At 38.3% G+C, this 123831-nt stretch overlaps 1 protein-coding gene and 1 long non-coding RNA gene across 4 annotated transcripts; one reads left to right on the forward strand and one right to left on the reverse strand.

Annotated features, from left to right (window-relative positions):
- The first annotated feature begins 2811 nt into the window (after positions 1–2811).
- On the forward strand, positions 2812–46033 carry LOC127440838 (cyclic AMP-responsive element-binding protein 3-like protein 1). Of its 3 annotated transcripts, none has more exons than XM_051697937.1 (13): positions 2819–2876; positions 3050–3164; positions 21751–21955; positions 26788–26963; positions 31398–31482; positions 34691–34890; positions 35152–35301; positions 35896–35954; positions 36582–36650; positions 41987–42086; positions 42394–42544; positions 43440–43686; positions 43783–46033. In XM_051697937.1, exons 2-13 carry the CDS (start codon positions 3072–3074, stop codon positions 43817–43819), a joined length of 1572 nt encoding a protein of 523 aa, XP_051553897.1. In that variant the 5' UTR covers positions 2819–2876; positions 3050–3071; the 3' UTR covers positions 43820–46033. The 3 variants fall into 3 exon arrangements, with proteins under 3 accessions (XP_051553807.1, XP_051553897.1, XP_051553972.1); XM_051698012.1 differs by having other exon boundaries at positions 2827–2918; XM_051697847.1 differs by having other exon boundaries at positions 2812–3164.
- Positions 36721–60116, reverse strand: LOC127441268 (uncharacterized). The gene is made up of 4 exons (XR_007897285.1): positions 60030–60116; positions 59486–59704; positions 42366–42563; positions 36721–36896 (listed from the first exon to the last, which is right to left on the reverse strand). It is a non-coding gene; the product is annotated as an uncharacterized LOC127441268 (long non-coding RNA).
- Between the last annotated feature and the right edge of the window lie 63715 nt (positions 60117–123831).

Genomic DNA, 123831 nt, shown 5'->3' on the forward strand with positions numbered 1-123831 from the left:
TATGATATTATGGTGTCTTGGAAGCCTTTCTAAAACCGTTTTTCTTAGGAGGTACCTTCATACTAAAATGCTGTCAAATAGCTCAGAACAGCGAATCTCTGATTGAAATGATGACTGATTATAGGCATCAGTAACATGAAAAGCTGTTGTTGATGTGTCATCATAACATTTGATGTCATGCTCTCCTCTTCTCACTATTTTAAAATATAAACAACATTTTAAACAATTTATTCATTGGCTGATTCTGTCACTATCAGTTTATGGTTTTACCTCTGTGTAGCTGGATGATACATTTTGGATCATACAGGCTCATAGATTTTTTTTTTCAACCTCACTAACATCACCTTATGATCACCTACAATCCATAATATAGTGGTTAAGGCTCTGTATTGCTATGAAAATATCCAGCCTGTTCTCATAAAAATTTAGTGTAACATTATTGGGACCATGTTGCAAATGACACAGGTATAACCCCAGAGAGGAGAAACTGTAAACTAGAGTCTTACAGAGGGAACTCTATCACCACCATTATGCCCTTTAGTGATCCTCAACTTGGTACATGAAGACCATTTGTAAAGTCAACCATAACAGCCATCAGTAATTCAAAATGGTCATCAATATCTCTCAAACTTCTCTTTTTTGAAACACAACTAAACACTGCTTGGAGTTATGGTTGCATAACATATAACAACACACACCATAGGCCATGTAATGAGAAGGTAATATGTGAAGTGATAAATGACACCTTTATCTGGAGATAGAAATTCCATCATTGAAGAGCAGGTTTCTATAAAACTAGGGCACCTGGAAATAAAGAAAAAAGCAGGAAAGAGTGCTGCAACAGTACCTGAGGTAAAGTTACTGGTGAGAAAGGTTTGCCAATGAGGAAATAATTTCTCAGTATTAGGTTTCATTCCTATAAACCATATGCACTCATGTGAACCCATTACAGTTGATCTGAAATTATTTCTAATCACTTGAATTATTATTCTAATCACTCACTCCATAGACAAGGGCAAATAATCAGAAAGAGCAGAGGGAACCACATTGGTAAAGTGATTTAATGGAATCAATTCTTGTAATCAGACACTGAATCATCCTCATCTCTTAGACTTTTATGTGTTATGTGTCTTATCCCCTTACTGAATTGATGTGTTGCAATTACATAACTGTTATACAATCAGGCAGAGAAAAGGTGTCATTCAATATGATGAAAAATAGGTTGTGCGAACCCCGAAAGTTTTCAAATTCAAGTTAAATCGGTGATTGGTTCATACAGTGACAGTCTTTATGGTTCTAGTTTTATAGACTAACCCTCTGTACTTTATAATACAGGGCACCTGATGCTAACAACTAACATCACACTGTCTCCAACATCCAATACCATCCCTCTAATACATCAATATCACATATATATTCATACCTAACTTACCTGTTGCCTTTATTATTTTTTTTATTTTTTTGACAGTTGGTGATTTTCAAAAGACTGCCTCATTATCAAAAGAGTCTAAACTGAGGTCCCCAAAACTGCATGGGACCTGTTTAATGTCAGCACTTAAATTTGACCTCTGTTAATAATTAGGCCATGTCATATGTTTTGTTTTTGTTTTTGTTTTGTTTTTTTGTTTTTTTGTTTTTTTTGCTACAGATCATATTTGAGATCGTTAACTTTTCTTACTGCAGTGCCAAGATTTTAACATGTAGCCATTACTTTAAAACAAAACCAAGTTAGCATGTATTAGAGTACATTTCACTGTAAAAAATGAAATTGCATTTTTCCAGCTTATGGGATTTCTTGAGTCATAGATAGTGCGAAATGTGAATTACTTTGCATCTACATAAAAACATATGTTAGACCAAAAATATTTCCCCAAATGTTGTCCCAACTAGCCTAACAGAGTTGTATTTCATATTAGGCAATTTCGTATTAGGCAATATTGCTGATTCCGAGTTTCCTGCATGCACTGCAACATGAATAAACTAAGTGGTTAGTGATATAGGCTTATTTTTTTATTTATTTATTTTTGCTTTTTGATGACTTTATGGTGTTATTGTTTTTTTATTTTATTTTTATTTTTTTTATGCCACTGTCAGTTATTGTGTGGTGATTTTAGGAGGTCATTTTTTTTAAATTAATGAGTTTTGTTGTTTGTCTCCGTTATTGAGGTTTGCGTTAAGGGTTGAAGTCTATTTTGTGTCACTGTCAAAGGATTGTATGTACTGCCTTGCCTCGCAAGACAGACCTAATTTCAGAAGCGATGGTTGCAGTTCACTTCATGTAAAAGTAATTGAAATGATAACAACATTTCTCGTATTGTGAATTTACAGTTGGCTGAACTAGAAATGTGTAGTTTTCTCAACAAGAATGTTTGCATTTAGTTAACAAACAATTTCACATTCACTATTATTAACAATTCACAATTATTAAGACCGTTGTTAAAAGAATTTAAAAATCGTACTGCATCATGATGCCTTTTTTTTACGGTGTTCTACCCACGCCCGATTTAAATATCTGCATTTACTATAAATCTTGTTTCATTAATAAGATTTTAGGAATTTTTATAAAATGAAACATTTTATTATTAACTTAAAATGGGCACAGGACACTGCATTCAGGGTTGTACTGTAATGAATTCAGTCTTCCATGTGCGTCAACGTTCAACAACGCTCAGAAATCAATGCACTGTCTCTTTAAATGAAGAGAAAGGTGGGCGTACCCAATGTGCTCAGAGAGCGAAAGTAGGGCGGGGATAACATTAATATGTATTAGTCGAGTTTCCCCATAGAGACTCATCGCAGATGAATGAAACAGATTTGGAAGAAGCACGCACGGCTCCTTCGCTTTAATCACTTCCAATTTATCTGACACTTCCACAGTAAGTGTAAATGGACAGACTATAGCCGCTCAGTGGATGAAGGTGACGTCCCAGTGCAGACGAGCGCGCGTCGCTTAAGCCACAAATATAACCGGTTGCGATTTTTTTATTGAATTTCAACAGTATATTTTGCAACCTGTCTCAACCTATTGTTATTGTTATTATTTTTAAAGACTGTTGTTATTCAAAGACGATATGGACACCAACTTCGCTTCGGACAAACTTTTTCCCAATTCCAACCTGTTGGACCTGGAGGATCTGAATGAGAGCGATTTCTTATCCAACGTGGTACGTCAAACCTCCTCAGCATCTTCCATCATTATGATTAACAACAGAGAGAGAGAGAGAGATTTGTTTTTACCAGCTGAATGTCTTAATAATTTCAATAGTATTTTTCCTGTCTTTATATTTTGTATTGTATATCACTGAGCTAAGAAATATATCAGTTGCAGCATATAGTTATTATTACCAGACAGAGTCATTACATCCTATATGTTTATATTCCATCGTTCGTTCCATAAACAATCATAGCTGATATTGCCAGATTGACCATGAAGTGTGATATCAGACGGGAACTTTTATTCAGGCTACACCGTTTTGCATACGATTTAGTTTGTTTAATTCAGTGTTTATTTGTCACACATGTCTGGCATATTGTGCTGCAAATTAAACCTAAACAAGGTCAGGAGTTGTCAAGCTGTGAAGTTTGTCCAGCTGCACAAAGGTAGGGGCACTTTCCAACCTCAGCTGGACCTTTGGGGGGCGTTAGTTAAACAGTTGTTTAGCCAAACCACGCCTACATACCAGCTTCCATCCTTATTAACCAGGCCACGCCCATATATTGCTTCCAAACCACTCCCACAGATAGCTTCATCCTGTTTCTCGTGTCCGGCCACAACCTGTAAAGTTACAGACTTTACTGTATAAATGTTCTAGTCTATAAAACTGAATAATGTCACAGGATACTTCAGATACACACACTTATATTGCATTTTTCACAACTGGCACAGTAAAGTAATAGACTGAGAAAGCTCATTCAGTTGAGAACATTTGGATTAACGTTATGTTTACTGTAGAAATGTTTGCATGCTAAAACCCTTTACCAACGAGAACCAACTGATACATCTCATATTTTGGTGTTATTAGCAGGAGGTTATGATGTTATTGTGAGCTAAATCAGCTAATAGGCCTTTATGAGTTATCTTTGGTCAAACCCACTCAAAAAAATCTTACCAAAACAGTTAAAATATTAAAACTAAAGCTGGTCAAGAGTACAAGTTTCTTGTCTTCAACAAATGATAAGCAGAAATGTTCAACAAAAACTCAGAGTATTTGGTCATTTCCAGTGCTCTGTGATTATCATCAGACTTGAATTAGGTCAGTTGGAAAGTAGAGCTGTATTATATACCAGGTTTTTGTTGTAGATGTCATTAAGTTGAGGCTAACATAAATTGTGTTCCATGTGCATGTGATCCATTTGGAGCTCAGGACATTTCTGCAGATTCCACAGTGATTCAGACACTCCTATAGCTCATGCCTCTGACTGACACACATTCGTGCTGAGGTTCTTTTCATTCTTTCCCAAAGAGACAGAGAGAGAGAGAGATTGAGACATCACACATGCAACTGTTATGAGGACCAGGCAAGATGGAACAGTTTTGACCTTTATTTTAATAGGGAAGATGCAGCATCATTTTTCATAGAGTCTGTGGGGGATCGGCACACAGGCGAGGTATAACGCAGTGTCTTATAACCTCCCTAAGTCTAAATATGATGCTCTAAAACACAGTATGTAGTAATTTACTGTATAATAAAATATATAGGCTAATGTATTTTACCAGCCATATGGCTGTACCGCCCTTTTCAGCTTGTCATTTGAATTGATGACCCACCTGTGGAGAGAAAAACAGACAGATAGACAGACAGACAGAGACAGATTAGTGCCTGTCTGACTGTTTCTTTGCTGGTCTGTCTGTTGTTGAGGGTATTTTAAAGGTAGTATTCAAACCAGATGTCCCTCATTGAGTAACAGCTGTGCTCCAGTTTGCCCTGTAAGGACCTGACTGAGGGGAGAGTGTTGATGGAGAAAAGAGAGAGAGGCTCATGAGTGAAGGAGGCTCATTCACAGCTCCTGATAACTGTCTGTGTATGTGTACACGAGCATATGCATGCCACTGTGCTCCTGTGTGGGTGTGAATGGAAGTCTGTGAAAGACCACTCCAGACCCTCCATGATCCCCCGCTTCACTCTTTGGCATGTGTGTGTGTGTGTGTGTTTGTATGTGTGTGTGAAAGATGCTGGCCCTTGAAGACTCAGTGAATGACTGCCTTGTACCCTCAGAGAGGAAACTGCCCTCACTACTCCTGGTTACACACACACACACACACACACACACACACACACACACACACACACGTTGGTGCGGCTATCCTTATGAGGACACTTTTATACTGTACAAACTATAGATTCTATCCCCTAACCCTACCCCTAAACCTAACCCTCACAAAAAACTTTCTGCAGTTTTACATTTTCAATAAAACATAGTTTAGTATGATTTTTAAGCGATTTTAATTATGGGGACACTAGAAATGTCCTCATAAATCACATTTATAGCATAATACCCTTGTAATTACCAGTTTGTAACCTAAAAAAATGTCCTCATAAACCACCCAAACCCGCACACACACACACACAAACTTATTTTTATATCATTGTGGGGACACTCCATAGACTTCCATGCATTTTATGGATTTTATACAGATCTAATGATAATTTCTATCCCCTAATCCTAACCCTACCCCTAAACCTAACCCTCACAGAAGCCTTTTTGCATTTTTACATTTTCAAGAAAACATCGTTTAGTATGTTTACTTAGTCATTTCCCTCGTGGGGACTGCTGGCTGGTCCCCACAGTGTAGCATAAACATATGCACACACACACACACAAACACACACACACACACACACACACACACACACACACACACACACACACACTCTGACCTCAGGATCAGATAATAGTGTGTATTTGTTCAATCACTCTGCCATTATATTTATGTGTTGATGGTTCACTCCAGCACTGTAGAACTGCGATATATTTATAACCTGGAATTCCTCCACTCTGTGACTCTCTCTGTATCTGCACTTCTGTGTGTTTAAATCCAGACTTTAGCGCAATTGCATGGCTTGTGCTGAAGGGTGAAAATCAGTATGTCTCACTCAGGGTCGTAGCAGTCATTTTAAATGTAGGGGGGACACAGCTGTCAGTAGATGGCTGGCACAGAGCCAACACTTACAGTGCGGTATTAATATATTACAGTATATATTAATATATAAGTATGATAAAAGTATTATATTAATATATATGTATTATTTACTTTTAATATTTGTAGTATTTTAAAGATTCAAGTATTGCAAAATGAATTGCAAAATTTTGCAAAATTAGCTGCAAAAATAAAGAGCATCTTGTGGAGCAATTGAAATAAGTTAATCACTGAATCAACGATCAAAAGAAAATTTTAGTCCTTTAAAATTTTTATGTCTACAGACCTACAAAGACACTTTAGTAGAGGTTTTAAACATTAGAAGAACAAAGCAAATCCATCATTTCCCTACAGTTTGTGAGCTGCTGAGCATGACTTTTATCAAAAGACAACAATAATAGTTTTATAAAAATTATAATGAGTTTTAATAACACCCGTACGTTTTTATGTATAAAAAGCATGTCTACAAATCTATTCACTTCAGTAAAATGCCTAAGTGTTTTAAGAACACAGCAGATATATCTTTGTTCGTCGACTGCACACCAACATAGAGGTAAAAAACAGGAGCTGATATTAAAAATAGCTTTACATATTTAACACAGGTCTAGTAATCTCCTTAAATTGGAAAAAACAACCGATCAAACTATTGCCCCACAAACATAATGTAAAAAGCATAACTTAATGAAGACTCATGCACTGATATAAACTCCACTTACAAGGACTCCACAAACTGTCCTTTGTTTTTTTTCTGCAGTGCATTTCACGTAATGCTGCCAATCAAGAACGATATGCAGATAAATAACTCTCATTTGGGGGGCCTGGGTAGCTCAGTGGTAAAGACGCTGGCTACCACCCCTGGAATTCGCTAGTTCGAATCTCAGGGCATGCTGAGTGACTCCAGCCAAATAGCCCAGTTGCTAGCGAGGGTAGAGTCACATGGGGTAACCTCCTCGTGATCACTATAATGTGGTTCGCTCTCGGTGGGGCGTGTGGTGAGTTGTGTGTGGATGCTGCGGTGGATGGCGTGAAGCCTCCACACGCACTATATCTCCGCGGTAATGTGCTCAACAAGCCACATGATAAGATGTGTGGGTTGACGGTCTCAGACATGGAGGCAACTGAGATTTGTCCTCCGCCACCCGGATTGAGGTGAGTCACTATGCCACCACAAGGACTTAGAGCACACTGGGAATTGGGCATTTCAAATTGGGAGAAAAAGGGGAGAAAATCCAAAAATGTAAAAAAAAATGTAAAAAATAACTCTCATTTGTGTGTTCCTCATCTCTAGATTATTAATTTAGATCAAAATCAGTGCCGATAAAAACATGGATAAATGAGCATTGTTGAAAGCAACTTTGTAGATTGGACTGTCTGACTGATGGTCTATTTCGTAAGGGTTGTTTTGTCTTATGACCTAAATCAGCCCAATGTAACAAAACGCAAAGAATACTGTAGACAAATCCACCATTTGAACTCGGTATGGGTTTAGCTTGGAAAAGTGCGGGAGACAAAAATCACCTTTTTAAAGAGTGCGGGGGATGTGTCCCCCGCGGCTGCTACGCCCTTGGTCTCACTCTAATGTGTGTTAAAGCTAAGATCACAGAGAGGATATTTCAAAAACAACAGCACAAAGCATCTCAGGCTCCTATTATTTAAATGCCTTTATATTATATATATGTTGTATTTCTATTGCATATTCCATAGCAAAGGCTGCTTCTGTTGGGATTCTCTCTCTGTCTGGATTTGCATTGTACTGTTGTTTTTATACTGCAATTTTTTGTCTACATTCATAAACTGAAAATGGCTTTGGTGACAGAGAGAATGATTCACTGTGTTCATCTCATAAATAGGCTGCTGTGATCTGTCTCTTTCAGGCTCATAAAGAGAAGGTATTTGTTAATATGGAAAAAGTCAATGCTGACAAAAAGCCATTAACACATATCTGCTGGTTTATTTGAAAAGCGTTTGATCTCAGCTGACTCTGAGAGCTATCATAACAATTGAAAATAAGTTACAAAAGTTTTAACACCATAAAGAAACATAGGCTACCCAGAATGTCTTGTCAATGAAATCCAATTATTATTATTCACAGTGTTGGGTAACGTTACTTTTAAAAGTATCTCGTTAGAATATTGCGTTACTCCTTAAAAAAGTAACTTAATTAATTAAAAAGTTATTTTTTTATGGAAAGTAAAGCGTTACATTAATTCTGCGTTACTTTTTTCTCACAGCCACTTTCTCTTCTGTAATGCTATGCATTCCATACAAATAAGCCATGCATACAAGAGACATTACAGGTCATGCTAGCTACTGTACAACACTCATGTCAAAACAACATAGGTGCCCTGTGTATCATGTCGTGGCCAGTGGAAAGACCAGTCTTATAATCCGTCTGCATAAACGCGTTTACTGAGTTTTCAATGCAGTGTGTATTAACACATGAATCAATCGTGTTTCACTCAACTGAATGTTGACCTCATATTACTTTAAAACACGAAATGCACATTGATTGACAGATTGATTGAGCGAGTTGATTGACAGGCGATGTCTGTATCTAAAAGGTGATTGGCTCTTTTACCTGCAAGGCGGGAATTCCTTTCTACATCTGTTGACTGTTGGTGCTAGAGCTTCTTGGTTGGGCGTTCCAATTTCTCCCATTCATTTAAATAGAAGTGACTCGTCTCTGCTAAATAGTTTCAGGCCTCACACTCTATAGAACTACAATGCCCATCATGCACTACATCTCCTCCCTGAAGTTTGCACACTTTACTCCTGATTTCTTGCAATATTGGGACAGTAGAGGTGTACAAAATCAATGCGTTACTTTATTTAAAAAGTAACTCAGATATTATGGTTTAAAATAAAAAATATTCCATTACTTTACTCGTTACTCAAAAAAATAATCTGATTACGTAACACGTTAATTTTATAGTGTTACACCAAGAACTGATTATTCATACTATGTCATTCTTTTATGTATTATAGTGACTTACTGACTCTTAGCATTATCTAATCAGTGACACAGAGAATGTCATTTTACTCAAATATCATCAGCAAATCTATGCGAAAAATTCAGTGTGGCAGTTTGCCGTATGACGATACAAACTCATTTACCCATCAGAAATCATTTACCTTTCATTCACCTTTTAACGTGAGGGTAAAAGAGAAACCTGAATAGCAGGGTTGGTCTAAAGCTTTTCCTCAGTCTGTGTTCTGACGAGAATACTACGACTCAGATTAAAGGCCATTCTTTAGAAACACATATTATGTCTAAACTCTGCTAAAGAAGAGGAGATGATATCTACAAGTTTGGCAGGTCCCACCTGTCCTAAAGTTTACTTTTGCTTTTGCTGGTAGTTTTTGTACATCCTGTAACCATAAGCAGCCTGATCTCATTAACATGCTTAGCTATTTGCACGTTAATATTTGTAACATTTAAACGTACATGTTTGTAAGTTTGGATAGATACTAAAACATACAATAAGGACGTTTGAAAGCATCTAAAACGCAAACATTTTTACGTATTTACAGCTTTAGAAACGTAAAATATTGACAAATCCATTACAACTATATTTGAATACACAAATCGATTACAAATATATTTGTATCATTTTTACTGTTTTATAGATATTTTAGATCCCTTAACCCTACCCCAACCTCTAAATATAACCACATTTCAACAAAATAAGAACATGTAACAAGTAGATTAATGTACAGTAGCAATACATTTTGTTACAATATATTAATTTATATATATTTTACAGCCGCTAATCCCACACCTACTCCTAAACCTAACCATAACCATTTATTAAGCATATAAAAACGTAACAGGCAGATAAATGTAATCACAATAATTTATTCAGAAAAATGGCAAAATTCAGTACAAAAGTAGTCCAAAGGGCGATGCACTGCAGCCGATGTGCTCCCTGACGGCATACAATAGTGTTGTGTGAGGTGGAGAGTAGAATTTAAATTATTAATCGCTGTAAATGTTCTCGTGATGCACTCCAGAACGGCTCTGACTTATCTCATTCAAACACATACATTGCAGAATACGGCAGTCGCAAACGGTCACAAGACACTTGAAAGCCAATGAGCATTCGACATCACTGCCGTAAAATCGCTGGTCGTAATGCTTGAGACGGCAATTTTTTAATTTTGAAGACAAAACCAACACATGTTGACAGTTACAACAGGCGCGGCGGCGCTGCAGCGGATGGAGACGGACATCGTTGAATAAAAGGCTTGAATTTGGGACTGTTCTTCACAAAAAGCAGTGTAAAGATTTGGATTATAGCTAACAAATATATGGATTAATTTTATTGTTGTTTTATGGTGCTTTTGTGGTTTATTTTGTTTTTTGTCATATTATGAAAACTCCTTTTGTATCCCATGGCAAACAAAAATGTAATTAAATGCTTAATAAATGATTAAACGATTACAGAGTTTTTATTCATTTTAGCATTTTAGTTTATTTTTGGTTAAAGTAAAATGTTGTATAGGGCAGCAGGAATCACACAGAACTGAATAAAACCATTAAAATGTCATATTATAATGTCCACTGCATTAAATAAATGTGATGGCATTTAACTAATCTCATTGATTAGTTAAAAGTAATTAACTAATTAATTCTATGAATTATTCTATATGAATCAATTCAAACAGTGCACGTAAACATTTGTACATTTCTATTGGTGTTAATACGTAAAATGATGACGTTTACATACTGTCAATACATCAATATTGTACGTTTCGGTCTCTATGAAAACGTAAGAGAATGTACATTTGCTAGAACCAAACCTTATGTAAGAATACTACGAATTCTCTTGAGATCATGTTGCCGTAAGGGCAAAGCAGCATGAACACCATACTGTATGTAATACCTGAATAAAAGCATGATGTATTTGTTGCATTTAGAAGATGGGGTGTTTTAGTGGGCTTCTGTACTGATCTGAGACCAGTAAGGCTATTTCTACTGTAATGCGTAAGATCTGTCTGAAATAATAAATTATGGTCTTAGATTAGTGGGTAGAGGCAACTTCTACCTAAAGTCTGGAAAACGAGAGTGGTGAGGGATGATGATTTATAGTTGGGGGAGGTTAGGTGAGTAGCATCTGGACGGGAGGAGCAGAAGAAAAAGCAATACATTCCTCCAGAATTTTCTCTCAGATATATTGATTGCTTCTGATGGAACTTGTGCACTTAAAAAAAGAAAAAGAAAGAAAGAAAGAGGAAAAATAATGAAGGAATAAGTATTAAAGAGAGGTTGCATAATCTTTAGAATGATTTGGACAACGAGAAAGATAATAGTGATACAGCTCTAACTGTCACCCTCGAAATTCTCGTCATCTGTGGGCTACAATTTAGATGACACTTTGGGTGTGATACAGAATTGAGACCACAAAAGTTCAACTCTATGATCTCTGAGTTAGCAGCTCCATAATTTAACCCACATCTCTCAGACTGCCATTGAAATGTAAGACTTTTCATCAGTCAATGTTTCCAATCCAACCCGATCTCATGAGAATTCATACATATAATATGACTTAGTTCGTACAAATACGTACAACTTACGCACAAAATAATCACGTATGCTTCCCACTTGTCTTTGTAGACCCCAATGTTTCGAAGAAGTGTAACAACTTATCCAGACCCTAAAGATAACCATGATATTGATGGAAAAAGTCTTGTTGTGTACAACAGAAGAAAGAGAAAGTTCCAGATTCAGAACGTGCGTTCGTGAGATATTTCATAATTTTGATCCATAACCCAAACATCTTATCAAAAGCTAATCATAACTTTCAACCTGTTACCGTGATTGTAATTGTCAAATACATTTTTTGTACCGTGGAAGAAAGGAAATATGAGAGTTTTGAAAGAGACGAGGGAATCGTATGTGATTGGTTGGTACGTTTTCATACAAATTAAGTCTTACGAATTCGCCATCTTGGACTATTCTTATGAATATTCATGAGACTGTATTATTCCAATCTAGCTAATAGTCCAGTCCAATCTATTTGAAACTAATTAACCAATCCATCACCTGATCAAACATAATTCATTCTTTATCTGTAATTCTGTCATGCTTAGCCTCACTCACATTTCTTATCCGTTCTGCACAGGTGAACTTTGAAAAGAGTGGTCTAGGTGCTTTGAGTTGAAGTTAAATGAAGGGCTTTGAATGAGGAATGGGAAAGGGCTTTGCTGGCAGTGGGGTATTTTGTATGATGTATTAGATGAACACTCTCGTCTGTTACGCAATATTGTTATTACGCAGCACTGCCTTATTTTGAGCCATAAATAGACAGAATAGTGAGTTCATTGCGTCTGCGCTTAGGTGTGTTCGTAAATACATGGACACACATTCAGTCATGCACAAAATAACAAAATCAGTAGTTAGTGTGTTGTGACTTTGGGGCGTGTTAACTTGGGTCATATCAGACCACACCTTCCCTTTTTTCAGATTACTAGATGTTTTGCATAGTTTTGCAGCTTTTGTGTAATAAATTATAGACAAGCATGAGCTAAAGCATGTTGTTAGCCGATAATAGTGGGCGCTGACTGTTTTCACCCCCAGCTTAAAGTACATGCACCTGCCCAGTTATTGCAAAAAATCGAATCAAAATAACCTCACAACAAATAAAACTGCCTTCTAGACATATTTTAGTGCTCAGTTATGTAACTGTGTGTGTATGGTTTGGGGACAGTCAAACATTTTAAGAAAAACTGAAGTGGTTTCACACACTTAACTGGTTTTTCAGATAAGAACTTAAAGGAATAGTTCACCCAAAAATGAAAATTTGCTGATAATTTACTCACCCTCAAGCCATCCAAGATGTATCTGAGTTTCTTTCTTCATCAAAACAGAATTTAAGACTTTTAGGATTTCATTTCAGGCCTCCTCCCCTAAACAATGCAAGTGAATGTCCTCCATTTTTTGATGGTCCAAAATGCATATTTAGGGTGCATCAAAATAATCCACAGGACTCATCAACAAATAAAATTCTTCTGAATGCAAACGATTGATTATTTTTTTAAAAACAAAACAATACTTATATACTTTTTAACTATAAATGTTCGCTTCCGTACATCTCTGTGACGTGTGCTCATGAGAGGGATGATGTAAGCTCGTTGCTAAGGTCATGTGTCACGTGGAGGAGGAGTCAGGAAGCATGTCATTGTTTACAGTGTTTTTTTTATTATTATTATTTGGAAATTATTTTTTATGTTATATTGTTTTGAAATTGTTTTGGACTGTTTTGGATTGTGAACAGCACAAGTTTCTCTTGTAAACAATGACGCGCTTCCTGACTCCTCCTCCACATGACGCGTGACCTTAACAACGAGCTTACGTCATCCCTCTCATGAGCACACCTCACTGAGATGTACGGAAGCGAACATTTGTAGTTAAAAAGTATATAAGTATTGTTTTGTTTCTCAAAATAATCAATCGTTTGCGATCAGAAGAACTTTATTTGTCAACTGGAGTCGTGTGGATTATTTTGATGCACCCTAAATATGCATTTTGGACCATCAAATAAATGGAGTACATTCACTTGCATTGTTTAGAGGAGGAGGCCTGAAATGAAATCCTAAAAGTCTTAAATTCTGTTTTGATGAAGAAAGAAACTCAGATACATTTTGGATGGCTTGAGTGTGGGTAAATTATCAGCAAATTTTCATTTTTGGGTGAACTATTCCTTTAAATACCCCAGATTTATAATTCTTCATTCCTCTCAAGCCAAGGTTTTAGCAGGAGTTAAGTGACATGTCAGAACTCCTCCTGTTCTCCAGGCACTCTTTCTTTTTGTCTCTCTCACTATCTCTCTCTGTTTCTTCAGGGGCTGCAGAGAGCTGAACTTTGGATATTGTAAATATGCCGGCCCACCGCTCTGTTCAATGACCCCCTTTAACTGTAGTTTAAATCTCCAAAGTGAGGACACAGAGAGTTCTGTCTCATTTTTAAGAGACAAACTGCTAACAACCGTCATGATAGGAAGAACATTCCAATACATCCAGTGTAGTGTGGCCTTCTCTCTCTTCTATTTATTGTGAAAATGTCCAACAGTGGTCGGGTAATGATCAGCAATTTCTGACTTATATCTAGCACATTCATCTTGTTTTTATTCAAATGTGTTACAACAACTCAGATGTTGACCTGAATATCCGCCAAAAGCTTGATCAAACAGGAAAGTCTGAAATGGAACTTTATGCTGCAAAGGCGGACAAGAGTTTTGAGAAAATTCTTAACTGTATCTGCACTCTTGCGGTGTGCCGAGATGGGTCTTTTTGCTCTTAACCTTTGCACTAACGAAGAGCATGCATAACCTCTCTTTCACATGTGATGTACAAAAGGTGTATTTGATGTTCCAGCTTTTAAACTGAGCTATTCGTACCCATTTTAAGCCTGTGAGCCCTGCAGAAGCATATGTCTACCCACTCTTAACTCTGTCTCACCCCCCAGCTTCTGAGTAAACGTGTCAGATGGGTGTCAGTGTTTGCAGGAATGTGTCGTCAGTTTTCCTCAAGGTCCCTAATTCAGAAATCTCCCATTGTTTTCCCAGGCTCCCTCTCTAATGAGGATCAAAGACCTGGATGATTATGTTAATTACATAAGATGTTAGTAATGAGAGTTATTGTAGTGTACTGTATTATTACTGCAGTGGATAATGTGTTTAATTTCTGTCACAACCAGGTCTGTTGCATTATTTCATGTGTTGAATTTAAAATTATGTTTAATTACGTTCAATTTCTTCCCTTTCCTCTCCTCTCCCTTACTGTGGCTAGACAGAGCAGACTAAATTGAACCAGCTCTTTGGTCTCCGTGTGGGATACTGTTCTGCTCAGGGCTGTGTGTTGCCAAAGGCTCTTTTGAGAGAGCCAATTTGGACTGGCAAAATTACAGAATGCAGAGCAATCTGAAGCAGGGGGATGGTGAACACATCTGGGTGACCCCCTAACCCTCCCAAAGTGCAACAGTAGCAGTAAATAGATGGGAGTTGTGGGGATTCCTTGATCCCTAGGATTTCCTTTCAGTTATATACTGATCCGCTACCGTAAAAGTTATGGTTGGCCTTAAAGTCTCTTTGGATCTTTTTCACTCAGTCATGAAAATACAGTTTAAATTTGTCTGTATATCTCTCTTTCTCTCTTTTTCTTGCTGTGTGCCACCCACTATTTTACCTCCAGAAGAGCTCGCCTGGTTTTGTGGCCCACAGCGGCTCCTGTCTGGAGGTGGGGCTGAAGCCCAACTGCCTCCTGTGGTCATGGTTCTCTTGCTATGTGGCTGAGAGCAAAACTTAAGAAAGATCTGGAACTGGAATTAAGAAACCAGCAGCAGAGGAAAGAGAGAGGGGGAAGGGACCTAAGAGTTGTATTTGGAAAGCTTGAATGGGACAGAGAGAAGGAGAAGAAGGGGGTGAGAGAATGACAAAGGAAGAAAGAGAAAGGGTGGGAGAAAAGGAGAGAGTGAGTAGTGGAGCACAGGTTTAGAGGGGAGAACAGGAGCTCTTCAGTGAAATATCAAAAGTCTTATCAGTATTTAATTTCAAAAGTTCCTGAGGGTCTGCAATGACAACAACGAAGAATTTACAAAAATAAAAAAAACATTTGATTTAGTTAATATCTGAATTGTTTCTCCTAGACAGAAATTAGATAAATTGGAGAATGAGACTTAAATATATATATATATATATGGGTTTTTTTTTAAAATATGTTCTCCTAGAGTTTTTTAGGATAAACATCTGAGACAAAGTTAAAGGAATAGTTCACCCAAAAATGAAAATTCTCTCATTATTCACTTACCCTGATGCCATCCCAGATGTATATGACTTTCTTCCTTCAGCAGAACACAAATAAAGATTTTATTTAGCTCTGTCAGGTCCTTATAATGCAAGTACACGGGTGCCAGCACTTTGACGGTCCAAAGTCACATTTAGGCAGCATAAAACTATTCCATGCGACTCCAGTCGATCGATGAATGTCTTCTGAAGTGAATCGATAGGTTTATGTAAGAATGATTTGATAATTAAATAAGTTGATAATTTAAACATTTTTAACTTTAAATCACCGCTTCCATCCATCTGATGCTGTTTGAAATGGCCGAGCTATGTGATGCTTACACTGCTGGCAGGAAGTGCTTTTTAAAAGTTAAAAATATTTTAATTATCGATTTATATTTTACACAAACATATCGATTTGCCTCAGAATACATTCACTGATCGACTGGGGTCGCATGGATTACTTTTATGCTGCCTAAATGAGACTTATGGACCATCAATGTGCTGGCACCCGTTTATTTGCATTATAAGGACCTGACAGAGATCTATCTTTTTCTAAAAATCTTCATTTGTGTTCTGCTGAAAAAAGACAGTCATACAGATCTGGGATGGCATCAGGGTAAGTAAATGATGAGAGAATTTTCATTTTTGGGTGAACTATTCCTTTAATGCAGAACATAAACATTATTAAGTACTTTTTTAAGTCTCCATCGTTGATGAAAGAGCAACCTCTGAACAATGATAAAAACATTTTCCTCTAGGCTGCATTCTTTGAAATACTTTGCAGGGAACCTGTGAGTCCTGATCTACAGGGAGGTGGGTCAGAGGTGTCTCTGTCTGGTGGTAAGCATACTAGTCAGAGACGGCAGCTGTGAACTTGACGCCTTGCCTGTAATCTAAATCAGCCCTTACCTGTGAACACCTGCAGAGACCTGGCTCTCTCACCCGCCCTCACCTGCAAACTCCACATTCTGCGCCTATCTCTCGCCCCCAAAGCTTCTGGCTCATTATGCATGCTGAGCTGATCATAATAAACGTTAGTTCATAACTATCCTCCCTGACCCATCTCTGATGTCTCAGCTGCCAGCTGGAAGCTGAATCTGAGAATTTGAACTGGCTTTAAAGTGCAGATGTGCTGGTTTGGAGAATGCATCCTCACTCCATAGTCACACGTGAAAGTATCTGTCCCTCATATTTAGGTCAAGAAAGCCAGGTTCAGTGCAGATGGGTTTGTATTTCTTGTTTGGAAGCTGAAGAGATAGCTCTAAATATTTAAATATCTGAATAAGGTTTATCAGATAATGTTGTGGTTGAAACTTATATTTATGATTCACATGAGGGAAACAAGATTTTTAAATGCATTACATACTGACTACTGTAAACACTAAACATCTGTAAAATTCAGCTTCAATTCAAGAACTTCTCCCCCTCTTTTTTCTCTCTGTCTCAGTTTTGCCACTGCCACTTGGAGAATTTATTTCCTCATTGTGACTCATTGTTCTCAGAAAAAAACTCTCCTGCTCCGTGAAAGGCACATTGTGGGTTTGGCTGTATTCCCAATTCCACTGTTGCTGAATGATTTTTATCAGCATATTTTCCAAAAATGAAAGTGTTATTTTCACGTGCACGAGCCGCTCCGTGTGCACCCTGCACTCCAGCTCCAATATGAGAAGCCCTCTCCTCATTTGCATACTGCGTTCCGATTGGCTGGAGTGCAGCTGGAGGTCTGGAATAAAGGAATGGAATGCGATGAGTCGAGCAGGCATGCAGTTCACCAGCCTGCTCAGACCCGGACATGACCCAAGCCTTACTTTTAAAAAATGGATCAGATGGAAAAATATGACATTGCTCAGCCAGCGCACATATGCATTACACTGCTGCAGCTGTGGTTTCTTTACAACCAGATAGGAGGAGCACTAAAGTGACAAACCAGAGATATTTTAAATGACAGTATTTGCAAGTAAAATGCCCTATTGTATGATAAAAAAGTAAAAAATAAATTAATATAAGAAGCTCAGATTTTAAAGTGACTATTCACCCAAAAATGAAAATTTAAAAGACCATTTATTCACCCTCATGTTGTTCCAAACCTGTATGACTCCATGAGATTTTAGAAAAGCCTCAGTCACCATTCACTTTCATTGTATGAAAAAACTAAAAATGCAATAAAAGTGAATGGAGTCTGTCAGTCCTTAACATTCTGCCTAACATCTCCTAATGTTCCATGACAGAAAGTCATACAGGTTTGAAACAACACGAGGGTGAGTAAATGATGACAGAATTTTCATTTTTGGCTGAACTATCCCTTTTATACCATCTAAACAATATGTATTTCAAAAGTGTATGAAAGATTTCCTGATTGCCCTTCTTTTTTCTTTTGATATCTGAGCTCATTGAGAGCAGAGAATAGGAAGATTCCTCTTTTAATGTGAGTTTGTGTGTTCTTCTTGTGTAATTGACTATTGAAACGTACAGCTGGGGCACTTCTTTAAATGATAAAATGCAGAAAAATGACTCTCTCTTCCTTGTCCTGCTCAATACAACATACAGCAGATAAAATCATTCGTGAATTTTATTGCACAAGATTCTGACACGACAACTAAAGTAGACAGGTGTCATGGAAGAGGGCCGAAGAAGCCCCAGCAGCACAGATAAGAGTGCCACAAATGATTTGTGCCATATACTGTGCTTACAGTGTATGTTGGTTGTATTAAGGGTTTAAGTGTTGATAGTCTTTTAAATGTCCCAGAGGTCTGTTGTTGATTGGACTGTGTGAGCTCAGTGTTTGCCATTAAGGTTGCTTGAAGACCTTCCCTTTTACCACTGATCTGTGTTGCCATGTTGGATTGCTGATTCTGGCCACTTTCATTAGATATCTGAGTGGGATTCTCCATTCTTAGAGGTGCTTATTCTCTCCACATGCATTTTGCCTTTATATATGAGGAAAAAAGCAGATTAGCATTATTTCGTGGAGAAATATGGTTTAATACATGTGCTTTTTTATTAAAATTGAAAGGTGAAATAAGGCTGAAAAATCCTGTTTTCATATCAGGCTGCCCTCATATGACCTGTTTTCATATCTCCTAAAATCAGATCCAAAAGAAAGGGACATACTTTTCCACATTTCTCTTTCTCTCTGCCCATTCCCTGAAGATATTGGGATGAAAACAAATGAAGTTCTTTGAAATTCTGGAATTTCCATCTACCTCTGTGTAGAATTCCAGATGTGGAACTTCAGAACTCTTGCATCAGCACCCCAGGATCGCATCATTATCATTGGCCCTGGAAGGGTTAACAGAGACCAGACAGAGATGGCATGACAAACTCTTAACTGATACTTATCAAAACAGGGAAAAGTTCGATAGAGTGATAAAGGCATTAAGAGAAACACTCACTGTTCAGAAGTATACAGGGGCCACACAGACCAGGCAGCTGAGCACATGGATACAGTTTTTTTTACAATTTAAAAAAAAAATTTTTTTCACTGAAGCTCCTTCATGAGACCTTGCCATAATAGGGATCAGTTGTGTTTGCATTTTGTCTTAGGCTCCTGCATCATTTGAAAAATGATTTAGATATGATAAATTGTTCACTGCTACTAAAACCCACAGAGCCTCATTCTTAAAAAATTAGAGTAAGCTCACAGTTCTAAAATATCACCTTCAGTCCAGATTAATCAGGTCCGTCAACATATCCGCTACACGCATTTCAGAACAGGAACATTTCATGAACATCAAAGTTTCAGGGTGGGACTGTTTATACTGTCATGCCCAATGGTGGCGATTAGTTTGGCACTGACAGCATGAGTGCTGCGTCATTTCACAAACCCCATCATCAGGGTGTTCCTAGGATGTCATTTAACAATCAATATGTAAAACTGACAGTTCAGGTTTTACTTCCTACACCTTTGGTGCTCGTGCATCCATATGGTGAGCAGTGTTTAGAAAGCTACTTTGAAACTGTACAAGCTACAAGCTATTCATCACTTAAAGTAGCTAATCTACATTAGATATTTAAATAAGAAAATATTTATTCGATATTATTAGGATGACATCACTTTAATACATTTACAATGAATATAAACTAGAAAACACCCTATTTTATATAAAAAAAAAGTTCAAAATAGTCTAAATATAGTGATAAATAGCATTTAACTAAGTTTTTGCTTCAAAAAAGATAACAGACTTTAGACAAACTCTGTGCTGGGGCTCAAGTGAATTAGTGAATAATTTAGATGAAGTAGTTAATTTACGCCTGAACGAACCGACTCACTAAATGAATCTTTGGGATGAATTACTAAAATGAAGTTGAGTTCCCAAAGCTACAACATTAGTGAATATATTTTTTTAATTGGTTAATTTACATAAAGTGTCCAAAAGAACTGATTCACTTAAATTATTTGGATTTCCCAGTGCTACATGTATGTGTAACCGGTCCTGCTCTACCAGCTCCAAGCGGGATTCGAAGGATGGAAGGAGGCACGCTAACACGGAGGCTAAAGGCTACAGCCTCTAGCACCAGTCTCTAGTGCGCCTCTTGAGGCCAGGGGAGTGAGGTTTACATATACTGCACTGCTGTCACGTACCAGCTGGCTCCTGTTACGCTCATCCCCCTAAACCTTGCTCCCATCCGGGTCACAGCACCACTGTGACTGGTCCTGCTCGACCCACTCTGAGCAGGATTTGAACCTACGTCAGCTGGCATGGGAGGCGGACATGCTAATGAGGATGCTATAGGCTACAGCTTCTAGCGCCAGTCACACATACCACACAGCTATCACGTACTAGCTGGCTCCCATTACATATGCGAGGACGTTTTGTTAAGCACATCACATAATACCTCATCTCCATTGATGTGTTCGCAAAACAATGTGATAAATGTAGCGTTTTGTGACGATACACTGCTACTGGTTGGAAAATGTAGCTTGGAGTTGTTATTGGAAAAGCTACATATTGGAAAAAATAGCTGAGCTACTGTCATGCTACTGAAAACTTAGTTGAGGTAGTTGTTTTGCTGTTTTTAGTCAGTTATTTCCCAACACTGATGGTGAGCAACAAGTTTTACCAGACGCCACAATACATGAGGCCATGCATTACTGAGCTACAGTGCTCCTTTCTTTCCGAAATTTCATTCTTTCTTTTCAGGTCTTTATTTTTGAGGCTCTGTTTGGTAGACTGGGGAGAGCCAGAGTAAACATTCATTATGGCACAGCTTTCATTGTCTTTAATTCACAGAAGTCAATCACACAATGGTCAGGGGTTTGTGTGGGAACTCACACAGGTGGGAGGAGTGTGAAGACCTGCGGCACAGCAATGGTTGATGTGGTGAATGCTTACACGTGTGCGTATGTTTAATGTGATATGTGCATAACAGCTTGTTCATATGCTTACTGCTCCACAGGTGTGTCATTCACACACAGTCCCTGCTCAACAGGATGTAAACATTATCAGGTCCTCACACACCTTCGTCACACCCCTCCTTAGCAAACACACACGCACATACAGCCCCATGAAGACAGGTATGTGTGGGCATTCACATGCACATGCAATGTTAAAAATAAATGCACTCACGCATAAAAGAATGCATATCTGACTTTGTTGATATCCCTTTCTTTCTACCACACACACCTTGCGAGCTAAATGGCGGAGGGAGTTTTATCTGTGTTGCTTTTAAGAGTGGCTGTATTTATACCATATCTCTAAATGACATTTTGTCCATGGGTTATAGTAAGTGGTGGGATGAATTTGTCATCCAAATAATTAATTGTTCTTTGCATAAGAGCATATGTTAAAGCCTTTTAAAATGTATTTCTCTTGTGGTCTCTCCACACAGCACTTCTCAGAGCAGATGGAGGACTTCTCCAATGACCTTTTCAACAGCTTTTTTGATGATCATCTGTTGGCGGAGAGGAACCCATTGCTGGATATGGATCTGGACCCTGCAACCCCTGACATCCATGCAGATCACAGCTACTCTCTCAGCGGGGACTCTGCCCCACAGAGCCCCTCCATGCCAATCAAATCAGACGATGATGCAGGTTAGCAAACCGCAAAGTGTTTTCCACTACCTTACCCATTCTGTCCCCTGTCTAGACACTAGGGCCGGGTAAAACTATCGATTTTATGATGAATCACGATCTTCATTTGAACAATCCCGATATTGATTCTTAAAATACCAAGATCGATATTTAACTTTTACTTTAAAGGTGCACTCGGATTATGAATATGTCATCGTGGATTTACACTGACACCTAGGGGAGTGGATGTAGCACTTTAATTTTTTAATTTTTTCCATGAGAAAAAATGTCCAATAACAGGGTGGTTACTGAGATTAAGCCAGTAGTTTTCAGCTAGTCATGTGATACTAACACGGCAGCCCCCATGAGGGGACCCTCTTCATGTAGAATAAAACAGCTTTTATAAGGTTACTAATAAGACTGGAGTCTTCATCTCATTTTAGTGCTCATTATTTTATACATATGTTTCAAAATTACTTAAACTTTATTTAGAAGTAAAACTTTATAAACGAGGAAAAAATTACTGAGTGCACCTTTAAAGTTTACTTTTGATTTGATTATGATATCTGTTAAATAAATTTCATTTGAACTGCATAGTTTTGGCACTATTGTTTTTTTAAAAATTATTATTATATTTTTCTTAATGTATTAAGTTAGAAGTTTCCCTGAAATGACAGGATTAGCTGATTTTTTATTTTTCATTTGTAAGCAAATGGACATTATAACTGAAATATACCCAAATGAAACTGTATCAAAATTGGAATCTTATTGAGAGCTTGTGATTCAGAATCAAATCAAATCAGGAAATCCATATCGATACCCATCCTTACTCGCACTTTTCTATTCACACAGAAAATTGCCCACCCGTTTGTATACTCAATTTCTACAACATCAAGTGGAGATTGATAGAATTTACTAGTCTTGCATTGTTCAAAGGGTCAACTATCAACAGCTTTATTTTTCTGTGAAGTCTCTTTCTCTCTCTGTCTCTCTTTCTCTCTCCTCCTTATCTCCCGGAGCACCCGTGCAGCACAGGGTTCCTTGATGCAGCTCTAGCCAAGAGCTCAGTCTACCATAGGAAGCTGGGAATTCCAGGAAGACAGCCAAAACTCACACTCGCTCACTCTTTCTGTCTGTCTGTCTTTCTCTCTTTTTTAACACACCATGCTTCATGCCAGGGAGCTGTAGTCATCCATAAAATAAAAAAGGAATCTGGTTTTCAGCTTCAGATGGAGAATAGGTAGAGGATTTTAGGGCGGGGGGCTGGCTCAGAGTGTTGCATCATATTGAACTTGAGTTGACTATGTGAGGAATGTGTGTGCAGACGAAGAGTGAAGCTTCTTTCCAGTGAGGCTCCAGTGAGGGATTTCCAGTGAATCCGCGAAACCTCAAAGTAGCATGAAGGGGCTCTAGGATTTCTTGAGCCTTTTAGCCAGACTGCTCTGAGCACCCAAATGCTTTGAACCCCAAAAGTAAAAACTGATATCCTGCACCATATTACAATTTAAAATAAGGTGTCTTTTTGAAGATTGTTCTGTGTGCCTTTTTAGTGAGAGAGAGCTAAGATGACCACAGTGACTTCAGGTGTTGCAGCAGTGTGTGATATCTCTTCTGACCATAAACCTGCCCCTGTCTATGGTATAAAGACTGTGATCGTCTTTAGCAGGCAGTTAAAGTGAGCACTGGCTGATTCACTGCTTTGTCTCCTGTTGCTCTGAAGTAACTTTAAACCCGCTAATGAGCATCGCCCTTCCGTCTCCCCCGGCCTGAAGTCACCCCACTGTGATACCTGCTGTCCCTCAGACATCAAAGCCTTAGAGTGCCTTATGGACATGACCCAATAGAGATTAGTTTCTGTGGAGCATAAATGAGGGTATTGGGATATTTCCATGTAGAACTAAACAGCTCTGATCCACACTTTAGCTACCACAAGGAGAAACACTGACATTGAATTTCAAATATTTAGGAATAGTTCAACTAAAAATTAAACAGGGTGTTCCGTTGGCCATTTTCAATACAATGGCAGTGATAGTGACTCACTTTAAAGCTTAAAAATGGACCCATAAGTGTCATAAACATAATCCATGTGACTCAAGTGTCATATTCCAAGCCTTCTGAAGGCACAAAAAGGTTTTGGTAGGAAACAACACATAATTTCAGTTATTGAATATAATGCATGTGTTCCATGGACTACTTTTATGGCACTTTGTGGTAATTTATTTGAGCTTTAAAGTGAGTCACACAACTGGCATTGTATTGAAATTGGCGAACAGGACTACCTTTAAAATTCCTCCTTTTGTGTTCCACAGAAGAAAGAAAGGACATAAGGACATAAGGATGAGGAAATGATGACAGAATTTTCCTTTTTGAATTAATTATTCCTGTAAAATGTTTGTAATGTTTTCTGTATAGACTTGTTTTATCTTGGCATATAGAGTGAAAGTGAGAAAGAGAGAAACAGAGATAACCCCTCTGACATAGCTGACCATGTGAAAGAGTACTAATAATTTGTTCTAATCTGGGCTGAGAAAGCTTTATAGTAGACTGATCAATTTTTCACAATAGAGAATGCGCGTATAAGTGTGTTTGCTTTAGTGGATGCTGGTGAAGGAGAGACTCTTATGGTCTAATATGCTGTATTGAGTTGATGGTTTGCGGCCTTTCACAGAGGTTCCCCACTGGCAGAGCGTAAAAGTATAAAATCCAGCCTTCTCCTCCAAACAGCAGAACTCCTATAGAGCTTTCCTCTTCTGTTGTAATCAAACTCCTGCTGATATCCTTCCCCAACAGAACACTAACATGAAAAACCTGCCATCCTCCTTTACAAGGCCGCATAATGTTTTATCGATCCTGCAGTGGAGTCTGCAAACAAATGCTACTGAGGGCAGCCTGATAATAAGGGCTCCCACTACACGCAATACTTTCCTCCTCTTTGAAGCATCCAGACATGTAAAGCTGTTCTCTAGCCACCCTACCTGCCCCCAGCAATCTCTTACCTGCCCTCTCCCATCATAAGGTTGGATTTTGTGTTAACTGTGTAAAAAGAAGCTGGTTTGCATTACCTTCAGAGGCCTGTTGCACGCAGCTAGTTGAACAAACTCAGTTTCAGATTAAGTTTCAGGTTGACAAAAACAGATAAAGCCAACCCGATCGGGCCAGCGATCTCAAGACGCTCGCTACAAACGTTGTCTTTCAACTCAGAGTTTGATTCTGAGTTTGTGCTTAACCCTGAAGCACATGAATGAGCGACATTTGCCACGAACATCCAATGCATGAAGCTAGGAGATAGTCGGCGCAATTTACTTCTCGCGAGGAAATTCAGTGTGATTTACTTCTCCACTGAAGATCAAGAGATTATTATGAAAATATGAAGAATTTAAATATGTACACAACAAGTTGAGACATTGCTGCTGCCCCAGAAGTTTGAGGTGACTGATGGAAAAAATAAGTGAATGTAATGTGTAATTGAATTCATGTTCACAATAAGAACGTACAGGCTTATTATTTTTAAAGCATAAAAATCTGTATTTATTTAAAACATAAAAGCTTTTAAATTAAATTAAAAGCCTTGTATAATTTTATGAAATGCAAGCCATGTCACTTTGTGTGATAGCCTTCAATATAATTTTAACCAGTATATTTGTTCAGGTGGAAAGACACATCACACAATAAATGCATGTTTCAAGTGTGAGAATAACCTTACGGACACTTCTGCCAACAGTATTTTTCAGACGTTCTCAGCATCACTCACTGCAGTGCATACAGGTATAGTATGTAAAGAAATGCAAAGAAACTCAATGCATTTTTAATCTGCTGCTCAATAGATACAAGGTTCCTCCGATCTCTTAAATAAATCATCCTATTATATTTAAGCTTAACGTATAAATCTAAATTCTTTAAATATATACAGCATGGTACATTTCCCTGTGAAGCGCCCTTTAATTTGGACCGAGAGATACACGGGGAGTGACTTTATTGCTTCATAGATGTCACTTTACTCACAGCTGATTGGTCCAGTATGTGTTTACGATCTGTCACTCAGAAGAAAACCCGCTCCAGAGCAGGTTAGCCGTGAGGCGTGAGTTGCTATGGCGATGTGCTTAAAATTTGATTAAAATGTGCTCCATCATAATCCTGCATGACATTTTAAGACCCATTTGGGCCATAAGGCTCTGGTTCTGGTCTTTAAAACAGCACGCAGATCCATTACAGTATACTGTAAGTGTCCCATAAAGTCCCATTAATTAAATGATTTAATTAATTCACGCACCTATTCATTCATTTACAGTATATGCATATTTTTTAATGTCCAACTTGGGAGAGTTTAGCTGTTATTATCATTACATATCTCACTTCCTGAAGTTTAATTTAATAAAGGTTCAGTGGCCCCAAAAATTATTGCCAAACTATTAAGCCACACTTAAAAATGTATGCATAATCATTGCATTATATAACAAAAAAAAGTAGCATTTATTCTGCAGCAAGAGAGCACAAGCCCATTTTTCTTGCACAACATTTCAAGTTTGTTAGGTTTAAATGATAAATTAAAAGATATACTGTCAAAAATGTTGACACTTTCTGGTTGCTAAATATTAGTGAAACATGTCCATATTAATAAAGTGATCAAATACAGCTGTGTTTATTCTGTTAGGACATCTGCGTGAACTTGAGGGGACCTAAAAATGACTTCGGTACCAGTTCAAAGTCATTGCGAAAATAGGTTAGAAAAACAAGGTCTAGGTCTATTTGCAGCTGTATTGTACCAAGTACCACTGCAAATCAAAAAATCTCTGTTTTGGGGTACCCTTTTCTTTTGTTTGCTGTTTGTTTAATATGGGTTATTTTCTCCACAGACCTAGAGGGGATGTGGTCGTTCAGTCAGAATCTCACAGCCATTCTAGTGAAACAGGAGCCAAGTCTGATGTCTGAGAACTGCCCTGATAAAGCACCCCCTCAGGTCAACACCAGCACCAGCTCACAGCCCCTTACTCTTGCACCCCCACCACAGAGGAATCACACAGGAGAGAAGGTGAGAGCAGATTACAGCATCACAGCACACTTTCTCTGTTGATCAACTGTTTGATTCTTGGTGGTCCTCATACTACTAACGATATGGGGATCGTTCAAATGTTTCATAGGAAAAGCTTAGGGTTCATGGAAAATATCAGTGACATTTTAAAATTGTGATTTCCAAGGCTGGAAAAGTCATGAAAATGAATAAAATCATATAAAGTCAGGAGAAAGTCATTGGAATTTCTGTAGTGAATATACAGTGAATGGTTCTTGTTATGCTCATCATCTGAATAATGCTCCTTGTGAATGTTTGTGTAAAACTTGTGCACAAGCCAGCGTTAGAAATATCAGAACGTTTTTTTGTCTTTTAGAAGACATTTATTAACTATTAAGAAAGCTGATAGATTTTTTTAAAGTTAAAATTCTTTCTCATGTCCCAGATTAATATGTAAATTCAACTTTAAAAAAGCTATTTCTATGTTGATTTCACCTAAAAGTGTAAATGTCTCTGTGGCACTATTAAATCACAGTGGCCTTTCCATCCCGATGTGAGATTGGGGTGGGACTTCAGTATCTGTACATACAACCAATGGTAGATGGAGGAGTTTTCTGGAATCTGTCTGAAAACAGTGATTATTTTTGATTCCTTTTGATTATGCTTGTAGTGCAGAAATGCACTCTTCAGATTTAAATATAATTGTTTTAATCTATTAATTCAGTGGATTATTTCATTAAAATGAAAGATCTGCCCCTGCAAAAATGATTTTTAAAAATAATTACTTTGTAATCACGAATCACAAACAACTGGAAAAGTTCTGAAAAAGCCATGAAAATAAATGGTCATAAAGCATGGAGACCCTGAAAGCTTTATTTTTAAAACAACCAGGGAAATCTTGCTTCAGTACTTACATTATGGAAATGCTATCAACAAGATAGCTGTTTTTGTCTTAATATCAACAAATGTAAGTGAAACTGAGCTTATGACAATGAACCTTGCATACACTGTGGACCAAAGGGACCACTGTATTAGTATGACAATGAAGCACACACACACACACACATACACACAAATGCATCCTGTGCTATTTTGCTCAGCTGGCAGCTTGCTCAACATCTCTGCCCAGTGAGCATGTTCAGGGTGCGAGTGTGTGTGAAGAGTTGAACTCATTGAAGCATGGGGATCAGCTCCAGCAGCATCAGTGTTGAGTTGAGAGTGGATTAGTTGTGTGTGGCTGCTGAGGTTTCTCGGATCTGGCAGCAAATTCACTTTGAGCATCAGAGCCATGGAATTGCTCTTCTCTCTCTGACTTCACACTAACACAGGCCAGACTTTCCACCAGCTCCCATAAGCTCTGCCCTCTTCAGAGAGCAGGTCAGCAGCAGCTGTTTGCTCTTTGAAGATACCTGTCATCAAAATAAGCAAACACAGAACGAGCACTTAACAAAGCTCTGTCAAGAATAACTTAATATAGGCTAGATTAAATAATATTCAGAATTGACTGGGTTGTATAAGATCATGTTTTTTATTTATCAAGAGCAGCATGACACACATGGTGTAAAGCTGTTCTGAAGGCCACAGGAAGCGCAGTGCTCATCAGATAAACACAAACTATATATACTGTAGCGTACCATTATGAACCGACGCACCAAAATAACTATAATTCATGATCTGCTTGTATTACATAATTGTCAAGCAATGCTTTGGAACCTCTTGAGGCCACCTTGGAACCTTGAAGGAGCCAGTCTGACTGCCAGACAGTTAAGAGTCCAACTTTGTATTCCAACTACAATAGTGTATGACCTGATTTTGCTATAGTTCAGTTTTAATGAAGCTCGACTAACAGGGGTGGAAAATACATTTTATTAGCTTTATTTGAAAGATGTTTGCATATGCACTTTGGAAAGATTCTATTTTTATGGATCTGTTTCTTATTGTAATAGTCAATCTGAGCACACACACATACAGGCATAGGGAAACATTCATTATACAGCAATGCTGGATAAGTCAGAGTTAAGTGTCATAATCTTACAGCATTGTAAGTAACAACACTATGCACTAACAACCTTCCAGCCAGTGGTGCACCTCTACTTAAGCAATATCACATAAACAAGAGTACTGCTAAAGTTATTTTGTCTAGTTTTGCTCCGCTAATGAAAATAGTTCCAAACAAAACTAAAGCAAGATCAACTGTTGCATGTCATCAAGCAATGCACAGACTGACAGCCGGTGGCATCACAGACAAGTGGAATAGAACAAATCGAAAAGCATCCCAGTGCTGTTATACTAAATATCAGCTCTTTTAGAATGGAAAGGCCGGACCTAACTGTTGTATAATATTGTTTAGTGCTACCATATGTACAGTGCACTCCACTAATATTGGCACACTTGGTAAATATGAGCAAAGAAGGCTGTAAAAAAGAAAATGCATTTATTGTTTATCCTTTTGATCTTTCATTCAAATATTCACAAAAATCTGTCCTCTAATGGATATCAAACAATTGCAAAAACAAGTTTAATAAAATACAAATATTTTGGTCAAATATATGTGTGGCACAATTATTGGCACCCTTTTATTCCATACATTGTGCAACCTCCCTTTGCCGAGACAACAGCTCTGAGTCTTCTCTTATAATGCCTAATGAGGTTGGAGAACACCTGGCAAGTGATCTGAGACCATTCCTCCATACAGAATCTCTCCAGATCCTTCAAATTCCGAGGTCCACGCTGGTGGACTCTCTTCTTCAGTTTACCACACAGGTTTTCTATGGGGTTCAGGTCAGGGGACTGGGATGGCCATGGCAGAACCTTGATTTTGAGGTCAGTGGACCATTTTTGTGTTGATTTTGATGTTTGTTTTGGATCATTGTCCTGCTGGAATATCCAACCAGGGCCCATTGTAAGCTTTCTGGCAGAAGCAGTCAGGTTTTGATTTAGTATCTTTTGGTATTTGATAGAGTCCATGATGCCATGTATCTGAACAAGATGTCCAGGACCTTTGGCAGAAAAACCGCCCCAGAACATTAAAGATCCACCACCATGTTTAACCGTCGGCATGGGGTACTTTTCCATATGGCTACCTCTCTGTGTGCGCCAAACCCATCTCTGATGTTTGCTGCCAAAAAGCTCTATTTTTGTTTCATCTGACCATAGAACCCAATCCTATTTAAAGTTCCAGAGTGTCTGGCAAACTGAAGATGCTTGAGTTTGTTGTTGGATGAGAGCAGAGGCTTTTTTCTTGAAACCCTCCCAAACAACTTGTGGTGATGTAGGTGATGTCTGATTGTAGTTTTGGAGACTTTCTGACCCAAGACTTAACTAATTTCTGCAATTCTCCAGCTGTGATCCTTGGATAATTGTTGGCCACTCGAACCATCCTCCTCACTGTGCATGGAAACAATGTAGACACACGTCCTCTTCCAGGCTGATTCTTAACATTTGATTGGAACTTCTTAAGTATTGCCTTGATGGTGGAAATTGCCATTTTCAATGATTTTGCTGTTTTCTTATAGCCACTTTCAATTTTGTGAAGCTCAACAACCTTTTGCTGCACATCAGAACTTTATTCTTTGGTCTTACCCATTGTGATGAATGACTAAGGGACCTCATACTAAATACCCTTGTGAAACAGGAAGTCATGGCTGAACAATTTCATGTTCCTAGTCACCCAGGTGTACTAAAACATGTAAAATATGAATGGGAATATACTTCAGATATATTTTACTCATGAGAATTACTAGGGGTGCCAATAATTGTGGCAAACGTGTTCTGGAGAAAAATATTTAATTAATTATTAGATTTTTTTCCCCTCCTTTCAGTTATTTTACTTCTATTAAAGGTTAGATTTTTGTGAATATTTTGAATGAAAGATCAAAAGGATAAACAATAAAGGCATATTTTTTTATTTATTTTTTTGCTCATATTTACCAAGGGTGCCAATATTAGTGGAGGGCACTGTATATGCATTAGTCAGATGGTAGTGTGAAGGCCTTTACCAGCTCAAGTTCATGGGGAATATTGTCCGCTGACTCTGAATAAGTGAAGTACAGCAGTCCCACTGATCTGAGGCTCATGTCACCTCTCTTTGTGCATGATTGTTGGTCGCTGGCCAGACTGCGTGTGGTTAGAAGGCGGGCAGCCTTTGCTCTGTCAGTGTAAACAGTTTGAGTCTGCCTTCAGCTGTGTTTACTGTCTCAGACATCCAGCATGGAGCACATTTATTCTAGTACCCTAAAACAGTTCAGTACCATCAAATACTAAGGAGCAAAGCAGCCAAATATCATCAAAGACTCTTAGATATAAATAAATATTGTCTCTGTGCTGCATATTCCTCCAGCCTGCGCAGTGGACACAGACAGGATGCTTCTTTTAAATATTCTTCGGTGTATAAGCATCTGTTGTGTGGTTTATGTTAATGGTTGTTTTGGTGTTTGTTTGTTTTTGTTGTTTTAGGGCTCCAAAAGTCTTTGCTCAAACTCTGTTCCTGCCATTAAAGCAGAGCCCATAGAGGTGAACCAGTTCCTCAGTGTTCCTGCAGGTAGGTGTGGAATCTCTCTTCAAGGAATATTCTGGGTTCAATACAAGTTAAGCCCAATCGACAGCATTTGTAGCATAACTCTGATTACCACAAAAATAATTTGGGCTCGTCCCTGAGAGGCACTTACAATGGAAGTGAATGTGGCCAATTTTTGGAGGGTTTAAAGGCAGAAATGTCATGTAAAGCTTATAATTTAATAAATGCACTAACATAAATACTTCTGTTAAAACTTGTGTATTATTTGAGCTGACAAGTTGCTTAAATCGTCGTTTTTGTGCCAGTCTACTAAATTACCGGGATTGCAGGGTTTAAAGTTTTGTCGTCATGGCAACGAAGTTGTAAAATTGGATATAACTATACTATACACAGAAAAGGTTAGTAAGTGATTTTATCACACTAAAAACACTAAAAACCATTCACTTCTATTGTAAGAGCCTCACTGGAACCTAGATTTGTACTTTTTTAAAGTATAGGAGGGATGAGTCGAAATTATGTTTTGTGTTAATCAACATTGTGCCACAAATGCTGTTGAAAAACTTGTACTAAACCCGGAACATTCCTTTCAGTCTAAACTCTCACCTGTGCCACTCTAATACCTGTTCCAGTGGTGTGGAGTGATTTATCCAGTTGGAGGGTCACTAACACAGTCAGCAATTTGCTTGTGTTATGCTACAGTACCTGCATAAGTATGATACACATATTGTATACGTAATAAAAATAAAAGCAGTTTGTCTGAGATATGATGCAGCTGTTGGCTCACTGGGACACAGGTTTGAATCTGGCCTGCATCATGTCCCGATCCCTTTTCATCTCTCTCTCTATCAACTTTCGATGTCTTTCTCTACTGTCCTATAAATTAAATGCTGAAAATACCATGAATAAAATGTAACAGCAGTTCAATCAAACAGTACAGCATCAAATCAACTGTATATAAGACACAACAGGCCAAAGGATTCAACATTTATGGCATTAAGTCTCCACAATGGCCAATGCAATTCTTCCACCCCTGTTTAAAGATGGCAAAACTAAGCAAATTAGCTCTCTTTTGTCCTGCTCCCCTGCTCTAAGGTCAGTTCAGTTCAGGGTTATAAATACTGTAATGGTGTGTTCCTTTTCCAGAGGAAATGAGACTTAGTGTGAGTGTTTCTTTATTTAACTTTTGCATGCATTTGCCAATCTCTCAGATCTCAACTTTATTCCATTCTGAAAGGCCTTTTGATGAAAATAATTTCCAACAGTCACCATTTTTATCAGTGTAAGAATTCTTTAAATATCCCAGTAGAATTATTTTATTATTTTTAGGAGTTGCTGTTTTTAGATTATTCTGACATGACAAGAATGTTTCTGGAGTCAAAATTTTATTCTTAAAGGAATAGTTCACCCAAAAATGAAAATGTTCTTATCATTTACTCATCCTCATGCCGTCCCAGATGTGTATGACATTCTGTCTTCTGCAGAACACAAACAAAGATTTTTAAAAGAATATTTCAACTCTGTTGGTCCTCACAATGCAAATGAATGGTGACCAGAACTTTGAAGACCCAAAAGGCAATATAAAAGGAATCCGTATAACTCCAGTGGTTAAATCTATATCTTCTGAAGCAATATGATGTGAGAGGTGTGGGTGAGAAACAGATCAATATTTAAGTCCTTTTTAACTGTAAATCTACACTTTGTCTTTCACTTCCACATTATGATGTGGAAGTGACTTTCACTTTCACATTCAGCCACCTACTGGTTGGGCTGGTCAAAGGCGGAGATTGATAGTAAAAAAAAAGTTAAATATTGATCTGTTTCTCACTCACCCTTATCATATCACTTCAGAAGGCATGGATTTAACCACTGGGGTCGTATGGATTACTTTTATGCCTCCTTTATGTCATTTTTGGACCTTCTGAGTTTTGGTCACCATTCACTTACATTTTATGGACCTACAGAGCTGAGATATTTTTCTAAAAATCTTTGTTTTTTGTTCTGCTGAAGAAAGAAAGTCATACACATCTGGGATGGCATGAGGGGGAGTAAATGATCAGATCATTTTCATTTTTTGGTGAACTATCCCTTTATAATGCAATTTCCTCATGTTTATATGAAGTATGTGTATGCTTGTGCACTTACTACACTATAAAAGATTTATTGTGAGTTTACCTAAAAAATGTGTTTCTTGTGGTAACATCTAAATTAACTACCTGAATTCAAGTCTGAATTTGTGTGTGTTTGAGTTTCTGATCATATGCTTGTGTATTTTTTGTGTTCACACGAGCGTTTGGTCATAGTTATGAAACAGGATGGTTGTGATAAAGTCAGGTCTAAATCCAATACTCTAACTGAATCCAGGACTGCATACACACATTTTGCTAGTATTAATGTCATTATGACACTCGTTACATTAATGTGTGATGCTGGTGGTGCTAGCCAAATTTCTGTAATCAGGGCTCATAACACTGAGGTTGCAGGTTCAAGTTAGGGTAACAAAAGAACTGGAGAATCATTCAGATCAAAGTCTTTCTCTATCAACATTGGGCCACCATGAAAGGCACTTAACCCCAAGTTGCTCAAGAGTGACTGTCCCCTCTGTTTACTGTACTTTACTTTGGATTAAAATACATCTGCTAATGGCAAGCCAGCTGTAACACCTGCATGCCTGGTGTGTGCACTGTCTGTTTGGCAATTTGACATCCTCTCATCCTGCTCATCCAGAAAAAAAAAAAAAAAAAAAAAAACAGAATTAAAGCAGTATTTTGTGTATGTTGGGGCCTGGCCAGACCAAACACATGATCCAATCCAACACCCGCCAAGCTTAGCAGCTATGTGCATGTGTGTGTTTAATGTCCAAAACCTGACCCAAAGGATCAGGCTTTATTGGTGTTTCCTGATGACAGGTGACTGGATGAAAAGCAGAAGAGTGGGTCACTTTCTCTCACTCTTGAACTTCTCTGATTCTCACTTTATCTTGGCATTGCTCAAAGATGCATTGGCCATTTTAATACTGACTGTTTTGGCAAGTTGATATATGTCTGTGTATACTATATATTAGTCTGACATGCCATATACTCAGTTTAGTGATAAGCAGGCATATCTGTGGAAATTGTGCTATATGGAATCAAAGCTGATCATTAAGAATTCAAGTGTTAATGCCAGAGGTGAACAGGAGTCACAGGTGTTATAGGTGCTTCAAGAAATTGCTTATTTCTCTCTCACCCAACAGATGAGCACCTGCGGTTGCCACCCACTCCCCCCAGTAGCCATGGCAGTGACAGCGATGGATCCCAGAGCCCACATTCGCTGCCACCATTAAGCCCTGCACGCCTGCAGAGCCCACATTCACTGCCTCCCTCCAGCCCTGCCCGGCTACAGGCCCGCACCTCCGCAGCAATCTCCTCGTCCCCTCTCCTCACCGCCCCACATGTGAGCCACACACAATACATTATACATGATACATCAGTCATTTGTATATGTGATGAAGCATGCTCATTATGTATAATATAAATGGATATATTGCAATACAGAATACAAAAGCCTAAAATATCCATGCATTTACATATGCTTATTATTCTGTATGTAATACAAATGGAAATTTTGTAATAGACTACATAAGCCTATAAAAACATGCAGTCATATACTCATTGATGTATACAGAGGAAAATGCTGAGTTGTGTTTTTATGCAGAAGCTGCAGGGAACATCAGGCCCTTTGATGCTGACAGAGGAAGAGAAGAGAACTTTGATCGCTGAGGGATATCCCGTCCCCAACAAACTACCCCTCACCAAAACTGAGGAGAAAGCCCTCAAACGAGTGCGTCGGAAAATAAAAAATAAGGTATTGCCCATGACAACACAGTATTAAAGAATAGCTCACCCTGAAAATTCTGCTGTTGCTCGCTCTCATGTTGTTCCAAAGCCGTATGACTTTCTTTCTTCTGCAGAACACAAAAAGAAAATATGTTATGAATAACCCAGTCCTTCTTCTAAATACAATGGCAGTTGATAGTGACTCACTTTAAAGCTTAAAAAGCACCCAGACGAATCATAAAAGTAGTTCATGTGGCTCATGCGTCATATTCCAAGTCGTCTGAAGACATATGGTAGGTTTTGGTGAAAAACAACACAAAATGAAAGTATTTTTTCAGTGAAAATCTTGATGTCTGTTGCACATTCATGAACTTACAATGCAAGTTCTCACATAAACACTATCAACTCCCAATGTATTGAGTAGACGGACGGGGATATGCATTACATTTTCCCTTTTGCGTTCTGCAAAAGAAAGTCATAGGGATTTGGAATGACATGAGAGTGAGTAAATGATGACAGACTTTTCATTTTTTGGGTGAATTATTCCTTTAATGTTGAATCATTGAATCAATTCCTTCATATTCTCAATCCTCTCATGGACTAATTTGTATTTTTTTCATAGATCTCAGCACAGGAGAGCCGCAGGAAGAAGAAGGAATATGTGGAGTGTTTGGAGAAAAAGTAATTCCTCTCTATTAATTTGCTCTCTACCTCTTCCACTCCTCTCCCTCTCTGGCTTTCTCTCTCATTCTCATCTTTTCTCTTTTCTTCTCTCTTTCTTTCAGTGTTTGTCTAGCTTCCATTAGCCTTTCTGTTTTCTGTCTGTCTGTCTCTCATCATTCTCAATTTTTCCGTTTGACTTTTAATCCTTTAATCCTCTCTTCTCTCTCTAACCCCAACACACAGTCTTCCTGCAAAATACTCAGTATCCTTCATGCTGTTTTATTTGTTTTGTTGTGTGAATGTGGCCAATGGCTGAAGTCCATGCACTCATTGGGGTGTGAGTATGTATGTATGTATGTGTGTGTGATTCATTTTCCCCTCTGTGCTGCTGTTAGGCTCTCAGGTTTTGGCTAGTGAGCTGGAGAGACTGAACTTACATTGGACACACACATGCACACTTTTTCCACCGCTTACTGTAATTTTTTGTGCTGTCTTTACTGAAAATGAAGGCATTTGCATTTAATTTGATGATTTAAGATCTGAGCTCAAGGGTCATAAAGTTAACAAAGTAATTTTATTTGTTTCAGTCTGTTATTGTGACAGTATGGTAGCATAACACACACTCTCTGTCTCTCTCATCTGCAGAGTGGAGAACTATACTTCGGAGAACAATGAACTGTGGAAAAAGGTGGAGACACTCGAGAATGCCAACAGGTGAGATACCATATGTGTGTATGTGTTTAATAACAGTGAACATTTTATAGAGGGATTTGAAATGTAATTGTAACGGTTTGTGGTAAGTGTATGCAGCAGCCTCCTCGTAGTCAGCAGGTGTTGCTAAGTCGGTCCAGATGCTCACAGGTCTACCTCCCCTTCCAATCATATAGTGCAGCACCTTCTCATTCACTCCTGGGTGGCCTAATTAGAACATAGGCACTGTCAACAGGGTGCTGTCTGTTCCTAGAGAGAGAAAGAGAGTACACTGTGGGGGACTGGGTGTTATCAAAGTCAGCTCTTTTCTGGTGGGTTAACAGTAAAACCTTTCTAAAGACTGCTCTGAATATAGCAGTGGTTCCTCGGTATATGAATGAGCAGATTACCTTGCCTTTACAGGCGTTATAATTTTCTCAATAATTGGCATAATATTGATTACAACAAACACACCTTTTTTATATATAAAAAACAACAACAACAACAAAAATGACGGTTAATGTAAGGCACTTACAATGGAAATGAATGGGGTCAGTCCATTTCAAAAGTAGAGCCACAAGACGTGAACATTATACCACGTTAGCATGGCTTTAGTGTGATCAAATCAAGCATTTACCGGCATTACGGCATCATGACAACAATGTTGTAATATTGAAAAACATGAATATTTACTAATACAAATCATATTTTGCCTTGTGGCTCTACATTTGTGTCTATTTTAATGTTTATGGACCAGCTCCATTCACTTCCATTGTAAGTGCCTTGTTGTAACTGCGATTTTTGCATATAAATAAGGGACGAGCCGAAATTATTTTTTTGTGGCAATCAACAGTATTACACAAATGCTGTCAATTGAGCTTAACTTGTATTGAACCCAGAACTTTCCTTTAAGCTAGTTAAAAAGCCTGGTGGGACACCAGCATCCAAAGTGTACTGTAACTTATCCTTGTGACCCAGAATGCTGGTCTTTTCTTTTTCTTTCTGTTTCTCTATAATTTGGGGCTATTGTACTTTCAGTGCTTTATGTGAGTGTGTGAGCAAGAGAGAGACAGGGGAGTCTCAGTATGTGTGTATAAGTGTACAGTAATGTAATCTTAAGTTTTATAAAGGATTGACTCAGGCCCCTTATTAACAACACACTTCAAGTACCACACAGCATGGTGCCTGCCTGCCCCTCATTACAGGATAAAGTGTGTGTGTGTGTGTGTGTGTGTGTTGGCTTTCTGCCAATTCTTGTTAGCATGGATCCCTCAGAGTCAGCTAGGAGAATTCAAAGAGACAGCAGGGGGAAGTTTGTGTGTTGTGTGGTGGGTGGGTTGTATATTAATCTGGAGAAAACCACTGGTTATATAATCAAAGTGAGATGATTACCCCTAGTTCAGTAGGACAGTAGGAGCTCTCTACTGCTGATAGCATCCTTGTATATCTAGACTAGTCCACAACACTCAGTAAGAGTGATTCTGCATGTCTGTGTCTGTGAGAATTTATATACATGTTTCTTTTGGGCTGGTGTGGCCTAATGGTTAAAGCTCTGGGCTGATAACCAAAAGGTTGCATGATTAAACCCTGTAAGGGTTGATCCATGACTTATCACCATTGTGCCTTTGGGTAAATCACTTAAAGTAATAGTTCACCCAAAAATTAAAATTCTCTCATCATTTACTCACCCTCATGTCATCCCAGATGTGTATGACTTTCTTTCTTCTGTAGTACACAAATGAAGATTTTAAAAATAAAATCTCAGCTCTGTCCATTCAGTACAAGTGAATGTGAATTGTGGCTAGAAATTTTAATCTTCAAAAAGCACATAAGGGCAGTATAAAAATAATCCATACTACTCCAGTGGTTAAATCCATATCTTCAGAAAGGATATGTTATGTGTGGGTGAGAAACAGATCAATATGTAAGTCCTTTTTTTATACAAATCTCCACCTTTGACCACAGTCCCTTACCACATCCTCCACAGCTGTAGCAGTTGAGTTATTAATAAAAACAATTGTATATCCTTTCTTATATGCTAAAATGAGAACTTTTGAAGTAAAAAATACATCTTTTATATATAAAAAATTATTTATCTTCTTTATCTTATGTATACAGTACATTTTGGTTGGTTTATAAGTATTTTTGTATCATTTTTATTTTTATTTTTATTTTTTTTCCTTCACCTGTTATTTTTGTCTTTATGACTCGATCTGTGTAATTTTGTACATCTTATTGAACATTTATAAAGAACAAAAATCCACAGTTTTAGAACAACGTGTGGACTTTTCATATGGTCCCTTATCACGGCCTCCACAGTATTAGCACGTTTTAGTACAATGTGTGGACTTTTTAGACAGTCCCTTACCCATTGTAGGCAAACTTTGCTACTTATATCAATGTTAAATTAGTGATCTGGAACGATTTTACCGTAACGTCATCTGACCAGCTTAAATACAGGACAAATCGCGTCTCGTATTGATTAGAAACAGGACGCATCATTTCATCTTTAAAAATGGGACGATCCCGTATTTTATGGGACGGGTGGCAACCCTAATTCTACACCATGTTGTTGTGTGAGTAGTATGTTTACACTGAAAATGCAGCAAAAAGAAGTGTACTTTTAAGCTACACTATGTAACTTTTGGCCCTCTAGCAGTTAAAAAATAAAACTGCATGTGTCTTGTGGAAGAACATTGTTTTGATAATGACGTAAGTTGTGTTTCGGCTCTTCTCCTCTGCACGGTTGAATGTGGTTCAAGGCACCGAAGAAAAGTTAGGCAACGTTCGTTAACAGATGTGTGTGTGCGTGATTACACAACTATACATAAACAATATCAATAAAATATCTTACCCGTTGAGTAAGAAAAAAGCCATCTCTGAGTTGCTTTTAAATCCTTTCAGTTGTCGCCACCTCTGAAAAGCCAAGCCGATGTTTATTCGGGTTTTATTATGGACTCTGTCGCTTTCCCTTTTTGTTTGTAGACTCTTCTCTGTTCAGGGTTTCTTTGTTTTTACAACAGGTGTTATTCCCGGAGGCTTGCTGTTTTGAATGATCCATGGTCAATTTTTCTCGTTCGTTGTGACAACAAACTTTCAGGTTCACGCTACTCCCATACCATACACGCTCTACAGTAGCTGGAGCTTATTTTCTTTGTGTACGGATACGACGTAAACACATGGGCGAATGATGTGCTGTATATATGCAATTTCCCAGTGAAATCCGTCCCGACAGCTCTAAAATATTAATTTTTACTCTAGGTTTATCAAAGTGTATTTGGGTAAAGACATGGTTTGGAAGATGGATTTTTGTTGCACTCTCTCATTAATAACATTTTGTTATTTTTTTAACAAAAAAAAGTTACATAGTGTAGCTTTAAGTGCCCGGATGATGCACTTTTTCAACCATCAAAACGGAGTGTGGAATGTTGGACATTTCATGCACTCAGCACACATGGCTTGCCATACATAGCGGAAGGGGCAGAGTTAACGGACTGCGTTGCTAATATTATTTACACAGTTGTAAATAATGAAGAATGAAGCAGCTAGCAAAACTCCAGTGGATACAACACCTTACAAATGTGAACTGAATGCTTTACCATCACCCCAAGCTGTGTGAATATGTACGTTGTTTGAGATACAGGTGTTGAACTGAGGTCAGCTAATGCGCTAAAGCTAGCGGCAACACATCACTTGCGCTTGAACGTCACTTCCGTCAGCTGTTAAACGGCGAACGCTTCCGTGTAGTAAAAAAACATTAAATGTTCCATTTGGGACGATACTTCACTTTTCACAAATTCATACACTACATGGCTGAGTGCATAGTGTATAGTGTGTTGTTTGGGACACAGCTATGGATTAAATCATTGGAGTTGTATTGGTTACTTTAATGCTGCCTTTATGTGATTTTTGGAGATTCAAAGTTCTGGTCACCATTTACTTGCATTGGATGGACAAGCAGAGCTGAAATATTCTTCTAAAAATCTTCATCTTCATCTGCAGAAGAAAGGTAGTCATACACATTTGGGATGACATGAGGGTGAGTAAATGATGAGAGAATTTTCATTTTTGGGTGAACTTTACCTTTAAACCCAGGTTGGCGCAGGGGGATTGTCCCTGTTATTAATTGTTCTGTAAGTTGCTTTGGATAAAAGTGTCTGAAAATTGATGAAGTGAACCGGTCTTGTTAATTGTTTTGCGACATGTTGCAATGGCTCTCTCTGCTGGTGGAAGTAACTCTCAGGCCTAAAGACATCAATACAATATGAAACCTTTTTGTTTCATCACAGACTCTGCTGTGTAAAAGAGTAATTATGACCAAATCAATGTCAATGACAAGCTGAATGTTACTTAGAGTAAAGTTCTACCAGTGGCTTTCTCCCTGTAATGTGTGACTTTACTTCTTAATTCGTCCACAAGAGGGAGCTCTATTTCCTTTTGTATGATGACTAAATTCTGTCTCCTTATATGCATAGGCACAGTTCAGAGGGAAATACTAGCATACTTTACCATATATACCACCTACTAATTAAAAAAGAAATTATGTGAAGCATTTTATAGTATCTGTGTAAGAATAAACACTTCTTATAGGGTATGCTTTATTGTCACGTGACCTCACTACGTTCATTTTATGTTTAATTTAGAGAGTGGTGTCCAGTTATCCTGAAGTACTGTTATTTTACATTTTTTATCCAGTTTTGTGTAAAAATGTCCTACATTTTAGCAGTCCAATTTAATAATAATTCAAAAAGGAGATGTTCAAAATCAGATTTGATTTTTCTTCCAGTTCGTATGTCATACTGAAAAAGAAAGGCCAAAAGTCGAGTGCATTCATTGTGGGACACAGTATCTTACGCAATGTGCTCTGCCTGTATTCTTCACATTTATGCAAATGTAGAGAATCACCTAGATATTCTATACATACAGAAATAACTACAGAGTAATAACTGTTTATCCTCTCATGATATCTATGAGGAATAAGAACTATCTGCTGTTAAAAGGACAGTTCACCCAAAAGTGAAAATTATGTCATCATTTACTCACCTTCATGTCGTTCCACACCCATATGATTAATGTTCTTCACTGGAACACAAAAGGAGATGCTAGGCAGAATGTTAGCCTCAATCACCATTCCCTTTCATTGTATAAAAACACAAAGATGCAATAGAAGTGAATGGTGACTGAGGCTAACGTTCTGCCTAACATCTCCTTTTGTGATCAGTGGAAGAAATAAAGCGATGCCGGTTTGGAAGAACATAAAGGTGAGTAAATGAAGAGAAAATTAACATTTTTAGGCAAACTATTCCTTAAACTAAAGGCATTATTAATAATTCCTCTTTTGTGATGTGTGCCACCTGTAGGTCTCTGCTTCAACAGCTGCAAAGACTGCAAGCTTTAGTGAGCGGGAAAGTGCCTAGATCCTACAAAATCGCCTCCACGCAGACCGGAACCTGCCTCATGGTATATACTGTACACAAATGTACTGACACAAACACAAGCACACAGTCTCTTTCATGCATACACACTGGTTCCAATACACACATACAAACAAACAAACAAACAAGCAAACATGTTTCTTTCCAAACAAACCAGAGTGTTGTATTTTCTTAATAAAAATATTTAGTATTTTTTAGCCTATTTAGTTTAGTCTGACATGCTATGTATGCAGATGCTGGTCAGTGCTGCTCTAATAAGTGTAGTAAAAGTAGATGAGGGCATGCAGTGGGGCGGTGTGCTCACCGTGTGTGTGGTTCCTCCTCCTGGCCAGGTGGTGGTGCTGTGTTTTGTGTTGGTGCTGGGCTCGTTGGCTCCCTGCCTGCCAGAGCTCTCCCTCTACTCTTCCTCCTTATCTTCATCATCCTCACACACGGTGAAGTCTGCACCGCTGCCCTCAGGTGACCTCTACACCACCAGCCAGGGTATGTTTCATCCCTGCCCCTAATATTTGAAACAAACTCAGTCATTACTGAGTAGCGCACATGACATGTGAACTATATGATTTCATTTTCATGAGCAAAGATTTTTTAGGCTTATACAAATACATGGTAAAACAACACAAGAAATTGTGTTATGCGATGCTGTTTGCCTTCACCAAGGTGATGTGATGGCAAAGGAGTTAACATGGTAAACATACAGTATATATATATATATATATATATATTAAAATACATTGTATCTAGGCAGCTAATAGCAGTGTGTCTTTGATAGCACTTATGTAGTTCTTCCCATGAGAGACTGAAAGTGTGAGAGTCCGTCCGTCTATCTAATAAGGGGATCTGTACTGGTTAGTATTACCAGAGCTCCTGGGCTGACTGTGACCATTCTCACCCTCAGATTACTGTCAGACATCACTGAGAGTCTTAGATTGAAATCATTACTTCCATTTGAGCTGATTTTACAATTCTTTTTCAATCTTACAGCACAGCACACACTGACACAGGCACACACATATAGCGGCACACACACAGAGACGTGTCTCTTTCGGCTCTATCAAAGCCATGCTTGAAAGGGGATTCAAATGCCTCATCCAATTTCACAAGGGCCCTACATACTCGGTCCATGGCTGAAAGCGACTGGGTTGCTGTAGTAACTGCAGATTATGGAACTATTAATGCATGTTGGTTCACCTAAGAAAAAGAGTTGCTCTGTCTTTCTCCCATAAAAACACAGACATACTCACATAAACTCTCTCTGAGTCAAAAACACAGTTCAAGTTTAGAGACACACGAAGAATAAGCAAACTGGGCTAGATATAGTATGACTTTAGTACCGGTAAATGGTTTAACTCTCTTCTCCATATGTGTGTTTGTGTAGTCCGCTCCCGCAGCCTGCTCTTCTATGACGAGGGTGGCCCAGTGGAGGACGGCCACAGGGGCATGTTGAGTGTGGAGAGGATGGAGGGGGTGCCGCGACATTATGTACAGGACCTGAAAGATGCCCACAAGCAGGATAATTCTGCTGTTGCAAGCAGGTACTTGAGCCAAGCCCAACCAGAGCCCATAGGCTACAGCAACACGTCCGCGGCCCCTCTCCGTTCCCTGGACCCACACTACCACTCAAGGTGAGACGCGCACAGACAGCACTTCTTATTCAGTCAGATACCTTATGTTTCATCTGAGGCATGTTAATAATTCCAAACTATCTTTTTCTGTCTCAGAAATCGTGATTCTGAGGGAGGAGCAGAATATTTCTAACCCCTCCACTGACCTTTGATGACCCTGCACTACTCGGTGAACCTTATCGTTACAGATCCTGAGTCTTTTCTCCCCATCATAAGAACCAACAAGTTTCATGACCATGGTCGAACCCACCTGAAAATGATGTTCACCCACAGAACTGTGTAAAAAGAGAACTGTGGGAAGACAAAACATATTTATCCATCCATCCATTTACCCATCATATATAATAAATTGGCTGCTGAAACGCCTCTTTACCAGCAAGCACTGAGTTTGAAAGACTAAGAGAGGGAAAAAGTAGGCGGTTGTGGGCGCTGCTCTGTTTTAAATGGATATGAGTCTGCAGCTCTAAATCCAACATTTCTTTATGCCAGATGGGGGAGGGAAAGTTCATGAGTGTTTGTTTTGATTTTCCTAGAATGCCATGAGACTGTCCATTTAGAACATATCCTTACTTAAACCCCAAAGAGCTTATTTCCTATTAATGACTCTCTTTTTAATCTCTGAATGTTTTCCAGTAGGTTTAATCACAGGTGCCTGACGTCCTTTGCGGTTTTAAGCTTTCTTTAACAGGATTTTCTTGCTTTGCCATCTTGGCTTTTTTCCCCTAATAAGTTTAAGCTGGATTGCACTTGTTTTGCACTAGGAAAACGAATTGATTTAAGTGCCTTCACATTCTTTTCATGTTGTCATATTTATGATAATTCTAACAGCGTATTTTCTGTCATACATCTCTTTTTCTCTGCTTACTTTTATTGAAAGCTGATAAAGGCTTTGTTATTATTATTATTATTATTATTATTTTTACTTTTAAAAAGGCAGAAGCTTTTGTACTGAATTAAAATTTTATCCATAATATATTTCTAGTATTTTCAGCATCCAAAAATAGCATATTTATTTTATGCACAAAAAAAGTATGATAGTTGTTGTGGGCTTTAAAAAAAAAAGAAAGATGATGTAAAGTTTACATGATCTTGATGTCATAACTGTTAAACAGTTTTTTTTCTTTTATCTTTATTTCTGTGTAAAGAAAGTCTTGTATATAGAGAGAAAAATGAACAGGAACCATCAAATCATGTGCATGTTTAACCATGTTCAATTATATCTGAATAATTTTGTCAAAACGTGTTATATTTTCAAGAAATCCACAATATTGGCTAGAATGAAAAGGAGGAAAGGTTCAGAACATAGACTGAATGAAAACACCAACAAGCAGTTATCACATGTAGGAAAAGTAAACTTATTTGGAATATTATTTAAAGCAAATTCCTTTTTCTGCTAATGGAATATGCCTTTTAAATGTTTATTTAGACTGTCTTTAATGTGTACCTTAGAGAACTGTTTGACCACTGTAAAATTCACCACATGTATCTGGAAGTCAGTAGTGCAGTTTTTGTAAATATGTTTAAAAAAAAAAGGAAAAAAATGATTTCTTGTTATGTCATAGATGTTGGTGTTTAGTAACAACTTGATCATATCAAAATCAGTTTCTTTTGTTCTAAATAGTTTTTCTTGATGTCCTCTGTCACTTAAGTCAAATGTTTTTTTTTTCTTTATTGTACTGCTAGAAATGACCACTGATAGTCAAAATATTGTAATACTTGAGTCAAGTGTTTGCCTCTAAATTATAGTAATGAAACTTGTACCTGTCATAAAGGAATCTGTGACTGTCAGTTTAATAAAGGTACTCTGTGGTATCTGTGCCATAAAACAGTGGAAAACTGGGTGTGACTGCCTATGAAATTGAAGAACTAGATAGCTTCTTATGTTCAGCGTGAAACTGAAATCAAACATTTGTTTTATGACAACACCCTTGATCATGGCCTTTGTTACTGTGAGGATATTGTTGAGATTTGATTGTGTGTTTATTTGAATGTTTCAAAGAGGCTAAATGGAAATCTTACGTCTTCACTGCACATACTGAGTATACAAATCTAGTCTCAAACCTGTATGACAGAGTTTATACTTCAAATGTCATTGTTGCCTTTTTGCCTTTTGTAAATATGACTGATGTTAAATGTTGGCTGTAAATATGGAGGACGTATTTTTATATTTCCAATGCATTTTGGTAAGCACCATGCAGCTTGGGGGCATGTGATTTTATTTTTATCTGTGTATGGATATTGCTGTAAAGCTTCAGTGCTATATATCAATGCTCTGAGCTCCTCTTCTGTCTAGCTATTTCTGTCTGTTCTAAAGTAGAGTTAGAATGAAGCAAAATACAAAATTTGCAGATGCAACTCTGTCTCCTTGTGTTATCTTTCTGTCACCTTCTTAATGCATAAAATCATTTGACATTATTATTATTAGTATTATTTAACTTTAAAATTATGGTGGGTGTGAAGGGTTTGATAGGGCCTGTAAAATCACAATCATTAATTTTCAAGTTATGACCACTAGGAGTCAGCACTCTACCTGTCCATTACCATCTTCAACAGTTCAGTATGTGATTCTTAGGTAGTGTAGTTTTTTTTTTGGATAACATAGCTGTTAAGGCACCATGGTTAGGCTTCTTATAATGCTATTGTATGTACAAGTGACAACATATTTTGCTAATTTATTAATGTTTATTCATATTTTTGAGGTTTTATAAATTATAATTGTGATTATGGTATGTTTGAAAGGGAATCTACCAATATCAGGGAATTACAAGCACACTATCTAGTGCAATACTAATATGCTGTTGTAGTGTGTGTTTCAGTGGATTAACAAAACTGTTAAACAAGACTGAACAAACTTCAGTTCAAACAGCTACATCAAATTTAAAATGGAAGTTAATGACAGTAACAACAATATGAGCCATTTGATGATCTTGTACCGAGGTGAGGCCTAAAAGACTTCAATTAAGACTTTAATTATAATTGTATTTTTCAGAATATTTGTTACATAAAACTGTGTTGAAGATGCAAAAGTAAACACTTCACTTTATAAACTTCACTTTATAAACAATGACTGACAGTGTCCGGTCCTGTCACAGATCTTGAATCAAACAAAGTGTGATATTTATGTAAGTCCACAGTGTTATGGCCCAATTAAAGAAGTATGTGATTCAAAATGTATAAGCTAGCAATACCTCATTTCACAAACTGTATTAAAAATAAACAACCCACTTGTGCATTACTGCTTTGGGCAGTTTGTTATGAGGAAATAATTCTCCTCATGTGTCACACACTTCGGACATTTGTTCTGTGATTTCCATACTGATTCCAATTGATGACTTTAGGCCTCATCCAGTAATCTGAATCTACTAAACCTTGGAATCAATTCTCCAGCAGTGCTATGACAGCAGACCTGCACACACATTCTGAATTAATATCATTGACTAAAAATTGCAAAACTATACATAACTTATTTTGTATGTGCATTTAATTTGTGCTCTTTGGAGAACCAAAAGGTATGCTCTGTGTCTTAATAATAACATTTGCTAGTAAATGGTGACCATGTACTTTCTTTGCTCATAAAACATCAGCTATTTTGTGCCACAGTCATAAAGAACACTTATTTTAAGAAAAACAGCTCTCATACAGGTTGTGAAAAGGTAAAGTGAGAGAGAGAGAGAGAGAGGAGGAGGAGGAGGAGGAGGAGGAAAGGAACATAGCATCACATGTTGTTGTCTTCCTCCTACACAAATATCCATAGTTCTCCGAACCAGTGTGAAGGCTTGTGCACACCAGTTATAGTGCACCGTTGCTCTGTTTTTATTTTAGAAAAGATGACACTTTTACCTGTAATACTTATTTTAACTGATTGCAGCATGAAAACTTTTAATTCATATACTCTAAATTAAGGCTTTACAAGGAATTATTAAAACAACTGCATTACCAGCAAGAGCAATGAATGAAGGGAACTTGGGAAGTGTATTGTTCCTAACAATCTGTCAACAAACAGACAGCTCACACACACATGCACACACACACACACACACACACACACACACACACACATACACACACACATATATTTTCTTGATCAAATTCAGCTAAATTAAAACAAAATTGTGGTCATTAATGGGAGGTACTACATCAAAAAATCTTAAAGTTTTCCTAAAAAAATTCTATATAAAATTCCATGAATAAAAAATAAAACCTTATCATATGAATCTACAGACAAAAAAAAAAAAAAAAAAATGACACAGCTCATGAGGCATCATCTCAATAAATAGGTACTACATTGTATGTGATCAGCAACTCAGTGGTGGGAATATGTAAAACCATTTTGTTGAATTTTTTTTTTTTTTTTTTTGTTAAATCAATTTATTTCACATTTCATGAATGTTAAAGTAAAAAACATTTCACCATTTAAAAAAAAAAATATTGTGTGTACAAAAACATCAGTTCATTTCAAAATAACCTGACTGCCAGCATACCCCCCCCCCCCCAAAAAGGGCAGATACTCTAGAAGTGGTGAGTACTGCTTTTGGAAAAGGCCATGAGGCATCAGTGTATTACTCCCTGTTAATTCAGAGTCTGGGGGATGGAGCTTCAACCTCTCTCAAGAGATTATGGGAGAGAGATTTAAATTTGGTATTGGAGGATGGAGTGTGGACTAAGATTCTAAAAAGGTTCGAGGGAGCGTCTGATGCAATTTAAGATTTTGAACCGATTATATTGGACCCCCCTCTAGATTGTATAGACTTGGTCTTAAAGACACACCCACCTGCTGGTGATGCCAATCAGAAGACGGGGATACAACCCATGTTTTTTGGGGATGTGTGAAAATACAGGAATTTTGGTTAAAGATTCAGGGATTTATGTGTGATGTGTTGGACACAAGGTTTTCATTTTGCCCCAGACTCTGCATTTTGGGTGATGGGGAAGTCATACATTTTGGGGATAGCCACTTGAGAGATTGGGTCCTGGCCGGAGTTATGGTGGCCAGGCGAATAATACTCAGGGGGTGGAAGACGGCTGGGGCACCCTCGTTTCGGGAGTGGTGCGGGGAGATGAGCGAGGTTGCGTCATTTGAGGAGGCAATCTTCAGAAGTTTAGGAAAGTGGGATTTGTTTAATAGGATGTGGGGTGGACGAAAAATGGATGCCATGCAAGGAGCAGACGTGTGAGCGATGAGCTCTGCGCACTTTGCTGAATTTTCGATTATTCTCATGTTATAATCTGGTGAATTTTGATACACCCAGTTACACATTTGTCCTTTGTTGCAAAACATGGCAAAGAAGTCAAAATGGCTCTGGAGATATTAAAAGACACTTACGTGTTCAGGATGAAAGCCCCAACAGGCCTACAGACCGGGGACTCTATTTGGATGGCGCGGCGAGAGAGGAGATCCAGCGTCAGTTGTCCAACATGTCGATGATGTTGACGAAGATTCTTGCTGACTTGGAGGATCTCGCTGTAATACGTCGATCGATCACGGCGATGGAAATAAAATTCTCTGAGTTAGGTACAAGAGTGTCTGATGTTGAAAAACAAATTGATTTTCTGGAATCTTCGGAGATGGAATTAACCGCTAATCCACCCGCGACCAAAGTTGATTTGGAACATCTCCTTGAAAAGCTTGAAGATCTTGAGAATAGAAGCCGCAGGAATAACGTTCGAATTGTTGGAATTCCTGAGCATGAGGAGGGCAGAGATATGGTGAAATTCCTAGATGAGGTTTTCCCGAGTCTGTTCAACATGACAGGCCACAAGCTGGAAATCCCAGCTCACAAATCTGCTGAGGGAGATAGGCCCAGATTGATTCTGGCCAGATTTCTGAGATCATCCGATAAAGATCTTGTGTTGCGCCAGGCGAGGAGCAAAGGGAAGCTTTCGTGGAAGAACCATAATGTTTTCTTGTTCCCAGACTTTGCGAGTTCGACAAGAGAGAAACGCGATCGGTTCAAGGAATGTAAGAAACTCTTACATCAGAAAAAGAACTCGTTTGCTCTGATGTTTCCTGCCAAACTGAGAATAGAAACGAAGGTCGGTCGCAAAGTATTCACATGTCCAAATCTGGCAATGTCTTTTATAGAATCAATGACTGAGTAAACCATTGGATGTTTCTCATGTAAGTGGGCCTGACTCGTTGTACTAACTCTTGAGGAAGCTGGGTGAAATTTTGTTTCTTTTGCGTTGGCTCTGCCATGCGGCTGGAGCTTGTTTTGTGAACAACACTTTTCCTTAAAGAAACTTTTGCATTGATGGAAGATTACATTTGCATTGAAGTTCCCGGCCAGTTTGAGAGTGGACACTAAGGATGACCGCAAAATATCTACATGCTCACATGTCTTTTATAAAGCTGACGGATTATGTAAGTCATGGTATATATTTTTATGCGGCCTCCAAGTGAATTGACTTGACCATCCAGGGAACCGGGATGCCGGTTTTGTTTCTTTTTGTATTGTTCCGCCTAGTGGCTGGAGCTTGTTCTGTTCAATAACACTCCTTTGGAACAGCTGTGGATTAATCTGTTCATTCTTCGTGCTTATTCCTCCTGCTGGCTGGAGTTTGTTTTGAGTTTTTTTTTTTTTTTTTACGGGACATTTGAATGATTACGACATCCGCTGAACTCATAACAGCCAGCTCACGGAACATTCATTTGTCTGTCCGAGGAATCTGAACGGTTTTATATCGGCTGGAATTTGTTTTGTGGAAGATCACACCTTTGAGACAGTTCTGTGAATGAATCTACACATTTTTGTGTTCATTCTTCCTATTAACTGGGTTTATTTCACAAAGTATTTTCTGTTATGTAATTTTGCCTCACAAATTTGTGAGGCAAAATTGAGCAATCCGATGGCAAAGTTGTCGTGGGGACTCGTGTGCGTTCATGGACCTTTTGAGTTTAGAGGGATTGTCGCCGGTTGGCGTTGTCGTGCGCGGGGTTAATGCGCACGTTTTTCTTTTTTCGATTTGTTTTGTTCCGGGGGATGTTCGGGGGTTGATTGTTTCACTAATGGGGAATGTGGTCTTCATAATTTTGTTTTTCACACACAATTTTTTATTTTTATTACATCAATATGCCAAATGTTAATATGAATAAGTTGTCTCTCTCCACATGGAATGTAAACGGGTTGGGGCACCCCATAAAAAGAAGGAAGGTTATTACTTTTCTTAAACGTAAGAAATATGATATAGTGTTTCTTCAAGAAACACATCTTTCCCCGCAGGAAGCTGAAAAATTTGGGAAGATATGGGGTGGACATGTTTTCTTTAGTGTTGGCTCAAGTAAGAGCAAAGGAGTCATTATATTGATTAATAAACATTTACAATTCAAATTTCTCAAACAGATTAAAGATAAATTAGGAAGAGTAATTATTGTTTTAGCTGAAATTCAAGGGCAAAGGTTGATTTTGGCTAATATTTACGCACCTAACGTTGATGATCAAGGCTTTTTTATAGATCTTGAAGGGATGTTGCAAACCGCTGGCACCCCTCATGATATAATATTGGGAGGAGACTTTAATCTTTTGATGGATTCAGTCCTTGATCATAGTGAAGCTAAAGTGTGTAAACCCCCTAGAGCAACATTAACGCTTCACAGGATGTGTAAAAATCTTGGTCTTTCGGATATTTGGAGACTTTTGAACCCATCCGGTAGGGACTATACATTTTTTTCATCAGTCCATAAGATTTATTCTAGAATAGATTTTTTTTTTGATATCCAAATCCCTTATTTCATCTGTTGTTGATTGCTCAATTGGAAACATTTTAGTCTCAGATCATGCCCTGGTGAGTTTAGAGGTGATGCCACATATAGAGAAAAAGAAATCATATAGTTGGCGCCTTAATGTATCCCTTTTACAAAATCCTGATTTCCAACAAATGTTAAAGACTGAAATCAATGTTTATATGGAGACCAACTTGTCCTCAGTATCCTCTGTGGGCGTGGCTTGGGAGGCACTTAAGGCGGTTCTTAGGGGCCGGATCATACAGTATGCCTCATTCATCAAAAAATCCAAAGCACGAGAACTCGTGGAGTTGGAAGGAAATATTAAAAGTGCCGAGGCAGAGCTGAAGCACCGAATGTCATCTGATGGCCTCAGAGAATTAACCCGATTGAAATATAGATATAATACTATTTTGTTGCGGAAAGTGGAGTTTTGATTATTCAGGGCAAGACAGTCATACTTTGAGTCGGGTGACAAAGCAGGGAAGCTTTTGGCTAGATATATAAAGCAGAGAAAGTCTATTTCTTCCATTCCCTCGGTGAAATCTGCGGGTGATTAAATATTTACCTCAGCCATTGATATTAATAATGCTTTTAAAGAATTCTATATTGATCTTTATAGTTCCACGTCTTCATCTACTGATGAAGATATTAGAAACTTTGTGGAACCATTAGATCTTCCTAAACTGACGACTGAGCAAAAAAACTCTCTTGATTCTGAGATAACCTTGGAGGAACTTAACGAGGTAATTAAGTCCCTGCCTACTGGCAAGGCTCCGGGGCCAGATGGTTTTGCCGCAGAATTTTTTAGATCCTATGCTACAGAACTGGCCCCACTTTTGTTAGAAGTTTATACTGAATCATTAAAGAAGGGAAAACCTTCTCCAACCATGACACAAGCCCGGATCAGTCTGATTCTTAAAAAGGACAAAGATCCAAGCGAGTGTAGAAGTTACCGTCCAATCTCCCTGATCCAACTAGATGTAGAAATAGTGTCAAAAATTTTGGCTAACCGATTAAGTAAGGTTATGACATCTCTTATACATATAGATCAGGTGGGATTTATTCAGGGCCGTAGCTCTTCTGATAACTTCAGGCGTCTCATCAATATCATGTGGTCAGTGGCGAATGAACAATCTCCGGTCGCTGCCATCTCACTTGACGCCAAAAAGGCGTTTGATATGGTAGAATGGGATTATCTTTTTAAGATTTTGGAAATGTATGGGTTCGGGAGTACAATTATTGGTTGGATTAAGTTACTTTATAAACACCCTGTAGCAGCGGTACAAACAAATGGATTACTTTCAGATTATTTTACTCAGGATAGGGGCACTCGACAGGGTTGCCCTCTTTCCCCATTATTGTTCTGTCTTGCCCTGGAACCATTAGCAGCTGCGATAAGAAAGGAGGATGATTTTCCAGGGGTGACAGCGGGAGGTGCGGCGCATAAGCTTCTGCTTTACGCAGATGATATTTTATTATTTGTCTCTGAACCTACTAGATCTATGCCTTGCCTCCACAGAATTATTAATTCCTTTTCCAAGTTCTCAGGATACAAAGTCAATTGGTCTAAATCCGAAGCTTTGGCGCTGACAGCATACTGCCCAGAAACGGCTTTCCAGCCGGGCGCCTTCCAGTGGCCCAAACAGGGCATTAAGTATTTGGGGATTTTATTCCCAGCAAATTTGTCTGATTTAGTCAGAGTTAATTTTGACCCTTTAATAAAAAGGTTTTCGAGCGATGTCAGTATAATAAGTCCCCTTTTTGTTGGTCAGATTGGATTGTAAGGGGGGTTAATGCACTTGGTGACCTATATGAGGGTGGAGTATTGAGATCTTTTGAAAATTTGGTTCAACATTTTGGCATTCCCAGATCTCAGTTTTATAAGTATTTACAGCTTCGCAACCTACTCTGCACTATTTTTGGGGGTGGCACGCACCCCCCTAAAGCGGCAGGTGCTTTGGGAGAGGTGATTGCTGCTTTTGGAAAAGGCCATGAAGCATCAGTGTATTACTCCCTACTAATTCAGAGTCTGGGGGATGGAGCCTTGACTTCTCTCAAGAGAGTATGGGAAAAAGATTTGAATTTGGTATTGGAGGATGGAGTGTGGACTAAGTTTCTTAAAAGTGTCAAGTCTGTATCTAGAGATGCAAGGGTTCGCCTTATGCAATTTAAGATTTTACATAGATTTTATTGGACCCCCTCTAGATTATATAGGCTTGGTCTTAAAGGCACACCCACTTGCTGGCGATGCCAGTCAGAAGTTGGAGACACTACCCATGTCTTTTGGGGGTGTGTTAAGATCCAGGAGTTTTGGTTGAGGGTTCAGAGGTATTTGTGCGACGTTTTGAACACTCAGGTTTTGCTTTGTCCCAGACTCTGTATTTTGGGTGATGGAGCGATCATGCATTTAGGGGACAATCATATAAAAAACTGGGTTATGACCAGTCTCATGATCGGCAGGCAAGTAATTTTAAGGGGTTGGAAGTCAAATGGAGCACCCTCTTTTTCGGAGTGGTGTGTGGAATGGGGAGGGTAGGTGCATTTGAAGAGGCGGTAAGTAGAAGGCTGGGGTTGAGGGACTTATTTGCTAAAAAATGGGGCAAATATTTAGTTTTTTGGGGGGAATCACGGGGAGGGGATGTGGAGAGTGTAGTTTAATCATGTATGTTTATTATTTTATTTATTTGTTTATGTATGTATATATGTATATAATATATTTTATTTTATGTAAGTGTATGTGTATCTGTGTATGTATGTATATGTTTGTGTGTGTGTATATATGTATGTATATATATATATATATATATATGTGTGTGTGTATATATATATATATATATATATATATATGTGTTGAGTTTTTTTTCACTGTTGTATGCACATGAATCAATAAAAATGTTAATTACAAAAAAAAAAAAATAGGAAGTGGGGTGGATATTTGGATTTTTTGGAGGGTTCTCAGGGAGGGGCAGTGGAGAGGGATTTTTAATTTGTAATTTGTAATTTTTAGTTTGATGTGTATGTGCATTCTTGCTTTTTGAAAGTATTTTTTTTTAGTTTGTTTCTAATTTTTTGTTATAATTGTATAAGACCACTGTAATGCGTGTTTGTGTCAGGTGGGGGGGATGTTCGTGGGGAAGGGTTTAATTTATATATCCGATTCTGTATTTTATGTTGTGTCTATTGGTTTTTTATGAATGGAATCAATTAAAATGTTAATAACAAAAAATAACCTGACTGCCACACAAGGTTCTACATTAGGTTACTGTTATTCCTATTATTATGTAGATCTTATGACTAAGTTTTATTTTAATGACAATCAGAGCATATTTCAGTCTGACTTTTAAATTCTCTTAAACTCTTGCTATCTGTGATGTAATCTGAAAGGATTTGTGTTGAGCTTTCATTATAAATTTACTTTAATGCAGCCTCTGCATTTTTACAGTTCTGTGTTCCAAGTTGTGACAACCTGCCCCATATATTGTGACAACATGCACTACTATTGACCTGTTTTAACCTGTGTTTTCTCGACAGCATACTCATAGGGCAAAACGATAACACTCTTCCATTCCTATTAGGATTTCCAATAGATTCTACCCACTCATTGATGCACCCACCGAGAAGCCTGTTGGAAATGCCCTGGTTATAGGTGATTCTATTGTAAGGAACATGGAAATGGAGACTCCAGCCACCATAGTAAAATACATTTCGTGTGCCAGAGCGTCTGTCATCAAATCAAATTTACAAGTGCTGGCTAATGCTAAACGTAGATTTTCTAAGACTGATAATGTTAAAGAGGTGTGTGAACTTACAAAAATGATGTCAGACACTGTAAAATGATTTGGTCCCCTCCCTGCTCGATGTTGTGTTGAAGTTTATAATAGATTAGTGTCACTGAATGGCTGGATGTCTGAGTGATGTCTGCAGAATGGCATAGGATTTATAGACAATTGAGGTTTTTGGGGTCAACCTGACCTGCTAAAGAGAGATGGACTCCATCCCTCCAGGGAGATTGCCGCTCTCCTCTCTAGTAATTTGGCTCATAGTCTTAATAGTAATATTGTTTGACTAACAGGGTCCAGGTCAGGAAGCAGACAAACTGGCTAATCCAAATGTCTACTAGCTGCCTTGAGACATCACACAGATCACATAAACCCAGCAAAGGTCCGGATAATAATATGTAGCTTACATGGTATCAGTAGTTATATGGCTAGGACATTATGTATCTTTTTTTTAATAGTTTTAATAACTTGCCACATTGGCAGCAATAGTACTTAGTAAAAAAAAAAAGGAAGAAAAAAATCCCTGATGAGGACATTGGGGGCCCAGAGACAGCTAAAGTAGTGGGGTCTGAGAAACCTTTTCTACCAAAAGATTAAAATATTTAATCAAGACTTCATCAGTCGAGGGCACTTGGATATGAATATTAAAAGATAAGATCAACAGTTCGTTTTGAAGCTGAATGACAGCAGTCCAGTTTTTGTGTTTAAATATTTTTACATTCAGAATCTATACCTATGTATGGGACATAGGAGGCCTTTTGACAGATTAAATAATATTGTGGTTTCAGGGGTGTCCCCTGAGAGAAAATGTATAAAAATGTAAAAGTCTGAATGAACCATTTTTATATTTTCCTTAAAGTGAGAAATCTACAAACAACAAACAAACAATTTACATGACAACAGTGAAGCATTAAATGGCTGTTTGATTAATTTAATTTAAAGTATAAATAGGCTTTCCTTGCTATGATGACATCTCTGATTAATTTTCACAAAATTAGAACAAAAATCTGTTTGTAACATGCTGATTAATAAAGCTAAATCTAGACTGAAAAAACATTATAATCTAAAGGCGGCACGTTAACTTGTCCTGACACAAACCTGGCTTAGCCAGATAGTTAAACAGATAGTTTCACTTTGCTTAATTTTTTGTTTTCTGCAGTGTGTTTAAGTGAAAGATGCCAGTATCTGTAGTGGTGCTTTCACTATACTGTTGTTAAAATAACTGCACCTGCAACTCGTACATACAGTAAATTAGGCTTTATGCGGCACCTCATGTCTATAGCGGGGAAAGAGGCAATGCGCGGAGTGGGAATAAAGCAAGTGTGTTCAACGCCAGGGAATAAAGCACGTAGCGCTGGACATGCTTGATTTCCGCTCTAGAGAGAAATTATGCTATTTATTCCCACTCTGCGTGCATATACACATTTGCTTACACACAGGGCCATGGCAAGTTCATCTGGGCCCCCTGACTGTATATTGCTCTGGGCCCCTTTCCTATTAAAAAATACAGTTTAGAATTTGTTAGGGGGCCCCTTGGATCTTTGGGCCCCTAGAATCCTTACCACCTTTCACCCCACTAGCTATGGCCCTGCTTACACAATCACTTAGCCAGGTGTCGGATAACTAGCACAAAGATTCAAAGCTCGGTCCGCATTTAATTGTCCTTCAGTCCGGATCCGCCTATTGAGTACCCCTGATATAGAGACTGTATTTGTTACTCGAACTACCAAACACAAAAACGTCACTAATTCATTTAGAAAAAAATGTATTGATACCAAACTTGAAAATAACAATAACAACAAAAATTGAAGATAAACTTCATATAAAGGTAGGGCTACTAAATATTAGATTGCTTTCATCCAAAGCACTAATTGTAAATTAAATTATTACAGATCATAGTTAAGATTCACTCTGTTTGACTGAAATCTGGTTTAAACCGGATTAATATATTAGTTTAAATGAGTCTGCTCCCCAGGGTTATTGTTATAAACATGAGCCTCGTCTGAAGGGTCGAGGAGGGGGTGTTGCTACAATTTACAGTGATGTTTTTGGTGTTACTCAGAAGTCAGGATATAACTTCAATTCTTTTGAACTGATAATGCTTTATGTGACATTGTCAGATACAAATAAAAATCTCTGTCATCTTTTGTTCTTACTATATTCTGATTTCCTTAGAGTATTTGCTGATTTTTTTGTCAGATCTAGTAGTTACTGTGGATAGAGCTTTAATCGTTGGTGACTTCAACATTCACATAGATAATGAAAATGACACATTGGGATTAGCATTTATCAATATTTTCAACTCTCTTGGAGACAAAATGTGACAGGGTCAACTCATTGCCATAATCATATGCTAGATTTAATTCTGTCATATAGAATTAATGTTGATAATATAGCAATTCTGCCGCAGAGCGATGACATCTCTGATCATTACCTCGTCTCTTGTATGCTGTGCTTAGCAAAGCTCACTCAATGTACGCCGCGTTATCGATCGGGTAGAACTATTCTTTCAACCACTAAAGATAGCTTCACTAATTACCTTCCAGATTTTTCTCAAATACTCAGTAAACCAAAAAATTTAGAAAAACTTGATGTAATCACAGAAAATATAGATACAGTCTTCTCTAGCACTCTTGATAGTGTCGCCCCCTTTGCAACTGTCTGCAATAGCACCTCTGAAAACAGTGTCTCAAATTATCCCCCACGATCAACTTCAATCCTTTGCTGTCATAGGACAGGAAGAGCAAAACAAACTTATCAAAACATCAAAATCAACATCATGTATGTTAGATTCAATACAGACCAAGCTAATAAAAGAGGTGTTTCCTGTAATATCAGAACCTCTTCTTAATATTATTAACTCTTCATTATCCTTAGGACATGTACCAATTTTTTTTACAATAGCAGTTATTAAACCACTTATCAAGAAACCACAGCTTGATCATGGAGAGTTGGTTAATTATAGACCAATCTCAAATCTCCCATTTATGTCAAAAATACTAGAAAAGTTAGTGTCCTCCAAACCATGTTCATTTTTACAAATAAATGGTATACAAGAAGAATTTCAGTCAGGATTTAGGCCCCATCATAGTACAGAGACTGCACTTAGAGTTTCAAATGACTTGCTCTCATCATCTGATCACAGCTGCATTTCTCTTCTAGTGCTTTTAGATATTAGTGCAGCATTCGACAAGTATGGAGTGCCACAGGGATCAGTTTTAGGACCTCGCCTTTTCTCCTTATATATGCTTCCCCTTCCAGACATTTTCAGGAACCGTGGAATTAGTTTTCTCTGTTATGCTGACGATACCCAACTTTATATTTCTTTAAAACCTGATGAAATTTCAAATTTCTCCAAGTTAGCAGAATGTATCAATGATATCAAAAATTGGATGGATAGAAATTTCCTTCTGCTCAATTCTGACAAAACAGAGGTACTAATTATTGGACCAAAAATCTCTAAAAATAAGACGCTAAAAAATTATTTGACTCTCGATGGATGTACTATCACGTCGTCATCTACAGCGAAGAACTTAGTTGTTATATTTGATAGCAATATGTCCTTTGAAAACCACCTTTCCAATGTTTGTAGAACAGTATTCTTCCATCTCAGAAATATTGCTAAGTTACGACTGTTTCTAATGCCAAAATCTAATTCATACGTTCATGACCTCAAGACTAGATTATTGTAATGTATTACTGGGAGGATGTCCTGCAGATTCCATAAATAATCTTCAGTTAGTTCAAAATGCAGCAACTAGAGTGCTAACTAGAACCATGAAATATGATCATATCAGTCCAATCTTAGCGTCGCTACATTGGCTACCTGTTAAATTTCATATTCATTTTAAAATACTTCTAACTACTTACAAAGTTTGAATGGTTTAGCTCCACAGGACGTATGTGACCTTCTATAACGCTATATTCCATCACCTTCACTAAGATCACACAATTCTGGTCTGTTAATAATACCTAGAATATCAAAATCCACAAAAGGAGGTAGATCCTTTTCCTATTTGTCTCCTAAATTATGGAATAGTCTTCCGAAGATGGTTCGGGACTCAGACACACTCTCTCAATTTAAGTCTAGACTAAAGACTCTTCAGCCAGGCATACACCTCATTTATCTATGAACTCATAGTTATGCTGCATTAGTTAGGTCTGCCGTAACCGGAAACACTTTTCATACTCTATAATCATGTTTTAAAGTGAATGGCATCTATGCTAATATTATTCTATTTGTTTCCCTGTCTTAACCTCGGGATACATATTCTGCCAGATCCAGCTCTGGTCCTACCTGATGTCCGACTCCGGTCCTGCCTGATGTCCAACTCCCACTACTACACGTTGCGGAGTGATGTCGACTAACTGCAGCCTGTGCCAGCCAGATATCACTTCAGTCTACTGCGATGGACTTCGCAGATGTCACTGATGCCAGCACCAACCGTCAGACATGGGATACTTCACTGGACACTGCCTGAAACTCAGCCGCGGCCCATGCATTTTAAGTCTAGGCCTTCAGTGTGATTCATGCCATTAAGAAAACACAGTTTCACAATGAATAAGACACCGTATGCATCATACATTTTGTGGCAGTCAACTAATAATACCAATTGACATTTTAAAAACACATCCATGCACGAAAGCCAGAACCAAGGAGGTCTAATACCAAGAAAATGCTCTCTAATAATATTTGCAATTAATATTTTGCTTGCAATAAATTTAGTTCATCAGGGTACATGGTTACTTTACGAAACTTGATCTGACACTGAATGCTCAAGCAGCCTAATTTACACTCAGAAAACTCCTGATTTTGCTTTAACAATGGAAAAAGCACTTACCAATTTGCTTGAAGTGAAAATCCGTCATCCTTTCCTGTTTAATTAATCAATCGCACGATCGTGCAGAACATCTCAGGTGTTTAAATCCATAAGGATCTCTTTTTCAATGGTGATGTGGCAGTGAAAGCCGACTCTTCGCTTTCAAATTACATACATCACTTCAAGCGTGATTGCGTCACTCAACGCCAGCTAGAAGGCCTGGACTGGGACATATCCTAAAGATCACACCCACAAAGAACAAATAAATCAATCTGACTGGCTGATGAATTTGACAATCTGACTTTAGATGCTCATTCATATGCACTGTTGAGGGATTCTGTGGAAATTCTGAAGGCCTGACGGGGTGGAGCTAAAACTCACGCGCTGCTTTGGCTAAGGAGCGTGGCTTCGGGCATGTGATTTGTGAAACAGGTGTCACACGTTGCTTGTAAGCATCGAGGAATAAATTCTGATTGGATAAACTTTTTGTTTTTTGCTATTTGTTTGTAGATGAATTAGGAGTGGAAAGCGATTGCAAATACATAGGCAAAAAGGTCAATGAGAATGAAAAGATGAAAAATATTTATTTAATAGACATGTTACACCAGCAGAGAAGGCTTTGCTGGCCCTGAGAAATTGCCACTGCTGGACTTAAGATGGACTCCAAACGAAATTAATCTGCCACAAGTTTACAGTGGAACTGCAGTGCACCTTACTGACCTCTGCCTGCATCACCTTGGTCAAAGTGTGGACTACACTCTTAAAATGGAATACATAGATAATAAATTAATTGCAGCCTTCATCAGCCAAATGACAAAGGACAATGCATCTGTTTGCACTTCCACAGTTAAATAAAAATGTACATTTTAAGACATTAATCATTAATCTTACAGTTAATACAAAATCTTTTTATTTAAACATTGGCCCCAAACACTTACTTAGTTTACTAATTTTAAATCTGGACTTGTACTACACATAAATAACTAATATTGGCATTATATTCATGCTGTTTAGCCAGAGGGGAACTGTCCCCCACACTGGGCCTGGTTTCCCCCAACTTTATTTTTCTCCATTAAGCAACATCTTATGGTGTTTTGTGTTCCTTGCCACAGTCACCTTAAGCTTACTCACTGGGTGTCTAAATATAACTATATTATATTTTAAGTTATTTATTATAAGTTATTTATTTTAAGGCGTAATTTACAATCATGTTTTTTTTATTTGTTATTATTGAACCACACTATTATGACTTGAATACATTACTACATTACAACTTTTTCTGTTAAAGCATAATTTTCTGTAAAGCTGCTTTGAAATGATGTGTTGTGAAATGCGCTATACAAATAAAAATGACTTGACACACACACACACACACACACACACACACACACACACACACACACACACACAGTATAACTGCCACTGAAAACAAAATCACATTACTTTTTGCTTTATGCTATTGTACTGTAGAGTTTTACAGTATATCACAAGGCTTTCACATGTACTGTGGGTAGTGCAGTGGGAGGGGTCTCTTGCCACAGTCAGTCTCTTGCCTACAAAAACACTAAATACAAATATTATTTCTCAACCCAGTATTAGGCAAAGTGTTGCTATTAAAAGCAACAGTGTAAATATGCAAATGAAGAGTGTCGACACAGTGTTAAGCCTGGTCCTTGTTTGTAGGTTTGCTGTGATGGTCTGTGCCAGTCCGAGCCTGTGTAAGATTAGTGGTGTGACAGCAGAGAGACAGACAGAGAGAGAGAGAGAGAGAGAACGAGAACATTCTTTGTTTTGATTGGTTGATTCGTCTACTGTGGCAGCGCGCGCTGTACTGTGGTAGTGCAGGTGGGCGGAGTCTCTTGCCACAATCAGCTGTGTTTCTCAGTGGCCGTCCGTAAACTCAGGCGAAACTGAAGGTAATGACAAGAACTATCACAAACAGCTCCCAAACAGCTATTCCGCTGCTATCCGACCTCACCAAAAGCACACATATCCACGTAACTGCTGCTGTACCTTTCATCGTAACACTTTTTCACCGTTATTAACATTCGTTTTGTAGTTGGACATGGCAGAGGCATCAGACTCGGCCGTTGACGGTTCGTCTCGCGCGGCGCACAGCTCCGCAGACTCACTGACCATGCTCGTGATGCCGCCGACCTTGGAGGACGTGGTGGAGGAGGAGGACGTGTTCCTGTGTGAAACCGGACACACCGGAGCAACTTTAAAGCAGCAGGAGTGTCCGGGGAACGGGACAGAGAGACTGGCAGTTACGAGTGAAGGACTGGCTCCTGACAACAAGGCGGAGAGCAGCGAGTTCTTACACCTCACGGTCCGGAAGCAGGTGTCCTACAGGTAAATTCCACTCAAAATAAACAACTAGATCAGTACAAATGACGTAACGATTAAACATATGATCACCTTCCAACCCAATTCAACTCCCAAGTGTGTCAATTGATGGGCCTTCCTTAGTTACCTTGACAAATGACTGTCACCTGATGAGAATTGTCCTGGTTACATTTTGGCATGTTGACATTTTCTAAAGACATGACTGCCAGCAAAAGTGTTACTACCATATTCTTAATTTAACAACTTGCCAAACGAAGTCGCATTAAGGCTTTTTTTCAGTTTTATTCAGTATATTCATGTCATTCACCTTTATTTTTGGTATTTCCTCAGTAAGTAATTATTAGAAGTGTGCACAAAATTGTAATATTGAAAGGAGAAAGTGGTATGTTGTGTGTGTGTGTGTGTGTGTGTGTGTGTGTGTGTGTGTTTACACATATACTTGCAGCTCATTTAGCAAGTTGTATAGTAGTGAGAAACCGGTGAATGGTCATTGTTCAGCAGGCTGTGGTGATCCATGTGTCACCGATCTTCAGGGTCAGCTTGTCATTACTGTAAATTGAAATATTATTGGTTCAGATGCCACAGTCTCCTTCCACATTGTCAATGTCATCATCCTCCTCATTTGTGCAGCTTTCATACACTGTAAAAAATGTTCATAATTTTAACTGTAAAAGACTGTAAAAATGCTACAGTAAAAAACACTTAGGGTACGTTTACACGACAACGATGTACTAAAAACTGAAAAGTTTTTCCTTTGCTTTTTTGAAAAGATTTGCGTACAGATGACAATGTTGTCAAAACGATCCCCGTTCACACGGATCCGCGAAAACGACTAAAAACACTGTATTATGCATGCCAGGTCAGTAGTTGGCGATGTCACTTTGTAAAGAAACACTACGCGCCTGCACATATAAGCTTCTTCCACTGAGCGGTGAATACAAACAATGAAGATGGCGATCGCTGGTCATAGTGGTGATGCAGTAAATCTACACTTTGCTGGAGAAGCGTCAATAAAGAGTAGCACAAACACAGTCCTGTAGTCCGCCATTGTAGTTTTGAATGTCCCACGCGTTGTTTTGAAGTACTCGTGCGCATGCCTATAGACTGAACACGTAATACACGTGCGCATGATGTCATCGTTTTCATCGTTTTTGTATGTTTACACGGAGACGATCAAACTTCACAAACTTGCACTTTGAAACCCGTTTTCAAAAGTTTGCATTTTCAGGCCCCAAAACGCCGTTGTCGTGTAAACGAACAGCCAAAACGCATAAAAAGTTTTCCATTTTTAGTTGAAAACATTGTCGTGTAAACGGCCCCTTAATTGGTAAACGTGTAGTTACCTTAAAGTATAAGTTTTTTTTTTTTTTTTTTTATATATATTTAAAAAGACAATACATGTAGTTTTACGGTAAAATGTTGTAAAAAAATCTATATATTTTTTTAGATGTGAATAGTATGATTTTCCCGTATAATTAATGGTAAAAATGTACATTATGTTTAACAAGGGAGTACATGTACTTTTTATGGTAAATTATTGTTAAATTTACGGTAAAAAACAGTAATCGGGTGTTCCCAGAATTCCCTGCGTGACCCATTACATTTCATGATATTTTATGGGAATAGTTATGTTTCTTCTTATTTTTAATAGCAGTTACATACATTGGGGTGTTCTGTTTTATATTTGATGTAGTTTAGTTAATGTTTACTGCATTATTTTGATTTCTCATGTCTTACCCTGATGGTGTTTAGTGTTTGTGTGTGACACTGAGCATTGTCTCTACATGTTTATTGGTCATTGCTCCTGGAACGGCCTCTATTGATGAACTTCATGTCATCATGTGCCCATCTGTAATTACTACGGTGATTAACAATACATTATAAAGTGAAAAGCAGGTTTTTACAGTTTCAGAAGATTAATATATCAAGTTTATCTTTTAATAATATAAATGACGGTACTACAATGTAAAATATACAGGCATCAATATTATATCCCGTAAAGCCGGAAACGTGGTTACCGTATTTTTTACGGTGAATTTCTGGCAACCACAGCTGCCAGTTTTTTACCGTAAATTTAACAGGATTTTTTTTTTTCAGTGTAGGCCTGGTGAAGGGGTGTTTGAGTATATTCAGTGACATCAACCATGTGTTTGTACAGAATGCCACATCTAACCAGTTATCACTGTGTTTTTCTTTGTGTTTTTGATTGTCTGAAGTTAGGTGTGTGTGTTGTGTGTGTTTACACAGTTTAGAAATATATGGGAGCGCATGCTTGGATATTCAAGAAATGTTTGTGTTTTTATGTAATCTGTTAAGTGCTCAGAGTTATGTTTGTTGGGTTGTTGTTGTGCTTTTACAGACTTGGTTTTTTTTATACATTGAGAAAGGCAATGACACGTTGGGCGATAAAAATGTGTGTTTATGTGATTGTTCCTAGCTGATACTTTGCTCTCTCTGTGTTTAGTGTGGGCCAACCACTGAACTTGTTATTACCATGAAAAGTGACTAAAAATATTTACTGTAGTCATACTCATGTTGAACTAACCTCCATCTGACAATATTGAAGCTAATGCAATCAAATAATAGTATGGAAGAAACTGAAGGCTAATAAATTAGTCAACTTTAGTTGTGCAGCTTGTTTTTGTGTTGGATATAGGTTGCACCAGCTAAATGTAGATAAGGTTTTATGGCTTTTTACTACTTTGTTCTGAGAATAGTTACTTAGACATTTCTGTGGCGCAAAGACAAGGTTAAGGTGGGAATCATTACTGGAACTCTTGGCCTTTCGTGGTCTAAAACACAAAGAGGAAGTACAAGAATTAATCAAGCGTTATGTTAAATCTGCATCTAGAGCTCTGTCTGTTTTTCTCAGGAATTGAAAGTAGATCTTAGAGAAATAATACAGTAGATTTGCTCTAATCTCAGATGAAACCAGGACCAGCTGTGCTGATTATGTAATAATGTTCAGGGTTTTTATACCACACAGTGTTAAGTGATGTGACCGCAAATGTGTGTAAAAGTGAATGTGTATTTTGTGTCTGCTGGTGGACTGGTTCTTCTTTGCTCTGAGTGTGTTATGTAAGAGGATGAGGGACATTAGTTTGGAATCAGAGGTGTTTTTACAGTGTAAAAAGGACGGAGCCAATGCCTGTCTGACCCTAATGCCTGGCAGGACAGATGCCAACAGGTAGGTAAAGACCTAGAGGACAAACACACACACACAACATCCTACACCAGCAGCACAACCGAGTGAGAGAGAGACAGAGAGAGGGGGGAGAGAGGGAGAATCAATGCATGGTTTTACAGTGAGAAAGAGGATCACCACTGAAATAGTCGATAATGGGTGGAAACACAATAACTACCATTCTGTTCCTGTAGCCGTCCTCCTCAGTGCTGTTGTTCTGACCTCAGTTATGTGTTTGGGGCAGTCAGCCGTCAATCATCATCATTCTAGCACTGATTAGAGTGGGAGTCAATTAGCTGCTAAAGAACTAAATATGTGGACAACTGCCTGCTCCCACATTAACAAAGCAAAAATGCAATATGTGGCCATAATCAATCAGAGTTTTTTTTGTGTGCTTTTTTTGTTGTTGCTGTTTTTATGTTTTGGGCTTTATTTTCTAATGTAAATGTCTTTCACGATGTTACAATTTGATCTGATCTCAGTGCCTCTGCAATCAGGACATGCTTCTTCAGCTCTGTGTCTCTTGTGATCTGATATTTACATTTGATAAGAGTTTTGTTTTCATAAATATTATCTTATGTATATTAATAATGGTCAAGAAGTTTTGTTTCTTTGTGCAATGCAGATTTAGACAATGGTTTAGATTAGATTATAGACTTGCATAGTTGCAAAGCAGATTATTGTCTCACCTCTACTTAATGCCACACTATGAAAGATTGTTTTGTTAGAAATGAAAACAATTTCAATAATGATCAAGTACACCAACAATCCGTCTTCCAAACCATGTTTTTGCATTACCCCGTTCACAATGGTAAGCCTATAATAATGATTTATATTTTAGTGCTGTCAGGATGGATTTGGCAGGAAATTGCATACTTCCATCTGTTACCTGTGCATGTTTACGTCATGTCCGTAAATAAAGAAAAGAAGGTCCGGAGCCACTACAGCGCGTATATATGTGCGGTGAAAGGTGTGGTAGTAGTTTGAAGCTGAAAGCGACATTGACCATGGATCATTCAAAAAAGCAACCCTCTGGGGAATCGCCTGTTTTCAATATAAAGAAAACTCGAACCCAGAAGAGTCTGCAAGCAAAAAGGGAAAGCGAACCTGTAATAAAACACAAAACAACGCTGGATTGCTTTCAGAGGTGGTGACAACTGAAAGATCTGAAAGGATTTAAAACCGACCCAGAGATGAAGTTTTCTTCCTCGACAGGTTAGATATATTATTGGACCGATAGTTAGCCAGGTTGCTGTCTAATGGGGAATTTTATTATAGATTGTGGTACTGCAGTGCTTTCAATTTAATTTTCGAGGAAGGACAGACAACGGAAATTGTTTTACTTTATGCTGGTAACAATGGCAATCTCTAAACCAATTACTACCATGGTCTATTTGTCTGCTAGCTAAGTTATAATAGTTTCCACCGGTTGACTTTATCCGATATGATTAGCAATGATTATGTCTAATGTCATTAGGGCTGTCACAATTATGAAATTTGGCTGACGGTTAATTGTCAAACAAATAATTGCGATTATGACGATTAATTGTCTGCTTTATGGTGTGATGATTAATTGTCTCGTTAAGGGCTTTCATGAAGATGTGCTTTTTTCTGCAAGTGTGCTTCATACACCATAAGAAGTAATTTTTACTCATTTAACTTCAAATACATAAATCAAAAAATAAAATAGGAATGAACTATGATTTCCTTAAAGGCTTAAATACTTAAAATACTATGTCTCTCTTTTTGGTCAACTTTAGTTTTGGTCAATTTTACATTTACACGTATGTTTTAAACTCGTATATTTTCTATTTTTTAAATTTTTTTTATTTTTTTTTATATATAGCTCTGGAAAAAATTAAGAGACCACTGCAAAATAATCAGTTTCTCTGTATTTACTATTTATAGGTATGTGTTTTATTCTACAAAGTACTGACAACATTTCTCCCAAATTCCAAATAAAAATATTGTAATTTAGAGCATTTATTTGCAGAAAAAGGCAACTGGTCAAAATATAAAAAAAGATGCAGAGTTTTCAGACCTTGAATAATGCAAAGAAATTTTTGGTGGAATACCCCTGATTTTCAATCACAGCTTTCATGCGTCTTTCACATTGCTTTTGGGTGACTTTATGCCACTCCTGGCACAAAAATTCAAGCAGCTCGGCTTTGTTTGATGTCTTGTGGCAATCCATCTTCCTCTTGGTCACATTCCAGAGGTTTTCAATGGGGTTCAGGTCTGGAGATTGGGCTAGTCATGACAGGGTCTTGATCCGGTGGTCCTCCATCCACACCTTTATTGACCTGGCTGTGTGGCATGGAGCTTTGTACTGCTGGAAGAACAAGTGCTCAGAGATGGGGAATATTGTCAGAGCAAAAGGAAGCAAGTTTTCTTCCAGGATAACCTTGTACGTGGCTTGATTCATGCGTCCTTCAGAAAGATGAATCTGCCCAATTCCAGCCTTGCGGAAGCACCCCCAGATCATCACCAATCCTCCACCAAATTTCACAGAGGGTACAATACACTGTGGCTTGTAGGCCTCTCCAGGTCTCCGTGTAACCATTAGACGACCATGTGGAGGATCGGTGATGATCTGGGGGTTCTTCAGAATCCAAATTCTTGAAATGGTTTCTTTTTTTTCTTTGATTTTCTCCCCAATTTGGAATGGCCAATTCCCAATGCGCTCTAAGTCCTCGTGGTGGCGTAGCGACTCGTGGTGGCGGAGGACGAATCTCAGTTGCCTCCGCGTCTGAGACCGCCAATCCGTGCATCTTATCACTTGGATTGTTGAGCGCGTTACCGTGGAGACATAGCACATGTGGAGGCTTCACACTATTCTCCGCGGCATCCACGCACAACTTACCACGTGCCCCACTGAGAACGAGAACCACATTATAGCGACCACGAGGAGGTTACCCCATGTGACTCTACCCTCTCTAGCAACCGGGCCAATTTGGTTGCTTAGGAGACCTGGCTGGAGTCACGCAGCACGCCCTGGATTCGAACTCTCCAGGGGTGGTTGTCAGCGTCTTTACTCGCTGAGCTACCCAGGCCCCCGAAAAATTCTTACAAATTCTTAAAAATAATTGTAAATAACATTTTAAAGTTATGATGACCTTACAGTAGAGCTGCACGATTAATCGTTAAAAGATTGCGATCTCAATTCAGACACCCACGCGATCTCATTTCTAAATGACAATGATTCTGCAATGTATATTAACGTTCTAGTGGCATGCAGTTGTAAGGCGGTTAAATTAAAACATTTGAAAAATTCACTTCAAGAAGCATTTTTAAATGTTGATAAACTTTATATAGCATCTACAAAACATGGCGCTCCTGCACGAGACGCTGAATAAACAAAAATGCAATGGCCAAAGACGATTGTCCAGCACAGTGCTTTACAAACTGCAGGGTGCAGCCACGATTAGCTAGGAGCGTGACATAATCTCTGTTCAGTTCAATATTTTTATAGCCACCGATGCTACAAAAATACTGGAATTACCAAGATCTGAATAAATTCGCTACCCGTACGCTGTTTGATCACAGCCAGCTGCGCTCAAACGCTCACATGTGTGTCTGCCTATGCACTTGTGTCTTGTGATGAATTCAGCGCTCCTGCACGAGACTCTGCGCTGTTCTTAATCAAAATACCCCTCTTTAGGTGATATTAATGTAAACACAGCTGTTAATGAATTACCAGTGTAAACAGACGGGGATTAAATCAGTGCTGTCTTGACGAGATATTAAAGCAAACACAGCCGGTAATGTATAAGCAGATGGGACAAATTCTTCAAAATTTCAAGATTTGTGCGTTGTCTAAATGTAAATAAGCTGCATGCTGTCTTTTATAGGCATTCAGGCATTATTACTTCATCATAAAAGTATTAATGTGATCTATCACACAGTAAAGAGTGTCAGGTATTTAAGTTGTTTTGTTTTGCATTAAATTACCTTTTTTAATGTTTTATATTATAATTTTTTAAATGTTTAATTGCTACTGTTTCTAAAAAACTTAAAGCACTGTTTGCTCTGTTCTCTTGAATAATTCTTTTACAAGCTTGAAGCAAGTTTTACAAGAGAAACACCAAAGGCCTCATTGTTTTAATTTAAATTGTTAATATTTAATACAGATTTTAATAAATTAAAATAAGTGTTTTGTTGCATATTTTCTTACAAGTGCAATATCAAGTTTATATAGAAATGTTAATGAAGCTTTTTTCTGCTCATTTTGCTTTTTACTTAGCATGTGAGAAACAGGTTAGTTTTTTTTTAATGCAGTTTTTAAATGTTTTTTTTAATTTTTTTTATTTTTTTTTTGTGCAATAATCACAAGGTGCTTTTGGTTTATAATTTATTCGTTGTGCCCTCTTGTGGACTTGGGACATTTTAAATGTATATATTTTATTTACAACTTTATTGCATAGATTGAAGCAGAGAAATTTTTTTCAGAATCTCTAGTTAATTATATGCTACTATGTGTAATACCCTTATGCCCAGGTTTTGTAAATCACTGAAATAAGCACTTTTCTTAAGAATCGTGAGAGAGTCGTGATCTTTATTCCAAGTAAAAAAAAATTGTGATTCTCAGTTTATCCAGAATCGTGCATCTCTACCTCACAGTTGTCTTAAACCCCAAAAGGTAAGATGTTTAAGGAATTTACTGGGTTGTTTCAAATGTGACTCATTCTATCATGTTGAGTTGGAAGTTACAATGGGTTGTTTATGTAAAAATGTGTTTTTTTTTTGTTGTTATGTTTTTGGGATAAATTATAAAAAGTTCGTAAGAATGTGCAATTCTTGAAGTTCTCAAATATTTTCTTAAAGAAATGTTCTGGGTTCAATACAAGTTAAGCTCAATCGACAGCATTTGTGGCATAATGTTGATTACCACTAAAATAAATTTCCACTCATTCCTCCTCTTCTTTAAAATAAGCACAAATCGAGGTTACAGTAAGGCACTTACAATGGACATAAATGGGGAAAGTGAAAGTGAATGTGGCCAATTTTTTGAGGGTTTAAAGGCAAAAATGTGAAACTTATAATTTTATAAAAGCACTTACATTAATTTTTCTGTTTAAATTGTAATTTTTACAGTCATTTTAGGGTTTGTTGACATTACATTGTCATGGTAACAAAGTTGTAAAATTAGCTATAACTTTACACAGAAAAGGTTAGTAACTGATTTTATCTCACTAAAATCATGTTAACACACATTGTTTATGTCTTGTGACTATACTTTTGAAACAGTATTGTTACGTCAAGAGACATATTGCTTGTTTGAGTGTATCTCTCTTTTCCTATCATGTGTTTCTCTCTCTCTCTCTCTCTCTCTCTCTCTCTACACACGCCGCCCTAATTGGACGTGATCTGTGGCGTGCGTGACGATTGGTCTTGCTGGGTCGCGCATCATTTGCAATACACCGGACCAGAAATGCCAGAGGAGGGTATTCAGAGAGATGATAGTGGTGTTGGTTGAGAGAGTGTTTTTGTCAGTGGTTAAACATTTAAACAAGTGTTAATTTGCTTTGTTATATTCTTTGCCTGTATACCCTGTGTCCTATTTTGTGTCTTTTTCTTTATTAGTTATCTCTTCTATTATCTTGTGTAAATATTGCATGTGGCTAGCGGATGCCCATACATTGTAAATAGTGTAAATATTGTAAATAGAACCGTTTCTTCACCACGGAAGCTGTAGGGGTGTTTTGTCCATTTTATTGGTTTAGTCAGGTAGAAGGGTAAGACCTCTGTATTTTTGTTAAATTTTTCTTTTGAGAAGCATTTAGTTATTTTCGGGTACAGTTAGATTGTGTATGATTATTGTTTTGGCCTTGCTCAACCCTGAAGTTAATTCTGCTTCTTTGTGTTGTGGTGTTTTTTAAATAAAACATTTTTAAAAAAGAAGAAAGAAATGGAAATCTGGTGTTCACTTCAGAAATCTTTGTTACACCTCGACCCTAGACAGGGGTCGTAACAGTATTTTAATGTTTAAAAACTGTCCATATTCACTTCCATTGTAAGTGCCTCACTGTAACCTCGATTTTTGCATTTTTTTTTTTTTTTTTGTTAAAGAAAAGGAGGAACGAGGCGAAATTAATTTGTGTTAATCAACATTTTGCCACAAATGCTGAGCTTAAGTTCTTTTGAACCTGAAACGTTCCTTTAAGAAAATATTTGAGAACTTTTCAAGAATTTTTCAAGAATTGCACATTCTTACAAACTTTTTATAATTTATCCATTATTTATTTTCTTAAGAACATTTTCATGAATCCGGGACCTGGTCTACTATTTAAGCTTATAACCATTCTCTGGTTGTCAGCTGCTAGTACTAACACAATAATTCTGGATAAAGACTGCTTCTCTAATAGTAATTCTCTGATATTTCATGGTTTCATCTTGCTGACAATTAAACACAAGTACCAGGTCTTACGTGTGACAGAGGCACATGATGGGCCTGTGCACAGGGACAGTCTTATTGAGCTTAGCTCACACTGCAGTGGGAAGAGGAAATACCCCAGAAGGCTTGTTGTGTTCTTACCATTAAATCACTAACAGCCATAGCAACAACCTTAGCCTACAGCCCCTCAGTGCCCCTCAGGCTGTGTTGGCATCTTCAAGAAAACAGACTAACTGCAGACATTTTTGTTCTGTTATATTAAGGAACAAGTTCACATAATGTCTTTAAATTGAGCTTAAGCTTAAAGCTGATGTTTGTAACTTTTTCTGTGTTAAAATACTTTCTTCTTTCCAAGCTTAATAGACCTTATTCATGCTAGCGCCATCTTAGATTTTTGATGGGAATGACAATAAGGCTGTGAGGGATAGACTTACAGTCTCTTCAATGGGCTGTACTGCAGTTTAAAGTGTTTTTGGATCGTTCCACTGAAAAAAACATTGATAAATATCTGTCCAAGAACATTCAGTATACAAAGAACTCCAGGTAACATGAGTTGTGGAAAATCAGATGTGATCTAGGAGCTTTATGCAGCTTTATACCGTTCGTGCCACTGATGAGACGATAAGTCTATCCCTCACAGCCTCGTTGTCATTCCCATTAAAAATCAAAGATGCCGCTAGCGTGAATAAGGTCTATATGCAGACAACTATTAGTAAGCCATTCAGAGGTTAATATTCTCAAAAACTGTAAACTGTCTTTGTGGCATTTTGAACATTTCTCTGTTTGTTTAGAGCGACTCACTTAGACCTGCCCCAACAACGTTGCTCAACCAATGGCATGAGTTGGGGGCTGGACTATCTCTTTGTTTGACCAATGGAAGACGGGGAGCGTATTCAGAAACTGTTTTGAAAACAAAGTTATTTTTGCAATTCTGTTTGGTGGTGCTAGTGTTGCAGGAATTACATACAGTGGGGGAAATAAGTATTGAACCCATCAAAAAAAAATTTCAGTAAATATATTTCCAATGAGGCTATTCACATGAAATTTTTGGTATTAGAAAGACTTTGGTATTAACTCAAGAAATCCACACACATAAAGAAATCCAAACATTAAAGTCCATAATGAAGTTATGTGTAATAAAGAGGAATGACACAGGAAAAAAAAGTATTGAACACGCTAACTGAAATTTATTTAATACTTAGTGGAGAAGCCCTTGTTTGTAATGACAGCTTCAAGACGCTTCCTTTATGAAGAAATTAATCGGCCGCAGTATTCAGGTGTGATTTTGGCCCATTCTTCTAAACATATTGTCTTTAAATCTTGAAGATGCCGGGGGGCCCTCTTGTGAACCTTGATCTTTAGCTCTTTCCACAAATGTTCATTTGGATGCAAATCAGGTGATTGACTGGGCCATTCTAACACCTTGATTTTTTTTTTTTCTCTGAAACCAATTGAGAGTTTCCTTTGCTGTATGCTTTGGTTAGTTGTCCTGCTGGAAGGTCCACCCACATCTCATCATCATCATCCTGGTGGATGGCAGCAGATTCTTCTCAAGAATCTCCCGGTAAAGGGCTCCATTCATCGTTCCTTCAATTATATGAAGTCTGCCAGTATCGTGCGATAAAAAACAGCCCCACACCATGATGCTTCCACCTCCAAACTTCACTGTTGGTATAGTGTTTTTAGGGTGATGTGCAGTGCCATTTCTTCTCCAAACATAGTGTGTAGTATGACAGCCAAAAAGTTCAATTTTGCTCTCATCTGACCAGACTACACTCTCCCAGTATTTCATAGGATAGTCCAAATGAGTTGTAGCAAACATTAAACAAGCTTCGACATGCCTTTTCTTTAGTAATGGAGTCTTGAGTGTGCATAGAGGCCATGGCGGTGGAGTGCATTGCCTATTGTTTTCTCCGTGACGATGGTACCTGCTGCCTCCAAGTGTTTCTGGAGCTCTTTCCGAGTGGTCCTTGGCTCTTGGGCTACTCTTCTGACTTTTCTTCTGACTCCCTGGTCAGAAATCTTGCGAGGAGCTCCTGTGCATGGCCGGTTGATGAAGGAGTGATGTTGCTTCCACTTGCGGATAATGGCCCCAATGGTGCTTACTGGAAGATTCAGAAGTTTTGAAATATGTCTGTATCTGATTCCATCAATATGTTTCGCAACAATAAAGTTGTGAAGGTCTTGGGAGAGCTCTTTGCTTTTACCCATCATAAGATGTTTCTTGTGTGACACCTTGGTAATGAAAAGCCTTTTTATAGGCCATCAATTTACTAACCCAGCTGATATTAATTTGCACAGATAGGAGGTAAAATTACTTTCTAACTACTAACGGATTTCAGCTGGTTCCTTGCCTTACCTTGCCTTGGAGAACTGCTTTATCTTAGCGTCTTCAATACTTTTTTCCTGTGTCATTCCACTTTATTACACATAACTTTATTTATGGACTTTAATGTTGTGAATTCTTTACATTTGCGGATTTATTGAGTTAATACTGATGTCTGGTGAAAATTTCATGTGAATAGCCTCATTAAAAATATATTTACTGAAAAAAATGTTGACGCGTTCAATACTTATTTCCCCCACTGTACTTCAGCTTTAAAATGAGCTGTTACACTATAAAAAGTAATCTCGTAATTTTGTGGTTTGAATATAGTATATCATGCTGTACTGCTATACCTGTAAATTGGTCTTCAGCTATGCTTGTCATGCAGCTAAATGCGAGTCTACAAGGGTCCTTGCAGTTGTTTTTATATCCTTCTCTTTAGGCTAGCTAGTAAAGTTTACCTAATAACTAAAATAATAATGCCCGCTTCTGTGGAGAATCCCAACAGTTCTCTTAACGTTCTCTCTGTACTGGGGAAAGCCTTCTGATTTTGGTCCTAGTAAGTCATAGTGAAGGCACATTACCAATTTTCTTACAGAAGCTTGCATTGTTCCGACAAACTAGCCAAGTCAGTCACCACTTATAAGCGTATTATACAGGAGATGTCCTGCCCCCAATTAACACTGTTGGTTGAACCAGATTGTGGCAGCGGGGGCGTGCTTTTTCTCTCTCCGGAGAGATGCTTGACCATGCCCCCGCTGCCACACAGATGTTGACACTGTATGATGGATCAATATTTGGAAAGCAACAGTGTTTACACGGTTTGGGTAGTCAACCTATGAATGCGTTACTTACAGTTGTTTCTGCACATTAACCTGGGATAGGAGAAAGTATTTTAAGGAAAAACAGAAAGGTGAAAAATTTAATAAAAAGTAAATTGGCTTTGAAGGAAAAAACTATCACATCTGTTTTAGTTTTTTGTTTTAAAGAGAATATTTCCAATAAACAAATGTTCTACCACTCATAGTATATAACCTTATGTGTCAGGTTATCTGAATTTTCTGAGGTCTGCTTGGGTCAAACGCAGGAAGTAATGATGAATCGTAAAACAAATTGAATAAGATAATTTGGGTCAAATACAGGAATGTGTTATCCGCTGTGTAGATTTACACAGATGGCTAATCCAGCACAGGATTACCAGCACATACTTATCACCACAACACACATATGGACACACATACACAAACAGAACAACACATCACTACATCACTCAGGGATATGCAGGTAAATAGAAAACATTACTGTGAAATATGCAGATGTGCATCTTTACAACAGAGGTGCATGTTAGGGTAGTGCATGGCATTTTGGGATGTCATAAGCAAAATGTGCTCCAATTAAAACAGTAAGGCTTTTTTTGTAATAGTCTTTTTCTTTTTGCACTTTACCATTGGTAGCTATTATTGGATAACATTTTTGGAACCATTGTCCAAAAATACATAATACATGAAAGAGAACATTGACTGACTGTAATAAGGTGATATGGGTTTGGAACCACATGAGGGTGAGTAAATGGGTGAACTATTTTCTTGGTAAATGATTTTTTTTTTCTAAAGATTTTTCAAAAAAGAGAGTGGCAGGGTTTCAATGATCACATTTGTCCTTGCTTCAGTGCTTGCAAAATGGTGATAAGATAACAAAGAGAACTGGGAAAAAAATCTCTTTACCCTGTTCCCTAAAGATAGACTTACATGTACTATCACTACAAAGATCTGCTATTAAAATAGAAAATGTAATGAAAATATTGTAACATTAAACTAGTTGGTTTCATGCAAACAATGTGTTTCATTCTTGTTCACGATTGACGTTTGTTTCATTCTGCAGATCACGATCATACATTTCCATATAGAGCTGCAATCAGAAAGATTTGACACGACATTCTTGAATTGCTGGGATGAAGTGTTGAGGGAGTTATAAGCATTTATATAGGTTATTCATTGACATTTCAAATTTAACACATCGTCAACATGTAATGAACTGGCCATGGAGACGGTGTTAGGATCCATGTGCAGGAAGTTTATTAAGAGACACGCAAACAATCCAAAACAGCAGGCAGAGAGACGTAGTCGGAAAGCAGGCAGATAAATCCAATAAACCAAATAGACAGTCCAACCAGGCAATCAAAACAAAGGGTAATCCAAAAAGCAGAAAATCCATGAAACAAACAATGGCAATGGAAAAACGCTCGGTAAGGCAGGGTAAATTGGCAATTGGCAATACTTCGCACAGAACAATGGAACTACATGGCTATATATACATGTGGTAAACAGGAAATGAGCAGAGAAGAAATGGGTGAAGATCAGTATTCGGGAGAGGGCTCCCTCTGGTAGTTGGTAGGATGGGTAACAACCTCAGATGTTACAGAACCCCCCCCCACAAACTACTCCTGGTGTTCTTCTGCTGGGACATCCCCTTGGTCATGGTGCTGGACGATTAGGATGAGCTTGGTGGAACTTTTAGATGAGGGACAGGTCCAGTATGTCCTTGATGGCTACCCAAGATCTCTCCTCTGGTCCGTAGCCTTCCCAGTCCACCGAGTATTGCTTCTGGCTCCCTCATCGCCTTGAGTCCATGATCTCTCTGACCATATACGCTGGTGCTCCATCAACCTCCAATGGAGGTGGAGGCTCGGGATTCATGATTCTAGGGCCAGACGCCGGGTGGACCAGTTTCAGCAAGGAAACATGGAGTTTATTTGACGGATAATTCTGAATGGACCCACATACCTTGGACTGAGCTTCCTGCAGGGTAGCCGCAGCTTGAGATCCCTTGTGGATAACCAGACCCTCTGTCCAGGCTGAGTCCGTACGGCATGACCAGATATTCATGGTGCCTCCTGGTGGTGATGAATGCAGTTTTCCACTCATCTCCTTCTCTGATTCTGATGAGGTTATAAGCACTTCGTAGATCAAGCTTAGTATAAATCTTAGCCTCACGGAGTTGTTCAAGGGCTGAGGGGATAAGTGGCAGTGGGTAACGGTATTTCAAGGTTACAGAGTTCCGGCCTCGATAGTGGATACATGGGCGTAGACCTCCATCCTTTTTTTCCACAAAGAAAAAAACCTGCAGCTGCTGGAGAGGTGGAGGGATGGATGTAACCGGAGGCAAGGGCTTCCTCGATGCAAGTTTCCATAGCGAGGGTCTCCTGGCGTGACAATGTATAAGCCTTGATTCTTGGTGGAGATTTATTAGGCAGAATTTCAATAGCACAGTCCCATGGATGGTGAGGAGGAAGTTGAGTAGCTTTGATTTTACTAAAAACTTCATTGAATTCTGCATACTCCTTGGGAATCGTGGTTACTGTTTGGAATTCAGGGCTTTTAATACTGGTGGTAAGACAAGGCATGGAGACAGCAACATGGAGACAATGTTCATGACAGAAACTTGACCATTGCGCAAGCTCACACTGGTTCCAGGATATAGAAGGGATATGGATGGCCAGCCAAGGATGACCCAGGATAAGAGCGTGATTGGGTGAGTTTGACATATAGTGTTCTAAACATGAAATAGTCCAATCCTGATGGTTATGGGAACAGTTTGTTGGGTTATACCAGTTGTCAACTGTGGTGATATTAATCATTGGAATGCATTGAATGGTGGGTATATTGAATTCTTGTACAATCTCTTGATTTGAGATTCACAGCAGCCCCAGAATCCACTAAAGCTGTAGAATATTTTATATGATCACCAATGGAGATCTCTACAGGCAACAAAAAACTGAAGGATAGGTGATAAAGTTTGTGGTACTCACTTTCAGCCTTGATTCAGGGGAACTTGATTTCTTGTGTGGGCATGCAGCATTGAGATGACCTGGTTCACCACAGTAATAGCAAAGTTTTTCGTTACGTCGACATTTGCGTTCCTCCATAGAAACACGTTCGTAAACAACTTGCATAGGTTCGGGTGATTCAGTGGATGCCTGTGCCTGTAATGAGACTGTAGACTGGGGCCATGGAGCATTACGAAGCAGGTTATCCATCTTGATAGCCATGATAATGAATTCTGACCGAGAACCCTCACCCTTGCATGTCAGTTCTGCCTTGAGTTCTTGGTGAAGTCCCTCATGGAAAACAGTTTTCAGAGCGACATCGTTCCACCCATTTTGTGCCTGTAGCGTCCTGAACAGAATTGCATAGTCTGCTGCAGATCAATGGCCCTGGCGTAAATGAAGCAGCTGAACAGAGATATACATGTGGTAAACAGGAAATGGGCAGAGAAGAAATAGGTGAAGAACAGTATTCGAGAGAGGGCTCCCTCTGGTAGTTGGTAGGATGGGTAACAACCTCAGATGTTACAACATGCTGTACCCTCTTCTATTCACAGTGACATTCCTCAGACTCAATTGAATAATTTCAGCAATCAAAAATTGCTAGATTTCTTTGAACTTGAGTGCTTGCTGATAAATATGTCTTGCTGCATCATGTAGATATTTTGAATAGCACAGTAAATAGCAGTTACTGGTTTTATGGTATGAGCTGAATACTGTATTATTATTGTGATCAATGAAGCAGTGTTTACAGCCAGAGATTAAAATCAGAGGAAAATCTGATGAGGGCAGACAGTCATTAACTTGAAACAAGTCTAGAGGGAAGTGTCATGCATTTACAAAGTGATATTTTTATTTTTCCTTTTAGAGGTATCCTAGGGCTGGGCCATCGAATACCCACGATATAATTGAGATTATTTTGCTGACGATGTAAAATTCAACAATATCGTGAATATCGCGATGATTTTAATGAGCCTTTTATTTGGCCATTAAGTGCATCAGTAAGCTGATTTCACGATCCTTCAGGGCTGTATAATTAATCAAAATAACATCAAAATGGAGATATGATCATATGTGATTATTTAACTGCCAAAGGCTGCGATTAAAGACAAATAAACATGTCTGTGTGTGCTTCAGAATGAACCGGCGACGTGCTGATCTGTGCACGCGCGTGGGCGGCAGGGGCTTGTGTTTTTAGCGCAGTTTACCTGCATTGTGAAGTACTGCCAGTCCAAGCATTCAGGCAATTCCAAAACATTAGTGACCGCTATTAAGTTATTATACAAATCTACAAACGCGGAACAGTAAAGGAGAGTTTGGCAGCGGTTCACAAGATGCGAAACTCATAACTGTCAAACAAACATTGCCCTTTCTGTTTCCTAATAAAAGCTCGAATGTATACAGTGTCAAAATAAAAACGTCCTGGTTACTTTCGTAACCTCCGTTCCTTATGGAGGGAACAAGACGTTGTGTTGATGTAGTGACACTAGGGGTCACTCTTGGTGCTGCCGGTGCTGTTGCTGCAGGAGGACGCCCTTGGAGACGAGCAGACGGGGTGCGGAGTAGCCGGGGCAGGATGTGTTGAATAGCCTCCGTCTGCTGCTTCACCGCCGAGAACTGCTGGGCAAAGCCCTCGACAGTGTTGCTGAACAGGCCAACCTGGGAGATGGGGGCGTCAAGGAACCGCGCCTTGTCAGCCTCTCTCATGTCGACCAGGTAGAGCCAAAGGAGCGTTCCTGGACCACCAGGGTGGACATCGCCTGCCCGAGAGACTGCATCGTGACCTTCATTGCCTGGAGAGCGAGGTTGGTCACCGAGCGCAGTTCCTGCATCAATCCCGGGTCAGAACTACCCTCATGCAGCTCTGTATCTGCGGGAGAGCCATGGCGTGCAGGGCGGAGGCGGCACCACAGGCCTTAGTCGCCAGAGACGATGTAACCCTACAGGCGCTGGATGGGGGTCTCAGGTGCCCTGCCAGGTGGCGACGTTTTGTGGGCACAGGTACACCACAACCGCCTTATCCACCTGGGGAATCGCCGAGTACCCCCTGGCAGCCCCACCACCGAGGGTAGTGAGAGCTGAGAAGCTCAGAGACCGGGTCCGGGCAGTGAAAGGTGCCCGCCGCGACCTCGTGGGCTCCTTATGCACCTCCGGGAAGAAAGGGTCCGGGGCGGGGCGCGGCCGTGAGCAGCACTCCGGGCCCAGGAACCAATCGTCAGGCTGCGAGGGTTCAGGGGGGTTGGAGGGTTCCACTCCAGCCCGACACATGCAGCCACCCGGGCAAGCATGGCTGCCTGCTGCGCATCAGGCTGCGACTGGGCGACCGCACCTGATGATGGGAGCCCAGTCGAGTCCTCAGTGTCAGACTGGACAGCCCCTCTCCGATGCTGCAATCTAGAGCTCATCTACTTCGTGAGCGCCGAAACAAGATTGCGAACTTGCCCTGAGACGAGCCGGCGGTCTCATCCCAGCGGGGCAAGCAAGCGTACTGGGGAATGGGAGGTCCGTGGTGAGTTACCCAGCAGAGTGGCTGCCCATTGGGGTTCCCAAATCGGCTCCAGTGCTAACAGACGCGGCCTCAAACCCATAGGTAGAAGGACCGAGTCGGGGAGCCACTGGGGTGGTCTTTCCCTCTAATGAAGGAAAAACCATGATCGCAACATTGCCATGGTCATGCTCTCGCAGTGAGAATATGACCCGTCCACGAACGCTGTCTCTGCATGGGCAGCGCCCAGGCACGTAAGACCGCGATCGTGGCCATCGGAAGCGGAGAGGTAACGACCGCAACCAGGAAATGCACACAAACAGAAAGGCATTTTAAAAAGACGCTCTCCGTTAATGCCACTCTTTTAAAAGGGAAAATATACTCTTTCAGAAAGAAGAATATACTCTTTTAGCTGCTGAAGTGCACAGGGGCGTTCTCTGCACTTCACCAGTGCAAGAGGGGGAGAAGCCACTGTAATATGCCGTAAATCCAACAGCTTTTCTGGGTGAATGGATCGGCAGAGTAATTCAGCTCGCTGAACACAACCGCTCGGCTCCGAAGAGAAAATCTGAATGAGTGGTTGCATACCAGCTCCTTTTATACCCGTATGTCCGGGGGAGTGGAATGCAAATTCCACTCGCCAATTCCCATTGGCCTTTTTTCAAAAAGCAGAGGTGTTTGGGGCTCCCAAGAGTGACTGCTAGTGTCACTACATCGACACAACATCGAGTGAGTGATAGATAGGGAACCACAGTTTAGGGTGAAGTAAATAGTACAGAACTATATTAATTTTAACAAATCTTATCCTGAAAATAATAATAATTCAGTATTATACTATAATAATAAACTTGACTGGGCTCTACAGTAATAATTTAGTATTATGCAATTCATCTGATTTCCCAAAAATAAGTAGTTTTTGCACACCTTGTTCATTCACAAAGAAAAATGTTTTAGTAAAAATATACGAAGGTAAGATTTTTTTTAAGCTTCCATATATGATTGTATGTTAAATATAAGTATAAACGTGCAAATCAGTGAAATTATTACATTTTACTCTCCCTTGTGTTAATTTATTGAAAAAACATGCCTTCATTTTTAAATAGATATTTATTTAATGCCTTTGAAATATTAATTTTACATGGCTACAGTGGCTGTTTAGATGAAATGATGGTTCCTCTGATTAAAAAAAAACCCCACTATTTACTATGCTATTTCAGAGCAAAAACATAATTATCGAGATATATAATCGGGTCCATCTCACAGGACCTGAAGTGGGAGACCCACATTGACTCCATTGTGAAAAAGGCCCAGCAGAGGTTGTACTTCCTTCGCCAGCTGAGGAAATTCAACCTGCCACAGGAACTGCTGATACAGTTCTACTCAGCAGTCATTGAGTCTGTCCTCTGCACTTCAATAACTGTCTGGTTTGGTTCAGCTAAGGAATCAGTCATCAGAAGACTACAAAGGACAGTTCAGACTGCTGAGAGGATTATTGGTTGCCCCCTGCCCCCCCTTCAAGAACTATACACTTTCAGAGTGAGGAAAAAGGCTGGAAAAATCACTCTGGACCCCACTCACCCTGCCCACTACCTTTTCGAACTGTTGCCTTCTGGCTGACGCTTCAGAGCTCTGAGCACCAGAATCGTCAGGCACAGGAACAGTTTTTTCCCTCAGGCTAACCATCTCATGAACAGTTAAATTGCCCCATTGAGCAATAACTTTGTGCAATACACAGTTTAGTCTTTTTTATATTAATCCAACACATCCAACCTCTTCTGCCATTTCATTCCTCTAAAAAAAACAAAAAACAAAAAAAACATTTGCGTTGTACACAACAGATTTGTATTTGCACTGTACATAACAGATTGTATTAGATTTGCACTACCCATGTGTATGTGTGTGTCTGTACGTATGTGTATAATTATTTTTTATTTTTTATTATTATCTATGTCTTGCTGCTGTTTTTGTATTGTTGTAAACTGGAAGCTCCTGTCACCAAGACAAATTCCTTGTATGTGTAAGCATACTTGGCAATAAAGCTGATTCTGATTCTGATATCTCAGATATCATCAATTTGCTGAAAAATATTCTAATATAAATTCTGAACCCATATCGCCCAGCCCTAAGATATCCTATTAATCAAAAATCAGTGGCATGAGAAACAGTGTGTCTGTGAGATGGTTCAGACCTTTTTTTTCCGAAATGTACATGGAAACTGAGCAGTTCTGTCTTATTACAGATGACAAACCACCAGCTGGTCCTTTATGAAATCACACATGGCCCATTGAAACAGCCTAATGACATTAAAGCCACCAGACCTACATGAATTATGAATTATAGGCTTTGTAGTCTACTAGACCTGATTAAGATGAAGGAGATGGTGATATTGTTCAGGAAGAGTCACTCATGTCTATATCAGATTTGTCTTTGATAAAGGAGAAGTGGAGGAGGGCTGATGGCCCTGCATGAGCTCTGTTGTTTGCTATGAAGCACATTGATTTTTTCTAAGGCAGTTTATCTGGTTTGCCAGGACTGCATACTACAAGGGATTTAAACTCGCCACATTATTCACTACGCAGCACATTGATATGTTATGCTGTCTTCACTCTAGATCAATGGCACTGCTATTATTTGAGCTGCAGGTGGTGTTGGGAATTCATTAGGTTATTGTTGGGTATTATGTTAAACTGAGAGCTAAACTAACCCAACAATATTTTAGATCATGTAAAATCCTTAAAGTGTGTTCTTTTATCAGGTAAAGGTCATAAACTGTTTAAGCGAAAACCGATAGGAACATGTAGATTTTTGTCCATTACTCCACTTTCTCTCTGCTTGTAGGCTAAACAACTTTATCGGTCTTCTGCCGGCTTATTCAATGCGCATGTCTGTTTACATTTTTACATCAAAACAAAACTATTAATTGATAGATAATAGCATATTGTTGTGCATGTAAATGCACTCACTGTTGCTCCATACTCGCCTGTTTGAACACTCGTCAGTATGAACAATGCATGATGAGCTCCCTCACTCATGTTTCAGCTCTGTCCAGTGGTCAGTGTCCACCAAAAACTTCAGTTCAACTTTTCAGTGTTTGATCGAAAATCAAGTGTACTCAATCTGGCTCCTAAAGGAACAACTTCCTGCAGAGTTTAGTTCCAACTCTGCTTGTTTACACATCTACATGTAACTGTCAAGTAATCCTGACTGCCTTGATTGCCTGAGCTATATTCGGAAAGGCATTATACTAACTACTTCTACTATTTTTGCAGTATGCATTATGCATAATGTAATTTTCTGTATGCATGAGGTTCTTCTCAATACTCTGTTTGATGCTTCTTCTTTTCCCTGCTCTCTGCCATCCAGCCTGTGACCTGGAAATCAACCTAATTCTACCATTAAAAAGATATATCAGTTCTAAAATACACTATAGGAGGAGAAAAAGAACAAAAGCGGAACACACAGAAGCATCCTATGCCTATTTCTTTTTTCTTTTCTGTTTTCTCCCCAATTTGGAATGCCCAATTCCCAATGCACTCTAAGTCCTCGTGGTGGCGTAGTGACTCACCTCAATCCAGGTGGCGGAGGACGAATCTCAGTTGCCTCCGTGTCTGAGACCGTAAATCCGCGCATCTTATCACTTGGCTTGTTGAGTGCGTTACCGCGGAGACCTAGCGCATGTGGAGGCTTCACGCTATTCTCCACGGCATCCACGCACAACTCACCATGCTCCCCACCAAGAGCGAGAACCACATTATGGCGACCACGACATCCTTTATTTGCATTGTAAGATGGAGGAGCTAAGATGCAAGGAAAGATCACAAGGAAAGAACAAGGATGCACAATTCTTGCACCCATGAAATACCTGAATAATATGTTACAAGTTTTGCCAAAACATATAATATACAACTGAGCACACTGCATAGAATACTGTATTCCACAATGCAATACGGTCAATTTGACCTATTTCCAGTGTTACGGAGTAACAGAATCAGCTGTGACTTTTAGCTTTTCCTTCTTAACTCATTATTTGATCAAACAGCCAAGAGTTAACATTTTTACACACAATTGGATTACAAATGACAAAATAACTCGTTTCCAAGAACTGGACATCACTTATTAAATTGAAAATATATCAACATGCGTTGGTTTCGTTTTAAAAATTCAAAAATTGTTGCCTCAAGCATTACGTCCAGGGATTTTACGGCAGTGATGTTGAATGCTCATTGGCTCTCAAGTGTCTTGTGACCGTTTGCGACTGCCGTATTCTGCAATGTATGTGTTTGAATGAGATAAGTCAGCGCCGTTCTGGAGTGCATCACGAGAACATTTACAGCGATTAATAATTTAAATTCTACTCTCCACCTCACACAACACTATTGTATGCCGTCAGGGAGCACATCGGCTGCAGTGCATCGCCCTTTGGACTACTTTTGTACTGAATTTTGCAATTTTTCTGAATAAATTATTGTGATTACATTTATCTGCCTGTTACGTTTTTATATGCTTAATAAATGGTTATGGTTAGGTTTAGGAGTAGGTGTGGGATTAGCGGCTGTAAAATATATATAAATTAATATATTGTAACAAAATGTATTGCTACTGTACATTAATCTACTTGTTACATGTTCTTATATTGTTGAAATGTGGTTATGTTTAGAGGTTGGGGTAGGGTTAAGGGATCTAAAATATCTATAAAACAGTAAAAATTAGATGCTTTCAAATGTCCATATTGAACATTTTGGTGACTATCCAAACATACAAACATGTACGTTTAAATGTAACAAATATTAATGTACAAATAGCTACGTATATTAATGAGATCAGGCTGTCTTCTCTGAAATGTATCCGCAGTGGAGATTTTAGTTTTTGGTTTCTCAGGAATCAAAACACGCAAGACTGGGGCTCATTAAAGGCAGATAATGACCCAGGTTTCCCTTTACCGCTGGCAGTAAGAGGCTCTAAATTGAAAGAAAATATGTTCTTCCACAGAATGGCCCACTGCTCAGTAATGAGATACCTTAAAGGTCAGGTCATAAAGGGGAATGATGCAGTAATATAATTGTAATGACTGGCAGGACAGGTCATTGCAGTGAAAGGAAGATAAATCTCATTAGAGACAAGTACATGTTTTGTGAAATAGAGCATTTTGATTGATTTTGACTGAAATATTTATTGTAGGTAACATGACCGTTCACATCTCATGAACCGTGTTCCTGCCTGTCCTGTCTCTCTTCCTGCTGTCATTGAAATTTCTTTTCCACTGCCACCAGTGTGTTTCTAAGACAGACTTATGTCTACATCCATGAACAGTACAGCTGAAATGTCAGCTGTCACAGAGACTGCTACATTCTTTAAACCTTTGTCTAAATGGCATACAGTCTGCAGCCAGTTGCACAAAAAAAAAAAAAAAAAAAAAAAAACTTAGTCATTTAGGAAAACATTTAGTCACTTAAAATCACAACTATGGTTTTCTTAACTTGAGGTTTCTTGCAACTGGGCCGTGGTCCTCATTACAGCTTATTCTGGCCAAGAACCACCTGCTTAAACTGTCTGACAGATTAACCTCTAGGGGTGGGTTTACCTGAAATAGGTTCTACAGTACCACAATAATAAACCGGCATCGAAAAAATTCATTCAAATAATGGCGGGCAGTCTCCATGAATGGTTTTACAGAAAACACAGAAAAATTATTGGAAAATGTATGTATATTTTGTGACCAGAATTTCTGAAAAGTGTTAAGTACTGATTATATCACAGATATGAGTCAGAAAACAAAGTCTGTACACCAGTAAAAACAGGATTTATGATATAATCTCAAATTTAGAGCCTTCACTGATTCAGTGGCAGGCTCTATATACTGTAACCGAAGTGACAGACATCCGATTGCTTGTGAAACTAAAATGCAGCGCAATATGGGCTCTATTCAGGCCAAACTGGAGATTTGCCTGTGTGACTGCGTGTCTAGACTTATACAGCCGTAAATGCCAAGTCACACGCAGTGTACTGAACACTTTCTTTTAGACATAGAAGTTCATAGAAGCTTCATCAGGTCTTTATATTCATGCTAGGGATAGTCTACTGGCTCTAATGAAAGAAAACATTTACCATAATAACCAAAATAAAATGTTACCTTTTTGAGTCTACATCCTGGACATTGGTCTGCTGCTAACAAGTGCCACATCATCATGGGAACCACTGAAGTGATTGAGAGGAGGTTACCCACAATTGACTCACCTACACTGACTGTTTACATGCACTTAAGAAAACTGTTTATTCCAGGGTTTTTGCAGAATGCGGCATCTGAAACGTCATGCAAACTAGAATGCTGATTTACTTACGGCGCTTAAAGGATTAAGAGAAGGGGAGCCTGGGTAGCTCAGCGAGTAAAGATGCTGATTACCACACCTGGAGTTGCGAGTTCGAATCCAGGGTGTGCTGAGTGACTCCAGCCAGGTCTCCTAAGCAACCAAATTGGCCCAGTTGCTAGGGAGGGTAGAGTCACATGGGGTAACCTCCTCGTGGTTGCTATAAAGTGGTTCTTGCTCTCAGTGGGGAACGTGGTGAGTTGTGCGTGGATGCTGCGGAGAATAGCGTGAAGCCTCCACGCGTGCTATGTCTCCGCGGTAACGCGTTCAACAAGCCACGTGATAAGATGTGTGGATTGACGTCTCAGACGCGGAGGCAACTGAGATTCGTCCTCTGCCACCTGGATTGAGGCGAGTCACTACGCCACCACGAGGACTTAGAGCGCATTGGGAATTGGGCATTCCAAATTAGGGAGAAAGGGGGAGGAAAAAAAAAGGATTAAGAGAAAGCGGTTCAACACGCATCCTGGAAAACCTGGAATTTTGCAATGCAGTTTTCCAGTCATGGAAAAGTCATGGAAAATTAGAAAAATACCTAAATGTCCTGGAAAATAATTATTTGTCCTGGAAAATATTTTAGTATGATAAAACGGTTTGACTGTGTTGCTAGCAAGGTTTTCGTTACATGTACAGAAACATGTTAACGATCGGGACTCGGAATAGAAGTGAAATACACAAATTTGTATCGTTTTGTCCCTGCCAGCGGCTGCAAATTGTGAAACAGCAGCGGTGTTCTTGGCAATTGCAGTCCAACCGATGCAGATTGCTTTATTGGTTACAGCTAAAGCCAATTGCGTGTTTGGCTACAGCAGCACGTGCACAGTGAGAAGCGGCACTCGTGAAACTTCTCATTCATTAAGGATGAATGATACCACTTATTTCAAGTCCAATATCTTCGATACCAATACTGATATTTCTATTAAATATATATATATATATATATATTTTTTTTTTTTTTTTTTTTTTCGATTTCTTGGGATAAAATGGGTAATTTAAAATATTATTTATAGTCATAATTCAAGTTATTTTTTTATTTTTTTTATTTTTGAGCCTAAACAGAAAATTATTAGACTTCTGTTTTGTTTACCCTAACAAAATTAACCATGGTTTCACTACAGTTACTATAGTTTAACCATGGTATTTAGTTAAACCATAGTTACCACACAATTAACCATGGTTACTACTACAATATTACTGTAGTAAAACCATGGTTTCAGGCCCCAAAAAAAAAACATAAAAAAAACATGGTTACTACAATGTTTAACTTTTTTTAAATTACTTAACAAAAATTACACACAAACTCATAAGAAATGTCACCTTTAGATATGTTGTTATTTTAGTATGAATTTACTCCAGAAGCTGTTTCTCTGATTTTCTATCATTACCTCTACAAGGCACTGATCCCTCTTGTTTGAACGAGCCTTGTGACGGTGCAAGCGCTTGTCTGCTTGTGTTTTTCAGCATGCATGTTAAGATGAGCGGAAGAAGAAATAGTTCCCATCTTGCACAAGTATTTGCTAATATAGCCTAATCCTTTTTATTTTTTACAATCCTTGATGCTTATGATTATTGTTCATGTTCATGGTAACCAAATAATAATATCCCTAGTTTTAAAACCCCCATTTAGGATTGATATTTTTGTGTGAGGATCTATATTTTTGATTCAACATCAGTATTGAAAGTATCGATCCTTTAGGATCAATCCGCCCATCCCTATCATTCATAAACAAACTGACTGAATGAGAGGGGCATTTTGTTCATTTACTTCAGAATCGGCATGTGAGTCTACCTTGTTCATCACGGAGAGAAAAGGGCGGAAGAGCTATTAATGCATAAAAGTGACTGATACACATTGAGGGGCTTTCACATGACTTGCATCAGTGCTGCCAAATACATTGAAGTCTATAAGGCAACGCGTCAGCGCAACCTCGGCTCCAACTTCACACCAAATATGTTTTTCACAGGTTTTTGCCTCAGAAATGATGTCTTTGTGAGTACAAAGCTAAAACAAATATTTTAAAACTGTCCAAATTTATGAAGAGATATTGAATGTCCCATCATTTATTTTAATTAATTATTACCTTATCGTTACCTTACCCAATTATTGAACTACAGTAATTACATTCACTAAAAAAAAACAAAAAAAACCCCGCTAAGATCTTAACATAAACAAGTCCTTTTTTATTTTCTGCAGTCAAAGCAATTGCCATTTTTCTCTTCCAAATAAATGTTTTCAGTGTTTATGGTGCACACCTGCTGCTTTCTTCTGGCAAGCTCTTATATTCGCCCCTCGGTGACGCTTTCTGCAACGCTTGTCATGTGGAGGGCAAAGCGCTGCTTGACACTGCTCGACTCAACTCATGTGAAATGCATTTTACAATGACGAAAGGACATTATTGAAACTCAAAATTATTATTATTATTAGCAGAGGTGGGTAGAGTAGCCAAAAACTGTTCTCAAGTGAAAGTACAATTACTTTAAAAAAAATTATTACTCAAGTAGAAGTAAAAGTACTAACATAAATAATTACTTGAGTAAGAGTAAGAAAGTATCCAATTAAAAGAATACTCAAGTAGTAAGGTCGTTACTTTCACAAATGACATAATGGACATTATTTCCCCTATATTCCATTACATAATACACATTTAACATGTATTACAGAATTATTATTATTATTATTATTATTAATGGAAATTCTGTCATCATTCACCATCATGTTGTTCCAAACCTGTATGACTTTATTTCTTCCATGCAACACAATAAGGAGATATTAGACAGAATGTTTGCCTGAGTCACTATTTACACTACCGGTCAAAAGTTTAGGGTCACTTACTAATTCTTTATTATTATTTTTCACATCTAAGGATAATAGTAAAGTCATCAAAACTATGGAAGAACAGAAATGGAACTATGGGAATTATGTGACTAAAAAAATCCAAAATTATGTTATATTTTAGCATCTTTAAAGTAGTCACCCTTTGCCTAGAATTTGCAGAAATGAACTCTTGACATTTTCTCAACCAACTTCTTGAGGTATCACCCTGGGATGCTTTTTAAACAGTATTGAAGGAGTTCCCATCTATGTTGGGCACTTATTGGCTGCTTTTCTTTATTATTTGGTCCAAGTCATCCATTTCAAAAAAACTTTTTTTTTTTTAAATAAACTTTTAGTTTTATAATGAAATAAATTAATATGTTGGCACAATTATATTTTTGTCTACAAAACTAATTTCAAACATTTAAGCATACGCTTTCAGATCAAAAGATTTTTAAGATCATGAGAAACATTTCAGTCAAGTGACCCCAAACTTTTGAACGGCAGTGTACTTTCAGTGAATGTTTTTTTCTCCATATTTTGAGAGTGAATAGTGACAGAGACTGTCAGTCTCTAACATTCTGTCTAACATCTTTTGTATTCCACAGAATACAGAAGATAACACGGGTTTGGAACAACATGAGAGTTGGGAAATGATGACAAAATATTAAATTATGGCTGAGCTATCACTTTAAAGAGAGAGTTCACCCAAAAATGAAAATTATTTAATCATTTACTCACCCTCATGCCATCCCAGATATGTATGACTTCCTTTTGCAGAACACAAATTATGATTTTTAGAAGAATATTTCAGCTCTGTAGGTCCATACAATGCAAGTGAATGGGTGTCAAAATTTTGATGCTCCAAAAAGCACATAAAGGAATCATAAAAGTAATCCATAAGACTCCAGTAGTTTAAGTCCATATCTTCAAAAGTGATATGATAGGTGTGGATGAGAAACAGATCAATATTTGTCATTTTTTTGCTAGACATTCTTCTCACTGGAGTATTACCACTTATGGATTAGTTTTATGCTGACTTAAGTGATTTTTTTTTTTTAGCTTTAAAAATGTTGGCACCCTTTCACTTGCATTCTTTGGATCAAAAGAGCTCTAAAAATCTTCAATTGAGTTTAGCAGATGAAAGAAAGTCATACACATCTGGCATGAGGGTGAGTAAATTATGAGAGAATTTTCATTTTTGGGTGAACTGTCCCTTAAAGGGCTCTTGTCAGATCTGGATGAATTTGTCAATAAGAAGAGAGGTTTGGAAACATTTCAACCCAGGTCGCGGAACACTCACTGTGTCTGAAACCACCCTCTATCTACTATATATTGCACTATTTCAGGTGTATGGCATTTTGTAGGAGTGTCTGAATTCTGAGTGAGCCACTTGTTCACCTACTTTTGTTCACTCATTCTTACCCACAATGCACTCTAATTTTGAATGTGCATTTGATGTACACTCGACGATGGTTAATTGCCCATAATCCACTGCTGGGAAGACATATGAGCTGGGAGTTTACTGCTTCACTCCTGCAATGTTTTATTTCATGCTGAATGTATTAAATGACTTTTTGATAAATCATTACTTGATTAATAACATAATAACATATAGAGAGGCAAAACATACAAATACATTTTAAAATGTACTCTTTATTTATATTTATACAGAATTTTGCCATTAAGCTGAAGAATTCTTTATTTACTAAATAATTTACCAATTACTTTGGTGCAGTTTATGGTTGGATGAGGGCGCTATGTGCCCATAAACGCTACCCAGCTTGTATTGGAGTTTAAAGATACTAAAGTATAACAAATAAATCCAATAATGTACATTTGATAAAATGTGTTTACTCTTTATATTAACATATTAAAAATGACAAACAGAATGAAGATTTATTGTATTCATATATTATTTAATAAGAATAACAAGTAAGGCCCAAGTATTTTAAAAGTTCATATGTGATGTTGTTTCTGTGATAGTCCCAGAGATCCGACGCATTGTGTATACGTCAGCGTCCGAATTCACTCACTCATTTCGTTCACTCACTGCTGAGATATAGTGCACTCACTGCCATTCATTATATAGGAAACAGTGAATGAGTAAACGATTTTGGACACAGCCACTCTCTTCGCCAAACGATCACCTTGCGCCCGCCCATCTTGCTGTGCACGTGCAGAAATGCTGTCTGTTCGCGTTCCAGTTGTCAATCATACGAACGGCAGAGCAAAAGGCATGCATGCTTAACTTGGATGTTTACATGGATTTATTCAGTTAATCAGCTCGAAGTAGCTGCTGTAGTTGCCAGTACCCCCGCGAGGGCGTGGGGTAAATGCGTAGATACTGCTCATAACATGCGGGACGCGGGACAAAACATACTGATATATTATTGCTGCACTGATTTAAAAATGTACACTTAAAAACTGATGTCATAAGAGCCCAGTTACAGAATCACCCTGAAAATGACCATCCTCATGTCACAGAAAAGCCTGTGTTATCATTAAATTGGAGCTTCAATTTTAATCTTGAAATATCCACTTGTTTTGGTGTTAAATGAAGGCATTGCATGACGAACTATTCTTTTTTCACTGTGTGGAGTGAAGAAAGTGTTTCACTTTGAAGAGCTTGATGCTGCAGCAGTGGTAGACTCGGCTTGAGTGACAGTCTGTGATAGCGCGTGCAGCTGTGTGAACTTCCGCTGTCGTAAAAATCCCATTAAATAATCTGTCAATAAATTACGCATGAATTCAAAGTAAACCCAGTAATGTAACGACAGGAACGCCGCCCATTGTAATGAAGTAAAAGTAAAAAAAAATTTCATTCGAAATTTACTTGAGTGAGAGTAAAAAGTACCCACTTTTAAACCTACTCTAAAAGTACATTTTTTTCCCAAAAAGTTATTCAAGTAAATGTAACGGAGTAGATGTAGTGCATTACTACCCACCTTATTAGACTATTATTGTTGTCTTGTCTGATAAAAGTCATGCTCAACATTATAAATACTGTAGGAAAATGATACAGTATATCTGCTATGTTCTTATAATGCTTAAAAATTCTACTGAAGTCAGTAGATTTGACAAGCAAATTTTAATAAAGGAGAAGGTAAGGATATTATTGATACTCATATTATTAGACTGTTATTGTTGTCTTTTGGATGAAAGGTCATGCTTGGCAGTTCACAAACTGAAGGAAAACTATAGATCTGCTTTGTTCTAATAATGCTATGCCTAAATACTATAATAAAGTGTCTTGTCAGATTTTGGTCATGAACATCTAAAAATGATTCAATGACTCAGCATATAAGATGCTAATTTGTTGCCACCTAGTGGCATCTCCAGAAGTGGTCACTAAACTAAACTAGTCAATTAATGAAACTGAAATTTTTTTTTTTTAAAACGGAAGCAAGCCACAACAAATTACCCTTTATTTTGTAGCTAATTCTGCACAATTGTGCAGATAATTTGCTATACTTGAATCATTAAAATAGTTTAAGTTGGTGCTTTTAACTTATTCTTTTAAAAAAATAACCCCGTAAAATATGATTGTGGATTAGTGATTGTCTCACCTTTTTCGCCCCTCATGAGTTTGCATCCCTTTGAGTTATAATCTTTAGACAACAATGACAGTCGGACCACTGATTTTTTTTTTTTTTTTTTTTTTTAATTTCAATAATTCAGCGATCGGAGTCAGCTTATTCCGCGGTTACCACATGTAGTATGTGGAAAACAGAATCTCGTCATAAAAATCGCATTAGCAATAAAATGCAGAGTGTCATGGAATATAACATATTTGGATGAAATTGAATGTTTGAATGTTCAATTAATCATAAAGCCTGCATAAACTATACCCATTTATAAACACCAATGTAAAATATCGACTGTCCCTCACGTTCGCATATGCGCTCATACATTTGGGAAATCCCAGAGATTTTAAGTAAGAGGGAAACCCCACTATTGCAGCAAAATTCAGCTGCAGGTCGCAATAGAAAGTGAAGGAAAAAAACAGCAATATTTCTGCAATATCTGGAAATAAAGTGAAGCAACAGAGAATAAAATAGCAATCTTCCTCGGATCCTGTGTTTGTTATTTACAAACGCTTTGCGGGTAAATCATGTTGCTGTAGAGTAAACTGCTTACTGACCGAGCCACATGTATATGGTAGTACCAAACACCGACTTAATTTGGTACCCGTACGCTGTTTGACTGACACACGACAGCTTTTAAATGCTGACTCTTATTTGAGTGTGTGCTCGGTTACTCCTTTTACACTGAAATGGACAATTAATCAAATTAAAACCATACTATGTCCTAGTGTGATTATTAAACCATGAAAGGCTGCAATCTTAGTCTGCATTCGAGCTCCGTGCTTTGAATGTGTGAAGCTGATCGCTCATACACTGGAAACTCCACATCGAGTATCATTTACGTTGTATGAAATGACGGAGCAGAAAACGCATCCACTGTGAAGTGTGTATTACATGTAGACTATATATTTATATAATTAAATCACAGCATTTGTGGTTTAACCCTCTGGGGTCTGAGGGTGTTTTTGGGCCCTGGAGAAGTTTTGACATGCCTTGACATTTGTGCTTTTTTCAGTTGCTTAAAAACATATTAATGGCTAAAGTCTGATAACACTGTATTCAGCACAAACTGGGCTACAATAATATGTGAGCAACATGTATGTACATGTTTGTATTTTTGAGAAAATAAAGTTTATGCATGGTTTTTGAAAAAACTTAAATTTTAAGTCACTGAAATAAGGCCATATAACACATACTAAACATTTGTTCACAAGACTATTGAGAACTGGATCTTGTAGCCTAGAGTTTTTGCTACAAAATGATGTGAAAACCATCCTGATCACTCATTCATACAAAACAATATAGTCATTTAACTTTTGTAAGACACTTTTAGTGTTAGAAAGGCCATACGCCTGGAGGCGTGAATGAACATGAATATTGATGTGATTCACACCTGAGGAGACAAAGACCCCTACCCTGGGAACAGAATAAAATGTAATATCTGATATAGGGCATATACACAATATATATAAAAATGTCAGGATTCTTTGATGAATAGAAAGTTCAAAATAACAGCATTTATCTGAAATAGAAAGCTTTTGTAACATTATAAATGTCTTTACTGTCACTTTTGATCAATATAATGCATCCTTGCTGAATAAAAGTATTAATTTCTTTCCAAAAAAAAAAAAAAACATACTTACTGACCCCAAACTTTTGAACAGTAGTATATAATGTTACAAAAGCTTTCTATGTCAGATAAATGCTGTTATTTTGATCTTTCTATTCATCAAAGAATCCTGACATTTTTTTTACACAACTGTTTTCAACATTGTTAATAATAATAAATGTTTCTTGAGCAGCAAATCAGCATATTAGAATGATTTCTGAAGGATAATGAAACACTGAAGACTGGAGTAATGATGCTGAAAATTCAGCTTTACATCACAGGAATAAATAACATTAAAATAATAATAATTTTTGCCTTGGTGGCATTTACCATTTGCATTGATCGCCTCAGCACATTACCGTATGAATAGCGCCCTCTGCGCGTGGGTGGGATCACATTAGCGATAATTAGCTGAGCCAGGAGAAACTGTACATATCTTTAGTTTCATACAGATTACATTGCAGGAGAATATTTTTTTAAATTTGAATTGTTTTATTTAAAAGTAGACATTTTAAGCTTTCTTTAGACATATGTTTCATGTTTGTCTGATAAGTATTCGCTGAGTTTCAGTTCATTTATTTGACGCGTTTCAGAAAGATGCTCACGGAGACAGAGATGGCTGGAAGCGCACCCTGTTTATTTTCTTTATTTTACAAAAGCACAAGATTTTGTTGTTATTGTGAGTGTACACAAATAAAAGTAGACCTTTATAGTTTCTAATGATGTCTTACAATTATCTGTATTCCCAAAAATGACAGAGTATTTTAAGTTGTTTCCGCTGTTATGAGGAAAAAATCCAGCAGGACGCGCCAGCGTATTACAGCTGTATGGTAAAATGTAATATTCACTGTAGTAGTAGTAATAATAAGTGAACTGCAGCTAGCTACCTGTTGCTCGTGCTTGTGCTCACACTCATGCACACACTCCATAGGGATGCGAGTGAGCGAGCATCAGCCAAAACAATAATGTAACATACAAAGAGACTGAACGTGATTCACTGGCATCATGCTGACAGATGAGGTAGCATAATTAAAATTACACAGTTACGATTTTTGATTACTACAAACTTTGAGACTGTATATTATATTTGACTCTCCAGTGCTGGAACAGGACTAAAAGTGTGGATATAGGTCTGACTATGCGAGACTGTAGTTTGAAGTAATCACTTTTCTTTGCATGATACATTGACTGCATTTATACGACAGCCTATGTCGGCGTTAGCTAGCTAGCCAGCTTTATCAATAGCTGTTAGCTAAATTTGGTGGATGATGACTGTAGCTGTTTATAAAATAGACTGTACATTATAAATATGTTGACACAATTCAGTATTGATGTGATTCCATCACAACTGTCATTTTGATATATCGATGCGCTTTTGTTTTATAATAATATAATGTATATATTTTCTGTATAACCAAGTTACTTTACACTATTGAATGGGTCTTTTTGCATTATCTTGAACATTGTCTAGCATTAATTTCATGTGTTATTGTAGTTTACCTGGCTGAATAATTACAGATTAACATTGTTTATGACAGTTACTGTGCAGGCAAGATCAAGTTAGCTAAAATGACACAGATCAATCCTTATGGCACTATATTTCACATACTTTGCAGTTATGTAAGCTTACCTGTCCAATAAGAAGAACGCCAATTCAGGGTCAGTTTTGATCCCCAAAAAAGAACGAAGGTCCCTCCAGGAATCAAATGCCCTGCCGATGTTCACTCTAGTTTTCGTTCGACCATGATCACATTCCCACTTAGCCAGATGGGATTCAGTAGATAAATGTTTTTTTTTTGTTTTGTTTTTTTGGCTTACTCTGAGTCAGTGTTGTGCTGGGAGCCGGATGTTTGCTGGATTCCATCTCTAAGATAATGTTACCTAGTGTTACAGTATGCTGTCACTGTTGAATAGCGGAAGAGACACTACTGTCTGAGGCAAGGCTCTCGGAAGCACGCATAAACGTCAGATCCTTTGGATTTTCCCGGCAAAAGCGACCCGCTCCCTTCCCATGAAAATCAGTCTACAGGCTTTAATAGGCACCCTAGGAAGTCCAGGAAGGGCTATTTTTTAAGCTGCGTTACAAGCCGTCAAATATTACATGAAAATTGTTACATATTGCACCTTTAAACTAAAGTTTTTCAATGTTTTATGAATTAATTTGATTATACTCCATTTTGATGATGAAATTAAATTCAACTTTCAAAAATGAAATTCTAAAATAAAATAAAAAAATTAAAAAGCAAAAAAGGATTTGGGAATAAAAACAGATTTCAGTAGGGCCCTTTTTTAAAACACTTTAGCAATGCATGCATAATTGAGAAACACTTGCATATCTTTTCATTTATTATTTACATTGAAATGTAACTTTAAATAAGCTAAAAGAGTGTGTTCAATAGCATATTACTATATTAGCATATTTTTGCTGGGGTATTGAAATTGGTATAGAGAAAAATTACATTTCATTGGTATTGGTACTGACTACTGAAATTTTGGTATCGTGACAACACTAATAGACATACAGTCTGTTCAGTAGGTCCTACTTTATTAAGGTCTTATGTCACGTCTAATATTTTTGAACATATTTTCTATTGCTTCAGCTGAAAAATCGACACCAAGGTATGCAATAGTAAAACCCACAGAACAGACTGTACATCTATCATTCACAGACTCACTTTCATTTGGGGAAATTTAAATATGCTGTGTTCCTTTACCATTATGTCCATTATGTGTATTTAATGCTTGTGAGACATAAATCAGTGTAATTACTGTCTGGTTGTTTGTATAACATAGTGTAGTTAAAGATACATACAGACTAGATTTGTGTCATTATAAGAGGTACATATTTGAAAGATATTTGAATAAACAATTTCAGCATCAAGTTTTTAAATGAAAACACCTGTCAGAGTAAATGCATTCAGATTTAGACAGGAAGTGTAGTCCTACTATTCACATGATGCATAAAGCTTGCCCCAGTGTAGTCTTGTAGCCCCAGTTTTGTGTGGCTCTTTAGACAGAAGCACTTACAAAAGGTCTTAAAAGGAAGTATGACTATGAAGGTGAGATGGTCATTTTAGTGTGTTTTGCTGTTATCTCTTGACAAGCTTTGCCTCGGCACCATTGCTACAAGAGCTTTACTCTGCAACCCAGGAAATATCCCTACTTCTTTTTTTTTTTACTCTTCCATCTCATAAATCCCTTTATCACACACTCACATCTAGGGGTGGGAATCACAAGGTAACTGGCAATACAATATAATATCAATATTTACACTACCGGTCAAAAGTTTTGAAACACTTAACTCATTCTTTATTATAAAATGTTTTTTTCTTCACATTTTAGAATAATAATAAAGTCATCAAAACTATGGAATAACATAAATGGAACTATGGGAATTATGTTGTGACTAAACAAAATCCAAAATAAATCAAAACTGTGTTATATTTTAGCATCTTCAAAGTAGTCACCCTTTGCCTAGAATTTGCAGACATGTACTCTTGACATTTTCTCAACCAACTTCTTGAGGTATCACCCTGGGATGCTTTTTAAACAGTACTGAAGGAGTTCCCATCTATGTTGGGCACTTATTGGCTGCTTTTCTTTATTATTTGGTCCAAGTCATCCATTTTTTTTAAAATTAAAGTTAGTTTTATAATTAAATAAATGAATATGGTGGCACAATTATATTTTTGTCTACAAAACTAATTTCAAACATTTAAGCATACACCTTTAGATCAAACGATTTTTAAGATCACAAGAAACATTTAAGTCAAGCGTTTCAAAACTTTTGACCAGTAGTGTAGTTCACGATATGATAATATTGCGATTTTCTTTATTTTTGGTGTACTGCGATTCAAAACGACGATTTATTGTGAATATCACTCAATGTTTCTTTTCGTCTTCATCAGACTTAAGAGAACTGTTTCCAAATCGCCAAATATATTGTTAAATTAATATAAAAGTACCAATGTACAAAACAAGGCCAGTTTATTTCCTAATATCTATGTACAATGCAAAGCCTTAAGCATATAAGCCCATAATGGCTCCCTATTTCTGTGGTTAGGTCAATGTAGCTAGTCTTTCTAAAAATAAATTATAGTATTTATGAACTCAATAATAGCCTAAACACTTTAAAAACATTATTTATTACAACACAGTTTCAATGCACAAAAATATAATAGATTTCACCTAAAAGGTTAGCCTATTTAATATGATACTAACATTTTTGTCAAAATATCTCATTTAATGTCACTACTGTAAAATCATAATACATTTTAGTAAGGGAGAGTGATTATGTGTAAAGCATGATAACTGCACCTTCTAAGGAACTGTTGTTGAATTCCTAGATAGCTTTTTTCCCCCATCACCATTATATTGATGTGGGAAAATGTAAATAATAATGCCTTGCAAATTTCAATACAATATCACGAGAAAGAAATATCATGATACTTTAATATATCAATATTTTTTCCCACCTCTACTCACATCTGTCTGATCTGTCCTCACTTTGTCTCTTAGCTTCACATAATCTAGCCACTGTGACCCTAATATAAGATGGGCAAAAATTCTCACCATGAGTGTGTTCTGTTGAAAAAAATCCGGAATTGAAGTTGATTCAAAACTAAATTAAAATTAAGGGTTGCCATTACAATGATGTGATGCTTGGGAAGTGAGAAATCAGGTTTTAATGAAAAAAAAATTAAAAAAATAGATTTCTTTTTTTTTTTTTAAGCAGAGAAGCAAAACAGGCATGTGTATTCAGAATGAATTAATGGTAACTGAGCTGTGCTGACCTTGTCTGAAGGAGAGGACAAATAAGCACATATTCCCTTTTCTAATTTTCAGTGATGATTATTTTAGACATTAGATTAGTGATTGTGTCTTCTGTTTGAGTGGGTTTTTTGGTTTGCTTTAGAGAATAATAGGCTACTACTATTACGGACAGTAAAGAAGTGGGCGTTTACTAATTGAGTCTTTTTATTTATCCCACCCCCATCTTTCTATCCCCCCCTCCCATGTCTCCGAGGGAATCTGTGTGCAGACTGCCAGCAGGTTATTCTGTTTATTTTCTGTTGATGGAGCTATACATAAGAAAAGCTACTCGGGGAAAATATATGGAAATTAAATTATGGTAGTTTACTCAAAGCAAGGCCTTTTTATCAAACTGTCATTAGACAGTTGCAATCAAACTACCAATAGACAACTACAATCATGTCTTTATGGATATTCATTATTTAATATCTTATATTTTGAACTTTTTGAAGAATATTTTGTGGAGGCTATATACTGGCTATATAACAGCACAGAACTGATCAACACCACCCTGTCCCTTGTAATGATGTAACCTGACCTGACTATAAATTAACTATAAATAAAACCAATTCTTTTGAATTCTTTTCTTTTTTAAAAAACATTTTTATCCCCTTTTCTCCCTATTTGGCATGCCCAATTCCCACTACTTAGTAGGTCCTCGTGGTGGCGCGGTTACTGACCTCAATCCGGGTGGCGGAGGACAAGTCTCAGTTACCTCTGCTTCTGAGATGGTCAATCCACACATCTTATCACGTGGCTCGTTGTGCATGACACCGCAGAGACTCCCAGCATGTGGAGGCTCATGCTACTCTCCGCGATCCACGCACAACTTGCCACGTGCCCCATTAAGAGTGAGAACCACTAATCGCGACCACGAGGAGGTTACCCCAGGTGACTCTACCCTCCATAGCAACCGGGCCAATTTGGTTTCTTAGGAGACCTGCCTCGAACTCGCGACTCCAGGGGTGGTAGTCAGCGTCAATACTCGCTGAGCTACCAAGGCCCCCGTGATTTCCATTTTCTTATAGAAACATGTTTTGGAAAATTCATAATTTTGAATCCGCGCATTAGGCTAACGATGTTTAACCTGAGACCTGAGCTTGACTGATGTGTTCATTTTTCATTTACCTTTTTGATTTGTAACAATTTTTTATTTTTTTTATTTTATGGTTTTCCTAAAAAATTTTGTCCATATATGGGGACAGTAGGACTTAGTTGTGAACTTTTAAATAATACCAAGCTATAGACTATTTCAAGAATATAAACAAAACCAAAGGAATTAGAATGATCCAAACGTATTTCCGGATCCTTTCAACAAATTCTCTTTTTCAAGTTAAGTCTGTCCACACGGTGGCCATCTTTGGAATGCTCTTGAGCAGTTTGGGCAGCTATTTTTCTGTTAACAAGCATCATGAAAGTGCAGCTCATATCTACTTGGGGAAAGACAGAAATCTACACTACGTTTGGTCAAGATTACGATAAAAGAACATATTTCAAATAAGCAGTAAAATCTGACAACACTGTGTGTGGCGGGGTGAGCAAGAGACGGACACAGTGGGTGTGGCATCAGAGAGGCATTTATTTAAAATGTCCAAAACAAAGGGGCATCTGGGGCCTTCGCAGTGGAAGGGCCTAAGTGAAGGAAGACGAGTGAAGACAGGGGAAGGTCCAGGTGATATTGGGCGGGGTCCCGGTGGCCGCAACGTGCTCCCCTCCTTGGTCCGAGGTGCGTGGGATGGCGGCTTCATTTGAGCGGCCAGGCTTACCTGGGCCTCGGCACTTGAGGGGAATAGCGGCCCGGCATCCTGGCCTGTTGGCCGCGACGCATGCTCCAATCCCTGGCGTCACATCTAACTCGTGCTTGGGTTTCTGAGTCATTCCGTCACAACTGGTAAAATAAATTGTGCTTCTTTAACTCAAATTACGCAAAGATTTTACCATCTTGTATAGCTAACACGCATGCATGTCTCGAGTTGATAGACAGGCAATTTCTGTATCTAAAAGGTGATTGTTTTGGAACAGTGTGTACAGGGAAAAGCACAAATAAAAAACTATACAAATATTTTTTTTTACTTGATTTGACTTTTATGTAACAATGTTTTTTTCTACTTTGTCAACAAAATCTCAATGTTCTCTATTTGCACTGTCAAACAAACAAGTGATAGCTAGTGCTGAAGAATTTTACCAAACATAAATTAGCGTAATTATTTCTGATTCAAAGTAATGGCCAGCATCATCCAATCCAATCCAATAGCCAACCATTTAAAATAAAATTTAGCATTCTAAATTCTGAATCTATGTACTGAATACCATTGTCCCATGTCTGCCAAACATGTTGAGTGGTCCAAATCATCTGCAGCCTGAAACTGAACTTTTGATCAGACGTTTGGAGTGAATGCACTTGGCTACATTGGAAATTTATAGGATGCTCCCTTCCTCCTTATTTAGTGAATGAGTTAACCTCCAGTGTGCTGTCTGCACTGGTCTCAGAACAGTTCGTAATGCACATTATTTTCATCCAAACTCCATATAAAGCCTCCGAAAGCAAAACATTTTCAGCTTATATATGAACCCATTGATTCGCAATGTGACAACGCACAGTAAATATAAGATTTCTATGGGAAAAATAACCCTATAGTCCACGTCTGTGGTCATTGTGTTTAACAGCATGCTGTTTCATGATAAATTGCTCAAAGTTTTTAAATGGCATATTGGATGAAACTCAAACAGGTTTCAATGTAAAAACTTGATAAGGTTTCTTACCAGATATAGTTTTGATGGCGTTTCTCCCAAAGACACACTCTACTGAGATTGGCGTCATGTTGTTTTGTCACATGACTCAGTGTGTCAAAAGTTTAACCCTTTACTGACAGCCCAGAGTGTCCTGAAGTCAGTTTAAATGAAATAAAATTATGCATAGCGTATAGTGAAGACAAAACACTAGGGCTGATACGATTCATCAAAGTAATCGACGTCATCGATTACAGAAATACGTCGATTTGCATAACATGCGTTGGCGCGTTGCAATGGAGTAATTAAAATGGCAGTGCCCGGTTTAAGTATGGATTCCCCCGAAGAACAAGCTGCAGCTAAAAAAAAAACTCGCCAACGGTCATCTAAAGCGTGGGAGTATTTTAGCCAGAGACCCAACAATGTGGTGCTATGTAAGCTATGCAAATTGGAAATGGCTTATCACAGCAGCACAACCGCCATGAACGAACACGTGAAGCGAAAGCATCCCAAAGCGCTTTGTCAAGACGGCAGCAAGGCAGCATCGTAAGTCCTGCTTACTTTTTGTCTCCACTCAAGCATGACATATTAGTATTACAACATGTTTCTGTTAGTAGTAGTCACTTTAAATTGATTTTCTAAATGTTTCCTCATCGCCCCCATGTTAAAAGTAATTTCTGCACTGCTGCTAACGTAGAGTGACCATACGTCCTCTTTTTCCCGGACATGTCCTCTTTTTCGGACCTTAAAAAAGCGTCCGGCCGGGATTTCAAAATTTGCAAAAATGTCCGGGATTCGACTTTAGTTGCATTATGATGTGCATCTGGTCTAATACTTCATTGTGTGGGCACGTATATTTGCATTGCTTTAAACCCTCTTTGTAAGTCCCGCCTTCTCGCACACCAATTGGTCAATTATAAGAGGCTTGCAGCAACTATTGGCCAAATTCCTGCCAGTCATTCTCTCCGCGAACGCGCTGTTGTGTTCGGCATCAAACAGTTGCTTGACAGCAGCAGCAAATGACAGCTGAGTGGAAACAATGCCCAAATGAAAGTGCAAATTTACAGAAGATTTGCAAATAAATTCCCATGCTTTCGTCCAGGTCGAGATCCGTGGGAAGCAGAATATATGACATGTAAAGCTAGCACTTATGTGTCAGTTGCTAATAAAGGTACAAGTGATTTAGAAGCACACATTAGCTCTGCGAAGCATAAAGGGTCAGCAAAAGGTGAAAGTTCATCAGGTAAATTAACGGACTACTTTTTGCGACCAGGTAAAATTGTTATCACATTGCTTCATTTTCCATGGCCATTCAAAATAATAGTAATAGTTAATGAAGGTACACTCATGGCATCAAATATTTTATTTTAGTACATGGACATTCAAAAGAATGTTGGAAATTTGTATTTGTTTTATATATATACACTATATTGCCAAAAGTATTCACTCACCCATCCAAATAATTGAATTCAGGTGTTCCAATCACTTCCATGGCCACAGGTGTATAAAATGAAGCACCTAGGCATGCAGACTGCTTCTACAAACATTTGTGAAAGAATGGGCCGCTCTCAGGAGCTCAGTGAATTCCAGCGTGGTACTGTGATAGGATGCCACCTGTGCAACAAGTCCAGTCGTGAAATTTCCTCGCACTAAATATTCCACAGTCAACTGTCAGTGGTATTATAACAAAGTGGAAGCGATTGGGAATGACAGCAACTCAGCCACGAAGTGGTAGGCCACGTAAAATGACAGAGCGGGGTCAGCGGATGCTGAGGCGCATAGTGCGCAGAGGTCGCCAACTTTCTGGAGAGTCAATCGCTACAGACCTCCAAAGTTCATGTGGCCTTCAGATTAGCTCAAGAACAGTGCGTAGAGAGCTTCATGGAATGGGTTTCCATGGCCGAGCAGCTGCATCCAAGCCATACATCACCAAGTGCAATGCAAAGCGTCGGATGCAGTGGTGTAAAGCACGTCGCCACTGGACTCTAGAGCAGTGGAGACGCGTTCTCTGGAGTGACGAATCACGCTTCTCCATCTGGCAATCTGATGAACAAGTCTGGGTTTGGCGGTTGCCAGGAGAACGGTACTTGTCTGACTGCATTGTGCCAACTGTGAAGTTTGATGGAGGGGGGATCATGGTGTGGGATTGTTTTTCAGGAGCTGGGCTTGGCCCCTTAGTTCCAGTGAAAGGAACTCTGAATGCTTCAGCATACCAAGAGATTTTGGACAATTCCATGCTCCCAACTTTGTGGGAACAGTTTGGGGATGGCCACTTCCTGTTCCAACATGACTGCGCACCAGTGCACAAAGCAAGGTCCATAAAGACATGGATGAGCGAGTTTGGTGTGGAAGAACTTGACTGGCCTGCACAGAGTCCTGACCTCAACCCGATAGAGCACCTTTGGGATGAATTAGAGCGAAGACTGCGAGCCAGGCCTTCTCGTCCAACATCAGTGTCTGACCTCACAAATGCGCTTCTGGAAGAATGGTCAAAAATTCCCATAAACACACTCCTAAACCTTGTGGAAAGCCTTCCCAGAAGAGTTGAAGCTGTTATAGCTGCAAAGGGTGGGCCGATGTCATATTAAACCCTATGGATTAAGAATGGGATGTCACTTAAGTTCATATGTGTCTAAAGGCAGGTGAGCGAATACTCTTGGCAGTATAGTGTATATATTTATGTTATGCTAATAGATTTTTTTTTTTTACTGTATTAAAGTTTGTATTCATAGTAACACTGTTTTTTGTTGCAGAATAATGCCCTGCAGTGCACACTTTGTTTCTTGTACATTTGTTTGTGTTTAAGAGAAGATGATTTAATAAAATATTGAAATATTAATGAGACAAGTTTTGTATATTTATTTTGGGTTAATTAATTATTATATTCATCAAGTAATAATTATAAAAAATCTTTAGAATAATCGGCAAATTAGTCGTTAGACGAATCGACTAATCGGAAAAATAATCGTTAGATTAATCAATAAAAAATAATCGTTAGGTGCAGCCCTACAAAACACACAGTCCACGCAGAAGGACACGGGGTCGCACGAGGTTAATGTCAGAAACATATTCCAGTGATTATTTGGAATGTAACACCATTGGATAATATTAACATATTGAGACAGTTTATTATTAGAATGTTGCTATACAAAAAGTTGGGTTGAGTTTAAGTGTAAAGTTTAACATTGTATGATGGAAATTATTTATAAATGCTGTAGGATCACACAATATTTATGTTATGTTTTGTGCCATTTTATGAAAAGGTTATGATGCACTTCTAGACCTTCTGATGTCCAATTGTGTCATACTTTGTGTTACTTATTTCCCAGAGAAAATCTATTTAACTACTGCTAACCTCATGTTATACATGGAGTTTAGGATTTGCAGTGTTGCTATACATATTTTTATATATAATTTATTTATTTTTTATTTTTTGCTGTTCCCACGGTCATCTAAAAAACAGATTGGTTTCTAATGTGAGGAGAAAAAAAAAATCTGAATTGGGCCACATGCAACTGTGGTATGACAATAGCCTATCAGCATTTTAATGAAATGTTCTGGACATAAGTGTTTGAACATGAAATATCAGCATCCTTTATTACAATTAATAATATAAATTTCTTTTATTTCTTACATTTCACCACTTATTTTTTTATATTAGATACCCTGGACATACAATATTTATAACATGTTCTTGTGGGTTCGTGAGTGTGTGTGTGTGTGTGTGTGTGTGTGTGTGTGTGTAGAGCAAGAGGGTCTCAGCTGTACTGAAGGGTGTGTGTAATAGCTGTAGATTGGAGTGTATTGTGAGTGAGTCAGTGTTCCCTGCAGGTGCTAGTTTATCAGGAGCTCTCCTCCCACAGTCTGAGCCATCACAAAACACCTCTGCTTTCCTCTACTTAGGGAACAAGAGTTTTCTTCCTTAAGTTTTGATATTGTATGGTTTTAAGTGTGAGAGGCAATAATCATGTGTTACAGGAAATGATCGAGTTCAGATAGAAATCTCACAGCACCAATTATGGCTAACCACTCGAGTTAGGATGTGCCGTTTTATGAGTCCTGTTCATTAGTGTATTGCAGGCAGTATCTGTAAGTGTTCTTAAGGGATCAGTGAGATGCTCTTGAGAGAGCGAGAGAGAGACTTCGGTTTAGATGTTGTCAGAAAAAATCCTACAGCTGGAGTGAAAGAGGAGGAGGTGACAGTTTGAGGAGAGCTGGAACAAAGACGATCACAAACACATGCAGGTTTGTAACTGAAATGATACCACTCTGTGACTGACACAGGAGAGGCTCTGTCTGAATGTGGGAAGGTGATTAATTATTCAAGGCTTTTTTGTACAGCACAGATTACACACACCTCTCTAGTCTTATGTCTGTGTGCACAGAGTATCTGTGTGTGGTTTCTGTGTTAGGCAATCCGAATCCCAGTATCATGTCATCATGACGATGCCGCAAACAAGCCAATGAGAGCCACTCACAAAAGGCTTTTACTCTTGTTTCTTAGTTAATTGATCCCTGTAGCTGATAGGCGGTCACTACAGTGACAGATGCCATGATAAATTTGGCCTTGATCTCACTCAAGCAGGAGTTCATACACTTTGTCCAACACACTCTGCAGTGGAAGACGCAGCACACACTGCCACATCATCACACACATAAACACTGAAAGGGTGATGGAGAACTAAGCACAGTTTTCTTGGTAAGTTAAAGTAAAAAGTGTATGATGTTGTACTGGTGGGCTGAGCTGCTCTATATGTGGAGGTTCAAGATGAGTGAAAAAAACATCACTGAACCTTGTAGGGCCTTTCTGTGCATTACTGGAGTATCTTTGAGAGTTTGTAGGATTTTAGTGCAGAGAGACAAAGGGATGGAGTGGGATGGAGATAGAGCTACAGAGATGGTAGAGCTTTTGCCAGAATAGAAGAGTACAATCTCCCTCTAGTGGAGAGAGAGGAGTTAGCAGGAATTTAAAGGGCTTTTCTGTCCTTTTCTAAACAGCTTTAACATTAAGTTAAAAAAAACAGGTGTTTTACATCATGCATTGAAGTAGTTTATAGGCGCAAAAAATGTGTGCATGTCTTCTTGGTGTTTATTTGGTTAAGGCATGTGCATGCGAGTATGATTGGTTGCGTTACATTTAGTTTCAGCTGAAAGTGAATTCACAAAAAGAATGTTATGCATTAAGATGCAAACTATAACATGCAACACAACTAATTAAAAGATTTATCTCTTGACTGTCATGCCGATATACTAAATAGAATGGGAAATTGAAATGTCTTTTTTCTGCATAATTAAAGTTTTTTTTCCCACTTCAAATCATCCTTCAAATCCACCTCACAGACAATGTGTTTGACACCCCTCACTTTTACTCAGGTGACACAATCAGTAATTTCAACAACTATAAACTACAACAGATGTTCTCCACAGAGAGAATGAGAGAATAAAAAGGAGGGAAGTGGTAGTTCCAGAGTACTAGGAAGTAGAAGTAGACTGATATATCACTTTTACCAATTAATTGCTTTTGGTGATTGGCAAAAATCTATGCCGGAAGTTGCGAAATAAATATGAAGTGTTGTGTTGACATTCAGCTGTCGGTTGATAGTCAGTTGCCAGTGTGTTATTAAGAGAAGTATAAAATGTGAGTCCAGTCTGAGGCTAATAAAGTGCAGTGCTGATATATGTATCGTGAGCGATCAAGAGTTCAAAAGTCTGATTGCTTGGGGGAAGAATCTGTCATAAATTCAGCTGGTGTGGGTCCTGATGCTGCGATTATAGCCTACCTGATGGTAGCAGTGAGAGAAGCCCATGGCTAGGGTGGCTGGAGTCTCTGATGATCTTCCAAGCTTTTTTCACACACCGCCTGGTATAGATGTACTGGAGGGAGGGAAGCTCACCTTCGAGGATGTGTCTGGCAGTTCACAACACCTTTGCTGTTGCCGTACCAGGCAGTGATGCAGCCAGTCAGGATGCTCTCTACAGTGCTGGTGTAGGACCGTGTGAGGATGTGGTGGTTCATTCCAAGCTTCCTCATCCTTCTCAGGAAGAAGAGGCACTGGTGAGCCTTCTTCACAACGGCCTCAGTGTGGACGGACCATGTGAGTTCCTCAGTGATGTGGACACCGAGGAACTTGAAGCTGCTGACTCTCTCCACCGGTGCTCCATTGATGGTGATGGAGCTGTGTTCTCTGTCTTTTCTCCTGAAATCCACCACAAGCTCCTTGGTCTTACTGATGCTGAGGGAGAGGTTGTGCTCCTGACACCAGCGTTGCGCATAGTACGCAAGTATAAACATCATGGGACCACGCAGCCATCATACCGCTCAGGAAAGAGACGCATTCTGTCTCCTAGAGATGAGCATAGTTTGGTGCGAAAAATGCAAATCAATCCCAGAACAACAGCAAAGGACCTTGTGAAGATGCTGGAGAAAACAGGTAGACAAGTATCTATATTAGGGCTGAAACGATTAGTTGACATTATCGACAGCATCAACAATAAAAAATTGTCGACAAAAATTTTCGTTGTTGAATAGTCGTTTGATCTTAACGTAACATAAGATCATATGAAACTCTAATGATTGCATACAAGAGTAGCACTGAAGCTCGCGCCTGACTGAGGATAGGAAGAAAACACATCTCGCAGTCCAGATGCACTCTAAACTTTCCAAACAGCTTCAGGTGATGTAGATCGCGAAGTATGAGGGAATTATAATGCAAAAATACAAAATAAGTAAATACAGAAGCACTCTTGTTGTGGAATAAGCAGAGCCGGAGCTGACGCTCAGGTTAAGCAAAACTTGCGTGTCGAGCGTCTTTAAAGGAAACACCCCGGCGTTACATCTTTAATGCAGTTCTATTTAATGCGTTGTAGCTTTATTAAAGTTAAAATAATAAGGAAACTGGCATTTCTCTGTGCAGTCAGCACCTCTTCTATGAGTTGCGTGAAGTGTCCCAATCTAAGGGGGAGAGATTGAAACTGCACCCGGCTGAGGTACACTCTGTTGCGGGGACACTCATCCCTCGAGTGCGCGCGCTTAATGCAGCTAGATTATAACGCAATGGCAACTTATTGAATCATAATATATGTCACTGTGCATTTTTTATAGTGAAGAAAATTGGCAAAAAGCAGCTTTATTAATAAGAGAGAGTTTAATATTTGTTTCATTAGACCAGAGGACATTTCTCCAAAAAGTAAGATCTTTGTCCCCATGTGCACTTGCAAACTGTAGTCTGGATTTTTTTATGCCGGTTTTGGAGCAGTGGCTTCTTCCTTGATGAGCACCCTTTCAGGTTATGTTGATATAGGACTTATTTTACTGTGGATATAGATACCTGTCTACCTGTTTCCTCCAGCATCTTCACAAGGTCCTTTGCTGTTGTTCTGGGATTGTTTTGCACTTTTCGCACCAAATTACATTCATCTCTCATGTTGTCTCATATGTATATATATATATATCAATTAGAGTGTGGCCCTCGAGGTTACAGGGATCCAGCTTTGTGGCCCCTGACCTTTCTGAAGTTTAGTAGCCCTGCTCTATTATTTGGAAACAAACACTTCAACAGGTTTGCCCTTAAAAATCAACATGGTTTTACTACAGTAACCAAAGTTTAATCATGCTATTTGTAGTAAAATCATAGTAACCATAAAATTAACAAAGTTACTACCATGGTTACAATACTATAGTAAAACCATAGTTACTATATGGATACTACAGTATTACTGCATAAAACAATGGTTAATTGTATCAAAACCATGATTTCTGCTAAGAAAACCATGGTGACAGCAGTCATGGTTATTACAGTCATGGTTACAACAATAGTACTAATATTATTAGTAAAACTGGTTAATTAGTAAAAATGGTTAATTTTTGTAAGGGTCTGTGGCAGGGAGGAGGGCGGGGTCAGGACATGATGCTGCACACCCGGCCACTTATCAGGCTAATCAAGCCCTCGAGAGGGATAAAGGTGACCGGAGGTGGCAGTTTGAGAGAGAGAGTTACGGGCAGCTGCCTTGCATGTGTTTATGTTTGTGTCTTTTTGTTTTATTAAAAATAATGTGGCAGGGAGGAGGGCAGGGCCTCTAAATATATTATTTATATTGTCAAGCTGGTTCTCGCCTCTCCACCTTTTCGGATTTCGGCACCAGTGTTCAATGGAACACTGTTCAAGTTCAATGAACTTTCAACTGAACAAGTTCAATGGAAAGGAGGAGGCGAGAACCGGCTTGACAATATAAATAATATATTTAGAGGCCCCGCCCTCCTCCCTGCCACAGGGTCCTTAACCAAGGAGACTTCAGGTGTCTGTGTCACAGCGAGCTCGCGCATTTAAATCTTTCAATGAGAAGTGTTCTCACTTATGAAATGACACGATAATTTATGCGAACCATCAACACCCACATATTGCCGTATTCGTAATACATGTCCTCATAAATTACAACCCTTTAGAGTGCTATTGGTAGATTTTTTTTTTTTTTTTAACCTAACAAATTTGCCTATGCATGAACAGATGTCATCAGAAATGGCTGTTCTCATGCGCTATTTTCTAAAACTATGAAGCCAGTTTTATTCAGAAAACTTCAGGGCTGTGATAATTCTGTTCCAGACACTCTACTAAATGCATTTATACAGTTTGTTTTATCGAAGGGCACATTAGACGTGCATAGTTTGTCGAATAAAAAGGATGACGTCATCGTGTTTACCGGATTTCATGATGTAAACAATGGAAGTTCTATTGATTTTTCTACAATTTCACATGTTTTTGGGTAAAGATTTACTATGGATATTGTGTAATGGACTATTTCAGTCAAAAAAGACAGATGTCATCATTGTTTGATCAACTTCTACATTGCCATAACACAAACAAGGTAAGGACTCCACGCTTTGTTGTTGTGTTGTCTATTGTGCACTCTTTACACAAAATAAGAAATCATCGTCTGAAAGTCATTTAGATTGATCAATGCTTTCATTGGAAGGAATCTGCAGCCTTAGATCTTTTAAATGGTTTATTGGTTGGCCAGATTACTTCATACAGCGATACTATACACATGTGCTGAATGTAAACATTTGAAAACACAAAGCCGCCCACGGCCTTTGCAAGACAACAAGTTAACCAAAAACAACTTTCTCTAATTACTAAATCAATATTTTAACTTAATACCTGCATTATTACACTACATGCATCAACAAAAAAGTGCATTTCAAACTCAACTCAACATATATTCAACATTCGGAAGCTGAAATTGGATACGAGAAGGGATGTCGTAACACAAGGATTTAATCATATGCGGAAATCTAGGGCTGCCCCTGACCAAAGATTTTCTTAGTCGACTTGTAGTCGTTAGTTTAAGCCATTAGTTGACTAGTTGTTTCACGTTTATGATATTAATTGAATTACTTAAATATATATATTGTTTGGGGCATCAGAAAATAGTTTGAGTTCCAGGGCTGAGAAAGAATGTTATAAGTAACATTGCTAACACTGTTCTACATTACAGAGAAATACTAAACCGTAATAATGAGCCTTTAAAATATCAATTTTACAAGCGCATGCATGAAGCGATCCGCAGTGACACCGGTAAAAGCAGTAATGATTCTGAATGTGTCGGAAAAAACAGCAAGGTGACTGTCTGAACATTTTTTTAATTTATAGAGAGAAATGCGCATTAGGGTTGTGCCGACAGACGATGATCTCAGGGATCGATGATGGTCAGAGTGATCGCCAATAGCTGATGCCTTTGACGATGTCAAGATGATATTTGGCTCGTTTTCCCATGTATTATAAATTATTATTATTATTATCAAATTAATATTACAAATAATTTGCCCGTAGAGACACACGTGCTTGAAGAAACGCACTTTATTATATTATTAAGAACAGATGACAGAAAAGTGTCTATGTGCATGTATGACGCGCTGTTTGTACAGAGGTGTGCAGTCTTGTGGAACACGCACATGTAAAAGGTTCTCACTCTTTCTTTGTTTCTGTCTTCTGAATTTGTCTGAATTTTTTTGCAAGAACAGTATCGTATAATGAGTGCTGCAAATGACCTCAGATATCTCCGCTCAGGAGGTGCTTTGAGTTCAGTTCGCTTTATTTCCACAGAGCAGTTTATTGTGACCACAACTCTGCAGCCTATACATCTGTGATTAAAACATAAAATAATACAAAAACACATTCACCTCGAACCATGATTTATATTTCAGTGATTATTAGCATCATTATAGTTATTATTTTTACATTTATAATTGTTTTTATGACTTAATTTGTATAAGTAATTTTCTGCCTGCATGTTTAGACGGATACTTGCCTGATGGTAAATCAAAAAATGTTTTTGATCACTTCATTATTTTAATTGCTTTTTAAAATGAAATTTGAATTTTGAAATGTATTTGATTTAAGTTTTTCATTTTTTATATAAATACATTTTCAATGCAAAATCACTAAAGCAAGAATATTCACCGATCCCTCAGCCCGGGGGTTGCTGATGTAATTGGATATTGTATATTTTCCCAGACAACGAAATACCTGACCGGTAGAGAATGCACAGATGATGTAGGTTCTTTGCCAGAGAGATGTTGCCCTTCACAACTGTTGTAAAGCCATCTTTCAAAAAGTTGAAAAACACACATTTTAGTTGCACTTAATGTTTTCCAGTTTCATTTGAACTTTTAGTTAAAATAAATAAAAATAAAGTTCTAAGTTTGAAATCAATGTGTCTTGCTTTATTGTGTAGGCTTAACGCTAACCCTGCTTAACGAAAATTACCCCATAGTACCACCTTGCGTCCAACCAGCGGTAATACCGGTGTTCGTCGGTTTGAATAATTAATTACCGCATGGACCAGCCGTGTAAACTATCATGTCTGTCTGTCACTGACTGCGTGACTTCGCCACTTCCTGTGGAGTTTTTTTATGACCAACCGAACAAATCAAAACTTGGTCGACCAAGACTCTTCTCATCGACTAACTTTTGGCTGACTATTAGGGGTCAGCCCTACAGAAATCCCACATCTTCATCAATGAAGTAGGGCAACATAACTTTAGCATAAACACACCAAGCACTTTAGTTAGTCTTTCACATTTGTCCGAATTAGCACTGAATGCTTGCTTAAAAACGGAAGGGAGCATGTGCAGTTTCGGGCTCATCTGTGGCTCTGTGTGCACTGCTCATTGATGTTGGCGTAAATAGCTAAACATATATCGATCTATTACCAGAATACGGCACTCATGTCAAGCAATGCCTGCATACAGTGCCTTTTTTGTAAATGTTTTTTTTTTTTTTTACCATCGCTGAATTTTGTCTAAAAGAAAAGTTTCCAGACAGGAGACTTGAATGATGCGGCTTGTTTTGTACACTTACCATTTTATACTACACACCACCGCATGCAGAACAGTGATGTCATCAACTGATTTAACAGGAAAGATTCTCTCTAGAAAGTTGACCAACGTGAAACAAAGGCGGAGCTCATCCATCTACAGAGCCGCACAGGTACAATAGCAGAGGTTTTAACTGCCTGTCTATTTGACCCTTTGTTTTCTTCACCAAACCTTGTGATCCAGATGTGTCATTAAACTTGAGATGAAATGCAGCACAAATGCTTACCAAACCGTGTGTGGTGAACCATATGGTACGATTTGTTACCGAGAACCACTACACCCCTAAACTTGATGGAAACGTGCCCCGTCAGCACATACATTGTGTCTCCAAATGTATATCTTGTTAGTAAAAAAAAAAAAAAAAAAAAAACTAATCTTGTGAAGTATATATACAAAATCCAATGTTATGCTTAAAATCTTTTTTTTTTCTGTGCAATTTTTGGTTGCACAGTAAACTGCATCTGTTATTTTATTCATTTTGCTTACTAGTAGCTTCTATGTCTGTTCCCATCATAGAAAGAAAATGCTAAGAAAGTTTTTTAATATTCTCTAAATCAATTTCAAAAACTATTGGCCGATTAATCGGTTATTGGCTTTTTCCACCACCAGTTACCTGTATCTGCAAAATCCACTTACAGTCGACCACTACCAGGAAGTGAAGAAAATGATCCATTTTCTTCACTTGCATATACGTATACAAAAAGTGGCAGTTTGGGCCTCATTTTTCTTTTTTAGTCTTTAGACGCAATGCTCATAGTGAGAGATGCAGATAAAACAGCAAAATGTGATGCAGCGTTCAAAGATGTCCATCTGATGCATGTCTACATACACAGTAGATCAACAATTTAAAAATTACAATGACAGAACTAGCTCCATCTCCCCCTCAACCCTGAGTTCTACTCGCATACTCAGTTTATTTATCTGTCAAGTACTTGAGTAGTCAAAATGACTAAATTCACATCCTTAATAAAAGAAAAAGAAAGACTGACAGACTGACAGTGGAGATGCTTTATAAAAGGTTATCTTAAGCATTGTGTTTGTGGCTGAAAAGGTGTGAGTTTGTGTGTGTATGCATCTGGCACTTAATATTTGCTTACTGTGGCTGCTTAATTTCTTTTACATCAAAAAATAAAAGATCAAGATCATCAGTCACTTTCCTTTTTAAGATTCAGGGAGAGCTCCCTGAGTGCAAGTGTGTGTTTGGGGCTCTCCTCTAAAAGGTCTAAAAATAGTTTCCCAAAGGTCCCCTGTTTTCAGTGTGTCTGTGTGTGTCTGCTGTCTTGTCAGCCTGTTGCTCATGTTCTATTTGAGGCAGTTTCTTTTACCAGAACAAGGTTTTACTTACTTACCCTTAACCCATCTCTCTCTCTTTCTCTATCTCTCACATACAACACAAATATACACACATAAAAGGAAGTGCCATGACAGGAAGTAGGGGGTGTTGAGGAAGAAAGATTTAGCTCAGAGAAGCTCAGGCTGTGAAGGTCAGTGGCTCTCTAGCTGTGTTTGAGAGTGTGTGTGAGAGCATGTGTATGAAAGTAAGTAGGCATGCAGATGTTTGAGGAGTAGATCTGGCAGGCCTGAGCAGAGAGACAGACAGAGAGATGTGGTCTCACAGAGGGAAATGGGTACTGCCCCCCACTCCACCCCTTCAACCTGACCAGAGGTAAGACTGAACTGTAACTGTGTGAGTATACATGTCCACACCAGCTTGTGTGAGCACGTGCCTCTATGAGCTCAGTCATTCTGCTTGAGCCCACTCATTTAGCTGTAAGAATAAAGCTCTTGGGTTAGCATCATGAAGACATCACAATGTCAATGCCTGACCTGTAGCTGAGTGCAAGATCTGCCAGTGTGTACATTGTCTGTACTATAAAATCTTCTAGTGTGAGTATGTGAGCTATGGTAAAGCTTAAGCAAGACTTGACTGTGTATGATAGTGAGCAGTCACACTGATAAGTTTTGCCAGGACAAGCAGAACTTATTACTAAATATCGGCCATCTCGTCCAGTTTGCCTTGCTTCTGCTTAGAGTTGTAGGATATTGGTTTTACTGGCTGGTTGCCTTGTGTTTTAGGATATATTTAGGTCAGACACCATTTATTACCAATTCTGCATATGGAAACCATCTCTGACACCAACTCTTATCTCAGAGTCTCATCACACAAGTGTGTCTGTGTGAGACAGATTTAAGAGTTGTGAAGGGGCTCACACATTATAGACTAATAATAGTTCCATTTGTCATATTTGCTGTGGAAACGTCTCTGTTAGGGCCTGATAACCTCCTGTGGTTTCTTTAGTGCTGATACTAAACTGTTCTCATACTTGTTATTTAGCGCATGCTTGATATTCAAAGTGACATACAGAACACCAATTACAATCGGCGTGGAGCAATCTGCTGTTAAAATCCCTGCTAAAGGGCACAGTATGGTGTTAGGATCAGAGTAAATTCTCAGGTTTCAGGGGTTACACACAATTGAGTTCTAACCTGCAATGTTTATTTTACCAATTCAGCTTCTTAAAGGGTTTGTTTACCTTAAAATGTCATCATTTACTCACCCTTATGTTGTTCCAAACTGTGCAAACTTTCTCACATGGAATGCAAAAAAGCTATAGCCTTTTGCAGAATGTCCAGAGAGCTCTGTTACATAATGGTTACTGGGGCTGTCAAGCTCAAAACATTAACTGAGAAATGTTTTGATAGAGCCACAATGTTATGCTTTTAGGTGAATCAGTTATAGCTGAATATTAAGCTAGTATATGAGAGAATTTCAACATTAAACATTTTCACAAATCAGGTTTAATTAATAGTACGAAAATACTGCAAGACAAGAATACACAGTCTCATAAACCAAACTTGCAAAACTTTTCAAGTGGAAATATTGTGGCCTGCAGCTCTGCAGTTGCTCAGTGTATCCACAAGGTGGTAATCTAGTCTAGAGATGCACTAAGTTATTTTATCACAAATCGTTTATTTTGGACAAGAGCCTAAATAAGTGTGAAGGGATATCTGATGCTTTAATGGAGATGCTTTTCTAGAGCATGTACATGACCCTTTACAGTGAAAGTGAGTAAGGACTGGTTTGCACTGGAAATTCCTCCCTCTTTTTGGTGTATTAGATTCAGGCTGAATTCAGGTCACAGTGGATCCTACACAGTCCTGTTTCCTACCCTTCATATTAAGCTGTCCTATTTTCACCTCTCTCTCTCTCTCTCTCACTATCTCTCTTTCCCTCTCTCTCTCTCTCTCTCTCTCATTCTCTGTCACACACACACACACACACACACACACGCACACACACACGCACACTTGCTATCATTATGAGGACTCTCCATAGACATAATGATTTTTATACTGTACAAACTATAGATTCTATCTCCTACCCCTAACCCTAAATAAAAAACTTTCTGCAGTTTTACATTTTCAAAAAAACATAATATGCCATTTCCCTTGTGAGGACCACCCAAAAGGTACTCACAACCAGAAATGTCCTCACAGAACAAGTTGATTCTCAATACTTGGTCCTCACAAGTTTAGAAAAAACATGTACACACACACACACACACACACACACACGTTGGTGCAGCTATCATTACAAGGACTCTCCTTAGACATAATGATTTTTATACTGTACAAACTATAGATTCTATCCCCTAACCCTACCCCTAAACCTAACCCTCACAGAAAAACGTTCTGCATTTTTACATTTTCAGCGGAACATCGTTTAGTATGTTTTTTTGTTGTTGTTGTTTTTTTAAGCGATTTAAATTATGGGAACACTAGAAATGTCCTCATAAACCACATTTATAGCATAATACCCTTGTAATTACCAGTTTGTAACCTAAAAAAAGTCCTCGTAAACCACTTAAACCTGCCCCCCCCCCCCCCCCCCCCACACACACACACACACACGCAAACATACATACACTGCTGACAGAAGAATAGCAGGAAACAATATCTGGTTTGTGGTCCAACCGTAATTTTGGACGACTCCCATGTTAGTGACATCATTTCCTTCCTTCACAGGAAGTCAGTAGTGAGTGTGAACAGGAGGTAGGAGATATGAGTCATATACTGCTGTCTTTCTTATTCACTGTTTACATGTTTACAGTACACACACACACAGACAGACTCTTCCTTTCTTTGCTCTCACCTAATGATAATACTTCCCTTTTAGGTTAATGTGGTTCTGTCTGCTGTGTGTGGTGATGTAAATATTATATTTTTTTAGGGCTGGGTATTGATACAGATTTCCCGATTCACAAGCTTTCGATTCGATTTCGATTCAGTATCGATTAATTTGGGTTTATTTCAGTTATAATGTCCCATTTGCTTACATAAAAAAATTAATTCTCTCCCAGCTAATGCTGTTAATTATACAGTGGACCTTTTAACTAGGTTCATTAGGAAAATATAAATTTTACTAATTATATTTTATTACTTTTTCATCATTTTGGTCACATTTTGGCTTTTTAAAAATGAACAAATAAATGTATTCAATCAATAAATAAGATATTATATTTCATATATTGTTTTATACATATTACTTATACATATTTATTGTTAAATTGCATAATTTGTACTATTTACAAATATTTACATTGATTCGTTGAACACGTGCTAAAACCAGTACTGTCTTTTAAACAAAAAACGGCATTTCTGTAAACAGTGCCTTTAAATGAGTGCATTTAAATTAAATGTTTAGAATTAAATAGAATTAAATGTTTTTTTTTTTATTTTTTTTTTATCAACAACTGACTGTAAAGAGCAGAAAGGGTAATAAAAGAGACCGTATTCAATGACAAATGGGTTGCGTGGATCTCGTCCTTGAACACACATTACACGGAACAACTTTTACTCTCAACACGCTGTGAAAGGATCTCGCTGCTGAACACTTCACGACTAAACTACACAATTACTGGTGAGTGAAATGTAAACATTTATTTGCCAGTTGCCAAATATATTCACTTTAGTTACATAGCTTGAAATTTGGTTGCAAATTCGGGTGATTTCCTCTCATTGTAGTGGAGGGTTGCTTACTGAGTGAAAGACAATATTTAACAATAAAACAATATTTTTACCCACCCCTATATTTTTTTGAGAGTGCATTGTAGGTTTGCACGATATCTATATGTAACTGTGTAGAAGATAAAGGGAAAAAAAAACTCTCAACACACCGTAAACACATTTTCACACACACATATTTGACAGAAATCAATACCAACTTAGAATGACCTGAGGCTCTCTCTCTTTCTCTTTTTCTTCTTTTTCCTTTCACACCTAAGTTTTCTATCTTTATCCAAGTGTCAAAGTGCATTTATCCACTCCCATAAAATCATCCTCCTACCTGCTTTCCTGTTACAAATGTGCTTATACAGCCAGCCACACACACACACACACACACTCACACTCATATTGTGCTGGTATATAAAGTTGAAGTCAGAAGTTTACATACACTTAGGTTGAAGTCATTAAAGCTCATTTTTTAACCACTCCACAGATTTAATATTAGCAAACTATAGTTTTGACAATTCGTTTAGGACATCTACTTTGAGCATGACACAAGTAATTTTTCCAACAATTGTTTACAGACAGATTGTTTCACACTTAATTGACTATATCACAATTCCAGTGGGTCAGAAGTTTACATACACTAAGTTAACTGTGCCTTTAAGCAGCTTGGAAAATTCCAGAAAATGATGTCAAGCCTTTAGACAATTAGCCAATTAGCTTATGATAGGAGGTGTACTGAATTGGAAGTGTACCTGTGGATGTATTTTAAGGCCTATCTTCAAACTCAGTCCCTCTTTGCTTGAGATCATGGGAAAATCAAAAGAAATCAGCCAAGACCTCAGAAAAAAATTGTGGACCTCCACAAGTCTGGTTCATCCTTGGGAGAGTTTCCAAATGCCTGAAGGTACCACGTTCATCTGTACAAACAATAGTACGCAAGTATAAACATCATGGGACCACGCAGCCATCATACCGCTCAGGAAGGAGACGCATTCTGTCTCCTAGAGATGAGCGTAGTTTGTGTGCGAAAAGTGCAAATGAATCCCAGAACAACAGCAAAGGACCTTGTGAAGATGCTGGAGGAAACAAGTAGACAAGTATTTATATCCACAGTAAAACGAGTCCTATATCGACATAACCTGAAAGGCTGCTCAGCAAGGAAGAAGCCAATGGTCTAAAACCGCCATAAAAAAGCCAGACTACAGTTTGCAAGTGCACATGGAGACAAAGATCTTACTTTCTGGAGAAATTTCCTCTGGTCTGATGAAATAAAAACGGAACTTTTTGGCCATAATGACCATCATGTTTGGAGGAAAAAGGGTGAGGCTTGCAAGCCGAAGAACACATCCCAAACGTGAACCATGGTAATGGCAGCATCATGTTGTGGGGGTGGTTTGCTGCAGGAGGGACTGGTGCACTTTCACAAAATAGATGGCATTATGTGGATATATTGAAGCAACATCTCAAGACATCAGCCAGAAAGTTAAAGCTCATCGCAAATGGGTCTTCCAAATGGACAGTGACCCCAAGCATACCTCAAGTTGTGGCAAAATGGCTTAAGGACAACAAAGTCAAGGTATTGGAGTGGCCATCACAAAGCCCTGACCTTAATCTGATAGAAAATTTGTGGGCAGAACTGAAAAAGTGTGTGCGAGATAGGAGGCCTACAAACCTGACTCAGTTACACCAGTTCTGTCTGGAGGAATGGGCCAAAATTTCAGCAACTTATTGTGAGAAGCTTGTGAAAGGCTACCCAAGTTAAACAATTTAAAGGCAATGCTACCAAATACTAACAAATTGTACGTAAACTTCTGAATTGTGTAAACTTTCAGGAATTGTGAAAAATTGAGTTTAAATGTGTTTGGCTAAGGTGTATGTACACTTCTGAATTCGACTGTATCTATACCTGTGGGTTGGACGCATTTTCCATGGCTCATCTATGTGTGTGATTTTGTTTTTCCAATTCTCTTACACATATGTTGATGACCTTTGGTTATAATGTTATCACCAACCAGTTCTGCAGAGATTCTGTCCAAACAGCACTAAGGGTGGTTTCACATATAGTACATTTTAAGTTAACCAAACCCAGTTCAGTTAAAGTGAACCAGAAAGGGAACCAGCTGCAAATGACCTCAGTGCTTTTGGTGTTCACTATGTGAGTGGACTTAAAAGAGGACCCAGTTTATTTTTTGGTCCTCTTCACATTAATGTGGTCTCAGACCCCTTGTTATTCACACCACCGCTCCTTAAGAACTCAAACCCCATTGCAGCTAGGGCTGTCACGTTTATGAAATCATTTGACAATCATTTTTCATAAATAATTGTAATTATTATGATAAGCAATTGTCATACAAATTTTCATACTTAAGGTTCACGTATGCTTATTACAGATTGGCCTACACCTTAAAGAGGCCCTGTTATGCTTTTTGGATTTTACCTTTCCTTTAGTGTGTAACATAGCTCTTTGTCCATGTAAAAGGTCTGCAAAATTACAAAGCACAAAGTCCACGCAAAAGGGAGTTATTCTCTACCCCAGACAACACTGCTCAAGAACTACACGAAATGGCTGGATTGTAATCCAGCCATTTCTTCAGTAAAGTATCTATGTCACTATGTAACATATTTGCATAATGCCCGCCTAAGGGCTTCTTTGGCCCACCCTCAAACAAACGTAGTTATAGCTGAGGCCAGGATGAGTTTGGTTAGTGTTGTTGCCATGTCGAGAAGATGTTTTCTTCTCTGCGAAAGCAAAACCTCTTTGTTTGGACTTCCAAAGGCAGACGAATTGAAGAATCAGTGGTTCAAATTTATTTTTAACACTATTCCTCAGCAGTACAACCACAACCAATGCCGGATTTTCAAGACAGTTACTCCTGAAAGAGTAACTTTGTTGGGACAATCTGGCACTTCTGGATCACAACCTATAAATATGCTTGATTTTTTTTTTTTTGTGGATTTATCTGCTACTGAGAGTTCAGATGCAGAGTTTTGTGTTGTAGCTATGGTATACACCCAGTGCTCAGCTGTAGGCCTCTGCTAACCTGCTAGCTAATGTTATTGTGTTGAAATAGTTTTGCTAATCAGCTGCGGGCTACTTTTACCTACAATTGTGTAGAATTATGCAGATTGTTTGTCGTTCTAACTATCATGAATAGTGATCAAGTGTAGAGATGGATTTATTTTTACAAACGGTAATTTTACATCTGCAGTCCATGGTAGTGCTCGGCTAACTTGCTATGTAATGTTATTGTTTTGATAATGGTTTACTATTCAGCTGTGGGCCGGCTTTTACCTAAAACTGTGTAACAAAATGGTCGATCTCAAGAGTCTTATATAATTATATAATTACAAGCTTTGATGTTATGGCCGCTATCGGTAGTCCACGGTTAACTTGCTCACTAACTCTCTAATACCACTGGTAATGTCCAACCAGAAGTAAGCCTCTGTTCTCTGTTCATAGCTCTGGTGACAAAAGTTCGGCTACACCCATTCCAGCAAAAGATGACTAACTTAGATGCACTACGTGTCTTTTACTTGAAGCTTTGTTAGGTTCACAATAATCAACAGTGTACTTGTAAGAAAGCTACAAAATTAAAACTTACCACTGTGAAACGTCCTGCTGAAGTTGTGCTTGCGAAGGTGTTTCAGGTCGATTAACTTGTTCTTCCAAACTTTCATTATTTCATTCATTATCGGACTCAGGCTAGAGCTGGTACGGCAAAAACCGACTCCACTGTTACCATAGTTGCAGTAGTGTTTACAGCTGCTCAGGAAGGCTCGGGAGCTGAAACTCAGTTATGGTAAGGGGCGTTACATTTCTACTACACGCTCTATGCGGTTGACCAATCACAACAGACTAGGCCAGCTGACCAATCAGAGCAGACTGGACTTGTCGAAAGGGGGGCTTTAAAGAGACAGGAGGTAAATCAGAGCATTTGAGCCAGAGGATGAAGAGAGGGGAAAAGAAATGTGTTTTTTGAACATTAAAGGATGTAAACTTATTCTAGTAGACCCCCAAAATAAAATTATGAACCTGTAAATTAGCATAATATGGGCTCTTTAAGTAGTAATTTAGTGATGTTTAACTTGAAATCATATAATAAAATGGGCTATAAGTTTACTTTTAAGGCTTTAAAGAATATTGAAATTTACATTAAAAATTATTGCACAGGGATAGAATTACATCAAATGTAATATCTTGTTATATAATTTATGAAACCCAGACAACACTGCCAATTATATTACATTATGCAGTAGTAATAATGTATACTGTATTTCTGTCCTAAATTCTTCACTGTTACCTTATTTTGCATGAATAAAAACATTTGAAATTCTTTGTGCATTTGAAAATGTGTTTCTTTATCTATCATTTTGAGAGCAATTGTGCAAGCAAGCGTCTCCTCCTGCATGTCGTTTACATTGTGTGTATGAGCCAAGAACATTTGCCATTGTGCAAATAAAATTAAAGTGAAACTAAAAATCCTCGCTTGTAAAAGAGTAACTTTGTTGGGACAATCTGGCACTTCCGGATCACAACCTGTAAGTATGTGGGTATTTTCGTGGGAATTTGGCGCGAACCTCCGTAGACAGTACACCCATTAGAGCACTTCAAAGCGGTTCATCTTAACGTGCTGCTCTGCTCTGAATGCGGCCGGTCCGTTCATTTTAGGTGCTCAAATAATACAACAAGAACGGAATACGAGACACAAAAACACATTCATGGTAATCATGATATATCTATATTCGCTTAAATTTCCCATATGTGGACAGTAAATTGTGACTGGAATATGAAGTATGTAATTCAGCTATGGCAAGCCACGAGGCACTTATGTCATAAAATGCAAAGCGGACTGGTACCTCTTCGCTTTCACGTTGCACAAATGAGTCGAACCACAAAAGGTCTGAGACCACTTGGGATGTTCACATATACACGTTATACCGCTCTTAGAGCACTTGGAGT

This window comes from Myxocyprinus asiaticus, chromosome 1 (assembly GCF_019703515.2).
Source record: "Myxocyprinus asiaticus isolate MX2 ecotype Aquarium Trade chromosome 1, UBuf_Myxa_2, whole genome shotgun sequence".
In the NCBI taxonomy this organism is placed as follows: Eukaryota; Metazoa; Chordata; class Actinopteri; order Cypriniformes; family Catostomidae; genus Myxocyprinus; species Myxocyprinus asiaticus.

Coding starts and splice junctions, on each gene's coding strand:
- LOC127440838 (XM_051697847.1), top strand. CDS start 3,072: ATGGACACCAACTTCGCTTCGGACAAACTTTTTCCCAATTCCAACCTG. Junction 21,956..26,787: donor CAAATCAGACGATGATGCAG/GTTAGCAAACCG, acceptor TTTTCTCCACAG/ACCTAGAGGGGATGTGGTCG. Junction 34,891..35,151: donor CTCTCCTCACCGCCCCACAT/GTGAGCCACACA, acceptor GTTTTTATGCAG/AAGCTGCAGGGAACATCAGG.